The sequence below is a fragment of the Pezoporus flaviventris genome, unplaced genomic scaffold (genome assembly GCF_033815535.1).
Source record: "Pezoporus flaviventris isolate CSIRO_AGI_PZ_B2104156 unplaced genomic scaffold, CSIRO_AGI_Pfla_v1 ptg000083l, whole genome shotgun sequence".
Classification (NCBI taxonomy): Eukaryota; Metazoa; Chordata; class Aves; order Psittaciformes; family Psittacidae; genus Pezoporus; species Pezoporus flaviventris.
Window position 1 is genome coordinate 3,392,598 of NW_026892631.1, and position 144,179 is coordinate 3,536,776.

At 40.6% G+C, this 144,179-nt stretch overlaps 2 protein-coding genes across 7 annotated transcripts; one reads left to right on the top strand and one right to left on the bottom strand.

Moving 5' to 3' along the window:
- The first annotated feature begins 8,227 nt into the window (after nt 1-8,227).
- Nucleotides 8,228-95,988, top strand: DISP1 (dispatched RND transporter family member 1). Of its 6 annotated transcripts, XM_061475482.1 has the most exons (9): nt 8,228-8,334; nt 63,636-64,172; nt 74,497-74,562; nt 79,258-79,287; nt 83,354-83,477; nt 84,700-84,827; nt 85,272-85,369; nt 87,436-87,533; nt 92,333-95,988. In XM_061475482.1, the coding sequence occupies exons 2-9, from the start codon at nt 63,667-63,669 to the stop codon at nt 95,975-95,977; spliced, it is 4,695 nt and encodes a 1,564-aa protein (XP_061331466.1). In that variant the 5' UTR covers nt 8,228-8,334; nt 63,636-63,666; the 3' UTR covers nt 95,978-95,988. The 6 variants fall into 6 exon arrangements, with proteins under 6 accessions (XP_061331466.1, XP_061331464.1, XP_061331465.1 ...); XM_061475480.1 differs by lacking the exon at nt 74,497-74,562 and having other exon boundaries at nt 8,231-8,334; XM_061475481.1 differs by lacking the exons at nt 8,228-8,334; nt 74,497-74,562 and adding an exon at nt 56,364-56,535.
- A 27,072-nt stretch (nt 95,989-123,060) lies between these two features.
- Nucleotides 123,061-128,669, bottom strand: TLR5 (toll like receptor 5). The gene is given in 2 exon segments (XM_061475230.1): nt 123,061-127,188; nt 127,191-128,669. Coding segments are annotated over 2 exon segments (2,568 nt in total). The 5' UTR covers nt 128,257-128,669; the 3' UTR covers nt 123,061-125,686.
- Between the last annotated feature and the right edge of the window lie 15,510 nt (nt 128,670-144,179).

The window sequence follows — 144,179 nt, forward strand, 5'->3', positions numbered from 1 at the left end:
AGGTGATGTCTGTCAGCTTGCCATAGGCAGGGCAGTGCTGCATCTGGGAAGGTGGGGCCTGTAATCAGTTGCAATCAGTTAATTTTCCTCAGCAACCTCCTAAAATGTAAAAGATGCCAGTTCCATTTCTCAACCCCTACAGAGAGCAAATCAGGTGTACATATGGAGGTGGAAGTGGATGTTCTGAGGTAGTAGTGAGGTCACGTAATGAAGTAAACAGAGATGAATTTGTGTAATTGAAGCATAGTCTGGGAGAGATGTTTTGTACAGGGAATGAAGGACGGGAGATGTGGCTATCCCAGAAATGCTGGATTATGAAGGAGGTTTCTCAAGCAAGGAGAAGATTTTCACTAAGTGAATTGTGCCTTATGTCATCTCATTGGCTGATTCTTTGTGTTCATACAGAGGATTGCTCCGCAGTTTTCTGCCATCCTGTAAAACGCCTGTTGCAAAAAGCCCTTTCATAGAAGGAGGATGTTCCAGTTATTACTAGCCTTTTGGTTTTCTTCAGTTTGTGAATCCCTTGCAAGGATAGTTGCCATGTTTTTTGGATTCAACCAACCCAGATACAAATATACAGAAGAGGAATACAACAGGACACAGAACCAGCTAAATAAGATCTGTATCTTGCGTAGGAGAATGGAGAGGATGTGCTTCATCAGGCTTTATTTAAACTCTGCTATTATGCTTTATGCCACAGAAGATGTTAAAAGCTGATTTCAGCCCCCAAAAATCTACTGTTGGACCAAATTTGGCTCTGTAATACTTCATTTACTGTTTTACTTGAAGCTATTTGAAAGCTTTAGTAAAGCTTTGTGTATGATTGTTAGTTTATGTGTCCTATTACACACACCAGCCCTCCTGGACTGTACATTGTGAAGCTGCCACATTTAAGATGGATTTTGATTGTAAATGATATTTGAAAGTGAACAATCAAGCAGTCGAGACAACTTTAGGAGTTTTATTCCCCAAACTGATGAGGTGGAGGTGCATGGCAAAAGTGATGTGGGTGCATGGCCACATTGTTGACTTCTGTCAGTTCAGTAGCAGAACCGGAAATCAATGTCTGTCTAGGCTTTGGGGACAAATACTGGCCCCAGTTCTGGGGCCAGAATTTTGGGTTAGCAGTGCTTCCTAAGGAAAAATCTTAAGAAATGGAGAATCTTAAGATATTTAGAAATAGAGGAGTACCTTAGAAAACTTTGTCTAACCACAGAAGAATCTTGTGAATATGAGTGACACAAAACCCCTCCCCAAAACCAACTTATAAGGTGTTTTTCTGTCATCAGCTCACTGAAGGTCTCTAAAGTGCATTGCTCTGTTGCAGCACTCCTGGTTTTATTAGTGTTGTTGGCTGTTGGGTGATCCAGCTAACAATGTAATGTAACTCCAATTATCCCTTACTAATTCCTGCCAAGAAGAAAATAATCTGCCCTGCTTTGTTATGCAGAAAGACTGGTTATTGATGGAGGTGACAATGGTTATTGTACTGGACACTTAGCTGATGAAAGGTGTGCCCCAGTGCTTCTTGAGGAAACCCTGCAGAGATATCAACCAGGTGAAATTTGTAACTAAGGACGGATGAAAACTGGGGGGAAGTTGAGTTATTCTAGTAGTAAAAGTCTACAGAAAATATGGGATTTGTTTAAATGTGAGGCTAGAAGACTGCAGACTCATTTTAAGTTCATTTTGCATTGCAGAGGGATGCCTATAATAAGTGAAGGGACCACAAAAGTTGTTGAAACTGTCTAAACTTGTATTTCAAGTTCTAATTAGTTAGTTTTACACAGAATTTTAACTTCAGGGATTAATCAGGCATGAGCTCTTGCAATTTAGGCACAATACAACTTCCCTGAAGGCCTGAAGTACCAGCTTGTGCCAGTTTGTTCTTTAAAGTGACTGTCTACTTTAAGAAGGGATACATAAAAATGGTAGTGTAGCCCTGGCAGCATATTCTGAGCTCTTCTACTTGAGCTTGATTCTTGCTCATCAAATGCTATTCTTATTTCTCTTTAACAGTCTTAAATTTGATTTTTTGATGCATAAACCTATTTAATAGCATTTCGTCATGCTCGCATAGGGGAGGGAGCAAGAGAGGAAAAGGGTAGCACAGGAGGCTTTGCAGTTGGGACCCTGCTTGAAACATGAGCCAGAGGTGAATGCAGCTTACCCATCCAGCTCTAACACTGACTTCTCTCAGCTTTCTGCTGCTACAGCAAAACTATTCCATTTCTAAAACATAACAGCAGATTTACGGATGGTGTTTCCACATTGCTGCTTTTCAGGATTTATTTGAACTATGTTTTGTGGCTTCTGGTATTGCAAATGTCTTGTTATTACTTCACCACATAAGCTACAGCCATAAATCAGCCGTATGTGATGGAGCCTCTATGCTCAAGGTAACTAGAAACACTGGGACAACTATGATTTTTTAAGTGCTCCTAACAGAAGATAACCTAAATTAGTTGCCTTTCATCCAACACATGTTTAACTGTGTTGTCTTCAGGACCATGGAGATGGTGGAGAGACCTCCGAGAGAAATGACATGGACTCTTATAGTTTAAAAAGGTACCTTAGGGTGTTGAAGACAGATCAGTTAAGGACACAGTGGGTTTCTCCCAAAGTGCTTTTGCAAATGTTAATGAAGTTTCAGATTGTGATCCAAAATCTCTCAACTACTAAATAGTGAAGGTTGCTGTTCCAATATATCTCTGATTAAAGCAATTTAAGGCTATGAATGAACTGTTACCAGGCCACGGTGTAACACGTCTCCTCCCTTTGCCCAGCACAGCAGGATTTTAATGCTCACTGGAGAATAAGAAACAAAATCACTGAAGAGAAAACGGAGTTTTGTGAGGAAGAACATGGCCTTTAATGCATCTTCTGCTTTATTTGAGCTAAGGAGATAGTTAGAGCTTCTGTCATCTGGTTCCCATTTACCTGAAGCTCTTATTTTCTGGTGGATCTGTTATTAGCTGGTCACTTCTGAATATGGAAAGCTTCCTGCTTGGGGAATTATAGTGGAATATCCTGGTATTTCTAAATAGTCTTGCAAAGTATCAGTCGGTATTCATAAGAAGGTAAACTGGCTTTATAGATCAACCAAGCTAATAAAAGAAGAATCTATTTACCCTAGTTGTTATCCTGCTTCAGTAATCTCCTTATGAGGTATTGAGTATTGTCCTAAACTACTCTTTGTTGCACTCCTTCGATTACTTGTACAAATGAAGAAAGAGAGAAGAACATCTGGAAGAATGGATTATGGAAAGTACTATGCAAGACAAGTTTTTCTGGACAATATTTTTGAAGAGATGTCTAAATTATGCTTTTCCCTAAGAGTTTCATGACAGTTGAGAAAAAGCATGTCCAAAATCTGGTTTTGCATGGGCCAGTGTGGTTTCTGGATGGCTAAATGGAACAAACAGTTTTCCAGTCACTGGGCTGTCAGTTGAAAATGCAATCAGGGCTGCTCTGTTGTGTGTGATACCCTAATTTTATTTTCCTTTTGAAAAGAAAAAGGTTAGACTGATTGAAATGGTTGAGAGCATGAGGATTTTTTTCCAAGAGTAATATTCCCCCCCCCCCCAGCTGTTTTCTTTCTCAACTAGTGAAAACCAACTTTCAGAAATACAATCACTGAAAGCAGATGTTTCATTCATCTACATGCAAATTGCCACTACAAACCATGCTTGAGTCTCACAGTGAAGATTGGAAGTGACATAACCTCCGAGCAAAACTGGGAGCTCAGCCTATTTCTGCATAACAAGTGCTGTAGGTGATTGAAAGCTGTGAATTTTCCATCACATTCTCACAGGCTGCCGAGTGTCTCATTTCATTGGCATTTCTGTTTCTTCCTAATTTCATCACTGGAGAGTTGAATTCTTCACCTTTCAACTCCTCCTGTATAAACCTGTGGTCAACATCAATAAATGTTCCAGCACACTCCACAGGCTTCTCTGCACTGGATGAAACACCGAAACATAAATGATTTCCATTATACAAAACTGTTGTCTGATGAGAATTCTGCTGCCTATTAAGCCCCAGGATTTGATAAACTAATGCTGTGGTGAAAGCAGTGAAATTTAGTCTCATTAGTCATTCTCTCATCTGTTTTCCTTGGTTTTTGAAATTCAACTTCTCTTCAGAATCGTATGCCTACCGGAGAGACAACTTATAGCTGTGATGTTCTTTGTTCATGTTCTGAATTACGTCTTTAAGTGAGGGCTCTGATCTTTTTCTTTCAGCTATGGCCAATGCTGATAACACTGTCTAGGGGAGACTACTGTTCTGCTTGTAGCACAATAAACCTTTGGGGAGGAACAACCATTTCCATCACCAGTTTTGATGCTTCACCACAAGGCAGAAAATGCCCACATCATCCCTTTGCTTGCAGAGCTGCTCTTACTTGTATTTTGTCACCCATGAACAATCATGACTCTATGCAAACTACTGATGATAACTATAGAATAAGCCCATGGGGCCACAGCCTAACGGCTTCTCTCTGTTACCCCAGGGCTGAGGTTGCAATGTAGGCAGCAGATTCCTTGTAGCCAATGCCTCTGGTGTCTGGTTTGATGTGGCGGAGGTTCTATATGTGCCTCCAAAAGAGGCAACTGAGCTATGATCTGTCTACCTCATTCCTGTGCTCCATGAGTTCCAAGTGGGCATCAAGTCCTGTTTTGCCAGGTGCTGCAAAAATATGAAATAAAAGATGTTTTTTTAGCAGCAAGAACCTACTTTTACTTCACCAGAGATGATAGAAGGTTGTATGCTCCTGAACGGGCAGCACTCATGCCTCTGTATGAGCTGGCAAGGACAAAACAGCTGTGAAACAGAGCTGAGTCTTCAGTACCACATGGTTTCCCCAAACCCCAAGGTCAAAACTCCCCTGACCATCTGGCTTTGAACTTGGGCAGTCTTCTGCAGCTTAAGGGATGACAGGTAGTTTCCAGCACTTCCCCTCCCTGCTGAAAGACACATATTTCCTAGTTGTCGACAAAAAGGAAAGAAAAAGAAATTCTGGATCCCAGTCTGTGTCCTTGTTCAGCATTTAAAACATCTCTTCTGAAGAGGAGCTAGCTGCTTTTTCATCAAACCTGCAATGAGGGGCTCTACAGTGACATTTTAAGAAGTCTGTGCTAAATGCTTTGACAAAAACCATTTATGCTCTGAAATGAAATCTTATTTACTGTGGTGTTATTACAGCGATAAATAAACAGGCAAACTCAGAAGCACTGGTAGGATGTGGGCGGGTGAATAAATGAGCTTTGATGCTAATGTCAGTCAATGCCAATTCCTATCCTTTGAAGCAAGTGTGATAAACACAGCTGCCAGAAGTGTGAGCTGAAATTGCTCTAATTAAATTAAAATTTCCCTGGAATGAAAGCAGCTGAGCAGCTTGCTTTGTTCCCTTTTGAGATGGACTAATTCAGAGAATAGTGACTTTCACAATTTCCATGACCAGGTAAGGAGGATAAAGTTTGTTAAATGTAGAAGCACCTGAGTACACACAAAGCCATTGCATAAAATTCAGTATTCATATTCCTTTTATTGTATTTGCTGCTCAGTATTTGTATGTTAAATTAGAATCTCAGATCTTTAAGGAGGAATTATCTGTACTAGCACTAAACACTTTCGGCACAGTAATATAGGGAGATTTTAGAAGACCCTCATGTTTGTCTCTTAAGTTTACTACTTTGAAGTAGTAACAGACAGACAAGGGTATTTCAATGCTTATGAGCTATTTAATTGCTGATTGTGGACTGGGAATGAGAATAAGAACTAGAAGTTACTGCAAAGCCAGTCATCAAGGGAGAAAAGATAAGAAACTGAAGGCAGATTTTCTCTGGATAATCCCCCATTTTTGGTCTGTTGTTTCAAAAGTGACCTTGCTCCTTTTTGTAGCTGGACTGAAAGATCTCTTGCTCCAAGCCTTGCAATTTTACTTTGCAAGTGCAACTTTGACTGGACTCTGATCTGGATGGTTGCTACTTTTTGGAAGAGGTGAAAACAAAGCAAGGTGATAAATTATTTCAGTACTATTTAAAAACTTATTTATTTTTTTGGTGACCACTACTTTCTGAAGCAATCTAATTAGTTACAGAGAAAGAACAACATATCCAGGAGTAAGTCATTGATATATATATATGTATGTATATGTTTCATTTGTGAGTGCTGTTGATTTCAATGTTGCCCCAGAGTCGTGGGCAACAGGTTCTAGTGTGAGGCATCCCTGACCATGGCAGAGGGTTGGAACGGGATGATCTTAAGGTGCTTTCAAATCGAAAGTATTCTATGATTCTGTAACATGAGAGATCTGTGTCAGAATTTAATGCTATAAAATGAAAATATGAACTGCTGTATTACCTAGATTTTTAATAAAAAACTATTGTATTAATTTACAAATATACTTTCTATCAGTGCCATCTATCAATTCCAAAAGATGTTAATTATGCCCTTTTCAACCCTAATTATTCTATGATTCTATATCAAATCGATCTGATGAAGAGAAATTCCGTTAGTTACAGCATCTCTTCCACCCGGGAGCACTAGATGGCACTGGAAGACAGGAGCTGTGGCGTGGCTACACAGGTACTTCACATTTCTGGTGGTTCTGGAGGATCACTGAAGCATAAATGGTATATATTTATATGATATATGAAGATGTATTTTGTGAAAAAAAAAACAACTAGGAAGTTTCACAGGAATTACAGAATCTATATTACATGACTCAGTAGCTGCTTGAGCCCATAGAAGAAATCAGCACAATCAGAAATGAGGTGGCAGAACATGATATAAAGCAACAAGGCCTGGCAGCAAAGTCCCTCTGCAGCCAGAGGGGCTGGAGCTTCTCCTCTAATGCTCGCTCATGCTGTTTTGTAGAAGAGAAACCTCCTATAAGGTTCATGTGCTCTTTCCCGTTCACCACCGTGCTCCCGAGCGTGTCTCTAGTGCCGGACTTGACAGAGTTAAAAACATCAGCTTCACAGCACTTCATGCTCTGATCCTACCCCTGTCTGACCAAACGCAAACTCCTGTGCTGATACAGGAGACGTGCCGCTAGCATTTAGGATGAGGTCTGAGTCAGAACTCAAGATTAAAGCAAGCTTTTAATAAAAACCATGCCAAGTGAACCCTAGAGGAAGAATGGGGAGGAAAGGGGGGAGGGAGGGGGGGCTGGTCTCTGACTCAGACTGCAAGCTCTGACTTTCAAACTATCGATAGCCTGGCCCATCAGTGTTTCATGTGCTTCAGGATGTCTTTCACAGAGCAAATCACCCTTGCAATGGTATGACAGTGTAACAGTTTGGCTTGTAAAAGGGATCACTGCAGATTACCCAGTGTTTTATTCTAGTTTTTAAAGTTGTACTTTTATCCCAACAGCAAAAGCAAGTGCTCAAAAGTGAGGAAATCACATCTCTGAGTAACAGCACAACCATATTTCAGCCCATTCTGTGCACTAATGAGGCACAGGTCCTTTGGGACAAAATGGTATGCAGTCATGTAATTAAAAGCTAAAGCATATGCACAAGATGGCACAGTTATGGCTGTAGCAAGGTTTTCCTAGGATTTCAGCACTGGATTTACCCACCCAGATATAATATTGTTTTGTATGTGTAATTTTATATACAGTATTAACATTTCTTTTTATGATCAAGGTTGCCCTGGCTGCTGGAGCCATGGTGATGCTGAGGAGCCAAACTAGGCTGCCATTGTGCTCCTCTCCTTCCACCGTGCTCCCTGTCCCACTGTGGTGCCACAGATCCTCTGTGGCCACCTCAAGCTACAGGATGGCTGCTGAGTGAGCCATGTTGAGTTTACTTAATTCTTCCAGGTAAAAACCCCACATATTTTCCACTGGTAGCATTACGCTCGTTCCACTTTTCGATACTGTAATTTTCTCACTCTGAAGAGAATCATTTCAAGCCCAGGTACGACTTTTCCTCTGTTTAGATCTCTTTGAAACTATGTGTTTAGGCTGTCGTTCTTTGGTGAGTTTTAGACAACCTCCGGAGCTCACTGGTGCAGAGCCCAGGGATGGGCCCAGCCCCGGGGAGGACAGAGACCCACCGGGACGTCAGAGCCCTACGGCCACGCCACGCTCAAGATGGCGGAAGCCAGGCGCCTCTCGCCGCACTCAAGATGGCGCCTCTCCCCGCCTCACGCTCCCCGCCCTCCCGGCGGTGACTTCCGGAGGGAGAGGGCGTCCGTCCCATGGTAACTGCGCCACGGTGGAGACGCCGCCGTCGTGGGGGCTGCTCGCTTCCTGCCGCCACCCGGGCCACAACAACGGGCAGCCGCCTCCGGGGCCGCGCCGCTGGCAGCAGCCGTCAGGTACGCACCGCCGGGCGGGACAGCGGCTTTCCACGCCCGCCCCAGGTCGTGAGGTGAGAGGAGCCCGCCGGGGCGGGCGGGCCCCGCGGGGCGGTCTTTCCGCGCTGCCGCCGCTGAGGTGTGCGGCCCCCGCGGCGGGAGGGCGGTACCGGCCGCGTCAGCCGCAGCCGGCTCCGGCGGGCAGCCGGGCCCCTCAGCACAGCGGGCTGCCCTCCCGCCTCTCCTCTCCACGCCGGGACGGCTCCTCGCCGCCTGCAGCCCCACAGGGCAGGCGGGCCCCCGCTCCGTCTCTCTGCGGGAGGTGGCCCCCTCCCTCCTGCGCTTTGGAGCAGGTCGGGGGAGGAGGTGGCTGTGGCACAGGAGAGAAATCCCCTCGTCTCGGGTGGCGCTCCCGAGGGTGCGGACCCGCGGGATACTGGCGTCCCCTCCGCGGTGGAGGGATGAGCTCTCGTTGGGGCGGAGATGTGCGGCCGGTCACGGTGCCTCTCAGCCGCTGGGAAGCCGGCGATGCCCTTGTGCCCTCTAAGCTTTGTTTTAAAGCATTATGTAAAATATGTAAAAAATTGGTTATTTACCTCCACTTCTGATTTTTGTGTTTATTTCAGTGGGAGCGGGGGCCTTTTGTTTTTTTTTTTGCTTGTTTCTTACAAAAGGTGTTCAGAGACTCAACTTTTTTAGTTCTGAATCATGACCAGCCTTTCACTGGCTTTTAGTCTTTGTTCGGGCATAAGCTGCTTGTAGTTGCCTAGTTTAACTGTTAAGAGCAAAGATTGTGAGAACGTAAGGTTCGCAGGCAGTCGTACTTGTGGCACCCTTTGTCTCAACAAATTAAGATATGGTTAACTCCTGACTTCTGTCTGCACAACCAGTACTCTGATAGCTGCTGAAGCCTTGCTTCCAGTGGTGATGGCAAGCACTGGAGGTGCATTGGTGAGACCCTTAAGGCAGAGGTCTGTCCAGAGGTATGTATGTGATGAGTAGTGTAAAAACCTTTAAATTCTGGATTCAGTGCAAATAACCAGTTACCGTGTTTTTAGTGTTGGCATCTACAGGCTTTGCAGCCAGTTGTCACTGTACCTGCTTCCAGACCCTATGTGAAGGGTAGCGCACGTGGTGATCTCTTCCCATCCTTTTCCCAGTAGAAGAGAAGAGGATATTAGTTTAATTGGAAACATTTCTGTGGGGAAGGCAGTAGGGCACTCCGTCTGTGTTCTCAGCTTCTGGGTAAGAGTGAAAAACAGGGTTTTGCAGAATGGTTGGTGGTTCACATTGTATGTCAGCAAATGAGAGCCAGCTTTTTTCAAGGGAGGGATGAAAATCTATAGTTAATCAAAGTGTGTCTGTAGTGTATGCATGCCTTAAATGAACAAAAGCGGTCTGATCAGAATTGCAAGCAGCTTGTTATAGACTATCTAAACCTGTAACTTAGGATAAGGCATCCAGATTGCCAGTGGGCTTACAAACGAGCTCAGGTTTAGAAGTATTGTCTGGTGGAATTGCGTGGGAATAAAGGTGCAAGATAGCAGCTGGGACAGATAAAGACTGGGAAGAAGATGGGATTTCTTGATGGGGCAGAGGGTAAGAGTCTGAAGTGAGCAGCCTGCAGTGATGGAAGTGGAAGAGATACAGTGTGAAACATGCAAGGGGGTGTGAAAATGTTTGTAGCGGGGAAATGTGTATTAAGAAAACATAAATACTTAAAACATGGGCTTTTATAGACTCTTGTGGCAAATATTTATGTTTGTAATCACTAAATTGTTGACTCAAACAGCAATGCTTATAAACATTCACAGTATGTTACAATGTTTATAATGCTGACAAGTTCTATTTATTTTACCATGAATGTAAAATAAATTACTTGTGCTTTTTCAGTTTTGCAGTAGCTCCCAGAAACTGCAGCTAGCATTGGGATGCTGAATGTACAAGTGAACTGAGATATAAATTAAAGAGGCAGACAAACATCCAGGGTCTTTTTTTTTTTTTTTTTTGCATAAGTAGTGATCTTTAAATGTTAAGCTTGCAGTAACAAAACAACAGCCTTTGACACTAATATTCTAGTGTTCAGACATAGAATGGTTGAACTACACCATGATTGTAGTACGAGATATTTTTGAAGTCATTAAATAGAAAGGAAAATCAAATTCTGCAGAAAGATTTATTTCCTCCTTTACAGCAAAGTGAGTAATATCCTGTAGTGATATAATAGCCTGGGTTGAGGACACAGTTAGTTACTGTGAAATTAGAAGCTTAAATGTGTAGGTCAGTTAAAAGCAGATGGATGTTGCAATTGGGACTGGATAGTTTAGTGATGCAAAATATGGAAGAGTCTGTTAGGGTCTGAGACTTTGTAGCATAATTTGAGATGAAGGGATTTTTTTCCCCCCTTTTGGAGGGCATTGTCTGTATGTAGGGAATAGATGGAAGCCCCAGTCATTGCAATTTATTTATTTTTTTTACCCTGCTTTTGAACTCATTGTAGCAGAGTTAGGGTTGTTTGCAACACATAGGGTGGCAGTGGCAACTGTTTGCCTTCATGGAACCTGGGAGAGAACAGTGTTGGTGTCTGGGCTTTCCTGTGTACAGAGCAGCACCTTGGTCTCAGTTTGAAGCCTTCTCTTGCTTAGTCATGTGTGAGAATTACGACTTCAGGATAAAGCTTGTTCTCCATTTTTCAGCGGACAAGCTTACAACACTGCTGAGAGCGGAGGGGTTTTCCCCTTCAAATTATTTCTTTCTCACTTCTTTCCAAATCTGCTACCACTGCAGATTCCGACTCTGTTGGAGAATGCCATGTGAAACTATTTTTGACTGACTGGAGAATTGCTGTAGCGGGAACAAAAGACATTGATGGGGGAGAGCAGTCCTAAGGGGCCTTGAGAAGAAAGAGATGGAATTCAGATTAGTAGCCTCCAAAAAAAATCTTGCCGTAGAAGAGGTGAAAAATAAGACTATAAAAGAACAAAGGTAAAAGAACATGTGAAAACACTTAGTTCTCATAATGTTACCCTTTCCCATGAGGAGGCTTTCTGAATGGCTTTCATAGTAATGTTTCTCATATGTTGACCATAGATTTGAGCAATAAGCTTTACTTTTCCTCTAAGCCTTTAACAGAGATGATTGATTTACTGGCTTGGATAGAAGTATAGAATTACTTCCAAACTTTGAAATCCATAATAAGCACCTCAAATAATTAGCAAGCCTACAACTATCTCTCTTGAAAGTGATCAATGGCATTCATTTGCTTTGGCTATTTTCTTGTTCAGCGACCATATGGTATTTCTGAGTTTAGTGTGACTTCCTGTGAACGGTTTTTACAAAGTCGTCTGGGCTTTGGTGTGAAGTGCAGCAAAAATTAAACAGTATTGGAAGGTGTGAAAATGTTCTTATATTAAAAGGAAAAAAAGCAGGTTGCTTTTCTGCCCTAAGAAAGCAGGTTGCTTTTATTTTGATGTAAGAGTAGGCTGTAGCCTCTAAATCGTACCTTCAGTGAGGCTAATGCTAGACTAGTCAAAATCTGTAACTATTGCTTGTCTGACCCTGAAGTTTCTAATGCAAATAACTATTAACAGATGGGTGTTTTGTTGAAAGCAAAATAATTTTTAGCTTTACTGTACAAATGAGATCCCTGTTACAGTAACTTACCCTTTTAAGGGGATCTCTTCTTGAGGTGTGATACACCAATGCTGCTGGTGCATGTGGCTTGGCTTTAATAGAGCAACCACATGAGTTTTCCGTATGAATTCTGATTTTTTTGAGGCTTGTAGTAGTCAAAAAAGTGATTTCCCCCCTCCTGCATGTAATTTCTGGAACAGCAAATACAGTAAGTCAAGAGCTTTTGAGGAGTGGTCTGGGCAGCAAAGAGCACAGTCCAGCTGAGTTGGTGAAAGCTCCAATAACAGCGAGGATTCTGTGGCTGGGAAACCCTGAGTAGTGTATGAAGCAGTTTTATAAAGGTGAAAGGTGTTTTGGTTGGTTGGTTGTTGGATAGAAATGAGTATAGGAACATTTGTAGCCTGTCCCTGGGAGGGGAAAACCTGAGTGCTGAGGTAGGGAACTGGGGGACTTGTGGTATGGAGGCAGCTTAAGGGATGTAGCCCAGAGTGAGAGGTACAGGTAGCCTTCATGTGGGACATGGTAAAGTGATGTGCTCATTGTCCTCAGTGGTGCAGAACCTGGAGTGGTAGTCACAGGATGCTCAGTTTACAGAAGCTGTGAATTAAACACACTTCTGGACTCCCTGGTTTTGTTCCTACCTCCCATCTTTATCCTATATGGGAGAGGTGAAAAACTTGCTTTCTTGTGGGTTGGTATAGTCAACATATGACTTGAAATAACATTAGCTTTCTGTACTCGGGTCTCTGAAGAATGATCTTGCTGTATATCTTAATTGGTAGCATTGTTGTTTTTGTAGAAACAGACAAATGCAGGATGATAAAAAAACTCTTGTGCTGTCTGTACTATAACATAACTCGTGCTATAGAGCACAAATTAATAAAAATTACTAATTTAAGCCATAACTATTAGCAGATGGATACCGTGTTTGAGTCTTGTATAGTCTCTCTTTGTTAATGAACTTGACATGCAGATAAAATGGGAAGTGCTTTAATAGGAGAAAATGTTTGCCTTGGCATCTGAAAACAGTTTATTTTTCCTGGGTGAAGCCTGCATGCTCAGCAGTATTGCTTTCTTGTGCAGAGCTGTAGTATTTAGAAGTTAAACTATTGTTTTTCCTGGATTGTCCAGAATCTCTGCCTCCCCTAGAGCTTTAATTCCTTATCTTCTGCCTTTATTTAACCAAGGTTGGTCAAGGGCTGTAAACAGCCTTGTTTTAGACTTCCTGGTATTTTTCTATGCCATTGCCATCCTTGCATGTGATAAGACATGCCTGTTGGAGCTGTACCAAGGAGTAAATCTCAAAGGCAGTAAGGTTTATTACCACAGCTAATATTGTGCTTGTGGCTTGCTTTTTTGAAGCATCACATTTGTTGTTTTTCCTAATGCTTGAAGAGAGTATGGATGAGCATTGTTTCAGGTTTGAATAAGTACAGCCGCATCATCTTCCTGTGACTTGGACCTGTCTGATCAATGAGTATACTTTAAAAGTTTTTTAGACATTAAAATGACTAACTTAAGAAATTGGTTCTTTCAAGGCACATCTCTTTAAGACTTCTTTACAATGGCATATTTAATTGTATGTGTAACATAAGGATTTTTAGATGTTTTAGCTTAGGGAAGATGCATTTGCCACTGGTATGTGTTCAGGCTGCCTTTCGTGATTAAACATTTATACACAGGATGGACCATCAGTAGTGGGGTTTGAGCAGACACATTTTGTAAACACAAAATCCATTCTACCTGGAATGCGAGTGGAATGATACAGCTCAGATTACACTTGTGCTTCAGGGTAGTGCTGGAATTAAAGCTGGGGGATTGGGAGCCTGGTTCCTTTTATGTGCAAGGCCTCATTTGTGATCTTCAGAGTTTTGAACTTTCCTGTTAGTTGTAATAAGCACACAGTAGGTGCTTGATACCTAGAGACTTGGACTGAAGGTGCTTCGAGGCTTGATGTGAACTTAAAAGCCTTTCTGAGGAATTTTCTGCCCTTTCTGTTTGCTGAAAGTAAACAGAAAGGTTTAGTATGCTCCGTAACAGAGCAGAGAGGATGGATCCATTTCTAAAGGTAAAAGTACGAAATATTGAAACGCCCTTGTTGGGCAGCAGTTGTTGAAGTTGCATAAAACACTGGGTGATGTGGAGATTATCTTCTCGTTGGAGGAAGGAAGAGGGGGATTTTGAGAACTAAGTAATTAATTAAAGATTGCTGCAGTTATGATGTTTTGGGCTTAGAAAATTCCAGAGTGCTGTGCCACAGAGTTTGAATATGTAAGTAAGCTAAAATACTTTCTTTAATACGTATGCTGTTCAAAATAATTCTGTAAAGCTGAAGGGAATTTTTGCCTCTTGGAATAAACTTTACCCTAGTCTTAAACATATGTTCTCACTTATTGTTGATAGCTTCTTTAATACCATAAAAAAAACTGGAGTAGGTATTGCAAGAATTCAGTAACTTAATCTGATCCCTTTGAAGTTAAATCATGTGAAATGTATGTCATGCTGGTACCTTTATAAAAACAGAATGGAATTAAACCCCAAATCATTATTAAAACTAAAAATAAGATCATTAACATAGTTTAGAACTCACTTCTGAGACAATAAAGTCTAATATCCTGAATAGTGCTAGAAATTTTTGGGGCAAGAATTAGTCGTCATGGGTTTTCTTTGCCAGTGAAACTTTACAAAATGAATAAGATTTGTATCAAGGGGTTTGGAGTGTAATATGTGTAAATGTGTCATTGGGTAGTAATGTTTATACATGGAGACAGCTGAAGAAAGCAGTGTTGTGATTGACTGTGAACCATAACTGGCTTTTTCTTATGTAACTGCTGAACTGTTGCATCAGTAAAGTTTTTCTCTGCTTCATCTGATGTCAAGTAAGGCCAGTTTAAGATTTGCTGCAAACTCAGTGCTTTGGCAACTTGTTCTCTGTTAAAAACTGGTAGAGATGGCATTAGTGGGAAAACAATTACTTGCTTTGTAAGTGGTGCTGGTGAGTTATGACTAAGTATATTGATTTGCCTTGGCCAACGCAAACTCCAGACAGATTTATTTTCTTTCCATGGCCTTTCCACGACAGGGTCACATGGCTGTTTGTTATTGCCTTGGATATGGTTGAGTTCTACAACTCAAACAGCTTTCTGGGGAAATGGAGATAATATGATTTCTTTTGCAAATAGATTTTGATCACTGATGTGTGATGGTGGATGGATTAGGGGAGGCTTATCCCTCTCTTCTTAGCTTTTCAAAATCTTTGCAAAGCTCTAACTAATCTTTGCCATGGGTTTATCAGTAATATATACAATAAAGAAGTTACTGACTTTCAGAAGTATACGAATTTCTATTTATTTACTATCTAGGCAGGAGAAACTAGCATCTGTTTGCTTGTGCCAAACATGTCTTTGGTTTGTCTTAAATTGGCATCTTTTCCTCTAACCCCAAAGCCAATTTGAATACTGTTCAGAGTTCCTTGCTACATTTAGAACTTAGGCTGCTAAATCTGTCAAACCCACAAACTGGAGCTGTAATAATGGGATTAGGAGACACTGAGGCTTCTTCCTGCTTTTAAGGTTCAACAGTAATTAGCAGAGCTCTCCCTTGTCTACTCAACCTTTTCCGTATTTCCCTTCCGTTGCAGGAAAGGGTCTGGTGGTCACTGCCTTAGTATCAGAGGTTCCAAGTTAAGTAAACTGGTAACAGTGGGTCTGAATGATATCCCAAAATGATTAGACTGTGTTGCTCATCAGGGCTTAATGCCACTTCTTTGTCAACCCTGTTAAGAGGATGGTCTATGGTATCTTTTTTTCCTTTACTGGAAACTTGTATTCGTGTTTGCATTTTCTCCACGGCTCTAAGCGGAATGACTGGGGCAGAGTAGGGAACAGAAATGCAGTAAGTGATTGAACAAAGTAAATATTTGGTAGTTCTCAGTAATATGGAGTTATCTCTTATGTGTGAGCTGCTTCTGGGTGATCTTCTATCAATATACTATTTAGTGCAGTAAAACATGGACCAAAACAAGCACTTGTGGTTATGGCATGGAGAATGGCAGGTGGGGTGGTGGGAGCTGGTGCAGCAACTTTGTTTCCTTTCTCAATTACCTTCTTTTGGTGGACTTAGACTTGTATATACCAGCTTCCTGAGAGACTGTCTATAATTAATGGTATCAAGTAGTTTTAGTTAGATGTGCCTGCCGCATGCAGCAGCTGTGCTCTTACTGTGGGTAAAGCTTTAGATGAGGCTGACAGCACTTGTTGGGAAATAGGAATCAGAACTTAATACTGCTTATGAGTTCATGGCATAAGACTACAGAAAGTGCTATGCCAGCAGAAAACTACTTGCTTAGGCTAGCTTCCCAAGTTTACCAAACTGGGCTATTGAATGTGAGTGTTCAGTAAATTAGGGTGCAGACAACTAATGAAAGAGCTGAGTGGTGAAAATATTGGAAGAAATCATTTGGTTGCAGCCTTTTGGGACAAGATTTGGATAAACCTTTTCTGAGGAAAACAGTTAACATTCCTGGCTTCACTCTTTGATTAAGGGATGGCTTTCTTTCTGTAAATACGGTTAAGATTTACACTGAGACAGACTTACGTCACTGAGACAAAGTTATGTTAAACAATTGTAGAATAAAGATTAAAAGGCAAATATGGTTAAGTAGTAGCAATGCAGGATACAGAGGCGTTATACTGTACAGCAAGCTGTTCACATTAGTGTCTTTCTGTCTCAAGAAGTTTTTCTACAGGGCCAGCTCTTCCTCTCTCTGTTCATGCGTGTTTGATACTAAAAGCATCTTTTTATGCTTACTACAATTAAGATTCTGTACTTCTAGAAGAGTTTATGTATGGTGATAAGAAGAGTAAGGGGTTGGCTTGCTACTGAGTAAAGAAATGTAACACAGTGCTGAGAAAACTGTTTAGTGCGCTTGTTGCTTCAGATTTATCTTTACTGCGGGATAAGCTGCAATTATACCTGACCCCAGAAAAAGAAGTGTAGGGACTTTCTTTAGATAAGGAAAATAATGAAGAACACTTATAAAAGTGCAGATTTGAGAAGCAGGTTCTTTTGCTTCAGCTGGTTCCTTGTCTCAGAACTGTTATCAGTTTTTGTGTAAACAGATAAAACTCAAGAAGCCAAACCAGTAACTGTATCTAAGGGGGCAGGTGGAAAAGAACCACTAGAGAACTGGAGACCACGTGCAAAAACATTGCAACCAATGCAAACTGTTTGTAAGCTATTCAAGTAGAAAGGTGTTAAACAAACATATATGTGGGTTTTCTCAAAATGAAATTCACGAGCAATCAAATCTCCTTTCATGACATGCTATCCAGTCTTATTTGGGAGAAATAAATAGGTTCCTAGTTTAATGAGCTATTATAATGACTTTGCCTGTATGAAAAGCAAAGAATTATTCCTCTAAACACCATAAAGTTGGTGAAAAAACCTTAAACACTTTTGTGAATCACTGTCAGATTAGAGGATGCCTGGTCTGAATGGACTCCCCAGGGTTCTGTCACTTATTTTGACTTAAGTGAAAGGTTAAGGCTATGCAATATTAGCAGCAGATGGTACCAGGATAGGAATTGCTGCAAGTACTTTGAGAAAGAGTCCAGAGGAAAGTGATTATTTTATTCATAGAAAGATTTAGAACTGTTTGCCTTAAAGAGCAGAAGATTACAGGGAGAAAGAAGAGTTGACTTCAGGTGAGACGGAGTTTTTAGCTCTAGCCACTCTGACAGAATCACTGATAACTTGCTTAAATTGCAACAAAGATGGTGTAAATGGGCACTGGATTAAAACTGTGAACCACTGGAACAGATTGCTTGGTAAGACTGTGATATTTCCATTTTTAGAATGCCGTACAAGGCACAGATTAACTGTGTCTAGACTGTGCTTTTCTCCTGAAGTCCTTAGAGGCAGTATTAGCTGATTTATGGAGCTCCTTTTCAACCATTAGAATATTAGAAAAATCCTAGAAGGCTTTGTAGAAAGCAGGGGCATACAAATTAAAAAGGTATCAAAGTGGTTAATAGCATTGGGCCTATGTTAATCACCTTCTCATTTTGTGCTAATGAGTCTTGCTATCAGCATTGCACATCTCTACTCATTTCCACTCCCTGCTCTTCAAAGGGAAGTAATATTGCAGTGGAGAAGGGGGAAATACCTTTATATACCTTCTGGCTCCTTTTCATTTAATGACTGTAAATATCTTCCAGTTGATATACATTGAGTGTGTACTGGTGGCTACGAATCCAGAATCATCTTTCTTTCACAGTTTCATTTAAATTGCTCTGGGGACAAGGGAAAAATAGGGTTCTTCAATACCATGGTAAATTTCAGATCAGATTCTGAGATTTGAGACTGCTTTGCTCATGACTCCAAGTTAGAATGAAGATATAAAATCAAACATTCCCGCATGAGCAGATACCAGTCTTTATCTTGCATGCTCTTAAACCTGGCAATTAAGATGCATGAGGAAGAGGCAGTGTAGTCTGGTAGGAGGAATTTGGGCCTGGAAGATGGAACTGCCAGCATCTGAATCTTAGATATGATGTTGAATTAATGATTTGCTGAAGGGCATGTTGAATTCCTGGCCCTCTTTTCCACACATAGAATGTAATGCTGTAAGGAGCATTTTTTGTCTTTAACTACAGAGATGAAAATTCTCAGATATGTATCTTTCTGCATTAAAAGTTAGTATGTTAGCCTAAGGTTTAAATTCATGGATTTTTAGATTGTGTTGGACTTCTTGTACAGTATCTTCAGGTTAAGGAACAACCATTTAAAATTTTGGCAGGTTAAAAATACTGATGACAGTAGAATTTACTGTTATATTTTCCCTGGTCTGTGTATATGGAAAATGCAGCCTCTTGTTTTCTTCTTTTGCCTTTTTTTTTTCTTCCCCTCTACTACTGAAGATAGCTCCTTCCCTAAAGATTTCAGGTGGCTGGTGTAGTTGTTTGGCACTGCTTGTGATTTATAAGAGTTCAGAAAGCTTGCAGAGATTGAATTCTATTGGAATCCCATGTAGCTCCTCTAAATGAGACTTCATCAGTGTAAACTGATTTGGCTTTCAGCATTGTTATAGCAACACAACTAGCCGATGGATTTCTGTTTTAAGTTCCTTAAGAGGCTAGGGGCCACACTACTATGATGTTGTTCTGGTCCCACAAACCGACAGTGTTGAAGAGTGAAAGGGTTTGGGGTGTCTTTAGGGCAATGAAATACCTTTTATAAACTGGTAGCATCAGCCTGAAATCCCTGCAGGCTCCTTCCTGCAGGTGTGGGTTTGAAGTGAGGCCTCCACTGATGTCTGCATTGAAATTTATTATTCAGTGTCACCCCACAGGGTTTATAGTTCTTTCAGTGAATTCTTGGTTAAAGAACAGGCTTAATTTTTGAGAAGGTTATGTTGAATTCTCGTTTCCACAGTACAAGTTGCCATGGATATGTCAGGTTCTTAAAATGTTTGTTTACAGAGGAGTGAGGTAGAGAAGGTTCATACTAGCTATGTTCAAATGAATGTTCTGCATCTAAATGATGCTGTACTCATTGGGAGTTAACTGGCCAGTGGATGTAAATTCTGCTTTCAAAATGGATTAAGGTCACTTTGGAATGAATTAATGCAGAGATGTTCATGTGTATATCTTTATGCTGGCTTGTTGGTTGTTCAGGTTGCTGTTGTTTTCCTCCTCCACATTAAAATGACCCTGCTGTGTGCCCTACAGTACTTTGGAGTCCTGTCAATCAGCATTCAAATAAGTAGACAATGTACATGCATTATTGCAGCACCTAGGAATTGAGGAAAGCAGCATTGCCACCGCAAAACCTGCTACATTTCATGCCTCTCCATGACTTCTCATGAGCTGGGAAAAGAGGATAGTGAATTTTAGCTGGCTAAGAGCTGTCATAACAAGGAAATTAAACCATAAAACTTCTGCAGGCATCGATCGAATGCCCAGGAGAGATTACTTGCATGAAAACAACACTTGAAGTATGTTTCTGTCAGTTCTCTGCCTTCTGAACCATCTGCTTTGCTCCTTTCTAACTACTCATTTACTTTTCTTCTCTTCCAAACTAAGGATTACAAAGATGAATATGTTTATGTGACCTCTCAAATCTTGATTCAGATACATGGACTGCTGACTTTCAAGCTCATGTGAACTATCTGCACGGCACACCTGACTGCTGTTAAGTAACCACTAGAAAAAGTATACAACTAAAGCAAGAAGTCAAACATTAACTTACTCTTTTCCCAGGGCACATTGGAAGAAGCATGAGCAGGCATGTTTGACAGCTGAAGAAAATGAACCCTATCTGTCTTGTTCTAAACTGTGCAGTCCTAATGGACATGGCAAACAACTGCTGCAGGACACATGGTTAGTTTTTTTTGTCAAATAAGCCAAAATTCAAGAGGCAGCATTATGGAAAAGAATGAAAAGGTGATTATCCTCATGTGGAAAGAGAAAGATGAGTAAGGAAGGAAAATGCCTGTTAAAAGAAGTAGCTCCATAAAAGATAGGTGAGCACTTTTGATGGGGCAAAAGAAACAGTTAGCAGTTTTCTTGGTAAAACTAAGCCTTATGTACATGCTGAGATCAACTTACTCCTAGAACTCCACAGCCACAATGGCTCTGTCCACTCCCACTTCATCATCAAAGGCAAGTTTCTTGAGCAGGGAAGAGACTTCTTTCTGAATGGTCTTCTCTCTGAATATCTTGTGTAGCACAGTGCTGTGAACCAGTCACTTCCCATACTAGCTCTACTGTCAAACTTGTTTTAAAATTCTCACATGTAAAGTTTATTAAAGGTATTTTAACAAAAGTGTGATAGTCTTATGCCTTCTGTTTCACAAACCTGAAATGTCTCTACAAAGGGGTTTCTTCTATATTTAATATATAATGTGTTACAAACTATGCCTATGTTATAGAAGTGCTCTTTCATTGCTTTGCTAGATGTAGTGCAAAATATCTTGAATGATTTGTGGAAGAGAAATACTGCTTAGCAGCCACCACCACTAAACATCTTGATTTTTCCATTCAGAATCTGAAGCACACATCCTGTACTTGCTGAACCTGTTCAGTTTAGCTGGGTGGTTCTTCATGGCCAAACATCCAGTCATGAGTGTGCTACGGAGGGAACCTTTATCTTGCAGAACAGTGAGGCAAGCTTTAGTCTTTGGGAAGAAAGCAGGCATGGATTTAAAGAGGCTAATGTCACAGGTCTGGGATTAAATGGAGTTGTGAGAATCGTTACTGGAATCGCTGAGAAACCCGTATTTCTAGCTTTGGGTTTTAAGGCCTGAGATGGCTCCTCTTGCTGGCTCTAATGTAGTCCGTATACCACAAATCGAGCAGGATGGTATAAATGCCGCTGGTCAGGGATGAATGCCTTTTGTAGTCTGTGCTTATTTCATTATACCAGGGGTTTTCCTAACAATACCAAACTGCTTCTCTGCTGGTAATCACCAGTGACCAAAAGCTGTTGGGTTGGTCTGTATTTATGGTAGTTCACGCCTACTTTCCAAGTAGATTTCTAGGTAAAAGCCACTTTGTTTTCTATACTTGGAAATTCTGCTGTAGGCAGAAAAGTCACTTGGGTTGGTGACTGGGAAAGGCAGCCCAAAGTGCTATATGCATCTGCTGGATTACCTCATTTTCCATCAATCCTCTTGGCCTGACTCAACAGCTAGCTTCCAAGACTGACATTAAGATCCTAAATATTCATGAAGCAATCCCTATTAAATGTTTTTTTTTTTTATTAACCCTTAATGCACCAGGAGAAATCGCCTCAGTGTTAGAGAGTCGAGAGGGAAAAGAAGGGAGCGTGTGGACAACATACCTCAGAATGTTGTACCCTTGTTCCAAAAGTCCTTATTCAAAGGACTGCTCTTCTTGAGTGCGTTAATATTGAGCAGCCACCTTGTTCTTAAACTTGTTCTATGAGCCATAAAAATCGGTCTTAATATTCTAATTTATGGAACTTTTAATTCTTCAGTATTGTTTCTCCATAAGCCACTTTCAATGCGATTATTTTCATTTGAGAGAGGAAAGAACGTATATTACTGTTTAGTAGGTTCACTTATGAGGAGTTTGTCTCAAACCATAGGTTAGATTTGAAACTTAGAAGTTCTCCTTGTGTGCAGATGGGATGTGGGAGTCTTCTGAGAGCTGACAGTTTGCACTTCTATGCTGCTTTGTGCAAACAGCACATGATAAAGGGAATTTCTTTCCAGTGTTGTTGCAGAGCTTTGTTATTCTTGATCTCTGGGGGTATTGCTTGTTTGATCCGCATGCTCTTTATTAATCTCCTGTGCTGGATGCCTAGGATGAATTAAGATGTGTAGGTAGGCTCAGTTTAATAAGTGGAGGCATTCTTGACTTCGAAATATCAAAAGAGAACCTCTTTGCTGGCCAGAGCTCTGTATGTGACTGTTGTGTAAGGCTGCCAGGTTTGAGAAAATTCATGCTGAGAAATGGTATTTTTATAGTTAGTTTCTTGAAGGGTGTGGTTGAATTCATACTGCTCAGTCTTTTCTCTCTTATATAGTTGTTTCCTTTACGGCGATAAGCATGATGTTTTGATTCTTTCTTAAAGTGCTGAAGAGCAGATGTGTGGATTTACAAAAGAAAGAGGAACAAGAAATTATTATTGTCATACTTCTTCATTCACGTTTAAATACCTGAACTGTTTAATCATGTTGGCTGTTGCTTTTAAAGATAGTTTAGCTGAAACTTAGAGAAAGAATTCTTTGCTTCTGGTTCTCTTGATGTGATGTCAATCTCCTATAAACCTCAAAGTTGTGACCAAGGCCTTGAATGCCTTTTATGTTGGGTGTTTTTTCTGTGAAACTTCAGTGTGGTAATTAGCAGGATCACTTTTTCCTGTATTATTCCATCAGGGATTAACAGAAAAAACATTTATCAGCTATTTAGTACTAGAATTCTCCTCTAATTCCTGTAGAAGGAACCTCTTAAATAGCAAAATTGATTGAATGACTGTAAATGTGTGATGTTTTCATGAAATTCTAAAATATAGGTATGAAAAGTTACCTTTTCTATGTCTTGAGATGCTGGAAAGAAGGATTTCTACACAGGGAGAGGTTTGCGTACTTTTGAAAGCATGGCAGGAATGTCAGTGCTTGTAAGTAAACCTGACACTTTCCAATGAAGTGGCAATGTTTTTAGAATTGATGTTATAAAGCCTACTCCCTGGGTGATCAATGCTTTATAACCTTGAATTTCTTGCTATGTATCAGGCTTTTAAATATTTTAGGGAATAAATGATTTTAAGTGACTGAATCTCAACTTTTCATTTTGAGTTGGCATTTGCACGCTTGGTATTGCCTCTCAAGCAGGTTATTTGCTCCATTTTATATATTTCTGGCTGGTTAGTATGAATATACATGCTGGGGATGAGTACTTGGGAAGTTTTTGCTACAGATTTCTGAAGTGTGTACAAGACATGCACAGAACTTGCTTGCTCTCCTGTCCTAGGAACTTGTTACAGATGCTGGCATTCTTGCAGACAGAAACTGATAACTTTTGAGTTATAATGTTCTTAAAGGGAATGCTGAGGAGTGCAAATACACATTATTAGAGCATTGGATGTATTATAATGACTCATATTAAGCAAGATTCTGGCTTGCCTCAATCCTGCAGAGCTGTTGTTAGCCTTTTATTTCTTTTCCCTGATATTTTAGACTTTTTACCAGCTGCTATGAATGGTACAGTTGAACAGTTTGAAACTGGTTGGAAACAGGTGGTGCATACTCCAAATATCTTGAGATACAGACTATGGTCAACAATGTTGTCATTGAAAATGTAGATATTTGTGTCAGCTTGTGTTTATTATATTTTAGCAGAACTCTGTTCTTTCAATTCTTTGCTGTGGAGAAGTATGCACAAAGCATTCTAAAATGAATTAGGGGTAAAATATTGCTGAAACATCAGTTCATTATAGATTGCTGGTTTTGTACAGGCTTAGCAGAGAATTAGCTGGCTTAATTGTAGAGGGTATGGATTAAACCAGGAGCAGAATGTCATGACTCTTAGCTGAAAGACAGCTTTGTATGAAGCATTTCATTTAGTATGCTACAGTTCCCACCCAGAATATTCCAATGTTCACTGAATGTGGCATATGTCTTCACTGAGAGATACACTTGCAAAACACAGTGAAATCTTTTACAAGCACACACTTTGTGAAGCCTTAAACTTCAGGCAGGATCTGCTGTTGTGTACCTGATCTGGGCAGGAAAACCATCGAGTTTGCAGTAGCTTATCCTGTAGTGTAGCATTAATTTTGTGTCAAATCTGTTTGCAAACTGAACCTTGTAAACTTCCAGCTAAAAGTGCATAGGCTTGGGTGCACTAGAATTGAGGACTTTAGAGAAGAAGTATCAAATTGAGGCAATTAATTGGGCCTCTTTAATTGAATCTGTGTCCGAAACACTCATATAATGAAATCCCTTTAAAGTATTACCCATCTCTCTGAATAATGTACTGCCAATCTGTTTGGTTGGGTAAATGAGGTTTGGTTCAGACCTTTCTCTTAAATTAAAGTCCCTGGACCATTAAGCTAACTAAAATAAATGTAGACATTTGGTTTTCATTAGTGCTGTAACTGAAACAAAAACATTTTAATGACTGAGCCCAGAGTATTTTGAAGTTTGTGCAACTTTGCTGGGAAGGTATTTAAACTGTAGTATCAGTTGCAAGTTGGCCATAGGCCAGGCTGTCGAGGCTGTTGCAAAGCAAGATGTTGGGTTTCCAGAGTGTTATGAAATGGGAAAGCTTTGAGAGGAGAGCAGCAGTGAAAGGTAGTTACAGTAAAATCAAATTATCTACTAAAAGGGGACAGCAACAGTTTTCATGCTCTGCTGCGATTTGCTGCTTTGTTAAAGAGCTGTTTCACTTATTTAGGAAGAGATACAATTTTGAGCTTTAAAACTTGTATTAATAAAGAATCTACCACTCAAGGAATTGGTGTGCTTTTTAGATGAGATTTTAGTATCCTAAACTTGCAGAAAAAGTGATCCTGCTTCTAAGGGAAAGAAGTTATATGTTGCTTTAAAGATCTAATTTTAAAAAATACTTTTTTGGGAAACTATTTGAGTTGGTCTTGGGAGATGCTGGCAATGAAATCTGATAAAAACTAGCACATGGACTTGGGCTTTGACAAATAAACTATCAATCCATAGCTTTACATTCATGAGTGAAGCTGGAGGACGTTGAAGTGCTGTAAGATGAGGAATGCTTATTCTGCATTGTGCTGGAGTCACAATAATGTGAAATGGAAACCTTGCTGAAGTTGTTGAAACCTTCTGGGAGATCAGGGGTCAGTTGGAGAGCCAAGGCCTGGATATCCAGGCCTTCATCATGTCCAAGCTGGATTCTTGTGGTCACTGCTTGGCTGGGGTACATGAGTGCCAACAGTGGTGGTTATTGGAGTAATTGCAGGGTTTTGTGTTTGTATTTTGAATTTATTTTTTTTTAATCCCTTATAGGTGATTTGGGGTTAAGTGGCAATTGGAAAAAGACCAGATTACTACATTTGGGCTACTAAAAATTGACAGGGATTTGGGCTAAGGAGAGCTAGCACTTCTAGCAAAAGAAATAAACAGCTGCAGCTGCATGTTTACTTTGGTACCTTTAGCTACAGGTTAGAAATCCAATAACATATTTAAGTTCTTTTTTGCTAGGCCATGTAATAGTTATCTGACCACAAGATCATAACAGAGATGAAGATTTTTACTCTCTCCTTGTTTAAACTGCAGATACTTTTCCTGAGCTGAAGATTTTTGGTAGCACCATCATCTTGATACTGAAAGTACATATTAAATTAGTGATGATACTAACATGAAAAGAAACTTGAGATCTAGCTTCGAGCATCAGAAGGGTTATTAGCATAGGACAGAGCTGTCCAGTACCCTTTTGCTGTACCAATTTATTCACTACTTTGATTTCATATTGTGGTAGTTTGAGAACAGATGAGATAGAGATGGTAGAGGACTAAGAATTAATAGTAGTGAACAGGCTGAAAGAAGTCAAGTCCTTAATTTAACAAGGTCTGTCAGAATGCTGGGCATGTATAAGAGGAACAATGGTCTTGCAAGTGTAGAGGAACAGAATAAGCAGGAAGAGAGTGCACCATTAAAAAGATGGAGAAAAGGCAAGTTTAGGAAAAATGAAGTATATAGGATACTGTGTTCTGCTCTAGGGTGCCCAACAGAAGAGGAATGTGGACCTGCTCAAGCAAGTCCAGAGGAGGCCATGAAGATGCTGCTAGGGCTGGAGTACCTCTGCTCTGGAGACAGGCTGAGAGAGCTGGGCTTGTTCAGCCTGGAGAAGAGAAGGCTCTGGGAAGACCTTAGAGCAGCTTCCAGTGCCTAAAGGGGATGAGAAGAGATCTGCAGAGGAGCTATTGACAAGGGCCTGTAGGAACAGGACAAGGGGGAATGGGTTTAAGCTAACAGAGGGGAGATTGAGATTAGACATTAGGAAGAAATTCTTCCCTGTGAGGGAGCTGGGGCAACTTGGTCTAGTGGAAGGTGTCCCTGCCCATGGCAGGGGGTTGGAACTGGATGAGCTTTAAGGTCCCTTCCAACCCAAACCCTTCTATGAGGTGTAGGGAGAAGTAGAGACAGAAAATAAGTTCTGCCCTCAATAGAGGGGGCATTTAAACAATATAGAAATGGCTGGGTTGAATTTGACTTGTAGTCTGGCTGCGTACTGTGTCATCTCACATCAGCTGCTGCTGGAAACTTCAGGATCTGTGGAAAGTGCTGTGATAGGTAGTTGGGAGAATCTGTTTCCTGGGGCAGCCTCAGCTTATGGCTCACCATGGATAAGTTTAGCTGTTGGCATTGTTAAGGACCTAGTCAGTGCTAGTTATTTTCAAAGATGGTATTAAGACAAATGTTTTAGCATGCAGCTAAATGCTTCCTGGGCTGGGGGTGAAGTTACACCCCCAGCGTGTAAGCCTCGTGTAAGCCAGCGTGTTAGCCTCGTCTCTGCACCAGCCCTAGCATGTCAGGCCTACCTTTGAGTCAGAATGTGTTTGTGATCTTTGCCAGTAGAAGCAGCTAAGTTCAGGGGTTGAAGAGTACCAGAGCTGATGGGGCAGGGATCTTATTTATTTTACCACCTTAGAGAGGGTGAAGTTATTTGTTATGGTTTGAGCCAGAGACATGAAAAGCTTAATGTCTTAAACATCAGATTTTTATCTCTCTTCCAATAGTCTTTCCATTGGTGTTAATATTATGAGCAGCTAAATGTTCTTGTCAACCATAAAAATTTGCAGTGCACTAAATCTCACTGTATTCCCTGTTTAGCATCATGTGGCAGTAAATTCCTAAAGGCTGATTGATTTCAAAGATCTGATGATGCCCAATTTAGATTTTTATTGAAGGTTCTCTTGTCACAAGGAGACAACTTGCTTTATTTCTGTTGTATTTCTCTCTGCTGTTACATTGCAACTGGGAACAGTATTCTTTCTAATGAGACTCCTGAGCATGGAGCTCCAGTAAGAGCAATATCATCTGGCTGTAATAAGGCTTTGCTCTCTTCCCTCTGCTTTGTGGTTTCCACATGCCAAGTGCTTGATGTCTTCATCCAGCTGCATTTTGCTCATAGAGCATGAGGTGCGGGGAAGAAATTAAAGGTGCTGTATGCAAACACATAAGAAGCAGGCAGCTGAGGGGAAAACAATATAAGGTGGGAGTATAACATGCAAGTCTCATATTCATGAGACTTCTCACATTTGTGTGAGATTTCTTAACTCTTTGAGACAATGAGGACTGAAATTCCCAATTCTAACTTCTCTGTGCAGCAATTCTCCATATAGTATTGTCGTGGTTTAAACCCAGCCAGACGGCTCGTTCACTCACTCTCCCCTTTTCCTCCCTCTTTCTTTCCTTCCCCCTACTCCTGGAGGGATGGAGGGGAGAACTGAAAAGAATGCAACTCCCACGGGTTGAGATAAGAACAGTTTAGTAACTAAGGTATAACACAAACCACTGCTGCTACCACCAATAATAATAATGATAAAGGAAATAACAAGAGAAGAGAATACAACACCTCAGCACCATCCAACTGATAACTCACCCAACCCTGCAGTCCTAGCCCTTCCGGGTGACTTCCAGTTACACCCTGGGCATGATGTCCTGTGGTATGGAATACCTCTTTGGTTAGTTTGGGTCAGATGTCCTGTCTCTGCTTCCTCCTGGCTTCCCCTCCTCCCTGGCAGAGCATGAGGCTCACGAAGTCCTTCGCCAGACCAAAACATCACTGTTATCAGCTCTGTTCTCAGGCCGAAAGTCAAAACACAGTACTGCACCAGCTGCCAAGAAGGAGAAAAATGACTGCTACTGCTGAACCCAGGACAAGTATGGTGCACTCCTTTTCTTTGCAATGAACGTCATTTCAGCAACCTCATTGTCTTTTGATATAGATGTTCCCCTCCTCTCCCTGTGCCTTCAGGGAAAGTCTTATAGTCAGAATGACAACAGTGTTGTTTTACTAGGGAGAGTTGGGATGAAGGTTAGATAGAAATTCTGTGATTGGGAATTGGTTTCTTGGACGTTGGCAGAAAGAATAAAAGCAGGAGCTTAGGGAAAGATGCTGCAACACTGACAAGAACTTTCCTTTGAGAGGACCTGAGGAATCAATGGAGAGCAACAATGAAGATGTCTCAGGTGGCTGTTGCGTTAAAGATGCATTTTACCAGTACAGTAATTGACTCTCTAAATAAGAGCTGATCAAATGAGCCATTAGTATCTCTGAAGAACTGGAAGCAGAATAGTTGAATTAATTACATTTAAAAGGCAAGGAAGCAAATTATTTTTCACTGAATCTTTTAATTATTGTCTTATTTTTCTTTTAATAATTGTCATATATCTGATCTGCTACAAAGCAGGTAGAACAATTAAATGATTTAAAACACAGGTGCAAATGTATGTGCACCCTACTACAGAGGTGAAAACATACTGGATGTCCTTGGGTGGGATGGAAGTTGGGTAGAAGCTGTGGTGGATAAGGTCCTGCACTGTAGGGGAGGGTGTGCCTTTATATCTGTGCCTAATTTAAACATTGATCAAGTCCTTGGAAGCAAAGCAATTTCCCTGTGATTCATGGAATTGTTGATTTGGCTTCTTGTTTGCGTGTCTTCCTTCTATTTGCTTTGTTAGTTGGGTAAGTAATGGAGTGAAGTCTAGAGATGGCTGTAGGAATGCTTAGTTGAAATTTAGCATTAAACTTTTTTTCCTTTGAAAGGCAAACCACAGCTGTGTAAGTGAAGATACTGGCAGGGTTTCTCTGGAGAAATGGAAAATGTATGGGGTTTTTAGGTGACAGAACATGGCGTAAAACTTGCAAATAAGACTTGCATGTATGTGCTTTCCTGCTTCCTATGATCACAGTACCCGGTTAACATCTTTAAAGGGACAGTGACTGAATTGCAGACTAGAAATATTTACCATCTACATTTCCAAAGAAAACAATACAGTAGTACCTACGATTAGAGCAATCTTTTCTCTCCCTGGTCTGACAGCTTACTATGTTTTGCAACTCCTTCTGAACAGCAGTTTTCACTTCTGGCTGTCTTGCTGTTTGCATCCCAGTCCAGTGAGAGGACAAGAGGCAGTGGGCACCAATTAAAATACAAGAAATTCATTTAAATGTCAGGGGAAAAAACCCTTCTTTTACTGTTAGGATGATCAAGTACTGGCACAGGTTGCACAGAGAGATTGCTTGTCTGTACCCATCTGTGTTGGTATGCTGTGTTTTCTTTGTGTCTGCTATGGCAAATGTAATCATTTAATCACAAAGCAGTACTATGATAGGGAAGGCAGTGTCCAACATGAACCACGTCTACAACTTTACTTGCTTTGTAGTAATGCAAAACTTTCAGTTGTTGGAAGTGTGATATGGATTCTAAGATGAAATCAGAAAATTTGGCTATATGGCTGCAGAATTGATGTTGTAAAAACAGGGCCTCTGAAACTTAACTTAAAAATATAGCATGGGCTCCAAATGTGAAACTTCACTCGAATGATAAAGCGCCCTGTCATAGTTATGAACTTAAATAACTTATAGAAAAAACATTCCCCATAGAGTCAGCCATCTTGTAGCAGTCATACTTCTTTTTGAAGACTTGGGTATTTTGTCATTTATGAAGATTGAGAAATCCCTTATCTTGGGGATTGATTCAGCACAATCGTTCTTATATTTCAGTCACAGAAATGTAAATACCTACACATATATATACAGCAATATATACAGAAGTGTGTACTATTGAAGCCAATTTCTACAGGAGAGATGATTTCATGAGCTACAGAAAGCAGCCATGCCTTTTCTAATCCATAAGTAAGTATGCTTTAGTACAGTTGCTAATAGTTTCTCATGACTTGATAAATCATAGAATGGTTCGGGTTGGAAAGGACCTGAAGATCATCTAGTTGAATCCCCTGCGATAGGGAGGGATGCCTCACACTATACCTGGCTTTGAACACTGCTAGGGATGGAGCATTTACCACTTCTTTGGGCAACCTGTTAGAGTGCCTCACCACCCTCACAAGTAAAGAACTTCTTCCTTATATCTAACTTGAACTTCCCCTGTTTAAGTTATTATCCCTTTATCCCTTGTCCTATTGTTACAATCCCTGATGAAAAGTCCCTCTCTGGCATCCTTGTAGGCCCCCTTCAGATACTGGAAGCTGCTCTGAGGTCTCCACGCAGCTTCAGTTAACCAGGCCGACCAGCACTGTGTAATATCTGTACTGATTTACATGTCATATCTCTTATTATAGACTCACACCTTTCTAAAAACACAGAAACCAAACTAAACTGTCTCTAAAATCCCCAAGAAAAAGGAATTCTGGCTTATCTTCTAGAGCAAGGATATTCTTGGTTTTCTTTTTCTTATTAAACATTCCCTTTCAGTGGTCTGTTACTGTCATTGATGACATTAAAGATTCCAGCAGCAAGATTTTAACCTGAGACATTAAGCAGAGATTAAGTTAAAATTTCTTAAGCATTCTTGGTTCATGGAAAGTAGAGCAGATCAGGTTATGAAACAGCAATCGGTCTGCCTTGAAGCTGGGAGTGGGAGTGCTGGAATGCCAGATTCCTGCCTCCACCCGGCTTCTCTGTTACTTTTCAGGACTTTGTACTGTACTTTTTCAAAGCAAGGTCATGAGTAGGAACATAGTCCTCTGCTGTTCCTGCGAGCTCAAAGCCCTCTACTACAAGGGGAGAGTGACTGGAGTGATAAACTGCTTTCCTTCTTTCCATTACCTCATCCTTCCACCTCCTTGTTTTTTCAGTATAAGCCAGCATTGCAGACACTGCTTTTTTTTGCCTACTCCTACAGCAGCCTGGTGGGCAAATTGTATGTTTTAATGGCTTAGTGAAGAAGCCCAGTGTTTGCTTGTGCTGTGCTGTGAAATCAAAGTGTGCACTTAGTGTTGCTGCTTAGTTTGCCAGTTAGAGGAAAAAGATGATGTTTTGTATTAGTCCTTTAATTTCCCAAAGCTGTATGAGTATCTTTCCATAGCTGTTTATGGGCTGGGATGGGGAGATGACGAGCCACCTCACTACTTGCATTTACTTTCTGCCCCATCCAGCTTTGCAGTCCATAAGAGCATATCCTGCCTGGGGAATGGAGAAGAGTTTCTCGAATGCATTTCAGCTCCACAAGATATTTAGTGGCAGCAGCTGCTTCTGTATGTGTACATGTGCAGGAAGAGATGTTCATCTGAGCAGGCAGCATGCTCATTTTATTGTGGTGTGCATAATGCTAGCATGTGTTGTCAGTTTGCAAATCAGCAGAATAGGGCATATTTTCTCTGAAGCTCATTGAATGAATTATGGCTGTAAAAGAGTGTGTATATTTGCATTTTAAAAACAAACAAAAGAACCTCACTCTGAATCTTGTGGTGGTTATTTGAAGGTGTGACCTATTTGGTCATCTGTCAAAATCACTTTCTGCTGTAAAAAACAGGTCTGTTATTTTGCTTTATGTGTGTTCTATCCTGCAAGTGAAATACTGCCTTCTGCCTAGGTCTCCAGAGAGGGAGCCAAGGCTTTTGTCAGGTACTCCCAGTCCTGACAGTGCATCTTATGTGCAACTGGCTGATACCATCTCAGGAAAAGTTTCAGTTCACTGAGTCTGTGCACACCAGTCCACAAAATGTAATTTGAATGCAAATGTATCTGTTTGGGCATTGGGATATATAGTCAATTATAAATTAAGAATTGCAGTTTATGAAAAACCCCTGAAAATAACAACCTGAAAAGTAGGAATTTACTTTTAGGTTAAAGACAAGTGAATTTTCCCTTTCCTTCTAAACAACCTGGATCTTCTATAATAACTGTAACTCCTTTTTGCCAAAAATAGTGGTCAGCTTCCATACTGCTTGTGTTAGCTACTGTTTTACAACATCAGGTAACTTGAAGCCCAGTCACCAATTCTTTTCTCTGATACTGTGATTAAACACTTGTTTCACTTGTGCTTGCACATTGAAGGGAAGGAATGGTGTAAGTCCCACGTCTGCACCAAACAAACTGGATGAAATTAATGCATTGACAGCTTAGCTTTTGTGGATAGGAGTTTTGGCTTGGAAATCTTTTTGAGGGAGTCAGTGAAAGAACAGTTTATTAGAAATAATCAATGTTCAGGGCAATCCAGGCAATGCAATACATGTGCGACACAGAGCAGTGTTTTCTCTTGGTTGTCTACAAAACCTTGGAGTTTGCAAGTGGAAAATTTGCAGACAGAGGAAAGAAGCTGAGATGTTGGCACACATGTATCAACAAAGGCAGTATCATGTATGATGTGAGCTGCAGGGGAGATTAGATACTTCTGAATTCAAACAGGACAAGTTCAGGTCACCTAGAGAGAACGCAAACTGGATTTACAGTTTGCAAGAAGGATTAGGAACCGTGGCATAACTAATGTTTAAAACCATTCTGATTATGTTAAGGTATTTGAAGCTAACAGCTAAATTCTGCTTGAAAGGAGTATTTGTGTATGGGCATAAATCATGTTAACTGGAAAACAAAAGCAAAGCAGACCTGCTCAAATATTCTGTCAGTCTGTTGTTATGTTTCTTGTAGAGTACAGCTTTTAAAAAATCCATATTTTATTCAAATGCTATTTGAAGTACTGCCTTTCCCCTTCCGCAACACTCCAGTTCCAGTGATCAGTGTAGACATGTCCCACTTTGAAGCGGTCTATACTTAATTACCGTTTTGAAATTCCAAGCACAGCTCCACATAGAAGTTTACACTGAGATTCCTTCCTTCCCTTGTGAGGCTCATCAGTTCAGACTATTTTGAGTCCAGGTCCTGCTTATTAACTTTCATCCAGACTTTACTCTTCTATGAAACCAAATTTTTCTTAATTCAGAAAGCATTAAGTGGCATGAGATTCTGATACTGAGAATGAACAACTTTGTTCTGATCTCTTTCTCTAAGTATCCTTTGCAGAAATGTCATCTTTGCAAATGAGCGCAAGTAGTTTGTACTAGTTAATTTTCTACCTAAAGAACATACAAACTTGAGACCATATTCCTGACATAAACCAGGTTTTAAATATATAAGAAATCTGCTATCAGCTTGGGCACATGCCTTTTGATTACTTACCTTATACAGATTTAAGTTCATTTTGGGTACTGAGTGTAAAGTATTTTATATTCATGTAGTTGGCAAGGTCAGCATGACACGTACAGTTCCTCACACTGCTTATTCACACAGCTTTCTGCACCCAGCACAAAATGTGTAGTAGAGGCTTTGGGATATGCTCGGGAGTCTTCTGACCTGGTGGTAATCTTCAAGGTATGCTGAAATAACTGCAGGCCATTTTTAGAGGCAAGTCTGCTCCCTTCCCACTTCTCCTGAGGTTTCTACTGAGTAAAAGCATTTTACACTGAGAAATGAGGCTTCTATTAATAAAAAATATATAAACCCTTGATGGTTTAGTGCAATGGAAAGAGGCTCCCATGTGCCTCCAAATTCTTGACTCATTGAGACTGTCAGTTCTGAAATTAAGCTGTCCATTTGATTTACATGAGATGGGAAAAAGTTGTCTGATAACTTTATGTTTTTTAGTGGATACTGCCTGAAGCTGGCTATCAACTAGAGCATGTTAGAGAGCTTCATCCCTTACTCCTAATCTCCAAGCTGTATAGTTACTTTCTGAACCATTCCACATGTAGCATATTTAGTGTTTTGGTCTGTTATAAATTCTCAATTCTTGCTTTCAGGTGAAAAAGCCACTTTAATTTTCTTCTTGTTTTTAATACTCAGAATTTTAAATATTTAAATAGTTACTTGTTGATAACTGCTCTGTTTTTTTGGTAATGTCTACACTTATATACAGAGGGTAAATGCTGTTCTCTTTCACTTTGTTTATGAGACTTGAAAATTGTTCCTTAAATATACTGTAAATGAAATAATAAATACAAACCAGTACGTTTTGGAGAGAATGTTGATAATTCCTACTGATCCTGTTATGTAAAAATTGCATCTTGGTCTAAAACTCCCAAGTTGAACTTCATTCTGACAAGTCATCATCCAGGAAAGGCAGAAGTTTTTAGTTGTTTCAGACAAACTAAGGGAGGGTTACCAATAAAGTAGTACTTAAGTCATTATAAACTCTGTTTGTAGAGGGGATTGCAGGGAAATGTCAAGGACTTGTACAGATGCTGGGCTAATAGTAGTTGGACTCCATGGATAACAGTAGGGAGAAGTTACACTTGTAGCTCTGTGGCTGGCTGAAAGGTAGCAGAAGAGTGTGGAAGTTCTTCATTGCAACTCTATTGATATGACTGGTTTGGGTGAATAATTAACTAAGTATGTGAAGAAAATTACTACAACCCCAAACTCTCCTTTCAGAGAGAAGTTATGGTGTTTCTAGGCACCTAGTGCTCAAAAGCACTTCAAGCCAACAAAACCCCCTGTAATAAAGCTAACGGATGCCTCCAGATGTTTCCAGCCATAAGGCTTTTGGGATAGGAAAAAAAACATTTCTACCTTGCGCTTCCATGATGCCAGTCCCTGTATCTCCAGGACAGACCCTGCTTTTCATAGTTTAAGATCTTTTTGTCTGTTTTCTCAAGATTGACAGATGAGACAATTGCTGTGACTGTCATTTCCAGGTAATGGAAGTTACCCTCGCATCTCACTGCTTTAAGTGACTTCTCCAAGAGAGTGGTTTTCTTTCATAACCTACGTGATTTACAACCAGCTACTCTATCAGCTTCATCTTTACTGCCATCGATATTACGAGCCAGTGTACATCTGTCCCATTAGTTAGGTATTCCAGCTGACACTTTGCTCAAACTTACAAAGCAGTATACAGATAGAAGAACAGCTAAAGGTAGCTGAAGGCAGCAGTGTTCTGCAGGCAGGCAAACTGCTGTTGCCAGCCTGTTCAGGTGGCAAATTTAGTTCATGCTACCAATGGCAGAACATGTTAGAAGAATGGGGCCAAGAGCTGCTGTTAGGATTGGACTGAAATCAATGGATCTCTTCCAGGGTAGGATGTGAACCTCTCCTAGCTGGGTGGTATAGCACCACAGGGGAAGCAAAAGATACCCTTTGTTCTTAAATTTCTGGGGACAAATTGTGTAGTTAACTGTTAATTTCACTTATATGTGCCCATGTTTCTCTGTTCTCAGACTTTGTTAAAAGCTTTGTTTCTCTTCCTATCCCCTTGTTCCCAAAATTGGTTGGAAAAGGGGAAGGGGGGGGAGAATCTGTCCTGACAAAGGAATTTCTAAAACTCATCTTAATCTTTTCCTGTGCAAAAAGCATAATCGGTCAGGAGTGGGCAGAACTTCATGCCAACACAAACAAGATGCTGCACTTGGATGCAGAATGTCGCATGTGACAGCAGTCTTTGCAACATGTGTGTGACTAGTGAATCAGCAGTACCTAGATAGCAGACTGCAGCAATGTCATGGGGTTTCTTAAAACTGCATGTCCTATGGGGAGATTCATGAATTAGGATTCTTCACTGTTTTAAGGCTGTTTCTAATGTGGAAAAAACAGGCACAGGTTTTGCATGTTGAGATGCTCAGTAAGTTTGCCATGTTAACAGTGAACTTCTGTGTACAGCAGTTGATACACACAACCCCACTGTACATTCAGACTTCACTTAACTTTTGAAATGGAAAGTTTATTTGCATGTATCTGTCCTACCCCTGTCTCTTGATGTGCTGGATTTGTTCTGCTTTTACATTATCAAGTAAAACAGATGTAACTGGCTAAAGACCCTTACTTTTTCTGCTTCTTTGAAATCCGTTTTGGATTGCCTGGGATGTGTGAAGTTAGATATTGCAAAACATTCTTCCAAGCTGTGACAGTGAATGTCTGATAATCTTAAATCTCTAGTGATTGCACTGATTAGCAAAATCCTTCAACAAATACTGTGATTTCTCTCAAGTTGATAACAAAGTTAAGTCAACTTCTTATGTATGACAGGCTGCTTTGGGGAATTTGCCTCTTTTTGGCTTTTAAGGAGGGCAGTAAGTTTGGGGTATTTTATTATTACTGTTCCCAGCCTATACCTTTGCCAGATGTCGTGGCTTAAGCCTGATGATGACGTTTGGTCTCTCTGCTCTCCTGTAATGTTACTCTGGTTCTTTGGCCAGTTCACCCTCTTCAAGTCCTTCCCTTCTCAGAACATTTGTACAAAAGGCCAAAAAAACAGATTTACTTTCAAATGCATAACACTTCCTAATGCACACTTGCAGCAATGCTGGTTGGTTGTCTGAGCCCCTCACATTAAGAGCAAGTTGAGATCCTGCTTTGTCATGAGTATTTTCATTTTTGTCTGGCTGATGTCTCCCTGGTTCTGCTTACTCTTCTGGCCATGTTGAAAGACTGTGCTGTAGTTGGCGTCCCAGTTCTGCTTGTCTCCTGCTGACTTTCCATCACAAGTTCACAGCGAAGTCTGAGCTCCTGCCTGCCAAGCCATGTGTTTGATGCAGGGAGGTGGTGTCCAAAGTGGTGTCTGTTTGGTTCTGTGGAAGTAGTAATGTGGGGGACTTCATCAAACCAGGTGCTCAGAATCTGGCATACTCGTGCACAAATAGTGGCAGTGGTTGGGCTAACACCCTATAAGTAATGTAGTAAAGACATGACTGTAGCTAAAACCCTATGATTCCTCCCTTGACAAGAATCTGTAGCATAGTCTCCTTTCAGTTACACTGAGATTTAGGATTTTTCATGTGTTGAAGCACGTGAAAAAGCAGGGCTCAGTTCAGCTATGAAACTTTCATTGGTTGGACTGTTTCTACCTCCCGTATGAAGACAGGCTAAGAAAGTTGGGACTGTTCAGCCTGGAGAAGAGAGGGCTGCGTGGAGACCCCGTAGCAGCTTCCAGTATCTGAAGGGGGCCTATAAGGATGCTGGAGAGAGACTCTTCATTAGGAACTGTAGCAATAGGACAGGGGGTAACAGGTTAAAACTTAAACAAGGGAAGTTTAGATTGGATATAAGGAGGAAGTTCTTTACTGTGAGGGCAGTGAGGCACTGGAAAAGGTTGCCGAAAGAAGTGGTGAATGCTCCACCCCTGGCAGTGTTTAAGGCCAGGCTGGACAGAGCCTTGGGCGGCATGGTTTAGTGTGCGGTGTCCCTGCCCATGGCAGGGGGGTTGGAACTGGATGATCTTAAGGTCCTTTCCAACCCTAACCATGCTATGTTTCTATAGCTATTGCTTTACGAAGTAGTTTTAAAAGGAGGACTTTCTATGGCATATCAAGGCAATGTTCTGTTTGATTACATCGTGAATAATTAGGAAATTTGTTTATATTATCAGTAATAATATTGGTATATAAGCTTTGCAGTTTATTTCTTTAGTGGTGAATACATTTTTATACAGATACTTTAGAACTGTGTATTGAAAAATGACTAAAGACTTATCTGCTTCATGTTTTCCTAACTTTGCTATTGCAAACATGACACATGTAGATACCCAAGCTGCATTCCAGCATGACCTACTAGCAGGCAGGAGGATTTCTGCTTCAGTGCTGCAGTTCATTAAAGAGCTGTAAACAGAAATGCTGCAAAAGTTTACTGTGGGCATATGAGGAGAGATTTCTGATAACCTCAAGGCTGCCTCCCAAATGATCTTATTAATTGTGTGAGTAATCCGGGGAAAATCAGCAGGGTTGCTTTGACTTCTGCCCTCTGAGGTTGCAGTTTTTACAGCTTGGAGCAGCTATTAGTAACTATAGCTCTTGAAGTGCAATTTAAAAAACCCCAGGAAATATGTTCCTGTTTTTCTTTCTGATGCTGCTACAACTGACAACTCCTCTTCCTTTAATGCAGTGTGCCGCTGTTCCTGGAAACCTGTTTGGAATGTTATAATGAAGTTTTTCACTTGCCTGAAGTACATCAAATCTAACACATGAGCCTGGTTTCCAGTGGAGACTTCATTCTGCATTCAGTCAGCTGTTTCTCATGAGTCACACTGGCTGGGTAAGGAAGGAAAGGGTTTCTTTGTGTGGGCTCAGGGAATTCATGGTTTTAAGTCATTCTGTACTAGGAATGCTGCTGTTACAGTTGTCAGCTCATTTGTGTTCGAAGTGACTAAGCCATGACCAGAAGGTGCCATCCTTTCTAGCTGCTAGTGACAATTAAAGCATTGATTAAAATTTAGATTGTAGGAAATCTGGACATAGTGTTATGTGTTGTGATGATCGATGGAAGAAAAATGCAGTAAGTATATGCATCTTTTTTGGTGAACAGATTCTCTTTTTTTAATCTAATTTGGAGTTGTTTTTTTTTTTTTTCAGTTTCTCTTTGAGAATTGTTTTCAGCCTCACCAAAATCTTACCTTGACAAGAAACTCAAAAAGCTATTTCATATTGCTTTTCTCCTTACACAGCGCCTTTCAGAGTGGCATCATTCTGCCTAGAGCTGGGCTGTCACCTCTTTCCAGGTACTTTTCTGCTCCTGTTCCATTTTGCTTCTGCTCTTCAGAGTTGACATAACACAGTCTGTGTTAGAGAGGGAAAGATTCATGAGAATATCAGGCATTTAACTGTTTGGAACAGCTTGTATCTGTGGCCTGTTCTGGATGTTACTTATATACAGAACTGCTAACTAACTAAATATATATATTTTTTCCCCATTTTAAGACTGTTCTTTACTGTGCAAATTAACCTTGGCTGTTCTTTAGAACTGCCTTTCCAGCTTAAGGATGCTGTTCACTGTTAGCAACGTATTTCTTTGATGCATATCCACGTGACTTTGGCACTACTATAGTTTTCCATCTTAACTAGCTGCCTTATCTGTTTGCTTTTAAGTCAGATTTGGTTAAAGTATACCTTTTAAACCAGATAAATGGGAAAACACAGAATTTGGTAGAAGAGTTTGAAAAAGTTTGATTCAGTCTCCAGTAGTGTTGAACCTTTTGTTACTGCAGTTAAGAGATTATGGAAAGGTGGGATTTCTTTCAGCTTTTTAAAACTTTCTGGTAATTACTGGTTCTGAAGCCAGCAACTGTGTTACCTGGGGCATCTGGAAGAGAGGCGATTTAGATCAGTCATTAGGCAGAAATTCTTCCCTGTGAGGGTGTTGAGGCCCTGGCACAGGGTGCCCAGAGAAGCTGTGGCTGCCCCATCCCTGGCAGTGTTCAAGGACAGGTTGGACGGGGCTTGGAGCAACCTGCTCTGGTGGAAGGTGTCCTTGCCTATGGCAGGGGGTTGGAAATAGGTGATCTTTAAGGTCCCTTCCAACCCAAACCATTCTATGATTCTGTGATTGTAGTGATTAAAGTTATCTTTGGAAATATTTCCCATTGTTTGGTATGTGTTAAGCCTAAAAATACTGAAGTCCCATTGTAACCCTGAAAAGTTGTCATATTGATTATAGCTGGTTAGTATTGGTTTCATTAACAGTTTAGAAAAATGACAAAATACAGTAATGCCATTAGGAAGCATGTTTTTTTTCTCCATATAGTTTTGATAAGAACAACTGCATTCTATAGCTTGCTCATGAACTAGGTAAATTGAGAGTCCATATTTAATTTTGCTTTTCCTCCTAGTTTTCTTTCACTTTTCTGTCATTGTACTTCAGGATACTAATAATGTCTTAATTTCTGATTTCAGGCAAATACATAGTAACCAATGTGTTGTATTTGCATCCCAGAACCAGGCCACAGGAAACATACCACCCACTCTATTATATACAGTATGTGTAGTATGGCTGTTGATGGTATTAAGGTTTATTCTCCTTTTTGTTTCTCACTACTTCTAGTTAAAAGAATATGACGTCAAGCTTATAAAAGTTTCTTAAATACTGTTAGAAACATGTTAAAGTATGTGGCAGTTGCAAATTCATACAGCACACCTTGGCTTACCTGTTTTGTAAGCCAGTTTCATGATAAATGCAAGGTTTAGATAATCAGAAGAGAGAGAGCATTTGAAGTATTTCATGAACATTAGTTGCTTTGAATTCTGGTGCTCTTGACTTACCACAGATCCCATTGCAGATGGGGTTGGGTAATATGCCCTCATCCCTTCAGGAAGCATGTAGGACAGGCCTCTAACTGTTCAGCTAAGAGTTTTAAATGGTAAAGAATTGTTCTTTTTCAAATTCTTTTTCCTTCTTGCGACTTTTAAAGCAGCTTTTATAGATACAAAAAGAAGTTAAAGAAGTGCCTACAACTTGTCAGTATCCAGTTATTTCCCAGGGGTTTAAAGTTCTAGCGCTGTTTTTTAGTGTTTTATTTTGTAAAGATAGGGGCTTTGGTGATAAATAGCTGGTGTTTGTTCAGTAGTCTTTTGAGACTTTAAAGTAGTTGGCTGAAGTGTAACGGTATTGTTAATTACCAGTAAGAATCATTTAGAAAGGGTTTTCTGAAATATTTTCTTGGTGACTTTAAGTCTGCAAAAACAAATTAATGACAACTCTGAATATTACAGTTTCTCACTAATGTCATGAACAAAATTTCTGATTTCGTTTTCCAGCTATTTCCCTTAGGAGATAAACAGCTTTGAAATAATCTCAGCCTGAACTGGAAAACTCATCTTTCTGGTGCCTGACACTTGAAGGTTGTGGGAGGTGCAGATGTGCAGGTCAGTGCAATGGTTAAAAGGTGAAACTCGGTTAATGGAGTCTGTAGAACCTATGTGCCCACAGAAACCTCTTGGTTATATGTTAAAACTGTCCTGCACATCTAAACTTCTTGCAGTGATGAATAGTGTTTATGCTGATAGGTATTTCACACAGCAAGACTGCCTACAGGACAGAGGCTGACATTTCTCCTTTCCTAGCTAGACTGCTGCTTCTGGAAATTAATCTTCTGGGTTTCTGGTTCTGCTGATTCAGAAGATTTTGTAATTAAGAAAAATCAATAAAACAGGAGATAAATATAAAAATAGAGTCAGAAGATGAGAAACAAGCAAAAGTCCATATAAAAGACAGAGAAATGGTGTTGTAACTGGAGCATAAAGAGTTACTGATAGACTGGCAAAGCTGTGTGAAATGGGTTTGGTAGTAACAGCCAAGCCTTTTGAATTATTGTATTTTATTTTTTTTCCTGCTTTTATAGGAATTATGAACTATTTGTAATTCTGTTTCTGCCTTAGACTGAAAAGTAGATTTTGGCAGCCTCTGCCTTCTTTTTTTTTTCTGCTTTGCCTGTTTTTAGCGTTCCAAGTTGGATAATGAGGAGCTGTGTGTCCCCACTGTGCAGAAAACTGTTCTTATTTGAAGTTGCATTATATTCCTCTGTCAATTACTACATACACTTGTACAGATTCTTAAAGAATTCTGCAATATTTGGGGATGATGATCTCATTTAGATTCTTATCCCCCAAGTTTTCGGCAGCCAGAAGGGGGAAATCCCGTTTTATCAGATGGAATATACACACAAAGGAATGTTTGCTTTGATAACAAAAGAGGCTCAGTGCTCAAAAAGATTTTTCTGGAAGGATTTCCTTCTAGTTAAGAGTACATAATTTGACAACTTTAAAGACTACTATAATGATACTTTTCTTCACAGCCTCAGCTAGAGATAGCATGATCAATGGCTTTAGCAGGTTTTTATTGGCCTTCTGGCTGTTCTGTTTCAGTAGGAGGAATAAATGCCTTAGCAACAGATTTCTGTTAAGTAGGAGAATTTGAACTGAGTCTATGCTTACAAAACAAAGAAGGAAAGGAAAACTGCTTTTGTCTCAGATCACTCCACAGTATCTTCTGTGTTTGCATTTCCTTTAGGTTTACTGTGGCTTCTTAGACTATGTGGTTGATCTGATAAATAAATAGTATATGGAGCATTTCTCTTGTTGATACTTTGCTGAATGCATGTGATGCCAGCAAAGACCAAGCTGGTTTTTCCCATTGCTACGTATTAGTGGCTAAATTCTCCCTGTGGAGACTCCAAAACATTCACTAGCAATAAAACCGGCACTTAATTCTCTTTTTCATGTTGTTTAATGCTTTCATTTTGTTTGTCTTTCCTTAGGTTTTTTGATTAAGCTTTTACTGAATCCTTATCTATAATGGCAGTCTAATTTTTTGGAAGATAAACTGAAGTGGCATATACGGTGAAATAGCTTTTCAACAGCTTAGTGCTAAATGCTTCCAGATAGAGATGCGATTTAATCACATCTGTGCTTTATGACAAATGTAGATCTGCAGTTTCCTAAGGAATGTTTATTAATAACTTTAATGTTTATCATTGTGCATGAGGAAGGTATGTGCATAATTTCTGTGTTAGAAAGCCCCTTCAATTTAAATTTATTAAAGATTACTTTACCCTGTCATGACCAAAGTGTCCCCTAAATCCAGTTCCCTCCCATGAAAGCGTGAGAATTTCTCCACTACTTGGGGTCTGTGCAAATCATCTGCACTACAAAAGAACCCCGGCTCCTTCCATGTTAGGAATCTGGGAAGGGTAAATATTTAGAAGTGCTGGCATAACAATAGCAGAAGTAGAAGGAAATTAAAGTTTGGGATCCAATACTGAGACATGTTTGGCTTAAACTGGTGAGTGGAAAGAAAAATAAAAGCTTTTTAGTGATTTGGTGAAAGGTTACATTTTCGTTTTTGGATTAAGGAATAAGCAGAACTGTTTGATGTAGAATAAATTACCCAGTTTCACAGCCAAGACGTCTCACTTTTGCAAAGGTGGCCTTTTTAGTTCTTGTTTAGGTATTTTGCTTATTCTGCCAGACTGGGCTATGTTGTTGTTCAGTCAGTTTATGACAGGTTGCAGGAAATGGTATTTCACTGAGCAAAGATTAGCACTGTGAAGGGAACAAGTCTTTTTACAGAAGACTACTGCTGGTATGAGAATGTCTTGAATGTAAAGGTTAGAGGCTCCAGGTTGGATGCATATGTAAAGTAAACCGAAATTACGACCATGGCATAGAAATTGATTTCATTATAGAAATGCTGGTGTATAGGTTGCTAAATGGTTTACTCCATGAAAGATTCTTTTGTAGAATCTCTTGGAGAACTTCCTGCATCTGTTGTTTGCAACAGCTGTTAGATATTGAGCAGAAAAAGATGTGTCTGTCTTCAGAATAGTAAGGAAAATGTATTCTTTCTCTTGATAAATTCAGTTCAGGTTGAGTAACTCTTCGGATATTAAAACCAGTTTTCCTCATGGATTTCACTTATCTTTGGGAGATTTTTGGCACTGTGTTCAAATACCTAAATGTGGATGTTCCAAAGACTGAAGTCTGTTTCTGCCAAAATTTGCCGTGTGACTTATGAGCCTATATAAAGACCATTATAGTAACTTAGGCTGATACTTGGCTTGCGTTTATGCAAGATATCTCCAAATAATCCTTTAACTTAATTTTGAACAGTGCTTTGTTCTTCAGAGAGAAACCATATAGAGTTGACTGAAGAAAGGGAGCTGTGCTTTTGCAATGAATTCCAGTGTTTTGAAAGTTGATTTTTTTCTTTTTAATCCCATTTAAAAGTTAAACCCCAAAATTCTGCATTTCATTGTAGAAGGAAATAGTTTCTCTCCAGGGCATTTACCTTCACAGGTAGGAGACCCTGCTGGGTAGCCTTATCTGATGCCTCAGGGCTCTCAGCTCACTCTCAGCTTGCTCTATGGGTCATCTGAAAAGGCAAGTTTCCAGTTAGTTCTATTGGAAGGCTGTCAAACTTTACCATCCCCATCATGTTTTAATAGGGTTTTTTTTGTTACCCTTCATATAATTTTGATTTTTATGGTTTCCAGATGGTAGGTAATTCAGCACAGCCCTTGATGCAGTTTGGATTCCAGATCACCTAGTGTCTCACAGCCTGGCAGAAACTTCAGATTTAGGTAACAGTTGCTGCAAAGGGCCCCACACAACATATGAACTATAGTGAAATGTATTGGTGAAATACAGGGTTAAGAGTATTTCGAGATAATTTAGACTACTCCAGCACTTCAGTGCCTGAGATTTCTGGTGAATTTCTTAGTATTTTGGTTACCTACCTATGTGGATATTAGTTATCTTGAAGTTTTATTTGTGGGGTGACAAGCACTTCAGTATTTAAGTGCCTGTCCCCTCTTCACTTACTGACAGTACTCTGCAAATTCAAACAATTCAAAGAAAATCTTATTTCAATAAGATTATCTTTTCAACCTTAGATATCTGAAGAGGTAAACCCAGTACCAGGAGGTAACTGGACGATGCGGTCTTACTCTGTAGCACAGTGATACAGGAGCTGGCACAGCAGAGAAGAGGTGTTTGCCAGCATTGTTCTGAAGCAGATGTGCCCAGCACAAAAGGTGATATTGAATCTCACAGTTGATAAATCAAGCACTTTTTTTACAGCGTTTTACATCATTGATGTTACTGGTAAAATAAATCATAACAGAGCACAGCTTAAATCTATTTAAGGCTTGTGGGACTATGAGAACTTTGGTAGGTACAGTACTACAGTACAGTACTGTACAGTACTACTGAACATGGCTCAGTTGTGACCAGTGACACCCATGGAAGATTCATCAGGACCATTTTGTGGGATGTTCCATTTCTCCCCCAGTAATTTAGCAATAGCACCATTTTACCAGTCTGTTCCTTATGAACCATCAGAATTAAAGGTGTTTATTTTACCCTGTTTAAAAATAGAGATTTCAAAATGGCTTTAGCTAGGGTAGAGTGTCATTACTTGTAGAAGTTCTTAAAGTAACATCTGACGAAGTAGATCAGAGCTTAAGGAGGGACAACAGGGATGAAGGTCCTGGACGCATGGGGAGGAGTGGAGAAAGCCTGGCCAAAGCTCCTTGCTCCAGTCCAAGCAGCAAGGTGTACGGGTGTGTTGCAGAGCAAAGGCTATGCCCAATGCAGGTTGTGCATGCCCCAGTGTCCAAGTGCCTCTGCAATAGCAGTGAAGAAGTGTCTACAAATGCCTTGCAGTGCTTTGATGTAATTGCTGGACAATTGATAACTCCAAAGAAAGGAAGACTTGGATTTTTATGCTGAAATCCATCTGAAGGATTTCAAGCTCAGGTTTCTCACCAAGCAGCGGCCTCTTAACTGCTCAACTGTTCACTGGATTGGGATCAAGGGCATCCGTTGTACAACTAGGAACACAAACTTTACAGGACCAGAGTGAGGGAAAGCACAAGCAAGAGAAACAGGACTTTGTAATGCAATGGTGAGGTCACTTACCTGGGAGGGGGAAACACAGGCTGTACTTCGAGGACTGTGTATTTTACATTAAACAGTACAAGAGTTTATTAGCAGTTTTGGAAGCTTAAACAGAACTAAACATAGCCTATAAAGTAGTGGCTTAAGCAATTTCTGTCTAAGGTTCTTTGTAAATAATTGAGTGAAGCTTTAAAATGACAGTAATAAGCGTGGAATGAAAGTAAGATTTTTGTGCATGTAGTTTCTTGTTTGGTGGTTGGTTTGGTTTGTTTTTTTTTCCCCAGATCCTTGATATTTGTGAAATTGGCCAATTTCATATCAGAATTTTGCATGGTGAAAGCTTCTATTTAATCCTATTTTAAGCCTCTGGTTGATCTTAATTTAAATGTGCTCATCCAGCTAGGGTTTATATACCTGCCAGAAATGACTCTTGAAAGTCAATCAAAATTCTCCATCCACATCTGTGGATATAAAAGGTTGATGCAATAGTGATGCATGCCAGCAGTCGTGTGCTGCTCAGTTTATAACTTCGAAGTGAACAAAATGCAAACGAATTGTACTTCAGTGCATTACTAAATTTAGGGTATTAAACCAGGTTCTTTATTGTGTTTACCTCTAATTGTGATGGTTTAAAAAACTCACTTATTATTAGCCAAATTTACAATGGCAGTTTTAGGTTTCTAGGAAGCTCTAGTGACCTCTGTAAAGGGGTAATTCAGTGAACCTGTCACTAATAATTTCATTCTGTAGCTAACAGTAATGGGTTTAATCCAGAAATTATGAGCTGGGCCCCCCTTTCCTGAGGGAAGTATTTCTTTCCATCTTTAAATGTAAGGGGGGTGAGTAGTAAATTTAACAGGACCTGGCTGTTCTTTTATATTTGAAGTCAGGAGGCTTTGCTAAGTACTGTGCAGAATGTGGTATCACACAGCACATTTTCCTTGCTTTCCCTCCATCTGAAGGCAGCCACATTTCTCCTATGCCATTTGAATGGAGTACAGCTTTGTCTGCTGTTACTCATGTGTTTACCTGCACCTTGCAAGCTAGCCCATGGTGGCTGGTATGTTTTAGATGTGCTCTGTGCACAAGAAGCATCACTGTTCCAGTCAGGCTCTGACTGAACAGTATTGATGGCTCTGCTCAGCCTTTCCAGTAGGCATGCAAGTAGGTTAGTAATGCAGTACTTGTGAAGAAAGTCATAAAAGATAATGGCATTGTGGAAGTGTTGACTTGTTTAGCTCTGAAAGAAGTGCAGTCCTTCACCAACAAAGCAAGAAACCTGGGAAAGTGCCTTCAATGGCTTTACCAATTGTACCCCGCTATGTTTTAGTATTGAATTAGAATGCTAATCACTGAGTTCTTCTCCATCTTGCCCTAATGAAAGAAGTTCCTGTATGTAGGGGACTGGCATTTCAGTTTGTAAGCATTTCAAACACAGCCCTTTGTTTCTGCTTTGGGTATTTTGTGAGAATTCTAAACTAGCTCAGCAATAACTTCTTTTATAGAAAACTCACATCAAGAGATTATGCATCATGCTTATCCCTTTGATTTGCAGTTTACATTTTTAGTTACATTCTGTGTAGTATGGTTTTTTCTTAAGCACATTTTTAATAACTTTCTACTTTGTGCTAATATCAACTCTAAAGCCTACTGCTTTTACAGTATGTTATAATATACACATTATGCACATACACTCTCCTAAACAGAGTGAAGTCATCAGTGCCTCTAAAGGATGCACATCTCCACATGCCTGCTGGTTATTCTTGCCTGTTATGGTGGCCATCCTTCAGCCAGCAAACAAGCTTGTGCCAGGTATGTGGTGAGCTGAAGTTGGGAAATTTTATTGGGATTAAAACTAATGTATGAGGAGGAAGTGTGTGGGTGAGCGTTTTAGCACATGCTCGCGTGACAACACACTTGCCTCTTAAAATTATCGCCTAGCTTTGAAATTCCTTGTCCTCTGACCTCGGCCAAGCATTCCAGGTTCCTTTCTCTTCCTTCTTCCCTGCCCCCTTCCCCTTGAAATGCGCAGCTTGCTCTCACCCCTGGCTTGTAATATGCTAGTAACCAAGGAGCTGAGGGTCACCAGTTTCCACTCACCATGCACAAATACTGCTATTGCTGCTCCTGCCCCACATCTCTCACTCAGTTGTACGGGAAAGGCAAGAAGAGCACTGGTGGATATTAGGGTCTTTTCTAGTGCCTAGCAATAACCTTGTACGCATTTGGCTTTGAGTACTGTCACCAGATCCATGGGATACTTTTTTTGTTCACTGTGAGGAAAAAAGTGTAGCAGATACATCATGCAAGCATGAAGAACCAGTCATCCAAAATTGATTGAGATGCTTTCCTCAAGGTTAGCTTATTTTTTCCTTATCTTTGTCTCTAATGCAAACTCTTTGGGGAAGATTTTTTTGCTGGTAGATTTACATCAAAGTTGTTTTGGAAACGGCATATGCAAGGATGAATATCTTCTGACAAACAGACCAATCTATCTGCGGATGCTTTTTGCTTTCAATAGCAGATTGGGCTGCGAGTTCTTGCTGGGAAGGTCAGTATCTTATGTGTGCATTGCTCATTAAAACAGTATTTGGCTGGTGACTGTTAAATACTGTAGACTAAACAAGGCTGTTCTGTTAAATAAGATTTAAAATAGTAAAAAGAAAATTCAGCTTTTAATATCTGAACACTGCTATAAAGGTTCAATGGCCTGGTAGTAAAGCGATTTCTTAGCTTTATTAAAATTAGCAGCACCCATGCCCTGGAACAGGTACACGGCCCAATTAAGTGAGCTGGAAGGGAGGGAATTGCAAAGGGATCAAACCTTTCTCCTAACCATGGAATGGCTGTGCAGCTGCTGCAGCCGCAGGGCTGCCAGAAGCCTTCTGCAGCTGCTCTATGCCTGTCCCTGATACAGAGGTGGATTACTGGTGCTAACTCTGCAGCTGGGGTGCTGCTGGCATCTACCCAGGCACTCACTTTGCCAGGATATGAAAAAATATCTTCATGTTTTTACTCTGTAATGACCTAAAGTGACTAGTGTTCTCTCAGTTCCTGTAGCCTGGTTTCCTGTGCAGACATAGGTATCAGTCCTGCTGCTTCAGAGTCCTGGAATGCTTCGTGATCCACAAATCCTGGGTATGGAAAGAAACTGTACTCCTAAATACATTACAAGCACATGAGCTTCTTCAGGTTCCTTAATTTTTTGTGAAGAGAGTTATCTGATACTACAGTTCACGTGACCAGTAGAGAACGAAATCATGTTCCAACGAATCTCCTAGAAACAGCATGTATAGGACATACAAAATAGGTAGGCTGTAGTGATAGGAAAAAACATTGTCTGACTGAATTTGCTACATACATTACAGACTGTAACAGAAGTAATCTGATTGAGGTCTGGTCTTGAATTTGATCTTTAAGTAGCTATTCAACTGTACTTACTAAATGTAAATCTCAAGAGGTACCATCACATTTGAAGGGCTTTCAAATACATAGTCTTAGACATTTGGTCAGTACTGGACATCTTCAATATAAAACTTGGTTTGTTAAATGGACCACATGCAGAGAAATAATGTGTCTGGGTTTGTAATACAACTGTAATGCAGTTTCTGTATCTGCTGTGCTTTTCCAAAGGTTGTTTTAATTTGAGAACTGATCAGGAAGGTATAGAGCTGCAGTTTGGTACTAATGAGACTATAGCTCAGAACTGTGTGGCAGAAAATGCCAGATCAGGTTTTTGAGAAAATACACTTCAGTATCTGTAGGCATAATACAAAAAGGGTAGTAGCGATAGTGTTAAACCCCAAAACCAAACATGATGGGGAATGCTGCCTAGGTGTTTCATAGTTTAGACTTGTCTCAAGGTTTTTCACTTAGACTAGCACATAAACCAAACACTTATCAAACTTACTTTAGTGAAGAACTTTGGAAATGATGTGACTTGCTTATGAGAGGCAATAATTGTATTTTAGTCTAAGCAGTGTGAAATCAGAGGGTCCAGAGAAATCTGCCATCTTCTGAGGCCGTGGAGGTTGGTGCTCTGAAAGGTCTGGTTCTTGGTTTATCTGAATGTATGAGAAATTCCCAGGCTTGCATCTGTTTGCTAAGAGACAGCTAGAAAAGATTGACTTCCCATTGCAGGAGCTGTGTTTGGGTAACCCTCTGGCAGGCAGGCAGCCTAGTGAGCAAACATTGAGTTTGGGCTCAAATAGCATTTTCTCTTGCCTTGTCTGTCAGGCCTTCCGTAGAGTGTCAGGAAAGCTCACACCAAATAAAAGCTCCTCTGTGGGCTCTAGCATTGCTTGTTTACTCCAAACACTTAGATCTTTCTTTTTCTGAAGAAAAATAGATTAGCTTTGGTGCTTATTTCACTTTCCTAATGAGGAAATGTGAAGGTGTGGTGTGGGTTGTGCACAAAAGGGGGGAAGCTCTTTCATGCGTTATTTGAAGATTTAAAGCAGTTAATTTTGAAAATCCTTTAGGAAAATGAATAATGAAGCAGCTGCTAGGGGGCTTTCTCCTGTTACTTTTACTAAGCCAAAGGAGTAGCACTAGGTTGAAGGTTGAAATTGCAATAGGTAGAACAAATGCTTCAGAACTACAGTTGTTGCTTAATGTGCTCTTAAAAGACTAGCAAGAACCTTCTGCTTTCTTCGCTGTGAGCATGAATGAAATGAACAACAAAATGAATGGTTTCCTGATGCGTGCAACATAAATGTTTATTTTGCACATAACTGTACTGCAAACATACTATATGGCAATATTTACGCAGTTGCAATAAACATTGATGTTACATTATTAATTTCCCTGAAATGAGGTGCAAAACAGTGGTCCCTACCTTAAAAGTCATTGATAACTTAGTGTTTTCAAAGAATCTCTTACATTTCAAGACTTTGTTCCTGAGCTGTGAATATGAATCTGAAAAACTGACTTTTTCTTTGCTTCTCTGGTTGAAATAAACAGTGGTAGTTGTGTTTTCTGGACTGTTGCTATATGAACTCCTCTAGATGATGGGAGAAGTGCAGTTCTTTACTGTTTCTTTGATTGCAGACAAGTTAATATAGTTGTTCCTATGTCAATGTGCATTTCTCCTTTACTTGGAAGAAAAATAGACTGCAATAGTTGCGTTCACTGTAACGTCAGGATGATGGTTGTAATTTAAGTGCTGGTGTTGTGCAAGTGATGGAATTACTGTTTTTTATGTCACTTGTTTATTTTACGCTCAGATAAAGCATTCTGTTAGTTTTTCCCTCTGGTCAGTCTGGACTATTTTACAAGTGACATTATACATGTGTGCGCTTACATAAGATAAGTGTAGTTAATTCGTAGTGGAAAAGGTACACGTGTGAGAAAGGAATGTGAATGAGAAAATGTAACTGTGTGTAAACATGTTTATGCAGCTGCATTTTAATGTAACTTACTGGAGCGCTGGGTTTGGAGAAGAATAAAACTGCTACAACTGAAGACAAGCTATTAAACATTCCTTCAGAACATTGTGAGCTGTGGCTAAATCAGAAGTAGAGATCTTCAATTCTGCTTCCACATTTATTTGTACTTTTAACAAGTTTTCTTCTTATTAATATCAGAAAACTGGTTTAGATGCTAATAAAACAGTCTTAACTCTCCATATTAAAGTATTTTGCAGAGTATCACATCTGGGTTTTTTCTGGTTTTCATGATGAATACATAACTTTTTATTTTAACAATGTAAATAATTGCTTCCAATGTGGGGGATTTTTAAACTTAATAGCTTTTTGAGTTACTGTGGAGCCTCAAGATACATATTTCAATTCAGAGTACATGTGCTTTTGGAAACATGCAAAATAAAAGTTGTCTTGATTAGATCTTCACTGAAAAGAAATCATTAAATTGATGTTCGCATTTCTCTTGTGTAAGTAGATAAACCAAGATGGTCTTGTATTTCATACAACTCAACCTTCACATGACCTGGTTTAAACCTCAATGAAAAAACTTAGACAAATACTGCTGGAGTGTGTCTCTTCAGTTGGGGGAGAAGACTGGAAAATATCACTACCGTACTTAGAGCTTTTTAAACAATCAATAAAGGAAAGAGTTTAGAATCCTGATGTAGTTGTTTGCAATATCATAGTGAACTGGCTCTTTAATTACACTTGGGACTGAGAGGCCATTGTTCTAGGCACTTCACGGACAATAAAAGACCCTCTTTGCCCTCCAAAATTGATCTCTGTGCTTTGACTTTCAATGATATTTAAGATGATGTGACCTTAAACATCCAGTTTCCAGAATATTAAAAGAATGTGTTGGTATCTGTTTTATTGAATGTAGTGTGGAGAGTTAAAATTTCCCAGTTGCACATCAGGAGTCCTCTGTTTATCTAAAAAACTCCAAATAGAGCATGATCAGCAATCGTGTACTTAACATTTCCCCTCTCACTACTGCTGGAGGACACTGCTTTGTAAGGCTTAAAGCTTTTTTCAGCCTCTCTACACACTTAACTCTCAGCCTTTCTTGAGGATATCTGTTATGAAAGATTTTGTGATAAAGTCTGGATGAGTGGAAGCAAGTATTTCTGGATCCAAGAGCACCATATTGGCACTTGGCTATCTCTTGAAGAATTATCAGGTGTGACACAATCAGTGGTGGTCTAGACAGCAATCTGATGGATCAAACTGACTCAATCCAATTAACTTCCTCAATACTGTGCTCCTGGCATGTCCCATGTACTGCTAGAATCTGGAAGATCCCACTATGGGCCCTGTGTACCCCTGAATAATTAAAGTAGCTGCTACTATCTCAGTATTACCTGAAGTGCAGCACAAAAGTACACGGTAGTGCAAAAAGCAGTAAATAAATGGTTGGTCCTTACCATGTTTCTCCTACTGCATTATTTGTTTTACATGTCATTTGGTAAATTTCCTACTGTGAGTATGGCACTAGCAGCTAAGATGTAGTAGAGAATATTGTGTCCAAGTTAAAACCACCAGTCAGGAAATTCTGTAGGTGGATAGGAATTGTAATAAAAATTCAATGTAGCTATAAAACGTGCCATGTACAGAACTCATTCTGTCATTTTAACCTCTCATTAGCTCTTTACTTATAGTCCATATTCCCTCATTCTCCCCATTTCATTACAATTCAGCAGAACTTCTGCAGCACCTCTGGTACCCTGAACTGGCCTTCAAGGGTTTCAAAAGCCTCTGCACTTTTTCCCTGAGCACCTGAATAGTACTTCAGCATCAATGTCCCTAGAGCACCCAAACCTGTCACCAGCTCTCCTATTAGTGTCCAACACTGTCAAAGTCCTTCAGCTTCTTCTAAATCTCTCTTTCTCCTTAATAGACACTGCTGTGACAAGAAGAATCTGTGATTAACATCATGTTAAGCTCTGAGAGTCCGAGCCAAGAAAAGGCTCAGAGAATGTTATGCTGATATCATTGGAAGGGTAGTAGCTTGGGAGCAGCTCTTGAAGGTGGGCAGCCAAAGTTTGCAGAAGTTGTTGGCTCTTGATAACATGGCCTGGGGTAACTCCAGTTTAGTAAAGGCTATGAATGGATCATGGCCAAGAACTGCAACTCTTGATACCTTGCTTAAAGAAAGAGAATAGTCAGACTTCATACACTACAACAGAGTATGTCAGCTGTGCTTTGTAAATATGAATATATGCTTCAATTTTTTAGTCTCATCTTCTTAAACCATGACAATATTATACAAACTGATTTACTTGAATCTCTGATTTAGTTTATTGTGTTCTATGATTCTATAAGAGGTGTTTTGGGTTTCCCCCCCCAAGGATTGTACTGTAGAATTCTGCGAGCTGTATTAGTATTTTTACTACTACTTGGTTTTATTAAGTATACTATGAAAAATACTTTAAAATCTCAGTTAAAAAGCTGCTTATTGTCAGAAGTTGATAAAAGATGCTTTGCCCGTTTCTCTAAGTTCAAAGGATTCCTCTTTGATCAGAGCATGCAGAGTACTTTTGCTCAGAGTAGCATGTCTCTCTTCAAGGCCTTGAAGTTCAAATCACAAACTTTTAAGTAATCACTGAAATCTAAAAATAATAATTAATCTTCACAGTGGTCAAATTTTATTCTGCTCATTTCCTCTTTAATGCCTAGTGAAGCTTTGAGAGTTTGTTTTCTTTATGATAGAAATACTGTCTCTTGGAAAATGCATTGCTAGATCCGTAGGTAGGTGAACTTTCTGGTGGATCAGGGATTGTATTGACTTAAGCCAAGGCTGAATTAGTAATGCAGCTGTCCTGCAGATTCTCTGCACATGTGCATTTCCAGGTGGTAGACAGAGCAGAGTGTTAACTCGTTTATCTTTTTGAGGCTTCTACAGATTAGATTTGACATCCTGATCTGCCTTGAATTGGACTAAATTCCTCCATTTGTTTCCACTTTCTGCTTGTTCCTGTACCTGTGGTCCATGTGCTGCAGTGCTCGGTCCTATTTCCTGATCAGTTACAAATAAAGAAGTCAGCATTTAACTGATATTGCTGGAGATAAACAGTGGGATGAGTAGCAACATTCAAAGTTGAATGAAGGGGATGTTAAAGGGTGTGTGATGGAGGTGTCCAAACCAGGAGTGTGCCAGGGGGACTGGGGCAGAGGGTAGCGTGGGGAAGCACTCACAGATTGCCCCTCAGATACTGAAAGGCAATAATTCTCACAAATCTGTAACGCAAATACATGATACATTATATAATTTGTACAGGAATCATTTTATTAAGCATAACCTATGAATGTATATTATACATTCATTTTACTATCGTCCAGTAAGTTGATGTGCTAAAATAGAGAAATACTATTTTGTGCAGTGCATATAATCTGAGAGCTTTAATAGACTCTAATCCTTTAGCTTTTGATAGCCCTTTTCCTCCTAGGGATCAAAGCAGTGAGATATATGCCTCTTGTCACCTCTTTGAGGTGGTTAATAGATAGAAGTGACGCAGTACCTGTTATACAGGCACATTTACACATTTAATAAGTACTTTTATTAGTAGATGGGTTTTTCAGATATGTGTAGAGTTTGTGTCTTTGGAAAAGTAGCTTTGAGATTATTGTTGTGACACTTCTGGGCTTATTCTGTGTTTCAGCTGTTCGGAAAGTGAGTATCAAAATGTAGTCCTGCCTCCATTTTTAGTTATGGTTGAACGTTATCTGCTTTGTAGTACTGCTGTTTGTTCAATGAACGTAAGTGAGTTTCTTGTGTAAGAACTGTGGGATGGAAAGCAAGGTTTCTGTTAGAGAGCCTATCAGTGTTAGAAAAATGTTGTTCTAGGGAGGATGCCGATGGTATGTGGGAGGTGGAGACAGGGCAGCTGATGCCTGGAAAAGTGACATTTTCCAGTTGAAGCTAAGTGGGAAAGGCAGGGAACAGTGGTTTAATAAAGTAATGTTTCCCCTTAGATGTGGAGAAGCGCACAGTCCTTCACCACCTGTTAGAGACCAGATCCAGTAAGCAGGAAGAGCTGCTGTGTGTAAAAACTTAGACCAGAGTCAGGATGAATAATTCTAAGGTCACACCGAGGGAAACAGAGTTCCCTTTGGTAAGACTTTTTTTTTTTGTTTTACAAGGAGTAAGGATGCATGTAGATGAGAGATTCCTTTTGCTACAAGTTCATCCTGACCCTGAAATCAGAGCCTTGTGTTTCAGCAGAGGGGAAAGAGCTCTTCTGAAAGGCCAGTCCCAGGTGAGTTGTGATCTGCTTCAGATCTGGTTTATAAGATGTGCCCCAGGAAGATGCCAGTTCTGAGGTTTGCATCTAAGATACGCAGAGCTGAGGAAAAACCAGGAGTCTGCTCCCAAAGCGTGAGGCTTGTGAGCATGTTCTGTTAGCAGTTCCTTTGAGCATACCCTGGCAGAGCAGGCTGAGAGCAGCTTGTAGCATTTCCCCTGCTAATAGTTTTGTAAGTTCCTCATAATACAGCTTTGTGAGCAGAGTGAGGACAGCGTTCACCACCTTAACACTGAGCTCTTCCAAAACTCAACCTGTCGCTTTATTTCTGGGGTCCTACAATTGAGGGTTCGCATATCCCCAGACTTCGGCAATCTTGTTTCATTTTGGCTTGTAAGTGACCAGGCAGTTTTCAGCTTTTTGCGTGAAGTCTGTAGTAATTCAGTTTGTGTATAAAGCCTTTAAGAAGATGCATCTGAGGAGTGTATGGATATGTTTACTTTTGGACTACTGGGTTCTCAAGTGCTTGAGTGTGAAGGAAGCTCACTAAAAGGCATGTAAGGTACAAATATCTGAAAACCTGGTGCGTGGAAAAGCCTAATTGTGTCAACTGATTTTCTTTGTTGCTGTTGGAGTGTCAGAATTATTCTGTAAGAAATGCCTGACAACCAAAGGATGAAGTAAGAGCTTGGGGCTCGGGGACAAGACGTTGCCAGGAACTAATGAGGCCCGAGGTGAGTTTAAACTCTCTAAATGACACTTGGTGCCGTTTTCAGTGTCCCGCCTTCCTCAGCTCTTTATATTTCACAAACGCTGGGGGCGAGGTGCTGCCGCTTGTTTGCGCTTTCCGCCTAAGGATGCGCGGTGAAGCAGGGGCATGGTGAGTGGCAGGGGGCGCGGGCAGAGCGCGGCGCTCATCTCCACATCAGCCTCAAACCAAGCGGATCAAAGAGGGCTGGAACCGAGGGCGGGGAGCGCCCTGGGGCTCCCGCATCAGTGGGGAGGAGTCGGCGGGGCGCTGCCAGCTCCCAGACCTGCCGCCGGGACGGGAGGGCTCGACTCGGCTCGGCTCGGCTCGGCTCGGCTCGGCTCGGCTCGGCTCGGCTCAGCTCAGCTCAGCTCAGCTCAGCTCAGCTCAGCGCTCCCCGCTCGGCGCCGGAGTTGTGCAAGCGGCGAAGCGAGCGCGGCTGCCGGTGGCTGCGGGAAGAGCGGCAGCTCCCCCCCGTCAGTGAGTGGGGATACCTGGATGAGGAGGGGGCTGCTTTCTCCCTCGAGCTGATCATCTCTGGTAAGCGTGGAGAACTAGGTTCCTTGTGTTGGATCGTTTCAAATCTGGCCGTGAGCTCCCGTGCTGTGCTTTAGGTTACAGCTGCAGCAGCTCGGGCTTTCAGCGAGCGTTAGCGCGGAGGTTTAAGACTGTTGTGTACCTTCGATTTATTTACACTGAAATGGTACTTTGTAATGCAAGGAGGGTCCTGGGCTTGTAAAAGACTGCAGCGGGGTAGAAATGCCGGAGAGCTTAGGACCCTCCTAGCGCTGAAGAGCCTGGTGAGAAAGAAAAACACCCCCAGGGGTGGCGAGCCAGCTATTTCAACAGATGTGCTATTATTCAAGTGGTGTATGAAGTTTATCTTTTGGCTCAGCAGACGGGAGACGTAAAACCTACATGGGACATGAAGCGGGAGGGAAAGAAATCAGTTATGGCATGTTTAGCTTTCGAAGAAAATGATTGTTGGGTTGCTCGTGTAAACTGTGTCTTCTGTAGCTCAAGGTGAAGAACGCTCTGCTTACCAGCTAGGTGTGAGCTGCCTGATGTTCGCCCGCGTTCCCACCAAGAGCTTTGCTTGTTTAATACACAGTCGTTGTAAAATTGTTGTGTTTCTATTAAAATACGAAGAAAGAAGTGCAATTATCAGTAACAGATTCTTTAAAGAGGTTCAAATGTAGCATTTGAATTTGGACAGAAAACAGAAACCTGATTCTAAACAGATGGTCCAGAGGTTTCTTAACCTCTTTGGTAAGGCTGATATGGCCAGGATGATAGTGGGCATAGCCGGAGCTGTGTCCTCAAAAAGTGCTTGTGTGTCCCTCTACAACTGTAATACTTTAGATGTTAATCCCACAGCGTGATGAAGTCAAAGTCTGTGGAACTTTCAGTACGAATAACTCCTTTTACATCCAGTAAGAGATATATTTTGGTTTTCCCCCCTCAGTGTGAGCAGGATTAGAGCTATTTTGGACCCGAATATTTGCAATTGCAGAAACTTAAATGCCTTTCCTATGGTAATGGAAAGGCAGAAAGTTGTGTAAATAAGATTTAGTGTGATGACAGTCGCAGTTTAAGAAATGTTTGGGGTGGTTTTTAACAGCTTACCATGCTCTTAAGCTGTGCTGAGATATACCTGCTCCAAAGAGACATGCATGTTATTTCTTGTAGTATGTTTTGTTCCAATCACTTCTGCTTGTAGCTGTATCTCATTCCAAAATTCAGAGTATTTGAAGCTCTTTTTGTTCCTTGTTTTCTTTCCATTTTGCCCACCTATATAGATGCCTTTTCATAGAATTTTAGGCTGGTACAAAACTTCCGGAAGAGAATTTTAAGGGCTTCTTGTTGTTGCTTCTATCTATCGTTTAATTACTTATTGGCAATTCTGACTTTGAAAAGACTTTGTAGTTAAAGCACTGCTATTGATTTCTTTAGTCAAAGCCCTGCAAATAGTCTGCTGTTGTTTTACTGTTTGTGCCAGAAGTAACTTTAGCTTAAAAGCAAAGCAAAATCTATTTCTGATGTTCTGTTTTCCTCATCCTTCTCAGTCTTTCCCGGCTCCCTCACCTCACAGCTGCTGCTGGTGGGTCAGTTCGTGTGCCAGCTTTTGGCAGCACTGGTTCGCTGGTGCCCATCTGCAGCATGAGCTGTGGTCCTGGCATGGTGACATGTGGAAACTCCCTGTCACAGGAACTGCAATTCCCCAGCAAGCCTGCGACGCAGGAAATGAACTCATGTTGTCTGAGGTGCAGGATGGGGCAGCTGCTCAAGTTCTGAGGCTGCTCAGAAGGATGGAGGGGCTGCAACAGCTCTTGAAACTCTTGGTATAAAATGAAGGAAGGGGGGAAATTCCTCTTCTGCAAACCTCTTCTGCTTCTTAATTGTCTTCTAACTACTAGTGTGTGGTGCAAGTACTTAGATTGCTGAAAATCTGCTTGTTAATAGGGTGACATTAGTTGGGAAAATGAGTATTTATGGACTGTGCAGAAAATAAACTGACCTTAATGGCATTTCTCAAAAACAGAAGCTACATTTCAGCAGTCCTCAAAGCAAAATGGCTGCATTAGTAAGCATATCAGGTAAACTTGTGTGCTGATGAAGTAAGAATTCTAGAATCTTCTTGGAGGTGAAATACACATATTTAAAACACACTATAATACCTGAAAAAGAAATGGAAAGGGCAGGGAAGGCTTGTTTTGGTAGGTGACTGTATTTTGTGTAGAGAAAGCTTTTCAGGGAAGACCCAGTGGTTAAGAGCTGAGATGGAAAAGCAAGAACCAGGCTATTGAGAGAAACCAAGCACCGCATATGAACACATAGGGGTAAGAGCTGGGGAATTTGAAAAATGCCTAGCTGAGAGCCAAAATAGAGCTCAACAACTATAAAACATGAAAAAGCTGTTTGACTTGCTAAAGACCATTGCAGTGATAGATAACTAGACGTCTCCCATAAAACCCAGTATCAGCCACCAGGCACCACCTGCTACTCCTGCAAGCACTGAGAAATAGCAAAGATGTAAAGAATTTCGGTGATGTGAAGGAGGAGAAAACCCTCCTTAAGAGTGGCTGTATACTGGTTGGCACAGCAAACAGCCCAGAGAGGGTTTAACTGAGTTTACACACTGAGACCATTCGCCACAATGAAAAGCTTCAGCGTCTTAAGGGACTACAAGGCCATTATAATATTTCATCTGGAAGGAGACTTAATAGGTAGCACTGGGATTGTTAAGTGTTGCTTATTTCAAGAATGCACTACTTTTAGAATCCAGCTGGTTTAGATGAACTTTTGACATGAAAAGACTTTTGTTACTTCAGACATCATGTTCATCTCAGAACCATGACAGGTCTGGAAAGCTGGTTCAGCTGGCTGAGTGGCATGATGCTTTAGGATAACATTTTAAATGAAATGTGAGTTTTATCCTCTGTTAAATGGTAAATGTAAAGTCTTATAACCAGCTTAGGTTTGGTTTAGTGCAAGGTATAGGTCTTTGTTTGTTTGCTTTCTTATATGGTAAAAAGACCCCTCAACAGTTAGCTGTTCTCTGTCATCTTCAAAGATCTGTAGATTATCTGTACTAATACACTAGTTTATACCAAATTTCCACTACATCATTCTCTCTTGAATTTGCACTTCAACGAGTTGCAGTTGCAGGCCTTACAAGTCCAGATGGAAGTTGTTGAACCAATGGGGTTTTAAGTATGGGGGGTTTTAATCTTTCAGTTGCAGCGAGAGGACCAGGTGAACTTAATCCACATCTAAGAAGAACAGGCTAGTTGGGGAGCACCAAATCCTACCTAATTTTCAGTGTGGTACAGCATTACTTTATTTGCTAAAGTGGATGGCAGATGTCTGCTGGGTAAGCTGTGTTCATTGTTGGCCCCGCAAACAGTAGGGGGGGTTACTCCATGAAACCATCGCCTCTGCAGGCCAAGGTAATTTCCAGATACGACAGTCCTCCAAGCTGCTGTTTTGAACCGTGTGGCTAAAGTGCATTCTTAGCAGTTACCCTTAACAAGCATACAGTAACTAAAGATGATTCTAGTTTCCTTAGCAGTCCAGCTGGCATCATTTCTAAATAGATGTTAATGTTTGAAACGCCTTGTGTCCAGCTAGAGAGGTGGCTACTTAAGTGTGATGTATTAAACATGTAGGTGAGTACTTTTTCCAATTGTTTTTAAACTTCAGTTAAGTAGGGCTGCCTGTATTAAACCCTGTATTATTTACAGCTTCATTATGCAGAATACCTGTCCACTGCTTCAAAGCCTTCAGGTAGAAATTGGTATCAGCCTGAAAAATCTCACTCAATTGAGAGTTTGCTGTTCCCAATTGGAGAGCAGCAAATACTAACGCAGTCTGAGGAATGCAGCAAAAATAAATGTCAACACTGAAAGAATTCAGAGTTCTTAAAGACTGTGTTTTCAAAGATTCATATTTTTAGATGTTTTTCATCATGTTTTTTCATGATGAACAAATTCTTTGATTCCCCACACACATGTGTTACTAAAATCTGTGCTTTTACTTGTTGCATTTTAACCAGCTTATTTGTGCATCCTCTAGAGGAGGGATTCTCAGTTAACTCTTATCGTTAGTGCATTTCTTAGTAAGTTTCCAGTCACTGCAGTTATGCCAGAGGAGACAATACAACAGAGAGATAAGACTATAACCTAAGAACGTATTTTGGTATAACAGCTACAGGTGAAGTTTTGCTGTCAATGGAATTGCAGTTGGTTGTAGAGAGACACGAGTACTTAATTTTTAACACCCTCAAATGTGAGTGAAGCAAAACTCAGAGGACATTAGACTTGTCAAGTGACATCAACCATCTAGCATCTGTTTAAAGGAAAGCTACCAAACCAAACGCAAATGTACATCCCAACTCATTCTAAAGAGTTAGCTTGAGTCCCAGTTCTTAGTGGTGGCTGAATAAAATACTGAATCGGATGGCTACCTTAAGTATGCAGAGTAGTTTATCCGTCTTTAATACGGCATTGAAAGAGCTTCAAGATAAGCATGTGCTTCCATTGCCTTGCTTGAAGACTCCATAAAAATGGACAGAACTCAATAGTTTCTCAAGGCTTTGGAAGAGAGAATCAGCTTGATCTGTTAATATTTTTGTAGCTTGAAATTGTTCATGAATAGCCTTGTTCAACAGGAGAACAAAGGCAGAGTTATATGTTGTGGTAGGGATGATGATGATCCTTGGCTTTTCTTTGTATTTATTAGTTTCTGATGAGCCTTTCTGAATGCTCTGTTGAAACTCAAAAGGCATGTAGGTAGATATTGCATTTGTTGGGAATACTGCATTTTATCTTTGATCATATTAAATGGAGGCTGGCTGGAACAAAACTTCTAATTCCCGTATTGGTGTTCATGAGGGGCACAGATGCACTGAAGGTCCCAAGCCTCTGTGTCTGTGCTGGGATTGCCGAGCTTCTGTGTGCTTACATCTCTGTTTGGCACATGCATGCTTTGCGTGTAAATGTGTCGTTTCCTTTATAAACTGATTTGAAACAGCTACTAAACATTATGTCCTGTTATCTCAATGGCTGCATGCTGCAGATGTCCTGGGCTTAAAGCAAAAGGATGGTGCATCTGCCTTCTTGAAGCGGGTGAGGTATTTGGAGTATTATTTCCCTACCTAGTTTTCAGTTACAGTAGTAGTCTGCAGGACAGTAACTTTGAGTGTACAGCATTTTCAAGTGATATACATGTGTCAGACTAACTTAGAAACCAGAATGTAACAGCATCACTGTGCAGTCAATCCCAAATATAGAAACAAGTAGCCAGAAATTCCCTAAATGCTGCCACATGCCTCAAGAGGAGCTTTCTCTGCCTTAATGTCAGCTCTTGCTCTGTCCACTTCAGCAGGCTTTGAAGCCGCCTACAGTGCGAGAGGGGAACAGCCTATTCAAACACAGTGGTATTTCACACAGCTAACGTACCTCTTCAGACTGAAGCAAAGTTTAGCCAGCCACTTGAATTCACTCTCTGTGCTCAGCAGAGAGTCCTCCATGGGCTTGACTTGTCTGGGCCAGGGTAGGGGGTACCCAGCAGGAACGTGTGGAATTGAAGGCTGGAAAGAATACACTCGTTGAGCAGCATATTCTCCTGTTCTGAGCAGTTATCTAAATGCAAGTGATTTCCCAGGGCATCTGGCTCTGCACATGATCTAGAACAAATAGCAGAGGATTAATCTTCCTTCAGATGTGAAGGATTTAGCTATGTCTAGGAGAGATGCTGCGCGGAGGTGGGGGCTGCTGGGGGCAGCATTCCACTCTGCAAAGCGCTTTCTGCTCAGAATTGGCATTCAGGTAATTAAATAGCTCAGCTAGCTGGGCAGGCTTAGCTCTCTGGGCACTCAGCAAAGGTATCGGGGAAGAAAATGAGATAGAAACTTGCTCGCTTACCTGTTTTAATCTGTATGTTGTGTCTTTCTGTGAAGTTCAGTGTCTGCAATGCAAGCCTTGCAATTTGGGCTTGGGATGATTAAATTCAGTAAGCAATTAAATTGCTTAAATTCAGTGTTAAAAAGGTAACATTAAGTTAGCCAAAGCAGTCGTAATTAACTGTCTTTTTAAAGCACGAGTTAATTTAGTCTTCTAAATAGCACATAATTAGTGTTCTTTCTCCTCTTCCCTCCCCCTGCTATGTCACTTGGGAAGTAAATTCCTATCTGAGTGTGATGTTTGACCTTTCGTGTTATTTATCAAAATAATAATCTCCAACTTATTTATTAAAACATGATTCCAATTACCAGGGGGGAAATTGGCTGCTGCAAGCGCTTCAGACGAGTTCTGATTTTGAGCCAGGCTCCTCGGTCCCCCTTCCAGTGTTAATAGTTTTTCACTTACTTACATTCTGCTTGAAAAAGACAAGGCTTTGGAAGAAAATCTTTACTATCCTTTATTTACAGCACAGTGAATTTGTTAACTGCCTTTGGAATACATGTCACTCAGAAGCATGAGTTTCTCAGTCAGCCTTAGTTGAATCCCGAGTTTGTTTATTTTGAAGCTTGGGTTGTGTTTAGTGTTTTGAGCTTCTGCTAAAGCCATAGTCCACCCTCCAGAAATTGTGACAGATGTCTGCTGGAGTGGCTTGAGTTATTTAAATGAAGTAACGCCTTCCAAAATACAAATATGTCTCATTTTCAATAGAAATTTGAGATGGGAAGGGAGGTTATTGAAACCAGCACATTAATGATTATTAAACAACCTCTGCTGTGTGGTCCTGTCTCCTGCTGGCTTTCAAAGCGCACAGGCAAATTGCAGTGCAAGGTGTGGATGGTTACACAGGTTATACCAAAATCTGTTTTCATAACTAGAGGCTGTTACTTACTCTTGTTCCCATGCATCTCAGCCACTAGTTGTTAGCTGTGACCCAGGGACTGTTAAGTGTCTATTCATTTGACTTATGCCTTGGTTTATTCACTGAGCATTCATGCAACTTCACTCTTAACTTTTTGTTAAACAAATGAAAGTCCTTCAAGACATTCCTGGCAGTGTGTGAATGACTCCTTTCTATTTCCTTGTCTTGTGGAAGGTGAAGATGAGAGAGCAGCTTTACTCACTTTAATCTGAAGTTATTTCTAAGCATCTGAAAACACCACAGCTTTGTAAACTTTGCTTTATTTGTTTCTTCAGGAGCACTGCGTACCCATTGAGAACTGGGAGCATGGCTATGAGCAACGTCAGTGACTCAGTGATTCTGAGTAATGGCAGCATCTTGTCAAACGCTACAGGCCCAGGTATTGTTGCAGCTTCTGATGGAGACGTCACGGCCCAACAGCTCCCATCCAAGGAAACACCAAGAGCAAAAGCGAGTCCAAATGGCTGCCTCCAACTTAATGGTACAATCAAGCCATCCTTTCTGCCTTTAGACAACCAAAGAACTCAGCAGATGTTATCTCAGTGCTGCCACCCTTGTCCATACCATCACTCTTTAAGTAGCCATAATAACAAGCAAGAATGTCATTCGGTGGTTGGCAGCTCTGCACCATCTCCTATGACTTCATGCTGCATGCAGCCACATACTGAGTATTCAGCATCTATTTGCCAAAAACACACCCCCATATATCAGCCTGCCTGCTGTCTTCAGCCCTCCCCATCCTTCTGCCTTCACCATCAGTGGCCTGACCATTTTCAGCATCAGCCTGTGCAGCAACATGTAGCCAGGATAAGGTAAGCAGACTGTCTTATTTGTTAGTTCTCAGAGCGGGTAAACTTTCCCAGAACTATTTCATTTTCTTACACACGCAGATGATGAACCAGATTTCTTCCCCAGTGTTTTCACAAGTTAATCTGTGCTGTATTACCAACTTTTTTCTTTTCTGGAGAAACCAGGTGAGGGAACTAGTTTTTCTGGGCCACATGAATAGTCCTGAAGTGAATCAGCTCTTTTGGGGGGTGGAGGGAGCATGTTTTTCTTCTTGGGGGTAGTCTGGAAGCTCAGTGACTCTTTTACAAGGCATACTGTACATCTATATTTGTGTGAAACAAACCAATACAGAGATAACTAAGAAAATCAAACCCAATACGGAGATAAGAAAACTCTGGCACAACTGCTATTTCTGCGTAGTCTAATCAAACCTTATACTTCCTCAAAAAGATGTGTTGAAAAACACTTCCAATAATTCTATTTATGAGGGTGTTTTTTCTTTGTCAGGTCAGCTGGTTCAGTGAGTTGTCTCCATGTCTTCTCAGTGTGTGTATCTGCTGAGCTTCAAAGTTGTGCTCAGATTGAGAAATTCTGGATTGTTCCAGGTTTTAATCCTTTCTATCCTCCACTTCATATGAACTTGCCTTTTTATCTGTTCGCTGCCTTTGGCATTCCAGTGACTGTAGTCCCGGCTATAAGGAGCAACAGTCATAATCTGCAGACAGTAGATCCTGGTCAAAAGCAGCCAGTTCAAGAGGCAATGTCTAAAATCCAAATTCCCTGTTGCAGTAAGACACTTCTAAGCTTTTATGCAGGGTTATTTTTTCCTGAGTTGCTATTGGGCCAAACCGGACAAATTTTCATGGGGGGTAATAAAATCTACCCTTCTCCCTGTCAGCCGACATCTGCATCCTTGCCTGAAACCTTGGAGCTCTGAGTATATCTTAGTCAGTTCTAATCATTTTATCTTGATGAAATGTATGAACTAATTTTAAACTTCTGAGAGTATTAGTCTGGGACAAATATGTAATGTGGAAAAAGTCAAAGTGAATAAAGCTTTTTCCTTGAGGTGAAAGCAGATGAAAATAAGGATAATGATAAAATGTGCAAATCAGCTTCCCTCTGCCAGAAAATGGAAAAAATCTTCTCAGTTGCTGGAACTGCTTATGATCAGGCATGTTTTTTCCACCCCATACTTGTTTAAATGTTAAGTAAAGATGAAAACTCTCATATAATTTTGCATGCAAAGGTATGCAGGATGTTGAGCCGTTACAGAATCAGTCATACTTTTCAGACTGTCAGAATGGGCACACTGATTTCAGTGTTTTATTCCCTGTGCAGCAGGACTGTTAAACCTCATCTGTATTCCACAGTCTTAAGGGAGGGAACAAATATGATCCAGAATCTGGATTTCTGTGCATACTGTAGAAAAAAAGAGCAGATACGATAAAATAATGTTTTCCATAGCACTTCATAAATACAAAGACTTTGTTTGAACTGCTGTGATTGGGATCTTAAGCCAAGATGCCTTTTTTCATCTTGTACTTCCTTACCATGGTGTGCATTTGTACATAAATGTTCAGAAATTAAGTAATGATTTATGATAAATATTCATCTTACTGTTAGCAGTCAAAATGAGGATACAGTCTCGCCTTTAAAACATGTGTACTTAGTCACTCAACTGTAGGCATTAGGATACTGTACATATTCCTATCAAGTGGTTACTGTTTAATTTCTGGACTTGCTTCTAGATAAGGCCATCAGTTTTCTTGGTCAGATGATACTTGCAATATGGCTCATAGGTCAGCAAATCAAACGAGTCCATCTTCTAAAAGCCGCCCAGCTTCTGGTAGCCATTACTTGTTCTTTTAGCTCTAAATATGTATTAAATAGGAGTTGGGTCCCGTGTCATGTTGGGGAAGCTGGACTTTCAACTCCTTAAACTGGCCATGGCTGCATTAATGGACAGTGCATGCAACTGACTGTATCACTTCTGTAATCAGCATGGAACCAAAGAGATCTTTTTTTTTTCCCTCTGGATAGTATACAAGGCATGTCTAATGTAATGGTGTCCTGTTGCATTGTGAATCTAGTTTGTCATACTGAGGTGCCGCTGTCAATGAGACATGTTGGTAGATGGTAAGAGCAGGGAGTGAGTGGATGTAGCCTTGCAGGTAGATTACATACATGCTTAGGAAGAAGCAAACTGTCTCATTGGTACTTTGCAGTGCTGAAGAGAATAGGTGATAAATATGTATTAATTCTTTACATGCTCAGGTAACTTTCTATAGACAGAAGAGTAACGCTTCGGGGTGTGATATTTTTACATCGTCTTTGTTCTGCACTCTAGTTTTATTACATTTTGAGCCTATAATCTGCACAACAGCTTCTTCTTCAGATACTTTTCTTATGAGGCTAAGTTGGAAATCATCCAGTTTTCTAACACGTGCATGTTTTAACAGGGTTATTTAAAATGCAGGTTCTCATACGATACATTAAGTTCAGTGTGTAGTGAAACTGGATTTCATTTTGGTTATTTGTTTTTAAAAAATGCATTCAAATGTTGTTGTAAGTTTAAGGGGGGGGAAGATGTGATTAGATAAAGGGGGGTGAATGCTTTCTGCAAACTGTATCGCTAATGCTTACAGCTCTGGGCAGGTAACCAATTGTTTCAGCACGACAGGTTTTGTCAGGTTTTGAAGCCCAAGGCTTAACGTTTTTCAGTGACCTAATATTAAAGGAATGTGGCTCTGGTATATCATTGCAGATTGGAGCATATAAAGAAGACAGATTGAAATAATGCCACACTTGTCCTGTCCTCTTAAAGCTGACTGGATCTGGAATTTTGCAATGTGTTCAGCTTTGAAGTTTAAACTAAATTACATGCAACTGTCATCCCCACACCATAACTTGAGTGTCTGGGCAACTGGTACCTTTTTGAGATGGGTGAAAAGGGCTTTGTAGCACAGAAGAAAATATTTGCAATGGTCGGTGGTTTACAAAGTGATTGTGGCAAGAAATTCTATTGTAAAAGTAGGTAAAATACCTCAGCTGTTGGTTGTAATGATTCTGACGTAGATTCATCTGTAGATGATTTTGTAAAGCTGGAAGATCTTGAGCCAAGTTCTCTCTATTTGTGCACGTATTTAAGATGTGGTTCATTCAGCCATATTCATACCTCTTTTTTTAGTGGGCATAATATCTTGACCACACAAATACTCCTTGAGAAATTCCAGCTGTCTCCCCATATCAGGATGTGATTGTCCAGGGAATTGATTTGCTCTCTTACAACAGTTTCTAAACTTACCTGTTTGGAGCATGGCATGATTAGTTTTTCTTTTCAGGTACTATTGGAAGATTATTTTTCCACCCTGACCCTTTGGAGGACTCATGCTGAAGTAACCTTTTTTGTCTGAATGCATACTGAATGTATGTCTAGAAAACTGCAAGGCTTAGAGGCACTGGAAGATGGGTAGTTTTTGCCCCTGCTTTCCTGCCTTCTGCTTCTATAGACATTTCTGCAGGTAGACAGCAGAAATGAGAAAGGAGAACCAAGTATGACTGTTAGTCTGAAGAAATGGAAGAAGAATGAAGACTGATGCTTGACAACTGGAAACACCAAGCTAGGAGTCACTAGGGAAGAGTGAAACTGTGCAGCCCACCAGCATGTTTAGTGGGATGAAAGGAGGATAAAACAAGTAATGAAGGGCTGCATATTTTAGCAGAACTGAATGCTGCAGTAAAGAAATGTAAAACCAGAAAACTCTTAAAATCATTCCTGGTATTTTTCAAAATCTGTTCTTTGTATAGACATGTATGCATGTAAATAGTGCATTGTGCATAATAACGTAAGTGCATTCAGAAGAGGAAGAATGTGCAGAGGTTTTTTAGTAAGTCATCTCAGGGTTGTGGAAAGCATGGGGTAACAGTGCTGTGCATAGCTTATTGTCTCTGGTACCAAATTGAACTGCTTCCCTCAGACTTGTATGTGAAATGGAAAACACCAGTTAAAAGCTACTTGTGTCCTTACTAATCTTGGTGCCAGCTCTTTTGGGATCTCTCTTTGGTGATACAATTTAGACCGATGGACTCGGAGACAAAAGGTAGGGGAGAAAGAGGTCAGGGAGCTGTGAAAGAACTGATGGATGCTGCTGCTGAAAAGGAAGCTGCTCTAAACTGCCAGTGCCTGTAGTACTTGTGCTGCTGCAATATCAAACCAGTAAATTCATACAAATACTCTTTGCTCAGAGGAGAGCTGCTCTATATCACCTACCATTATTTACATTTCAAGACTGTGCTGTTAATGCTTTTAGCTGAAGCAGATAAGTAAAAACAACTGTTCTGAAAAGTATTGGAATGATCCTTTGGTAAAAAGTACAGAACAAAAGGACATGTGGGATAGAATAATCTCACCATGATCATGCAGTCATCTCAAACTAGAACATGGAAATACAATCAGTTTAAAGCCTCACAGAACCATTGGCTTGACATATATTTAAGATATATGTGAATTGTTCCCCGTCCCCCACCTGCCTCGTTTGGAAGTTTTATGTCCTAAAGCTTTGATAGTTTGAATTGCTGGATTCAAAGATTTTGCTTGCTAGACTAATTTCGGTTCTAAGCAAGGCAAAACCCCTACTGCTGTAGAGTCTGGTAAAGCATTAATATGTCCAGACTTACTGTGCATCTTCCTTTCAGTTAGATTTAAGCCTTCTTTTGAACTGTTTTGGCATTTCAGATTTATCTGCTGGTTCTCGGATTCTGAGTTCTGCTGTATCTCAGAGAGAGTTCTGTGCTGCACACTGTTTAAACAGCATTGCAGATAGACTTGAATGCTTACACTTTAATTAATACTTTAAAAAGCAGATCTTCAGAAATTAAAAGCTGTGAAGTGAGGGCAGCGTTATTGCTGCCTCTTACATTATAGACGCCTCTTTATATTTTCCTTCTAGTTACTTGGCATAAAGATTAGAACCAGTAAGAAAGAAAAAGCTCTTGTTTTTTTCAAAAAGCAAGGGAATGTTTGCCAAATACCAATCCTAATAACAAGACTTTGTTATGAAACGGCTCCCTGCTTGATTCCAGGAAAAGGATAACTGTTATCTAGTACATTCTGCATGGCTTGCAGAGCTGATTATACATATACACGTGTATGTAATATTTTCAGATACTCTCATTTCAGCAACATTAGCTCCACAAGAACTATGTAGAGTTTTTGAACAAAGCAGTTCCCACCTGTCTCAGTATTTTCTTTTGAAAGTTGTTAGCTTCTTCTATGTTTGATGCATTAAAAGATACTTTGGGTTTTATATGAAATGTGTGCTAACGTCCTTTGTACGAAACACGTGTATATACTGTGCTATAAATGAGGAAGAGACTTGCTCCTTCCTCTAGGAAGATTAAAAGTAGGTATCTTTAAAAACCAAACTGCTTAGGTCAGATTTTTGAAGGTTGTTTCTAAAACTTTGTATCAACCTTGAGCCACTAGAAGGCAAAAGCTGTTACTGTGGTGTCAAGGCTGGTTCAGATGATCCCGGAGGTCCCTTCCAACTTGATATTCTATGATTCAGTGTTCAGAATATTGCAGATATCTTGATTCGTGCTGTAGGTCCGGAGTTCCTCCATGTTGGTAATTTGTATGGAAACAATACAAATTCCGGCTCTATTCTCATTTAAGCTATATATTCCTTGCTAAAATAGGAATTCTTTAGCCAATAGCTTCCCAAAATGGCGAGGCTGGAAGCAGAAAGTTATCACAATCTACATGGTCCCTTTTGTGTCACAACATTAACAGCCCAGTGTCATACTTGGGGATTTTGATGTAGTTAAGAAAAGGAAAGGAAATGTGTAACATTCTCATGCTTCCTTCTCAATCCGAGTCCAAATGTGGGATTCTCTGTTGCACAGATGTGGAGGAAGAGCTCTCCCCGTGACCAAACAAATGAACTGGTTCTTTTGTTTCCTGGAAATAATTCTTCATGGCAGTCAGTAATTAGAGCTGTGCTTTCTCAGTTTTAGTCATCTTGCTTACTTTTTACTTCTAGTCTTCTGTTATCCCTCAGTGTGATACCTTTAGCATTTTCTTCTGGTTTTATTAAATCATTTACTCTTCCCATGGTAATTATTGTGCATTGTTTGCTGTGCAAACACCACAGTGCACTTTCCATTAGTCTTGCACAGAGCTGAAAGTAAAGGGGCTGACGTGCAGAGACCAGAATACAAATAAAAAATGCTATTTATAATTCAGTGGCTGACCAAATTAAAAATAATGTGCCTAGCAAAATATTAAGTGCACTTAAACCCAACCTCAGTTACTAGGCAGTCCAGGGGATCTTTGCAGGCTTTTAATTGTTCTCATTAAGCATTAATAGTTGTCTAGACTTCAGATTGCTTTGAAGCAAGCAGTTTTGCAATATAAAAAAAGGGACTTGGAAGGTTCCTGCTCTGGTCTGAGTGTGGCTGAGTACCAGCCTGGCCCTCTTTTGACCTTTAGTCTCTGCCGCTTACAAAGTCCAGGTTCTGTGTGTGCTTGAAGATGGATTTCCCATGCCCTGTATCCCTCACCTTTCCTTGAACAACAGAAGAGCTACTACTTAACTACAATCTGCCAGGCCTTTGAAGTACAGTCTTCAGAAGGGCTAAAGCTGATAATGTGAGGGAAGTGGTGAAACATCGTCCTTTCTTTTGTACTTAAATTGACTGGAAAACCAGCATGGGCTGTGTTCCTTCTTGAAAAGGTCTGATCTGTGTGAGGTTTGAGATGACTTAAAACTGAGCATTTATATGCATGTATTTGTCAACCCGCCCCCCATACAACAGCCAAAAGGATGGCAGCTTGAGTGTTTTGCCCATGAGTAGTTTTTCTCTTGCACTTTTAATAGTAGGTCGTGATAAGGTTCAAATGCGAAACAAGACAACACTAGAGAAGAAAGATCAAATGTCTGAACTAAATGTTGCCAGTGACCTTTTTCAGCACTCGTAGATGGGGTTTGAAATATGAAAAGTTTCCAGTCTTCCTTTTGATGGGGGAAAAGTGCAGAGTGAGGGATGTCAACTTTGGAAAGCTCTTTGTAAGTTACTGTCGTTATCTCTGTCTCTAGCTCCTTCCAAAATCACTCATCCTTCCTTTCTGATATTTCAATGTTGTTTTCATCTCCTAGTAAGTAATAATTGATGCGCAAACCAAAACAAACCCTAAATACAAAGCAAGAGGGAAATAACAGAGAGTGCCTGAGCAATTTGGTATTAATTTTGCTGCACTAAGGTTGCTGTGAGATTTCTGCCCTGGATATCTGCTGAGTAAAGAAGTCTCTTAAAGACTTGACTATCAATGAAAACAGAAATGAGATGGTGCCACTAACAGTACAGGTGAGGGGAGTTACAGGTAAAAATCCTGGTCATATTTCAGAAGGCTTGGTCTGTCCATTTGGAAATTAGGTTTTGTTTTTTAATAAAATGATGAAGAGCTGAATGTACTGGACTAGAAAAGCTCTCATGCATCACTGCTTCAGCTTTTCCAGTACTTTCAGTGATATTAATGGGATACCTTTCCACAAAATTCTTGCACTACATTTGCAGTTTTTAGGGTGTTCATTCAGTCAAATGGATGAACTTTGGTTAATGGTTTTGATTTTATTAAATCTGTTTAATGGTCTGTTTAATCTTACAGTGCCTGTTTAGCTACAGCTACAACACTGAAAAGCTTGAAATGTTCAGTAAATATTCCCCTTTTTGTTTGCTTACTGAGCAAACACAACAAATTTAATCTGAGAGGTATAGAGGGTGATGTTGCATTATATATGTAGTTTTTCATCAGTGTCAGCATAAACTAGAGAACCTTCTTTGTACAGCTGCTGACTAAATCCTTTTAAATCTTCTAATTATGTTGAATATACACTTGGTTTATATAATTTAAAAAATTATGGCATTCTAAATGACTACATTCACAGACATTGGAACAGCGGCTCAACACCAAAAGATATGTTTGAAGTGAAACACTTTGATGAATTTAGAACAAAATTGCTTAAGTAACTGTACTTTCATTTGCTGTAAGAGTTTAAATATGTAAAAAGATAAAAACTAGTGTTTGTCCCCATAGTCAGGAGAATAATATGGAGCAATTGGAAGGGCTTGTAGTCTAGCTTCAAGAAAAGGCCTCGAGTTAAAGGAGGTTTTCTGAGAGCAAAAATGAACCCCCTGGTGACTTACATTCACAAATTCTTACATCTGCACAGGAAGGAAGACTGAAGCATGTACCACTTGAATTGTGGTGTATGACAGTCTGAAGTATCCCTAGTCCAGAGTAAAACTTACATATGCTTAATGTCAATCATTAATGCCTCTAAAAGCGTGGATTTCAGCCTCTGTGGAGAAATACCTTGATAGAAATAGGCACTTTCGTACATCTCTTTCGTTCTGTTTAGTATCGTGGGATGGAGGTTTTCTGGTGTGTATGTTGTGATTTCTTGGGTCATGTTAATTTCCTATCTGTCAGAGAAATACAAGATGTGACCATGACCTTGTGTTGCTCCATTCAACTGGGAAGTGTAATAAAACAGCTTTGAAATAAAATATTTCTAAGGAAAGAACTTTCTGCTAATAAAAATGCTGAAAACTTCTCTAGTCATCATTTAAATCCCAGAACATATTTATTAATTTCACTGTAGTTACCAAGAAAAGAAAAAAGCCTGATAGTTTTAGGCTTGTAAAGGATCTTGAAATAATATTAGTCTGCTCCAAATTAGCTGTTGGCTTGTTTTCAAGTAATGATTCATGGTGGTATTTTACTAACCCTCTTTTATTGTCTTGAATAGTTCAGAACTTTTGTTTAACTTGCCAAGCAGTGCTATAAGTGGTCCTGCCCTTAGTACTTCAGAACTTAAAGGAATATATATATATATTTTGCTTCAATTAAGCCTTTTGAAGAAGGATGCACTTTATATTATGTATAAACTTTGTCATTTAAAGCTGGGACAATCCAATTTCAGTGTGTGTGATGGCAGTTTTCTTATTTGACAGTTTGACAACTGTGTTTAAAGTGGCTACACTCATTGGAGAAAAGGTTAGGGAAAGAAGAATGCAAGAAAATTAGGGTGTATGTTACTTGGCTTCTACATACACTGTCAATACTTCCTACCAAGTAGATGATTTACTTCCCCTTCAAGACAAGTGAACCAAGTAGGTGCTCTTGAGAAAAAGAGCTTTCCTCGTAGTTAATAATATTTAGGCAGTTGTTGATGATGAGAGAGAAGGCATTAGGAGTCGGTATTGGGAAAATTGTTTCCTAGGGTACCTTAAGCTGAAGACTTGGCAAGTAAATCCTGGGCTCCTGCATGTAAACCATCCATATGGAGCAGTGAGGAAAAGAAGAGGTGGGGAAAAAAAACAACAAATTCTGAAGATGTTTATAGGAGCATTTCAATTTCATCATCCATATAGTATATATTTACAGAAGTTTTAATTTTAGCATATAGTGAATTATACTGGGATGGAAAATACTATTTCAGTTGGAAGGGACCTATTGTGTAGTCAAACTGCCTTATCAATCTGGGGTTGACCAAGTTGAAGCATGTTAAGGGTGTTGTCCAGTTACCTCTTGAATGCTGACAGGTTTAGGGCATCAACCTGCTTTCTAAGAAACCTGTTCCAGTGTTTGACCACTCTCTCAGAAAAGAAATGCTTACTAACGTCCAGTCTAAACCTCCTGTGGCACAGCTTTAAACCGTTCCTACGTGTCCTGTCACTGGATACTAGTGAGAGAGCTCAGCGCCTTCCTTTCCACTTACGCTTCTGAGCTGTAGAGAGCAGTGAGATCACACCTTGGCCTCTGTCTCCAAACTAAATTGGGGGTTGGAACTGTGTGATCTTTAAGGTCCCTTCCAACCCAAACCGTTCTGTGACTGTACAAAACTAGACAAGCCCCAAATCCTTAGCTGCTTTTCATGGACTTTCCTTCCAGCCCTGATACTAAATTTATCAAAATAACTTCCAAATGAAAATACCTGTGTATAGGATGTCAATATGATTGCATTCACCTTTTCTGTTGACTTGATGGAAACATATTATCCTGTTGTATGCTGGCACAAGCCAGAAGTCTGTCACTGGGAGATTTGAAGACTATCTCTTTTAATATTGGTTTCAGAGCAGAAAGTAAGTGAGCAAGACCTTGGCTTAGTTGAGTATATAGTTTGCCACTGGTGCTTAAGGACTCTGGTTTTACCCAGTGTGCATGCTGTAGGTCAGTAAAGCATATACTTTCGCGGTAAATTTAAATCAGATAGAGCAAGAATCACTTGGACAATGATTTTATTATTGTTAACAACTTCCTTACAATTGTTTTCCTTGCAGAAAGGCAATGTTATTTGCTCATACTTGCTGTGATCATAGAGCAGATCCTCAGGTGGAACTGAACAGGTAGGTAAGAATACAAGAAAAGCAGATAAGAACCTTTCTAAAGCTTGATATCTCAACTATAAAAATGTGCATTGACATCTGTAATATATACATATCAATTTTTAATTTTTGATCTTTCCGCTACAAAGACTTTCATTTTGTTTAATTTTATGCCAAACAATAGTCTTAGCAGAAATAATTCCTAAATATAAGATTAAGCAAAGCTGCAACATTGAGATTTCACGCTTTGTAATGGGATGAAATAGCAGTTAGTCCCAGTTTATCTAACCCTGATAATCTAGAGGTAAAAAATTCCTTTTGAATTGTTCCCTAACATTTTAAGTGGGAGAGAACAAGAAAATGCTTTACATTTTCCTTGCTTTCAGTAAAACCTTAAAAAAAGGCAACTTACGAAATTGAATTCTCTGTCATCTTTACAACATCCTTCTGCTGTAGGTTGTCTGATTCTTTAAAGATGTAAATAAATAAAGCTGAGTGCAGACAACTAGAATAAACACTATGTTCAAAAACATCTAGAGAGCTCCTGATTAGAATCAAGGAAAACTACACATAGCAAAAAAAAAAAAAGTTGGGAGGCTTGTAAAAGGTTTTTTGCAACTTAATCTGTTGGATTTGTCTGAGTGATTGCAGTGATTGTTAAAACGATAAAGTACATAGGTGTTAAATCTGATATAGCAGCAAAAGCTAGCTTGATATTTGAGAGCAATTCAGACTGTTCTTATGGGTCAGTGACATTCTGAAAACATGAGAATTTTCCTCCTACAGGGATTTAGTTTGTATTGTATGTTCTAATGGAAGATGTACAGTATGATGCGTATCCCATTCTATGCTGCAGGGATTTGGCTTACCCTTGAGTGTTATAATGACAAAAAGCTATGTTTTATCGCTTCTTGTAACCAGATCCACCAACAAAGGGAATAGTTTCCCTCTGGCAAAGTAAAGCATTGAGGTCAAACACCTCATAATCCTTCAACAGGGGAGTCTTTATATTGATTCCCCCCTTCCCCAATAAGTACAGTATTTATTGTAACTTAACATTTTTTACTCCAGTGAATAAGTGAAAAGTAAGAGTGCAAAATAAGGTTTTCTGCTATATTATTTTTGTATCAGTGTGTTTAGACACCTGTGGTATCCACAGTGCTTCAAAAAAGAAGATACAGTCTATGTCCTAAAAAGTAAACTATTTCACAAATAGGCTCTGTGTTTTTATGGCTGTAATGTTACTGGTATCAAGAGAAATAATACATCCCTCTTATTAATATCTGCATGAGGAAAGTAGAATTAAGATCATACACAACTGTCAAGTGTTTGTCTGTGCTGCCAGAAACTAAAGGTGTTACAGGTCTACTGCAATGTCTACAGTTCTCATTTACTCCATCCCCAGTTTTGCTGGAGCAGTTGTCATGATTGCTTCTGCTGCTGCTTTATCTGCAGTACTGTTAGCGATTGCTTTACACCCCCATGACAACTACTTTGTGATAAATAGCTGTGAGAAATACATTGATTTTCAGGTTTTGTGCAGCTCAGTGCCAAATGCAGTTAGTTTTCTCTGAATGATTGTTTGGAAATTGGGCTTTTCCTACTCAAGTTTCTGTCACCATTTGCATGCTACACTCGCACCTGGGTTTGAGCCCTGCAGTTCTAGTTGGTTTCACTGTTCATGTTCTAATGTCAGTGAGCCTGTATCTCAACTGGATTTGCGAAGGGATGGTGTTTATCAGCAGCATGTTTTCATCTGACACCAGTTCCTGCAAGAAAGTAGGGAACATGGTTGCAAAGGGTTGTGCATGTCTTTTTGAGAATCTTGTGGTCCAGTCACCTGGAGGTTCATAATAAACTGCTTGGTGACACCAACAGTATGAGGAAGAGCAGCACTTCCTCAATGAGTGCTGGTTCCAGCTGGGAGATGGCACCTTTCAGGAGGAGTACCTGTAATGACAGTGTCAGATTTATCTGTGGTGCTGTTAGTTATTTCCTTACACCTTAGAACAGGGCACAACAGTCCCAGGCAGTGCCTCTGTGCTGCCCTGTGTCAGGGCAGTAACCCCAGAGGCTGTAATTTTAGTCCAAAGTTCAACAGGTTTGTTGTTCCTCCAGGGAAAATGACAGGAAAAGTACTTCTACATCCGAGCTCCACTCTCTACATCTGCATGCTGTGAAATATAGAAATTAATTCCATATAAGTAGCACGAAGTAAATGAGAAATCAAACTTTTAGCCAGGGCAATATAAGGAGTTACAATAGGAATTCATCATGTTTTAGGAAGGTATTCTTTGGATAAGTTAGTACAAATGTTTTGGAGTGCATTTTTAACAGACTTAAAAAAGAAGTTACTATTGGTGTAGGCAGGAATATTCCTATTCAAAATCATATTGGTATCTCTTTCAACCTTTCAGGTTATTGGTATCTGCTAGCACAGGTAGAGAAATCTTCAAAATATGCTTCAAAACGTGGCCTGTTCTCCTAATTTCCTGTTTCATGGCTACCTTCTGCAGGGTTTCTTGCACCTGCTGAGGAAGCAGCTAGCATTTATTCCTTGTAGTGTGAGGTGAAGAGGGATACTTGCCCTTCTCACAAATGACATTTGTGAAGAAAGACTGCAAAAGAGTGTCTTGGAATATGTGCTATAACTCATATTGTTCTCTGACACATTCAGCTTTGTATTCCCCTGAAATGCATTAGGTTAATGAAACAAATACACTGCAAAAGCAGTAAGCCATCCACAATTTTTATCATTAACTGTTAAATTCATTTGGAATGATCCCATGCTGAGGAACACATTCGTGAAACATGGCTTCGTGCCATGTTAATGTCCAGGTGATGTGAAGGTTGTAAAACTTGCTTTCAACTCCCTTGTTACACCCATGCCAATCTATTTACTCTCATGAGAAAACTCATTCAGTGCTGTAACTGAAAGGAAACTTTGGCTTCATTGAGAACCTAAAGGCAGGATGTGGCCGAATGGCCACAGCGTGTTCCCTCAGGAAGCCAGAGCACTAGTCATCATCTTTCTCGGGCTGAAAAATATGTAAAGCAATAGGAATGTTTTGTATGTGTGAACTGCCTCTATTCAAGTTGGTATTTACACAAAGGCGCAAATGTTTTCTGTTACCTCGTTCAAAATACTGGTAGAAATGCTGAGGTTATAAGTGCTTATTTAGGCTGGAGTGGTGGGTATTAAAGCTGTCGTAGTCCAGTCCAAACCAGTGCCCCGGACCATCCTCCTGGTATTGTTATTTCCTACAGTAAACTTTCAGGTGTTATAACAACACTTTGTAAAAACACCACTTTTCCTTTTCACCGTGTTGTATAGAAAGATGCTGGACAACCAGGTACGTGTAGAGAAACGTCTGGGGTTTTTGACCAATCTGTTTCTCTTTTCTTTATGTGGTTCCTAATGGTACAATGCTCAGTCTAAAGTCTGCCATTACGAAAGGATGGGATAAAGCAAAGAATCTGTTGAATAGGCGCTGAGACTTGCAGTAAATGGCGGGAGAATAGAGCCTGTCCTTTTCTTCCCCCTTCCTTTCTCCCCCCTTGGAGCATAGATTAGATTTTAATCAGTGACTGTAATTTATGTAGTAACTTGGTTGTGCTAGTCCCATCACAAGCAACTGTGATTGTCACTTTCCGCTATCAAACTTGTGAGAACGAAGCATGGAGGTAATTTAATACACAGATCAACTTGGCTTTTGTCCCAGCAAAATAATGGAATTCACCATTTCTTTCTCATGAAAACTGATGAGGATGGTTTTTATTTCTCGTCTAGACTTTTTTGGAGTGATGTTATTAAAACTGGCTACAAGAAAGTGTAATACTTCAAAAATTAGATACAGCAGCATTAATTAAGTGGGAAAGATCCGGTTTTACCATGCATTTCTGTATTTTAGAGCATAACTAAAGAACTGGGGGGGGGGCATAGTTTTCAGGGATAACTTTTTCCTATTGACCAGTATAATAGAGTCGTCACAACAGCTGCAAGGGATTGGTTACACTGCTGGAATTCAGCTGGGTGTACAGAGGGGTTTTTAATGCATGCTTTGCGAAACAAAACAGTTTGATAGCAGGTGTGACCTTTAACCCTCCCGAACTTTGAAGAACTTAATCATCGTCGTTTGTTCAGCACTGAATATATTTTGCAGGTGGAGGAAGCAGAGGGAAATGTAGTTTGGGTTTGATGGGAAAAAGGGGAGGATGGGGAATGGTTGTGTTTGGTATTTTTACCCCTTTCGGGTAATCCAGATTAGTCAAAGTTAACTTTAGATAGTTCTATGTAAACTAGGTTTTACACTGCGCTGAGAAGATTTGTTTTGTCACGTAGTTGCAGTGGCATAATGGAAAGACAGTAAAGCTTGAAGAGATTTAAAGCCCATTTACTAAGATTTTTGCATGCAGAAGGGGCTGAGAGCTGTGGAAACAGTGAATATCCAAGAGGATACATTAAGAAGGCACCTGCATTGTCCCCACAACTTTATTGATCACCTATTAGTCCTTCCCAACAACTGTTTGTCTTGCCAGCTTTTTGAGGACAAAGGCTAAGTTGAATATGAGTGTATGCCGTTTAAAATAATTCACATGTTAGAGTATCTGGTTTTTATCATCCATTTGCTTATCCATGTGTGGGAAGAATTAACTTGGCATGTGCATGTATATTTCATGCATTTTCAATTACTCTCTTTTTTTTCCTCCTTCCAGGCCAGCCAGACCATTCAAGTTACCAAAAAGGTGAGCTCTAATACTGTCACATGTGAGGGGTTTGGAATTATGAAGGCAGTAAATGAGCTGATAGCAAAGCTGTTACTCCACACACGGTGCAAGAGTAAGGAATGTTCAAGGAAAATAGTAGGCAATCAAAATAAAGCAGTTTTAAAAAGAGGAATGTATTTCGTTATGCAGTGGGTAATGGATTTCTGAAACTGCCACAGGAGATAGTGGAGGCAGATAGCATCAGCAAGTTCAAGCAACATTTAGAAGACTTGATCTGCAGTGGGGTCCCTAAATAAACACTGAAAGAAGGAGCCAGGGACGACAAGCACTTTTAACATCCCTAAGCACACATCTGTGACTCCTGGGGGAGCAGGAAGGGGATAGGACCATAGGAGGTCGCCAAAGAGACTACATGTCTCCATAAAATCCTGTCCATACTGTGACAGGATTTTAAAATCTCTGCTGATTTCAGTGTTCCTTGTTTTCAAATAGTTTACAACATTTTTAATCACAATCTACTGTTCTCTGTGTGCATGTACACTTTCTGCACAAGCGTAAAAGCTCTGTGACTCAGAACCTTTCTGATTAGGGGTTATTCTGAGAAGCAGCTTGACTGTGTCATCAGTAATGATAAAACAACCTGACAGAAAAGGTCAGAAGATTTCATTGTAATGATCTTTCCTCTTTCCTAAAGCCAGAAACCCCATGCAGTCATGAGCAGTGACTTTGACTGTATATGCTCTGAAGAATGGCAGAGTCATAGAAAACAGAGCAACTTAGCTGAAGCTGTTAGTGCATCAGTAATAGTAACCAATAGGAAACCATTTCAAGTGAAAATACATTAGAAACATAATCCACCTTTAGGATTTGCTTTCAGTAAGGAGCAGGCCTGTTTGTTAAATACCTGTTTTGAGTTACATAAATCTGTTTGTTAATATGAATTCAGTCATACAAATAGCTGTAGATCATAGCAATCACTTCACAATATACAGTATGTTTCTGTCTCTGTGTGACACTGGGTAGTGGTTTAACCTGAGTATTTCTGCATGTAAGTACTGAATTGGAAAGCTTAACACTGTCCACCTGTTATACTGTTCCTTCCTGGGAAGGAAAAGCAAACAGTATCTTTTTTTTACCTTCTCCTTTTGAAGATGGTATCTGAAGTCTTAGATCACCCTGGGGCAAATTGCTTGAAACTAGTCTTTTAGTGGTGCTAAATGGGTGAGATAACTATAGATTGAATTACTTACTATATCTCCTAAGCATTTTTAATTGTTTAAAACATGAAAAAAGAAAAAAAACCCCAAACCAAACCATTTTTAGGTGTGTGAAAAACACCAGGAGGAAAGAAATGAGTGAAAACTATGTGCATTTTCATGGTACAAGGCAGCTTGAAATAGTGTTACTATAATATTATAACAACTGTGTTGAAAGCAATGAAATGGAATAAAAGAGCTTTCAGTCAGTGTCACAGTTATTGAGAATTCATTATTCAGTTTGGAGGAAAAAAGGAAAATAATGTGTTCATGTAGCTGCATGTCCAGTTTATTACCCAACTGTAGTTTTAATTAGGCACCAAAAAGCAGGAGGTGTTATCCTGATTTAGGAAAGTGCTTAGCACTAAGGATGCCCTTTTTGAATGTGATTCCTTGTCTGAGGAAGTGATTTAAGCATTTTTCTTTGGACTCAGACATTTTCAGGCAAGTGGTCATTTACACAGAACCTGAGTCAGGGCAGTGGCTTACTTTTCACAGAAAATAATCAGTAACTAAACTCATTTTATAGCTTTTTACCGGGTGAAAAATCATTGCCATCTGTTTTGCCGCTTACGGTGGGTTGGGATCAGGGCTGGCTGTAGGCAACTTGGTTCGAGCCAGAGCCCTCAGCAGCATCAAATGATGCTCAGACAAATGACATTAAAATGTGCCATGTTTGCTCTTTTTTCGGTGATCTAGCCCAGGTCAGCTTTGCAGTATGTGATACAAGAAATAGGACAAGTGTGCAGGTGTAAACAAGCACTTACTGTTTTCTGTCTGTGCTTTGTTAACATGTTAAACACCTCACCTAGGACATAGTGAGTGACGAATTTAACCAGTGTAAGGTCTGCCTAGCTGAAAATGGAAGTGTACAGACAACATGTCAAAGTGATAAATCTGGCACTAGTGATGAATAGGAAAATAAATATTTTGGGTGTAATTTTTATGACTTCAGAGCAAATGTCTGTAATAGCTAGTCCATCGAGCTTGGTGTTTAGGAAAACATTTAGTCCTATAAATAGGAAAATTCTATTAGGTCATTTACTTCCCTTCACTTTTACTTTGTACAATTGCTCATTTGGCAAGCTGCCCCTTTGTGATTCAGTTTAATAAAAACTTACACTTCAGATTACTTTTCAAGCTTTTGCTAATTAACCTCTTGTGTGAGAACATAAGAATCATTCCACATTTACCCTAATGGGAAATAGAGGTGCACCCAGCTTTTTGCATTTCCTTGCTCCTTAAAGCTGTTCTTGGACCCCTAGACATGCCTGTTTCCGCATGCAAGGGCAAGTTAGCAACAAGCTGGCTCACTGCCGTTGCTTTTACAGTTGGAAAACTGGGAAGCTGTTGCTAGAGTGAGGATCTGGGTATTACCTCCCTTCTTAGCAATGGGACAGAAGATTGCTGTGCAGCCAATAATTCAGCTGTGTGTAGGTAATGAGTTGCTCAGAACTGAAAATAACCACAATCTTGTGAGACAGTCGAAATAAGTGAAGGAGCACTCTGCTATAAACTGTCATGTTATGTTGCATGTGAGTTGAGGAAGAAATAAGAGCACAGATCTTTCTGCTCTATATTTAGTGTGTACGGAGACACACTGTGTCAGTATTGAATGATTCATAACCTGTAATTATTTTGCTAATGCCTTTTAAACTTGATGGACTTTCTATACTCTCTTTGCTCCCCAGATTAGGCAGTGTTGCCCTTAAAACATAAACTCTATGAATTCAAGTCTTTAGTGTTAAGAGGAATTATCCAGGAGTTAAGATTTCTGGTTTCATTTTTATTTTCTGCTACTTTTCTATCAATTTAACTAATAATATAAATATTTTATTTTTATAAAATAAAAATATTTTATGAGAATGATGAAAACTACATTCACATATAAAAATTCTTTCACTCTTAAAATTTAATATTAACTAAGTTAAAATCCAAGAATATGACTTATACTAGAAGATTAAGTTAATGCTGACTAGTTTATGTATCACATCGCAGCTCCCTTGCGCCTTTGAATTTACAGCAGATTTTATGGACCTTTGGTATTTAGGGTTTGAGGAGGCTTTTTTTTAATGACTTTTAAATATAGAGGAAATGTTTTCTATTGGGCTCTACTTTAAAAATGATTTTTTTCCTCTCTTTGATATTCTTCTTAGAAAAGCTTAAGCTTTCAAAGAAGAAACTGAAGTTTTCTATCATTAAATCTTGAACAAAGCATCTATTTTCTAGTGATCCACAACCATGGATAATATCCATCCTAAAAGCTAAGTATAAGTTAAGGAAAAAGTATTCATACAGAAAAGTGTGTTTAGTCTTAAACATTTTTCACGTCACATATATGCCCTTTTTTTTTTCCCCATTTTTTACTATAAAAGCATTTTATGTAAATCATTGCTATGACAGTCTTAAATGCTGAACATGCACTAAACAACAGAAATAGCTGTTCCAGTAGCTCATAGTTAATCATCTCTGTAGCAGCACAAATTAAATCTAGGATAAAGCCTACATTTTGGGCTAGAATTCCTGGGCAGAAAAGTAACAGTCTGATATGAGAAGCTTTCCTATATGACAATAGAAAGTTTCATTAGGGAGATGTGATAGAAAGTGTTGGGGTGTTCTTTTGTTTTCTTACTTAAGTAAAATAAAGGGGTAGAAACAAATTGTTTTCAAATGGTTTCCATCCATTTATGATAGCTAGCTTAATTTCCTGGAAATATAACAAAGAAAATAGGTCAGTGTTTCAACACGGTTCTTTAGACAGGCATGGATTAATTTTGTGTATAACTTTCAGCTGTGTAACATCTCTTTCTCTGTTCCTCTCCATGTAGCTATGCTGCACTGATAGCAGACTGGCCGGTGGTGGTCCTGGGCATGTGTACTGTGTTAATAGTGGTGTGTGCACTGGTTGGAATATTAGTTCCAGATCTTCCAGATTTCTCTGATCCATTGCTGGTAGGTAAATATTAATGAATTGTGCTGTCAAATAAGTATTTTCTGGTTTGCTGTTTCTTCAATGATAGCAGTAAACAGTAGATGCAAGTGCAGCAATTAGTACAGTGCTCTTAAACTGAGGAAAAGAGCTCATCATTAATATGCCTGAAAAGGTTCTCTGTACTGTGAATCTGTTTGGGAATCAATTTCCAGAGATATTCAACTGGTAGCAAGCTTGCAGAAGCAAGTTCTGCCTAATGAACCCATGAAAGAAATGAGTTGTTAAAGAGCCTTGTAATACTTCTAATTGAAAAAATAAGTATTAAATCTTGACAGTTCACTGTGATATGAAGATGCAGTTGCCATCAGGGGGATGTTATACACTGTTTTAAATTCCTTCTGCATTTTGCTGTTGAAAGGTCATATGTCCTTCAACAGAGCTGCTGTAGATGAACTAAATTCATCCCAGTTTTAGATGTACAACACAACACAGTACGTTCTAAATCAGGTTTCCAAAAGTGAGGGGCAGGATCTGTTATGGAAAAGGGGATTCAGAGTGCCTTCTGAGGATGAAATGATATCTATATTAAAAGACTCAAAGTGACTTTTATTAGATTCTGTTAAATACTGGGCTCATTTCTTACTTTTCATGAGCTGTTTTACAGGAGTAGGTTTTGGGACTTTTATTGAAAATACTTTATTTAATTATTATCCTCAAATCAAAATACATTGTCCCTATAAGTTACTTACATTACAGTGGGCTATATCTGTACATATCCGTATGTAATGGATATTTCTTGAAAACAGCAGAATTATTAAAATTGTTTCAGTCACTTTCAAAATTACTTCAAGATTTGCCTTATTCTTAGAGAAGTAGAGAAGACATACTTGAGTGCTTTTAATCATATTTAATCATTAAAGGTTGCTAATTGAGATACAGAAAAGGACTCTCCAGGATGCCCTTGCTCTGAAAACTAAGTGTTGAATATTTGATAGACTAAATCATCATTACTTCTCAAGGAGAGTAGCAGTACGTGCAAGAATTCTTAATCCCTTGTCACTCTGTACGGTTGGTCATTATTTTTCCTGACCTGTCAGAAAGCATTTTACCTTTAAAAGTAGACATCTGGAGTCACTATGCTTCATAATGAAAACTATCCATCACTTTGATTATGTTTCCACTTTCTCATTTGAGCTAAAGAATGAAAAGTATTAATGGAATTTTGTGATGCTCTTCTCTTAGGGTTTTGAGCCAAGAGGGACGGCCATAGGGCAGAGATTGGTCACATGGAACAATATGGTGAAAAACACAGGATACAAAGCAACACTTGCAAACTATCCTTTTAAGTATGCAGATGAGCAAGCTAAGAGGTAAGAATTTGTATTAAAAATGTATTTTATTTCATTGGGGGTTTTTGGTGTGCACTTAGTGCTTGCTCCAGAACCCTCTGACATGAATATATATACTGCCACTGATTTCAGTAAATATTGGATCTGATAATCCACAATTCTTAAAGCCTTTCACATGGAAATATATATGTGCCATTGTCAGCCCTTTAAAAAATGTATTATTTTAGTTTTCTCTTTGAATTATGGGTATTTTCACTACTGAGCTCAATCATGTTTCTTTTGAAGTCTCTAATTTAAACAGAAAATGCAATGAATGTTCCAGTTGTTGTATACCAAAGTCATGTTGGTAAAAATACATTTTCTCATATATAATAACTATTGAGATGTATGACTTGTTTCGATCCTCTTTCTATTAATAATCCCTTTGCTAAGGTAAGGGAAATAAACTGTTTGTTCTTTTCTCAGTCATCAAGATGACAGATGGTCAGATGATCACTATGAAAGAGAGAAGAGGCAAGCAGACTGGAACTTCCACAAGGATACATTTTTTTGTGATATTCCAAGTAAGTGGAGTAGGGATGTTAGGAAGGCTAAAAACTTCTATCAGTTGAATGATTTCTGCACTCTTCTGTATATTGTATATGTTATTAGGAAAATATTTTATGTTTAGCAAATTCACAACAGGCACCTTCTTTCTGAATGCAAAAGTCTGAAGAAGTGGGGTTGAAATGCAATGTTCTATTGGCTCTTCCTAGGAAGCAACTGAAAATGCTTCCTTTAAGTGGTTCCATTTCCTGTAACGATTCATTTATTAGTTACTGGCAATGTGATCATTGTAAAAGGGGTGTTTGTATAGGACTACAGAGGTAGCACTTAATTCACACCAGGGAAGAAGTCATGTTAAATCTGTTCCATTAACTTACTTATAAAAAACCTAAATCAAAATACTTTTTCTGTGTATGGAAAGACATAAGAAGACATCCCCAGGTCATGTCTTACACAGAATTTTCTTGTTTAGAAAAAAAGGGCAAACAAAGCCCTAAAAGTGCCCCCACCCCCCCAATAAAATACACCCTTAAACAACCAAAAATAAATATAAAATAAACCACCTTAAACTAGTGAGGGCTTATGAAGCTGTCTAAGTTAAACTAGAGGACAAAAAAAGAAGTCATTACTGCCTTTTTCCAAGGCATACTGCAAAACTTTGATAACTCCTGTTCTGGCAGAGAGCATGCATTCACAGATGGAGATCTTGCCTTTATTCTTACAATGACCTGGGCTCTTTTGCTGCTGTTCCAATATGTGAGGACTGATAACAGCACAAAAACATAATTGTGGAATTACTTGTTTATATTACTTGATCTGAACGAGCAAGGACCAGTAAAAACCAGGGTGGAAAACAGATTTATGGTGCTGTTGGTTTTCTTTTTTTTTTTCAATTACAGCATAGTCTTAAATCTAAGTGAGAGGATGTGAGCAAGGTCCTAATTTCTGCTCCTGTGAGCAGAACCAAATTAGGCTGAGCATATCTTGTGTGAGGAAGAGGAAATGTACTTGAAACTCTACTGAGCATTAACTGCAACTTGCTGCAGAATTAACTCCTCTTTCTCCTGCCCACTGTTTCTGTGTAGTCTCTCTCATTCTTTACACTACAGTTTCTGCCTAGTCTCAGTTGTGGTAGTCATGAAGGAGTTGATTCTATGGGAAAGTTTGCCAGTCCTTTATGTAAGGAAAATAGTTGATTTCCTCTTGACCCATTTTTATTATTCTTGATATCTGTCTTTGCCGGCTCCAGGATCTGTAGATTTCTGTTTCCTTGATCCTAAAGCATGGTCAGGGATCATAGAGCACTTCCCTCGAGTCTTCATTACAGTCTTGTGAAAGGCAAAAATTCTGCACATTCAGAGCAGTAGGAAAAATTCAGCCTTTTGTATTTTTGGGCATATTGTAATTAATATGATAGTATTTCTTAACTCAAAGTACCATATTGTGTTACATAGTACTGCATAGTTGTGTTTGTATATGTTTCCCCTGTTAGCTATTCATAAAGATTTCAGAGCCACTTTGTAATTATTTCCTTTCCTAAAAGCTGTCTTCCAATAAATGTGATTTAATTTGTAATTTAAGCTGTATGTATCTAAACTGTAGAATTCTTTAAACTCGCCTCAAGGATATCACAACTTCCACTGCAGTCATTTGCTTCTAAAGCAAAAACATTCTTGTAGAAACAGCTTTATAATTATTATTTATATTCCTAAATGACTTACTAAATCAGCCTTTGATTACTATTATCTGTGTGCTGCCATTATGCTGTGCCAAGAATTTCATAGTTCGCTGATTAGATCATTTGATTTTTGTCTGTCATATTTCAGAAGATAGTTGGCTTGAATAGAGCTCCTAAGTGATATAAAGAATTGAAGATACGATATTTACTATAAGCATGTTAACGAAACTGAAACTTTCATGTGGACTGAGTCCTGCAGATAAAGAGCTCGTCTTGAAAAGGAGGTGGATTCCCATGACCTGACAAAGATTTTTGTCTGTGTCATTTGAATGGTGGGATTTTGCCTCAGTCTTTGATGCCAGGCACACCCAAACAGTCTGTAACCCCCCCATCCTGTAATTGCAGGTGATCGCTATTCACGAGTGGTGTTTACATCAACAGAAGGAGAGAATTTATGGAATCTGAATGCAATTAAGTCAATGTGCAATGTAGATAACTTGAGGGTAAGTGAAGATGGCGTTTCATTTGTTTAACTTGCAGATACGAAGCACATATTTGAAACTTTGTTTTGCTGCCCGTTGCCATCTGGTAGCATATGAGAGGACTTCACGCTGTTCACATCCTTTTTGAATGGTCAGGCAGCATGCAGACAAAGTTAAACAACTTCCAATTGTAAAACAAATTGTACAAGGGAATTTATTTGGATTTGCTACTAATTACAACCAGAATAGGTGGAAGAGTGTTGCAGGAAGAACTGCCTTAACTTTTGCTGTGTGTTCCCTCTTGGAATATTATTCCATGGATTTTTGTTCTTGTTTCCCAGCAAATAATTCATCTTTTCTTGCTGCATCCTCATAGCGCATGCAGTTTTCTCTGACACCCAGTTGGTCACTCAGCATTTTCTTTTTCTTTAGGTTGAAAGAGAATAGATTATCAGATGGACATCAGAGGAACATGGATATAGTAGCTAGAAATACGGCCCAGCTAATCATGTGTTGATAATGATACTTTCAGGGTAATATTAATTTTCTCTTTAAAACTGAGAAAATTAAAGGAGACATTTTGGCTTTGTCTGTCTGGCCCTGTTATTATTTTTCTTGGCTTTCCTTGTACTCAGTACCTTGTGTAGTCAAAATAACTATTGTAATAGCCAGCTTCTGAGCTGACGTAGCTTCTTTTACATGTGTTAGAAGATAATTGAGTACTCTGAAATCAATGTCTGGTTTCAACTGATGGAAGTTAACTGCAAAGGTTAAAATAAAATAAGCATTCATATGGTGTATTTATAAAATATAAGCTTATCACTTGCTGGAATGAATTCCTTTGAGCTGCTGAGTAACCGTAAATTCGTGTGAACTGGTGACTTTGCATGGAGATAAAGCAATGTAATTTTCTTCTATTAATAATGATCTGATTATTTCCACTTTTTCTTTCTTCTCCCAAACAAAAAGAATCAGCTTCATATTATACCACATTTATTTCATGTTGAATGTTTTCATTGTTAGTTTTGTTCATTGTTGCCCTTAAGACAACTGTATTAATATAGCGAATTCCCAAACTGTTTTTCCTAACAGCTGGCATTTGCTTGCTTAAAATGTTGAGCTGTAGTGAAACATTCTGTAACAGATTTCCTTTGGCAGTCTGCTCACAGGCATTTTGTCCTGGTTGGCCTCTGTTGCTGTAAGTGGTTTTTGTCCTCACATGCTCAGGAAATGTTCCTTATTTCCCCATCAGAGATTATTGCACCGGCAGGATGGCTCATGTGATTATCCTTTATCTCTTTCAGTCAGAATGAGCCAGGTGAGCAAAGTACAGTATTTAAACTAACCCAGCTCAGTTTGAATGAACTGAACTAGGGGTAATCATGTCGGCACTTCAATCAGGAGATACAGTGGGGAATAACCTTTTACAAGGGTAAAAATTGAGTTATCTCTGCATTTGACCCTAGAAGTTTAGTCACATAGCTGGTGCAGGTAAATCCCAGGTAGTATAGATCCTTGCAAAGCAATGCATAATAAAATACTTCTCTATAACAGAATAAAGAGTTAATTACCTCTGAATAATCATCTTTTTAATGGATGCATTACTCCTGAGGAATTTTGGGGGTTTTCCTCCCTATTTGCACACTTTGATAATGATTTATTTTTTCAAGTACATTTGAAATACATTATTTTCTGAGGAAGGATGAAAATACTTCAGAAAAAAACAACCAACCAAGCATCACACTTCTTGTAGCCATAAAGATAGCTCTTACCTTGAAATAAGAACACTTCAGAAAATTAAGTGTTGGCTACTTCAGCTACACCCACAGTTACGTGTGTATTTATAGAGGGGATTGTTGCACGTAATGTTTCTGTGGATCTTTCCTGTAATTGACTTAAGAATGTAGTAATTGAACATCTCAGCTGAGCGGAATGACAGTGCATCATGATAGCAGTGTTGATTTTTAGCTAGTAGACAAAACAAATGGATTGGTTAAGTTTTGCACTTGTAGTTCTGTGCGTGTAAATTTATAATAAAAATTAGATACTCAGGGATAAAAAAGGGCTGAATCTTCTTTCATTAGTTTTTTTTTTAAATGCTTGTTACTTACAAGTGCCATGTTTAAACAATCGTCACACTTTCTAACAATTCCTAAGCACCTCTAACACCTTTTAAGCTCATGAATTGATCATACGACTCTGAAGTGCTGTGATATGCCCCTCTTTTGAAGCCAGTCCTTGAGAGAATGCTGACTTGCACTGCAGCTATCAGAAGAAACTGGTGACTTGGGTGACAGTCCAGTCTCTTCTGGCTGTGGTTATGTTTGTTGTTAAATTCATGCCTGTGTAGGAACCCTATTCTGTAGAAGAAAGTAGCAAAGCTTTCTGTATTCCAAGCCAGGAAGATCAGAAGCTATTTTCTGGAAATATAAACTATAGAATTCTAGCATTTTTCTGATGATAAACAGGATTTCAGCACCGACTAGTATTTGCTTTAGTATGAGCTAACAGTATATCCCACGTGTGTTAATTGTATTCACATCTGCTTGTAACTACTTTAACTATATGTTTTACGGACACTTAGGGGCTCCATCCTGCAGCTGCTCAGCATATGGTAGTCCTATAATCTTCATGGAAACTTTATATACCAAATAGCTATAGGAAGTGTTCTAATTTTTTACTACTTGGATAAGAAGAGCCCCTTTTTTTTCCCACCTGTTAATTGTAGAATGTTTTCCCTATAAACTGTAAACAGTTATTTTATAAACTTCAAAGACTGTAAATGATCTCTGACTGCTTCCCCAAACCGATGTTGTTTGTGATTCACACTGTGTGGATCCATTTGGGCAGAGCTGCCCACAGATACAGCATGTACACAGGTTGCAGAGCTTAGTCTCCTTACTGGATCCAAAATAAATGAAAATGTTGCCAGTGGCAGGCCAAGTCTGGCAAAAGCAAAATGGCCTTTTCAGTTCCTTTGGATCACCACCAAAGCCCAGTGCTACAATATATTATTATTTTACATAGTGTTTTAATGAGCTCTACAGAGCTAAATTTTGTATTTTAATTTCTAATTTCCAGCTGCCAGCTCATGTTACTTTATCTTTGGCAACAGCTACTTTACTGATGAATGTGAATGTTTATGGCCTGCAGCAAGTGTTGGAGAACAGCATATAAACCTCATTGTCCCATCTTGAACTTGAATACATAGAGAAGACAATACAGTGCTTTCCTCCCAATTTGCCTATTATATCCTCCTAGGATTAACCTGGAGATGTGCCATGAAAAATACAGATATGCTATTCCAGTGCTTCCTTTTATTTAGTAGGTTGTTCAGTTTTTCCTGGGTTTGCATGTGTTAGTGTTTTTATCTGGAAACAATCAAATGTGAATTATCCTGTGTTTTTGGAATGCCAGTTTGTTATTGTTCAGAAACCAGGTGACAAGATTCAAGTCCATAGTAAAGCTATGGTAAAGAACCACTGTGAGAATCCCCAAGTGCAGGTTTTTTGTCTGCATTATGAAGGATTGTGCAATTTTGCTGACAAATAAACAACCCCAAGCAAACAAAAAAAACCCCAAAGTGGTATATTTTAAACCAGCTAAATTTAAAACACGCATAGATAATGGTTTCAGGGCCCACTCCTGTAAGCTCTTAAGCACATGGCTTTATTAATGTGAGTGTATTAATATGTATGCATTCTATGTCACTTGATTAAGACTGAAATTTTACACACGTCTATTTGAAGGATTAATTCTAATTTGTCATGTATAAAAAGCCAAAAGTTCTGGCTTTTAAGACTTCTGTTCCCTGTGCCCTATCAAGATTGAGTTTTCCCAACTTGGGAAAACTTTCTTGGCCTAACCTTGTTACTTAAGAGTTTTAGTTCGATTTTATAGGTACTTTCAGTTTTGCCTTATGAGTATTTACTTAAGTCATGTTCTACTGGCTTCAGCTGAATCTGGAATATTCAACTGAATCTGGCTTTAACTGAATCTGTGAAAGAAAGAGTACGCACATAAAGGATTAACACTCATTTAGCTAAGAAGAGTCCTTAACCAAAGTGTTAAAATTGCCATCATTTCTGTAAAGCTCAGGTAGGAGTTCCTAAGCTTTGAGCAGTCCCCTGGGCTGACAACAAGCAGTTGTCCCCCATGGACCAGCTCTGTTCCCTCCCTGCACATGTCCCTGAGACTTCTCTGGCCTTGCTGCTGCTGCATCTTCCTCCACTTTGCTCCCTAGTCATCTCATGGGACTTTGTCCCATGGTGGATGCATTATTCAGAGGCATGACCTTTGTCTTGGTGCAGCAGGGATTATTTTGGGGTGCCTGAAGTCAGATGAGGAAGTTGTTATAAAGTTGTCACGTCTTGTCTTTCTGGATAGTAAGTCCCCTGACTCTCCTAGGAAGTTCAGTACATGATTCCAAGCAGAACGAAGCTTCATTGCTGTTTATTTTCAGACTTGTAACATGAGATAATAAAAGAGAATTAATAGTCTTCAATCTTGGGGAAAAAAAACCAAGACCTCAGTGCATCTTCAAACAAAAGAATTACAATATTCCTAACAGTTCTGCCAATGTTACACTGCTGTGACAAGTAAGTGTACTGAGTTACTGCTGCTTTAGTCTGCTGCATGTAAGAGGATACTGATCAAAACCAATGTGTGTGGAGATAAGAATTTAAAACGATAACACAAAAGGACCATAAGGAGAATTTTCATCACTTTGGAATGTTTTATTTGCTTGGTGGGTGAATGTTTCTAATAATTCAGACTATTACTTTAAACTGGATTTTTTTGCCCTGCCTGTCTTTATACAGATCAGATCCCATTCCCAGTTTGGTGATCTCTGCCAGAGAGCCACTGCTGCTTCGTGCTGTCCCAGCTGGACACTGGGCAACTATATTGCTATTCTAAATAACAGGTCATCGTGTCAAAAAATAGTAGAACGGGATGTCTCTCACACCCTAAAGCTGCTTCGCACATGTGCCAAATACTACTACAACGGAACCCTGGGGCCGGACTGCTGGGATATGAATGCCAAAAGGAAAGACCAACTCAAGTGTACAAACGTGCCTCGCAAATGTACCAAGTACAACGCTGTTTACCAGATCCTTCACTACCTAGTGGACAAGGATTTTCTGAGCCCAAAGACAGCTGAGTATGTCTTACCAGCTTTAAAATACAGCATGCTCTTCTCTCCGACTGAGAAAGGGGAAAGCATGATGAGCATTTACCTAGATAACTTTGAGAACTGGAACGCTTCCGATGGTGTAACAACCGTCACAGGGATTGAGTTTGGAATAAAACATAGGTTGTTTCAAGATTACCTGTTGATGGATACTGTGTATCCTGCTATAGCCATTGTAATTGTTTTATTAGTTATGTGTGTATACACGAAGTCCATGTTTATTACGCTGATGACTATGTTTGCAATAATTAGTTCCTTGATTATTTCTTACTTTCTCTATCGGGTAGTATTTAATTTTGAGTTTTTCCCATTCATGAATCTCACAGCATTGATTATTCTTGTTGGGATTGGAGCAGATGATGCTTTTGTTTTATGTGACGTTTGGAACTACACAAAATTTGATAAACCTCATGCTGGAACCTCTGAGACGGTGAGCATCACATTGCAGCACGCTGCTCTTTCCATGTTTGTCACGAGTTTTACTACCGCTGCTGCCTTCTATGCTAATTATGTCAGCAATATCACAGCAATCAGGTGTTTTGGTGTTTATGCTGGCACTGCTATTTTGGTGAATTACGTTCTGATGGTTACGTGGCTACCTGCTGTAGTTGTATTACATGAACGATACCTTCTCAATATTTTCAGTTGCTTTAAGAAACCTCAGCAGAGGGTATACAACAACAAAAACTGCTGGACAGTGTTGTGCCAAATGTTCCACAAGATTATTTTTTCAGTTTCAGAAGCATCTAGGATATTTTTTGAGAAAGTTTTGCCATGCATTGTTATCAGATTTCGATATATTTGGCTTTTCTGGTTCCTTGCCTTAACAATTGGTGGAGCATATATCGTGTGTGTAAATCCAAAGATGAAATTACCATCACTGGAGCTCTCAGAGTTTCAGGTATTTAGGTCTTCTCACCCATTTGAACGATATGATGCAGAATACAAAAAGCTTTTTATGTTTGAACGTGTCCACCATGGAGAAGAGCTTCACATGCCAATAACAGTAATCTGGGGTGTCACCCCTGAGGATAATGGTGACCCTTTAAACCCTAAAAGTAAAGGAAAGCTGCAGCTAGATAGCAGTTTTAATATTGCTAGCCCAGCTTCACAGGTTTGGATTTTGCGTTTCTGTCAGAAGTTAAGAAATCAAACGTTTTACTATCAGACTGAAGAACAAGACTTCACAAGCTGCTTCATCGAAACATTTAAGCAGTGGATGGAAAATCAAGACTGCGATGAGCCGTCTCTTTACCCGTGCTGCAGCCACTGGAGCTTTCCATACAAACAAGAAGTTTTTGAATTATGTATCAAGAGAGCTATAATGGAGCTAGAAAGAAGCACAGGGTACCACTTAGATAGTAAAACGCCAGGGCCTCGTTTTGACCTAAATGACACCATCAGGGCGGTGGTGTTGGAGTTCCAAAGCACCTACCTCTTCACCCTGGCATATGAGAAAATGCATCAGTTCTACAAGGAGGTGGACTCGTGGATTTCAAGTGAGCTTAGTTCTGCTCCGGAAGGTCTTAGCAATGGTTGGTTTGTGAGTAACCTTGAATTTTATGATCTTCAGGACAGTCTTTCTGATGGTACTCTGATTGCCATGGGTCTTTCAGTTGCTGTTGCATTTAGTGTAATGCTTCTTACAACTTGGAACGTAATTATAAGCCTTTATGCAATAGTTTCAATAGCTGGAACTATTTTTGTCACTGTAGGTTCTCTGGTTCTCCTTGGATGGGAGCTAAATGTGTTAGAATCTGTCACTATTTCGGTGGCTGTCGGCTTGTCTGTAGACTTTGCTGTTCATTATGGAGTGGCTTATCGCTTAGCCCCTGACCCTGACCGAGAGGGAAAAGTAATTTTTTCTTTAAGCCGTATGGGTTCTGCTATTGCAATGGCTGCATTGACTACATTTGTAGCTGGAGCAATGATGATGCCCTCTACAGTGCTGGCGTACACGCAACTTGGCACTTTCATGATGCTTATAATGTGCATTAGTTGGGCTTTTGCAACGTTCTTCTTCCAGTGCATGTGCCGATGCCTTGGACCCCAGGGCACTTGTGGCCAGATCCCGCTACCAAAAAAACTGCGGTGTAATGCCTTCTCTCAGACCTTTTCAGGAGGCCAAGGAGGCAGAGGGCAAAATAAATCACATCCCATTAGCAAGTATCAGCTGGACTCCAGAAGTCAAAAGCCAGAAATGGAGCATGAGCACTATGAGCTTGAGCCTCTGGCGTCACAAACTGGTATTTGTAACCCTGCAGAGAAAGTGGCCTATGAAGAAACTCATATCTGCTCTGAGCTCTTCAGCAGCAGGCCCCAAAACACATGTATGCCTGTGCATTCAACCTATAATAGTGACGTGAGCAAAAGCATAAAAAATGTTGGTAGTTCAGCTGTACTACAGACATCTATTGACCAACACACCATATGCCCAATTTTCTCTCAAAACAGGCAGTGTAGCTGTCCTGATGCATATAAGCAAGTGGCAGTGAAGTGGAGTCCACACTCATGCCAACAGTTAAGCGATGCCTTCTGTTACCAGTGTTCTCCTTCACAGGGAACTGTACAGATACAAAGCTCCATAGCTCCTATAAATGCTTTACAGCAGGCTGCCGAAGGTTATGTGCATCCAGTCCAGCATGTGCTCCACTGCAGTTGCCTTCAAGGAAGGCTCAAAAGAACGATGACGCAGAGCTCTCTGCCTAAAAACTTTTTCCTCCAGTCCATGCAGCAGTTCCAGGCACATCAGAGAATAAATAGGACAGAGTCACAAGCTCATCCAAACCCAGAGGAGAACCTTAGAACTGTTCCAAAGGTGATGAGCTCCTCACAGTTTGTCTGCCACAAAGCAGGACCTCTGATAGTGCGTTGCTCTGAATGTGAGAACAGTGTATTAAATAACCAAAAGGGATTCTGTCAGCAGGCAGACAAGCGTGATGAAAAGGGTGGTACAGAAGCGAACGGGGTTGAAAGCAAGAAAGCCTCTCTGTCAAAGCAAAAAAAGAAAGCTGAGAGCAAGATAGATCAGTGTTCTTTGCAGAATGACCAGGTTTTGAAGGCTGACCAAAATGATAAAACCCATCTGCTGAACAGGTCAGTGAGAGAGGCTCGCTACGAGGGTTGCCGTGAAAATCCCCACTGCTGTAGCAAGGCTATCACAGTGAAGTGCAATTCTGTTGACTGTCAAATGCCAAACATCGAAGCCAATGTGCCTCCTATGTTAATGCGCCCAGAACTTTCCAATGAAAGTTTGTTAATAAAAACACTATAATAAATATTTAATTTGGGAATTCTGTGTCTTTCTTTTGAAAAGGAAGCTTAAAACACCAAAAAGGCAAATCCTGAATAAATATGAATTACAGTTTGCGTTTTGGAATGAAACATGTATTTTATAGAACAGTAACATTTATACATTTCATAAAGCCATTACATGTAGTAAAACCTCATGTTGTCCTGAATGTTTTTTTTTTGCTGTAACTCATAATATGGATTCTGCTTAATTTAATTTTTGTCCCAGGGCCTTAGAGTTTGAGTTCTCCTTATAAACCATCCCAAGAAATAAAGCATGACAAAGAAACTCTCCCAGAAAAGGAAGAGTTTCTTATTCCCCAGGGCTTATGAGGTTGATAATGTTTGGGGTGGGCTGAGATTGCCATGTTTTCAGAGTACATTATTTACCTTTATTCTACTGCTGTCCTGGCAGGCTTGTGCGCACCTTGAACCAGCAGCAGGACTGTGACTATGTTCAGGCAATCGTGATTGTCTGAAAGACCAGCTCTGCAGGGTAGCCTGTTTGGGGAATTGCTTTCAAATATTTAGCCTAACAAAATCTAAAGAAAAGCTTTTGGATGTCAAGGGCACTTTTTGAATATCTGTGTATATAGTGCAGTAAAACATTTTAAACTGCCCTTTCTGCCAGTTCCTGTATAGTCTTTACCGTTAAATACCAGAGAATATAGGTGGAAACATAGTAAGTTAACATTATTTACTTCTCAGTGATGACATGAAAAGTGTAATTCATGTGTATGACACATGTATGCATATAAAATCAGGAGTTACAAAATTGGGCCTTGCAGCACAGAACTTTTCCCCCACAAAGTACAGAAATTAGAAGTAAATCTGCTGTGGAGAAAGGCGTAGTTAAACATGTTCTAGAGTTACTGTCAGTAGTATCAGATTAAGTCAATTCAAAGCCTCAAATACATAAAATATTGTGCTCTGAGTTTTCTTGCCCGCGCAAGTTCCAAGATGTAGTTAAAATCCTGAACTAAACCATGTAACCAAGACATTGGATTTCTGACATTGTGTTTGTGTAACTGCAGGGTTTAGTCAAATGACAGCTATGGTTTGGTCGTGGGAACGCTTGCTGGTCTCATCATTCAGGGAGAGTGGATTTGAGAGCTGGAATTATGTAGTATGGCATAATGGCTACGCACCCTAATGGCAAATCTCTCTTCGTATAATCCTTTAGTTATGCTGATTATGTTGATTTACAATACACAGATAACAGAGGATAGATTTTATGGACTGATGCGGTATCATGTGTCCTATGAATCACTGGAGGAACAGCCTGCCACCTTCTGTTGTAAAGTCCATGTTGAAGGGACATAGATTAGTATCGTACAAACAAACCCTTTTGGTTTCCCTGGAAGCAGTGATGTTAGTGCTTATATATCTCAGTGACTGGAATAGAGTAAGAAGTTGAAATCTATATAAAAGACTAAAATAGTTTTACATAGTTTAAGAAGAGTAGCATTCTTTCTTAAATACAAAATAAAACTAAGTTCTTTTAAAACTCATAACTCAGAGCCAGTTTCTCTCTAAATGTTTGTAAATGATTCAAGGTTTTACTTTCAACACCATAGGGGCCATTAATTATAAAGAGCTAAGACTTGCAGAGCTAGTGATCCAAAGAAATTAAAAGGCATAAGAAATAAACCGGGCTGTTGCTGTTGTCCGACTTTCTTCCTGACCACTGCACCTGCTTGAGCACAGTTTCTGTGAGGGGTGTGTGTAGCATGCTAAGCAATAAATCCTCCTGAAATAAAAGCAGATGTTATGGTAGTTTAATTGACCTGCAGTCAGACCTTGCTAAAGCAGTGTGTAATGCTTACGTAGTGCCTGGCACATCAGCTGTCATTCACAGCTGTGCCTTTGAGACATGGGCCTTAGGGGAGATCCCCAGCCAGCACTTTTATGGAGCACAGGACATTTTGAGCTGATGAGCTCAAAAGTGAGGTTTTTTTTCTAAGCCAGTTTTCCATAACTGCATTTTGTATAAGGAAGCCTCTTTCGACTGCTTAAATTAATGACTGATTTTATAATGCTGAGGTAAGTGATAGAGATTACTATTGTATTTTCATTATGATTTATATGTTCTTAAAGGCTGATACAGTGAAAAAAAATGGGGCAGATAAGGAGCTGTGATGTAGTATACTCCTAGAAAAGATTAAGATGAGCTAGTACTTGGCTAGCGTACTTGGCTAGTGAACAGTACCATTGGTGTATTTGCTTTTTGTGACTTTGCCATTGTTACCCTGCTAACTGCTTTATTCTTTCCCAATCCCTTAGCTGGACAAGGAGCCATTATTGAAATAGTTAATGCTTAGTATGTAGCACCGAGTTAATACTTAGTATGTAGCACCGCATCTGTGTCCACTCATGCAGAGGCTCTCTAATCCAAACCAGTGCAGATCCTGGAGAGTGGAAGAGAAGAGTTGGTTCCAGTGACAGTTGAAGGCTGGTAAGGCTGTGCATTACTCTATCCCCAGGAAACTCATGAGAGGAAAAAACCCAATTTAATGCTAGAAGGATGTGTGGAGGGCTGGGATCCTGTTCCATTCCAAGAAGTTTTAACAAGGATCATTAGATCCTACTGAGACACCTCTCCAAGACTTGCCAATGATTGCCAAGTCCCAAGGGAAGCTGATGAGTCTAGAATACTCTAATTTCCATTAACTGATTTGCTGTCATTGAGATCCTCCCTTGCATTGGGCTCACATAGTGAATCTGGGTGTGTGCGTTTCTTGTGTAGTGCTAAGTGTAGTGCTTCTCTTGTAGGCTGCCCACCTGGGGTAAGGGCCCTACCACTGGTGCTGGCTGGTACTTCCTTCATGAAATGATAGGGTCCTGGCTTTAGAAGATGCAGAGCTTTATTTCTATGGATAACCCATGCTGGGTTATTTACCAAATTGGGCAGGGTATTTGGTAACTGTTCTGGCAGTGATAACCTGTAGCTTGGCACATGACAGACGAGCTTTCTGCCTTTTTGAGGTCTAGGGAAGACTTTATGGTGACTTGTATGTGAAGTGAGCCTTTAAGGTGACACCTCTTTGATTATCCAAGGGAAGAAAGACTTTATGTAGGAAGACAGAGATCTGTTTGTGGCTCTGAAGTTGCTAGTATGTTTTCTTCAGGATTATAGTATACAAACCAGAATCTTCTGGGAGTGGGACCTACACCTGAAACCAACTCCTTCAAATTCACCTCACCCAGGGGAAAAAAGTTATATTTAATGTATTAGATACCTTGGCTGTCTGTATTGTCCTTAGAGCTTGTGATTTTCAGATTCCAATCACATAGCGTGGGTAATACAGTGATTAGTTTAACAAAAAAGTACAATAATTTACAAAAAGTCTTTTAAAATATTACATTAAGCTCAATATATAATCACTCTGAATGCAGGTACCTCATACAAGGTATTGGTGGTTGGGTAGGTAGCTGGTATAGTAAATGCAAAAAAGTTTTTTAAGTTACTGTTTCATTGTGTGTTACAAGAAAATTAAAATCCATCTTTTTTTCCAATCCACTACAATCATTTTAATTCGATTTTTCTTTTTTTTTAACTAATGTAGGAGAAATCCTTTTAAATGCTTTGGGTTAGGAACACTTCTAATTTTGCCAGATGGAGCCCTGGCAGTCAGTCCAAGAGAGCTCTAGAAATTCAGGTTGACAAATGACAAAAAAAGTTTAGCACTGTAAGAAATGTCAAACATCATCAAAATCGAATTTATTTTATTTATATAGAGAATGTTACACTACTTAATATAGGGAGCAGATGGGTGATTCAGGCCAAAATCACACTGACTTCATTGAATTGGACCTTAAATTCTTTCCACATGCTGGCAAGCTATATTAAATTTTACTTCTGCTGTTAATATCTGAAGTGCCTATGCATCTAGCATTTGATTTGATTTATGATGGTACATTGGGATACCATCCTGCTAAGTATTGCATATTCCCACAGCGTGACACAACACTGGCCTTTGCAAAGAAAGCTCAGTCTACGTAAGTAAGAGAGGCTGGAAGAAAGGCAATAACTTTTCTGAGTTCAGAAAAAGTCTCCACATTCTCCTCAATTTGGATCCAGTGTCACTATTGCAGAACTGCCTTCACTTTAATGTTGTTACCCTTTGGCTCTTTATTCTGTGTGTTGTATCAGTCTGGCATCAGTTACCCCGCCTCTGTATCTCACCAGTTCACTCTTATCAGAATAAGGTCTCTAAGGTCTGGGGAGGCTGTAAAATAGATAGTGCACAACTTAGAGAGGCTGCAGTTTTTAGGTCCTACCTTGCTATAACTTCTGAATACTAAGTAGTCTTACACACCAAAGACTCTTGGCTTTGCTGCTTCCCTTTGGCAGCTTGTATTCTGAGTCTAAGGTCTCCACTTTAGAAGGTTGCATAGACTCATTCCTGGAGACATGGAATTTTGATTAGTTCCTGTAAAGTATGAAAGGTAATATATCCAACTTGGGTTTGGATTCCATTTGTTTAGAGTTCGATAAATGTCACTTTACTCACAAATGGATAGATATATTTCATAGGTTTAGTTCTCAAACTGTTAATTAAAACCGGTGCTGATTTGTTGCCTTAAAAGCAGTAAGGATAACACTAGCTCTCATGCTGGCTACAATGATGGTAGTGTTAGAAGCTGAACTCTTCCAGCAATGAGTCTTCAGAGCAGATGGGTGGCTTTGCTTTGAGGCCTAAACAAACTTTCTTAAATCCTTGTAAAGCCTTAACCAAAATTGCCTGTAGATTTATCTCAATAGCAATTGTAGCACATTTCTCTGTGGCTTAGGAAAGGAGCAGATTATTCATAACTGACTCTTTAGTAAAGATGATGATATTACAGTCCCCTGATCCTTGGAAAACAGTGTGACTAAAATATAAATGATTAATGTCAGACCCTTACCTAAGCCATGTCTTCTGCATACAATAATATTTTTTAAGTATTAGTCAATATTAGGAAATGTCATAGTCTAAAGATGGATGATGTACTGAGATTATTAGTGAGTTTACGTACATTTGAAGTCATTTTCAGGTCAGATGAAAGACTCGTGAGGACAGCTTGGTTTTGGATGACTGATGAGGTGTCTGCCCTCACCCAGCCCTAGCACCAGGTCCCCTTGTTGTAACAGCAGTGCTTAGAAGGTGACAGAGGAGCAGCCAGGTACCTGCAGCATGGGGGGAACAAAGGACAGTAGCTGCATCAGCCACCTCTTCTCCTTTTCCCTCACTGGTGAAGTTCTTCATTTTGGAATAAAAATCACCTTCTGCGTGTGGTTCACTGGGACAATAATTCAACTCTAATAGTATAAATCAAAAGTAAGTTGATTGGAGTTACTGGAGCTGTGTTGGTGTAAGAGGGGTATCGCAACTGCTGAATTCTTGGCTCATAATTCCTAGTACGCTTTGGTGTTTGACCCTAAATCCATTTTCAAAGAGAGAAGCCATGGATGTCCTTACAGTCCAGGTAAAAATGAACAGAAATTGGCAACTGAAGGCTGAGTAAACTCAGCACTGAAAAGACTGACAGCACAGAAAGATGAGTTTGACAGTGCTTTGTGGAGAGTTCTGTTGGTGCCATCCTGAAGTAAAAGGTTAGGTACTCTCCCTTACTTTTTCTTACAAAAATAGTCTGTTTAAATATATAATTTTAAGTCTATCTTTTAAAAAAATATTTTAAATATCTATTTTATAATATAGGATAGTATTTTCCCAAATATTTTCAAAGTGATCTGATAAGGCTTGGCTGAACATCAAACCTTTTTCCTAATATATGCACTTTTCAGTCTGACAGAACTTGAAGTCATGGCTGTCTTAGCAGCAAAGCTGTCAAAACCCCTTATTCACCCTTTCTTCTACTCTGTTCTTAGTTAGAGTTCTGTCCCATCTGACCTTAAAATTCTGGGCTTTTCTTTGATGCCCTAACAGTGTGATTTCTTTCCTGACAGAGTACTGGATCTGTTAAGTGCCAAATGTAGCTCATTTTGACACTAATATACACTAGAGGTAGCCAATTTTCTCTGTATTTCATGTAGTCATAAAACTGCATATAGCAGTCTTTCCTCTCCTTTTGTTGATTCCCATTTGTCTTAAGGTTTTGAAATACAGCTTGTGTAGTTCTGTAGTGTAATCTCTTTGATCCTTTCTTATTAGAGAAGCTTTATTAACATTTGGGGAGTATAATATGTCAGCTTTTTAGCACTTCACAGCAGTATTACACTACTAATATGGCAGAAATAGTACTGTTTTACGCTGTCACTAGTTTGAATACTTCAAGATGTAGTAGTTACATGATTGAAGGTATTTATTTGGCATAGCACTGCAAGAGTGTAATCTTGACAAAGATGGGTGTTACGAATTTTGTAACATAAATGATAGTGATTGACTCTCACCTTCTTTTGTGTAGCATTAACTTCACACAACGAAACATAAGAAGAAATAACTCAGGAAGTATTAAGCAAAACAGCATAAAACTAAAATACAGTGGCTCCCCAGGAGGTGAGCTCTGCTACTTTCACAGTTCTATAAGGACTTCTAAATCCACCTAGCTTAATGTCTCAGGTGAACAACACAGTGCTGTTGACTTGACAGTTCATGAGACTGTCCTCTGATATCTCTTGTACGTGATACAGACAGAGTAAATGTCTTGAAAATGTGTATAAACCATAATATTTGAGAATACAATAATTTTTATGATCTTAGAAGAATAAGCATGAAAAAGAGTTGCAAACAATAGCATGTAAAAGGTGACTGGTGTTTAATTAGGGAATTGTAAACTTCCATGCATTTGAAATCAGTGGTTTTTGAAAAGAACACATTCCATGAAGCTGTAATAAATCATAGAATCATAGAAATTGTTTAGGTTGGAAAAGACCTGTAAGATCATCAAGTCCAGTCCATTCGCCATCACTCTTTGGGCCTGGCCAACCACAAACAGCACACCCATCCAAGTCATGCTTCTCCGGGAGGATGCTGTGGGAAACAGTGTCAAAGGCTTTAGTAAAGTCTAGGCAGACAACATCCACAGCATTTCACTCGTCCACTAAACTGGTCACCTTGTCATAGGAGATCAGGTTAGACAAGCAGGACTGCCTTTTGCAAACCCATGCTAGCTGGGCCAGGTCACCTGGTTGTCTTGTATGTGCCACGTGTGATGGCACTCAAGATGCCACAACCTGATAAATGATGCCAGTGGTTCAGTGAGCACTTCCAGCAGCTCTTTGGATTTTTATAGCTATGAAGTTACAGACATTCAAACTGATTGTTTGGTTTTTCACTTCACCCAAGTTAAATGTAAAAAGTAGCCTGATCTGCTTCTGTTTTGGTGCTCTCCAAGAAACACTATGCTCTTATGTTTAAGTTCATATTTATTTTAAACATATAAAATCTAGAATAATATGCCCAAGTCTTAAACTCCTATTATTATAAACTGATGTTTAATACTGTTATGACTTCCATTTTTTTATGAATGGTTCAGCACAATAGGGACATACTAACTCTCTTTTCATTTATCATATTTAGTATTTCATGATGCCTTTAAAATAATGCATTTGAAATGCTAAGCCTGGATGCAGAGATGATTCAAAGTACCTACAGCTAGGTTTAAAACTGAGTTAACTGGGGGAAGAAAAACCACAAAACACTTTGTAATAGTAAAACAGAAGCAAAATACACTTAATTGCTAGCGAATCTGTATACACATGCCTCATGTCTAGCTTGGCTTTTTCACAACCCTCCTTTCAATATACTCCCACCTGTGTTCTGTCTTCAAGTTCTTCCCGGCTCAGCTGTTTCCTTACAGTGTCTGAACACGCATCCTAAAGGATAAGAGCTGGTTATCAGACTGCAAGGGGCCAACCAGTTCAGAGGGACTGCAATTATGCCATTGTGTGCCTGCTTTGTAAGTGTATGTTCCCAGGCACAGAGCTTGAATAAGACCCACTATTATATCTTGCCTGCTTCTCTGACCACGAGGGAGTGATTGATGTCAAGCAGCAGAGCAGGTGCGATGGCCTCTGTAGCAGGGGGGTACTGGGCCATGCAATCCCTGAGGATTAGTCTCCAGTCATGAGAACTCTCAGTAATTTATCTGTCTGATATTAGGCTGAAATTTGCCTTTTGTCTATTGTCACTGTGCTACTGTGCAAGTTATCCCCCCTCCTTTGGGCAACGGAGAGTGGCTCCCTCCCGGTGCTTGAGTTCCTCAAATCTTTGCTGCATGCAGAGAAGCCCTGCTGAGGAAGGAGCCCCTGTGCTTGTGTGCAGCCTTGTCAGTGGAGGAGGGCTGGTTCATTTATTTAAGTGGCCTTGCCCCAAAGACAGCTATTGTTTGCACTGTAACGCCCTCTGCCACCTGGGGACAGGGCAGCTTCTGAGGTGGACTGTAAATCTAAGTGGTGTGGATTTAAACCTGTTTTGTCTTCTGACTATGCCAGAGCTCAGAAATCATCCTGACAGCTAACATTTGCTGTCTCGCTCCTGTTTTTTGATACACTTTAGCCTGGAAAGCCCGATTGATGTGAACCCCTGCTGGAGTCTTCAGCTTTCACACTTGCTCTGGTTTCACATTGCTGCATTTTAAGATTAGGAGGGAGAAGATTCATGTCAGGTGTTGTTGCTGCCAGTGTCTTCCCCCTTCTCCAAGCTGTCTGGAAATGGGTCCACCCTTCCTTAGGAAACCCAGACAGTGAGGAAGCCACGGCCTCTTCATGTTTTTACATTTAGGTGTGCCTGAATGTAGATTTCCTCAAAGCTATCGCTCCTCTCAGATTGGTTTGCTTTTACTTGAGAGATCTGAAGTCATATCTTAGTGTATCCGACTAGAAACAGCTCTTGTTTGTAACCTCTCCTACAGTGGAAGAGGAAATGGGGAAGACAAACTGACTCATTCTCAATCCCTTCCATCCCTTCTGTATGTACAGTGGCTGACCTGCAGTTGATGATCTGAACTGAGACTTTGACTCCCAGCTACCAGGTTTTGCCATATACTGAATTAGTTTAATAAAGTATGATCAGAGAGCTCCAGCCTTTCTGGGTATGAATGCAGCAGACAATAAGAATGCCATCACTTAGAGCTGACTGTTGCCACTATGAAAAAGCATGTACATCCCTCACCATGATGTCCTGCTTCTTCAGACATCCAGTCCAGGTGCAATCTTCTGGAAGCACCAGTGTCTCTTCCCAGTGACTGTCCAGAGAGCCTGAGATCCTAAGTGAAGAATTGTACCTAACTTAGAACATCACCCTCTGAAGGTTTCCAGAGGTTGCAATGCCTTTTTGGCTAACAATGCAATATAGTCTATTTCTTTCCTGTTAACTAACTGTGGTTCTGAGTTATTGGCTGAGCTTAAACCACAACACCAACATAGAAGTGGATTGAAACCTAAAAGTGGAATAACATGGGAAGGTTGGACAAGCATAGGAACAGGTGAAATCTTTTTCTCCTGTTTGAGGTAGCAAGTTTGACAAATGAGCTACTTCACTTCCATGAATCTTTTTATTTGACCAGGCAAAGGAAAGGGTTTACAGCCTTAACTGAGATGCTCGCCCTGCTCCCCTTAGCTACAAAAGGAATCAAGCTGGGACAGGACATGGTCTGGCCTGGCTTATTTATTCTGCCATCAGTGCCAAGCTACCACGTATACCTCTGTGCTGTGCTGTGGTCTCCAATACCAAATTAAGCCATAAGCCAATATTAGCTTCTGGAAGTCATCCTATACAATAGTCTTTAGTAGTTGTCTTTTATGGACAGAACACCTCTTTTTCTGAGTAAATGGTTACCTCTTTCATGGTAGAGTAGAATCAGTGGTCACGGTAGTCCCTAGGCCCAGTGCTCTGAGCCCAACTCTTCTCTCATGTCTTCCCCATGCTGATGCTCTAAATCTAGTTCATCTTCTTGCTAAGTCAGCCATCAGCTGTGTGCTGGCTTGGGAAAGCTGGATTCAGTTGGCTAATCTATTGTTCTCATTTCTCTGTGTAGGTTTTAAAAGGAAGAGCTGTAGGTTTTGGCCTGTGGCAGCAGACAGCACTAACCCAGGACACTGGTAATACTTCTTTGTACGAGTAATCATATTAACAAAAAAGTTAAAGATTCTGTGTGCTTTTTGTAAACTAATGCATTGGATTTCCAGTTCACAGTCTTCCAGTATGTAAATATAGAAGCTAAGAAGTACAGGTGATCTATTCTTCTTACAGAGCAGCAGTTTTCTTGCACACCTCTGTACTTACACACAGGAGCCATCATTTGATTTAGGTTTTCAACAAGCTGTCTCTGACCCTGCAATTTACAGTCATCCTTTCTGGTAAGAATAAACCAACTGAGTCCTTTCCAGTGGGAAACAGGTTTTCTGGTAAAGTTTTAGCGTCACATACATATATGTAAGTGTGTGTATAAAAAACTAAAATCAGGCATAAACCCAGATATCTTTAAAGCTTAAATCTGGTCATAAAGGTTGATGCTATTATAAAAGCAGTGTTTAGGTGAGCTGGAGCTTTGGGACACATCAGTACACTTCACTTGAGGAAGCTCAAGGTTTACATTAGTTTCTAAAAATGTAATCTCTCACTTCCAGCTTTCTAAGAAAGTTTGGCCTTTCTTCCCTAACACAGCATCTGGCTGCGTTATGCCAATTCATTCATCACCTCTAGATTGTGTGACTGTGTTTTGTTGTATCTAAAGCTGGGTTTGAAGGTGATGCACTGATTTCAGTGGGGACATGTGACTGCCTGCCTGCCTTCTCCATGCTTGAGGCCACAATGGAAAGTGTTGCTTCCCATTAGTTTCAATACCAATTTAAGGCACAGACCTAGTTTTCAAATCAACAAATGAATCAGGTTTAGAAGCTAAATATTAGTTTATATAAGACGGTGGCTGCTGCATTCTTGTAGGACCACACCAGACACACAGCCCAGATATATCAATTCTCTTGACAACTGATAGAAAATCCTCTCAAAAGATATTAGATGAATATAGAATCAGAACTTCCTGAGGATACATTTCAGAGCTTCCTTAGAAAGTCTTTTTATACTTAGGTACTTAAATTGTGAACTTTATTCCTGTATCTCTGTGTTTTCTCTCACCTGCACTTTCTCTACTAAAATACCCCAGTGAATGTTGACCTTCAAGAGGGAAGACTGCGAGGCACTACATGGTATTCTGGACACAATCCTGAGCAGTGTTCTCCAGGTGACTCTGCTTGAGCAGGGTGTTTGGAGTATATATCCCCTGGTGAGCCCTTCCAACCTCAAAAATTCTGTGATCCTGTGGTATCTGCTTAATTTCTGTGATATTGATAGGGCAACCGTGAAAAGAACGCAGAAATGATGCAGATAGTTTGGTTGCCCATCATTTTAGTTCTGTATTGCTTCTGCAGCCTTTTGTGGTTGTTCCAGGATTTACAGATAAGTACAAGGTCAATTCTAAAAGGCAAGGATAATACCAGAGAGGAACAGATAGAAGAACTGGGGAGAGCCAGGTAATTAATATACCTATTAGCTGCTCCTGATTCAGAATTTGCACAGCTCCAGGTGAAGGCACAATCTCCTAAATTACATCTCCATTGTGACTGCATGATTATTCTTATTAAAGAAGATGTATGAAATAAAAAGACAAGCCTAATTCTCAGATAATGGGTTAAATCGGCAGCACTGGCAGCCAGATAAATCCTCCTTCTGCCTGCTAAATAGAGCTGAGACAGAACCAGCTCCTCAGAGGTGTATTTAATATTGACTCAACGAGGAATAAAAGAAACATATGTAGAGTCAGACTAGCTGAGCCTGAGCTGTACATGTGCCTCTGAGAGTATGTATTACTGTCTTGTTGAGTAGTAGACTTCAGTGTGTTAAGAAGTGAGTTAGGAAGAACCGCCAGACTCTAACAAAGGCAGCTTGACCTTGCAGGACCAGCGATTAGAGCAACTGGAATCAAACAGAGTGTGCTGAACTGTAATATGGGTCCACAGTGAATATGCAGACTCTACACTGTAAAGAAACTGTAGTACATCAACAGACACTCATTAATGTGTTGGCATGAATCGCAGCAACCAGCCATATGTGGCTCATCTGCCAGCATTTCAAGAGGAAAGCCAAAATTCCTTTATTACCTCGGTCTGGATTGCTACCCTGTCTATTTTGTGTACTGCTGTGGGGATTTTTGAGATGAGTGAGTTGCCTGGTCAAGTGTTTTCTGAGCAGTGCTTCCAATTGTGCTTGATTCAACCAAATTAAAAAAGGTTTAAATGCCCATTGTGTTCCTGTTGTAATGACATCGAAGTGTTGTGTGGCTGAGGGTGGGGAAGCTATTTCTTCTTGACCTCAGCTGGTGATCACTTTATCCCCTTAAAGCACGACAGTTGATATCTTTGGACATTTTTCATTAGGTGGTGTAATATTAGATACTATTCTTATTTGTACAAATGTCTAATCCAGCTTTTGTTCTCTGAGCTGGCTCTGCCAGAGGCTATCCAAGCTGAAGAGAGATGAAGAACAAGGAAGACAATGTACTGATGCGGTGTGACTGATGTTAGGGGGAATGCGTAACACTAATTGCAGGGTTTTCCTGCCCTGGTTTCCTCTTCCTGTTGGTACTGAAATTAATGAGGATTTGAAATAATTCTTCCATGTTGTGTTTGTATAATAATTATTGATATTATGAACAATGGAGGCTCTAAACATGCACCATATTGACATGCCATCAGGAAACTTGACCTCTTGTTGCTGGGGGCTTGGCGGGGTCACACAAAATACAGCGCAGACAGTATTTGTTCAAGTGAGGCAGGAAGTCAAAACCTTCTCTCAGCCTTTATAGTTCAAGATTTTGTGCTAAATTTTGCCAAGAGAGCAACTTGTCTAAGAAAGCAGTTTCTGGAGTAAATCAAAACCTTTGCTGCCCTTCATCTCATATATCAGCTGCATGAGCGATGAAAAGAAGTGTATCTTCCTGACTGACTGCTCTTCTACCTTGTCTTTCCAGCAGCCTTGAGAGAATTAACGGAATCACAGGCCCAGAATGAACATGGAGTAGTCAGAAATCTCAATATCTGGGAGGCCTGAGGCTTAAATTAAACCCCCAGAACCTGGCTGAACTAGAAAATGCTTAAGGAAAACACAAATACAAGAAACTTGGCCATTTAAAGAAATAAACCCTGTTTATCATCTGGAAATTGCTGTCTTTAGCTGTGTCTGGCAGTAGACAAATGCTAGCTTTGTTCTGCTTGCCATTCAGCATAGGATACTAAGCAGGAATAAGAAAGAGTGAACCCCCTACTCCTGTTAATGTTGTCTTGAAAAAGAGAAGCTTGGAGAGAGAGTAAGATATAAACAATCATGTTAGGCTCTTTGTTTTCAACCTGATGCTGAGTGATACCTGAATCCAGTGTTCTTTTAAGAATCGTGCATTAATGATGGTAGAAAAATGATCTTCAGAAATGTTTTAATGTTGACAGCCTTTGCGTACAGCCTAAACACCTTATTCATTGAAAATACTTTACCAGCATTTGTACAGGATTCTTTGTGGCTGCTGGATCTTTTCTCTCTGTCTCTCTCAATCTTTGTATTTTGCCCCTGAAAAAGTGAAAGAAGAGAAAAAGTGATGAAGGAAATCAAGCAAACAAAAAAGAGAAGAAAACTGAAGGTTCTTAAATTGAGGGCTTCTTTTCTTTTTTTTAGGATGATGATTCTGAGAGTAAGATTTTTGCTGGAAATCAATATTCTAAAGGTCTCCTGAAATGAAAAAAAAGCCTCAATCTGATAAGGATAGCTTGTTCTGCTTAAGAACTTTGATCTCTTCCCTGCCTCTGGCCTTTGTGCAGCTTCGTCTCCCCTTTGTATAAATCACAGGCTGGTCTTTTCACTCCAATTTGGGAAGAATGTCAGGTATGCCTGTGTCAAATTGCCCACATAACCTTCATTGCTTTAAGGCACACACTGACATTAAGTTGTCTCTGTGTAACAGTGTCTAAGGTACCTGGTTTATCTCTGTCACCTTAAGGTAAAGACACCTTCTACATTGACTTTTTCAGGTAACTTGATTAAAACCGGTATCTGCACAGACTCCTCAGCTCTGCCATGAGTGCCTAACCCATGGCAGTATGAGTCTCTGCAAACAGACACCACAGATGAAATCCAATGAAGTCTGAATTCCTTTAGTTTTCGCACGATAGGATTGGCAGAAAATTGCCTTTTTGTCTCCCATTTTGCTGAACTTTTGTCTGTGGAGATGTCTGGATCTCCAGAATCCTTCACCTTCTTTTTTCTCTTAGGAGAAGTTACATCTTTCAAATGCTGGTGCCCACACAGCCTATTAGTGCTTAAAAAAATCAGAGATCACTCTATGGTTTCAGTGAGGTTATTTGGGTAGGTTTAGCTGTTCATATGGTGGTGTGCCAATTTCCCTTGCTGTATAGTTAGTTCTGCTTCTTTGCTTATTTCCATGTTTCACACAAAACTTGATTATGATATTTTGCTTAGCAGAGTTACTTGGAAATCAGGAGCATTATAAGAATAACTGTGCAATGCTATGACTTCTTTTATTTAATCTAAGCCAGACCTCTCTCCTTGTGAAACAAAAGCTTCTACAGGCTAAAAAGAGGCAGGTCATCACGAGAGTTACACTGCGACTGCTATCACTGAAAGTTACTTGTATTCCCTACTGAGGTGTCAGGGTGTCCACAGAGCAGTACTTTGACAAGACACGAGTTAAATGGTTCAGTTTAGCAAAATCTAAATTATTTGATGATTCTCTCAAAAGATTTTGGGTGGTCCGTGAGGTGGTTTTAAAGCAAGAAACAAGGATTGTGATTCTGACCCAGATTCTTTTGCAATGACTTGTACTACGTAGTTTCTCTGTGCTGTCAGGTCTGAGCAGTGGGGAGGGTAATGCTGATAATTCAGAGAACTGAGGAAAGTTTACAAAGTACTCTGAAACTTCTGTTATATAGCACAAGTCGTTAACAGGTCACCCAGGCATTCCTAATCTGCTCTGAAAGGGACTGCCTACATACTGAATACCAATAGAAAACTCACCATCTCCTAACACAGATGGGATGAATTGGCCACGAGGAAATGCGCAGAGGTATGAGCAGAACTTCATCTTGTCATTCCACAGCTGTAGTTATAGAGCCAACAGGACTGAGATTTGGTCTTGACTGCCTCTTTGGTTTGTCCTCTGTTGGAGAGATTCAAACCAATGGAGTTTTTGAGTGTTTGGTTTTGGTTTGGTTTGTTGGTTTGTTGTTTTTTTTCTGTATGAATTCTTTAATTCCCCAGAATTCTGTAGTGGATTCCATTTTACACTTTGCACCTTGAAGCTCTCCAAAATCTCCATACAGTGTTGTCATACTTGGAGATACATCTTAGCTTACATTCATCCCGTACGTCAGATGTTTCTTGGAAATTAGATAGAAAACAGTGGGTTGGAGTGTGATGTCTTCCACACAATAACCAATGCTTGCATAAAGAGAAATTACAGATGTTGAAAACCTTCCATGACTTAACTGAGCTCCTAAGATACTGGCACATAACCATCCTCTGAATCCACTTTGTCCTAGGTCAGTTCTGTATGTGCTTAGCTTGTGGAAGTCCTTTTGGTTTGTAGCATGTGCAAATGGTGTGGAAGTCACAGAAGACACTCATGTAATCTAAAGCCAAATATAGCACTCAAAGAATTTTGCCTTTAAAGTGTCCTTGATCGATTACCCAGTTCTTCCTGTTCCAATAATAGCTTCTCTGATTCTTTCTCTGAAAAATGAAATCACATTATGAAATTACATTAGTGTGCATTGAGAGAGGACCAGTTATCTGATATGACATTTTATATATTGATTGAAATGCTGAGAGACAAGAAAGTCAGGATCTATAGCAGTACAGTGAAAAACTGAGAAACAGATGAGGTCAGGTCACAAGACATGAATGGTAAATGGGAGCTGAGCACACTCAACTCCTGTGAAGCATCAGACAAGGCTGCTTCATGATGGTAAAGAACGATATGGTGGGTTCTTACTCCCCAAACCAAGACTGCTTAGCTGTTTTATTCTTCTGTGTAGTCTTACAACCTATATGGAACAAAACCTGCTGACATAGTAAGAATACATAGTAATATCTTTATTTACAGGGAGCCAGGACAGCTCTCAGCACTCATGAACCCCAGTTCAGAAGTCATTCCTGTTGGCAGATCCTCCTCTAATCGTGATAGCAAGGAAGGGTGATGTCAGGACCCTGTTACTGTCCACAGTTTGAAATAGCTGGGCAAGTTACATTTAAGTTGAACTGGTTTGTGTGGCATGTTTGGCTTTGCCAGCCTGCCAACCCTGGTCACTGAGGAAGAGCACAGAGTATCTCTTAGGGAAGGGTTTTTTAAAAACAAGATTTTGGTTTTAATTGCTGTTTACCCGTTCCACCCTTTACCCTTTTTCAGCTGCAGGGAGATCTTGTTCTATTTAAAAGCTAGGGCAGGAACTCGAGGCTAGAGACTGCAGCCAAATCAAACAGGAATCTCACCAACCTAATAGAGGGTTGGCTGATAATAAAGGCTATCTTCCCAAGCCTTTAAAGCCCTCTTCTTCCAAAGACACTCCCTTATCTGAAGCCTCTGGCTTCCCCTGAGAGGGTATAAACATCTTCCATGCACCAGGGTACCTTTGACATTAAGAGGAAAGCACAACTCAAGATAAGTTGAAGAGGCTTTTATGTCTAATCTCAGTAAGCATTCAGAGCTGTGAATGTTGTTGAGGTTTGTTTTGGTTTTTTGGCTGGGAACACATTTTGCTCAGAGTTTTATTACATCCCTCACGGCTTCTTATTTTCTTTAGCTGAGCTGTCAGTGCAGTACTTGTTTGGTCAAGACTGCTGTGTTTACTTGGCATCTTCAGGATATAAAACTAGCGCTGTTCGCATGGCTTCTGTGCAGCCAATTCTGCTAATATTTTAAGGCTCTGACTAATGTGGCTTGAGGGTAAATGTTTTCCGACTTTACCATCGTACCTTGCTCGCAGGAGCCAGTTTTGATGGCTTTTTTCATTGGCAGAGCTTTCCATTTTGTCAATTCACTGCTATTCCTCAGGTCCTTTTAAAGAGGTGGCAAATCTTTTATTCTTTCTTTTACAGCTGTTGGGATCCCATCAGTGAATACATCATAGAAAGCTCAGCTCACTTTCATACACATGCATTAGTATAGCCATATGATTGCTGAAGGCAGCACCCTGTATAATAATCTCCTCTTCCAGGAGTGCTGGGCTCTGATGCTCTCTCTTCACTGATCCTTGTTTCATGTCCAGTCCCAGCCCTTGCATCCCAAGCACCGTTACAGCTAATGGAGACCAAATGGGATCTCATTCAGAGCCTGGCATTTATTGTCCTTGAGGCTGAAGGACGTGAGGTTTTTCTTGCCAGCCCAGGGCTGTACACTTTGCTCCTGCTGCACTCCAGACTGTCTGCTGGGAAGATACTGGAATTGACCTTTCCCTCCCAGCAGCAGTGCCAAAGGCCTCTCTCTGTTCTGCTCGCTGGGAGCCCATTAGAGAGAAAACAAAGGCATTTCACATAAACGATAAGATTCACCCCTGTGGCTTAGCAGCAGTGGTGAACATCAATGGAGACTTTACTCAAAGGCAGTCTGGAATCTCCTCCTTCCCTCCCATTAATGAAGATTGTAAGTCCCTCACATGTAACGGCTTTCCACACTTGGTGTTCTCCCACAGCCACCCTTCAGCTACTTTCATTGCTTTCAGAAGGAAAACATCCCTCGAGGCTCATGATGTGAACTTGCTTTAAGATGAAGCACATGTATTCAGCCACCATAAGTAACCTTCCATTTTAAACCCTCTATTTCCAGATCAGCTCCCTACAGGCTGATTGTTCTGTTTGCAGGAATGCCTGAGTGATGCACAGATGCTCTGTCGGGATACTTCACCTATTCATTAAGTTTGATTAGATAGCATTTGCACTCTGCCATCTAAGAGTGCGCCACTTTCTGATATAATTAGCGTTCCTCCAATTAGGATAAATGGCTGTTTCATTACTTTTAAGTGGGTCATTAAAGTGTCATTCCTGTCTCATGCCTCTGGAGCTGACAGGAGTACCTGCACACACTCCCTCTTGCAAAGTCAAATCTAATTTCAGAAGGCTAATGGAGAAGGTAATGTACCAGGGCAGATGTTGCCTGTGACTCCTGCTGAGAGCAGTTCCTGGGTAGTTGATTTTCCTGTGTGCTTGGAACTCTGATTTACTGATGAAACAGGAGTACCTATTTGCTAGAGGACCTTCTGAAGAAATTTCTGGAGGCATCAAAACCTAGGAATTATTTAAAATGCGTATTGATAAGCTTCTGTTACCATACGAATTCCTGTTACGACTGTGGAAGAGTGTGGTTGTCATGGGGAAAACACAGACATCGTGCCTTATCAAGAGCAATCCCTGCATCTTTTTTTTCTCAGCCCCCACATTCATCCACAAGGATGTCTTCTCTCCAGGGGTCACGCTATTTGCCTGTAACCCGGGTGTTGCAGCCCTTTCTGTTTCCATTCCTGAATCATTAGATACTGCAATGCTCAAAACACCATTTTCTGAGAATTGGAGGGCAGATTTCTGGCCCACATCAGAAAATTGTGACTCATGTTTTGGGAGGGGATAGAGACATCTCTTGTGAGGAAGACTGAAGAGCAGTGAGTCACCATGGTGGTGGTCCCTTTCTGTAACTTCTCCTTCTTAGATGTGGAGTTCAGAGACAGCTGCGTATTTAAAAGATGCTTAAGGCCACATCTGCAGGAGAATCATCTGGATCATTTCGAATGCTGTAAGTCAGAAGCTGGCCCAGGGCTGAGCTCATCTGATTCTCCCCATCAAGATGTAATACTGTTTCCAGAATTCCTCAAGAAGGGCGAAGAGTTTGGAAAACAAAGATTATACTTCTTGCTGGGGGATCAATCTGCTCAAGATGCAGTAAAAGTGCCTTTTATTTTTAAACTATAATATTTATTGAACTTCCTGGGTATCTTTCTATTGATGAAACTGGGTCAGATCTTCAATTGCTTAAAACATATAAAGCCCATTGTTTTTCTCTACATTTTTTTTGTTTTCTCAAGTTTTCCTAGATTTTCAAGCCCTTTTGTTTTCTTCTGCCTTATGGTCCTTGGTTCTTCTTTCTCCCCAGTTCATCCAGCTTACAACCATCTAGGCATTTCTCAGGCTTTCATCTCAGATGACTCATCAAAGCCAAAACACCCATTAGCCAGTCACCCATCTTCCTGATTAGGCTTATTTCTAGGACGTGTATTGAAGCAAAAATGGTTCAAAGATGTTTTTCCCATCCTCCTCAAAGTCAGTGGATTTAGGGCAGGCGGGCTGCAACCATTATCCCCTTCGGCGACTTCTCAGTGGGTAGATCGAAACACGCAGAGTAGTCACAAAAGGCAAGAGGGAGCTAGGCAGGAGGGATTAGATCTTAAGGAATTCTATTTAATTAACCTTCCTGCTAAAACAATCACATCTCACTCCTCAGACTCTTACCCTCCTAGGTCATGTTTTCTCTGTCACACTGTGAAGCAACACACAGACTTATATAGCCGTCTTGGTGGGTTTGATTTCTTTATAAATGCTTACGAAGTGACACGAAAGTATAAATAGATGGAGCATGAAAATATTTACTACTGCATAAATAGTTATCAGGCTGTCAAAAACCAAGGCAGCTGCTGGATCTCTGTGGGAGGCAAACCTGAGTCTCACACCTTGAGCCACTTGTGACAAAGGGTTGCATTGATGGCAGATGCTGCTTAGAAAACTGGGGTTTGGTGCATCTCAAGCCTTTGCAGGAAGTCAGAATAAATCGAACAGCTTCATTTAAAATCTCTGCTGTTTTTGCTGTGAATGGTGTTTTGGTGGTGTAACAGCTTTCAGTGAAGATTCTGGCTTCAGATACACATCAAAAGAGAAAAGAATGCTATTTTGCAAAGCTGAATTTCGGTGACTAAGGTATCCAGCACATCATGATAGCTCATCAGACACTATTAATGCATGTATTCTGGAGCCCTGAAGATGAGACGGTCTGGCCAAAGGTTCATAGGTTCAGGCAGGATGTGCTGCTTTGTCATGCCAACGAAATACAGTCAACAGGATATGAGGAGATCTTCAACCCTAGTGTAAGGGCTACCAAAGGGTCACTGGAAGAAAAAGCTGCTGTTTCTATATGAAGTACAAGCTGTACCCCTCCAGAGCATCTCCTGCTAAGCTTCTACCTTGAAGGGGTAAAGCCAAGGTCAGAGAGCAGTAAGTTACTGAGTTAAAAGCCCTGTATTCTGAGGTCATCTGAGAAGTGTCAAGCATGGAGAAAGGCTGAACAGCCCAGCCACAGTGGTTATTTGCAGCTGCCTACTTAGTGATGTATTTCTCTGCAGATACTCCTGATAAGTCCCTAAGATACTCCCTAAGGTGCCCTCTTTCCCAAGGGCTTGCAAATACTGAGTATGGACTGTCCCTGGACACCTCTGCTGAAAAGGTACCTCTCTGGTGCCGTTGGCAGCTGCCAGCAAGTAAGTTGGAGCTGTGTAGGAAACTGCAGCATCTTATTTGTTGTTCTTCCTCAGGCTTCACCTGACTGGGCAGCCCTTTTATCTCGTGACAATTCTGGGACCATAATACACATGCTGACACAGTGGAATTGTGCAGAGGAAGTTTCAGGCTTTGTAGCTATGTGCTTTATGGTGCTCTAACATGCATAATAAGAGAGTTTAGTTCTGTCCCTCTAGCTAACACCAGATGATGTCCTCACCCATCCTCAGACAGGCTAACATATTCTGTATACGCTGGCCCTTCCTCCTTGCAGGACACAGTACTGGTACTGGAGCAGTGGATGGGTCCCCAGTGTGTGTGTTGCAGTTGGCCTCTCTTTTCAGGGTCAGGCTGTTGGCTGTGTCAGTCTTCCCCATATTATTTACTACAGCTACTCTCAAACATTTTATAGGCTTTCCTCTTTATCTCTTAGCTTGCAGGTAGCTTATTCCTCTCTCGTGAGGTGCATGATGTGCATTCTGAGAGCATATCCTGGTGTAGAAATAGCCATGGTGCCAAATCCTCCAAACATTGTAAAATTCCAAGAGCCAGTCCAGGGCTCCTAAAATAGCACGTCTGAGCAAACTTCCTGGGGCTTTTTAAACAGCCTTCTGATGTGTGTGCTGGGTATGAATGGAACTGTGGATCTCTGAAGTGTCAAGGGGGTGAATGTGTGTATACCCAAATGAGAATATTATGAATGAGTCTCTTCAGAGAAGAACACTGATGAAAAGGACACTGTTAGCAAAACCAACCACAGAAGTATGAGCAAATAGTCGAAAGGAAGAACACCCAGGGGGAGTGCGTTCCCACTTTCTAGTGAACTGCATCATTTTCTTTTCAGAAGTCCTGCTAAATAGGAAAGATTTTCCAGTTTTAGCGAAAAACTGAAATAACGTTTGTCCTCAGTGGAAGTTCTGGGTCTGAGGACAAATGCCTGTGTTCTTCCATGGCCATAGGGACAAGCCTATGGATTCCTCTCTCAAAAGGGGAGTAAGTTAAAGTTAAGGTCTTACCCGTCTTTTGGTTTACATTGCTCCATCAGCATGGTGTTTGAATGTCTCTCGATTTTAATGTGTTCACAATTACAGCACCCTTATAGAGGGCTTGTGCTAGTGTTCCCATGAAAAAGATGAAGAAGTGAGGCATGGAGAGGGTGATTTGCACAGATTCATTTGAAGTTGTATTTATCCCTTTTATTTCCGGTTACTGGTCTCTCATACCATTCTTTACCTTTCATATAGTCCCTGCATCTACAATATGAGTAGGTAGTGAGTTTGCAGGTATGGTGACCTGGGTAGTAATGTAGCTCCCTTCTTTTCACACCGGAAACTTCTGCTAGCTTCAGGTAGTATGTTCTTGCAGCTGTTGTTGGTAGCTCTTTTGCTTCTCTAGGCTCTTCAGTGCTTTCAAATCAGTCTACAGATCTTTCACAACCTGTCTTTTCTTTCATGATTTGTTGCATCTAGGCTAGAAGAATTGCACAAAAATGGAAAACAGGGGAGAAAGCCAAATGGGCTTTTCGAAAGCCTGACTCAAGATTTAGGAACAAAAAAGAAGCAATTCCTGCACTATTTAAACTGACCAAGCCCAAGTCATTCCCAGCTCGAGTCTGTTCTTCGTCAGCTCGCATTCCAGATCCCTTCTGATAAAGAATTGTAAAGACTGAACCTAGTGAAATACTCCACTAGCTTTGGAGTAATGGACAGCCTACGTTTTCCTTTTGCTGGATGTGTCCTTGAAGATTATTGATGGATTTCTGTAAAGTGCTATGTGTTCTACATTTCTCTTTGTTTCACACGAGCTTGTATCTCCCCTTGTGCCATGAGGTCTGTCAGTGGCAGTACTGGCTGAAGACTGAGCTGTCATCTCTGGCAGGAGAAGTGCAGTGCAGCTTTCAGAGACATGAGAGAGGGCTGTGATTAATCAGAAGTCTGGGTAGTGAGTATAGTGGTCACACCTAGGTAAATGGTTTGTAGATCTTTCCTAACATGTATTTAATCACACACACATTCCTGCTGTGTGGTGTACACGGCAGCTGGTGTCAGTCCGCGCTCGTAGCATAACAGGGTCCTTTCCTGGGTGGGTCTGAAGATGGTGCAGGGATGTTTGACAACATGGAACTAGGGAGGTTACACAGAGCAGTTTAAGTCTGAACTTAAAGCAGCTGACACTGAGCAGCTTCCAACAGGAGCAGTTGGAACGTGTTCACTTTGCAACTTGAAGGCTATTCTCCCTAGAAAATGAGTGAGAAATTCAAGGCCTGCTTTTCAGGAGGGCTGAATGTTTATGACACGGTGCTAAGACTCTCATAACAAAGTAAGTGATTTATCCTGGTGTTTCTCACCACCCCAAAGTGAAGGCTAGGTGCATGGGCCTGGGGTTTTCCTTTCTGATGAGCAGTTGTGAGAGTGAATTCCAGAACATCAGATCTTTGGGAAAAGGAGGTATAATGATTTTCATTTCTCATACTTCCTACCATTAGTTGTCTCACCTTTTTTTTTTCCTTAGTCTCATCAAATTCTTAGGCTTCGTTGTTTTGAAGGAACATATCCACATGGCTCATCCCAAAGCTTTTTCATTCCATTCATGAAATTTTAGTATCTTAAGAGCTCTCAAAAGTGAGTTCATGTGTTTAAAAATACTTTGCCTTCACCTTATCCTCCCTACTCCATTGCTGCCATTCCCATAGGTGCATCTGCATCTGGGCTAGGCTGTAGGTCCTCCACTGTTTACTTTTCCTATTGTTCTCAACTTGCAAGCCCTCATCAGAAATACCAACCCATGTGGATACCTGAAAAGTGTTAGCAGCTCCCACTGAAATGCCCAGTGAATTCTTGCCCCAAGGCTCAGATCATCCCAAATTCACTGGCACTGGCACTCAATGAATCTTCAGGTGTCTTTTCTTTCCTGTAAAACTAATCCTGCCCCATACAGGCAAACTGGTGGTGCATTAAGTGCAGACCTTACACCGTTAGTTAGTTCTGCAGATAAACAGAATACTTTAATTTTCCAAGTAATAAAACTTCATGTTGTAAAACTCATACAAACCAGAGCAAACAGACCTAATTGATTACCCTTTATCAAACCTGAGTTCTCTTCTCAGTGCTGCCCATGACAAAAGTTGTGACACTTCATTCTCTCTTCCTCAATTCCTCCCTCTTTAAAGAGAAGGTAATAAAATGCATGTATCTTTATAAAGCACTTCTAGTTTCACGATTATTAATTTTACTATTACTACACATGTACCAAATATCTATGTTTTGATATTGCATCGAATCACAGTGCTGAAATTACCTTGCCAATTCAGCTTTTAGGAGCAGTGTCAGCTGCTCCTTCAGGCTTCATGGCTTGAAGTACTTAGCTTTGGGTGGTAATGTGAAAAGGTCACACAACCTGGTATGTGCCATCCTAGTGCAGAAAACCCCCTGCCCTATCAAACTGTGGTTTTGTATGAGGATTCTCTGTTTGCTCCACCCCTCTCCATCACTGCTCTCCATGCAGGCTCGAGGAAGCTTGATAATGCTGTTCTTACACTATGCAAATGTTCATACAGGTGATCAACCTGTGCAGTGATTGCCCACGAATCCATTTTTGCAAGAGGCTGGTGAACTGTTAAGGATACTCTAAACAGCATTGTAGTATTTGGGACACACTAGATAAAGAGTGAAGTCTTCTTTGATACTTACTGATGTTTACATACCACGTAATTATTATTATTATCACTGAAAATCCCAACTTCCTTTCTTTGAACATAGTGTCTAAACAGGAAGAAGCCTCACCTTCCTGTTTGGAGTATTGTTAGTTTCAGAAGAAATAGATTTTTCTCTCTTACTTGCAGTTTTCAAAGATTTTATTTTTAATACAAATTGAAAAGGCAAACAATAGGCTATCTAAAAGGAAGGAAAACCACGTCTGAAACAGAGTCTGCTATGAATAGATAGTCTTTGCACTATGAAATAACTCATGTCATACCTATATACTGACTTTTGCATATTGGGAAAGGAAATGTAGACCTATTTTTGGCACACACTACACTGTACATACACGATGCAGAGAGTAAAGTAAAGGTCAGAAAGGGAAGAGAAGCCTCCTGTCAATCTGCACAGACAGCAGGAAGGAGTCATGCAGGAGTTGGATTGGCCCTACAATAAGTGCACAGAAGTTTCTGGTACCTGCTTAGCATCCTGTATTCCCTGTGCTTCAGGTCAGTGCTCACAGTGGCCTTCTGGGTAAATCTCAGCTTCTAAACTTTGCTTTTGCAGCTTTAGTTGAAGGAAATACTGGTGGAGCAACACCTGCAGTTCTGTTCCAGGTATGTGGAATCTTTGATGCCTGCAAGGGGCAACATGGTGGGACTGAGACCAAGATGCTCAGCTCATCTTTGTATGGAAACAAACGGAAAACTGGTAACTGAAAGCTGTGCGTGAAAGTGCTTGTACCCAAAAGCAGAATGAGCTGTTTGGCATCCCAAAGGTGTCCGATACCTTCTGGGAGACTGACAAACAGCCTAATTGAATAACTACCAGCAGAGGCCTTGTAAGAGCTGCTGATGTATATAAATCTTTCTGGGAAGCGTTCCTATTGTCGCTTCTCCTTCAGCTTCTCTCCTATCACAGCTTACCTGGGCAACCTATGCCAAGTGTCTCACCACCCTCATAGTGAAGAACCTCTTCTAAGTATCTAATCTAAATCTCCCCTCTTTGAGCTTAAAGCCATTTCCCCTTGTCCTATCTCTACAGGCCCTTATTAAAAGCCCCTCTCAGATTTCTTGTAGGCCCCTTTATGTATAGGAAGACTGCAAGTCTCTCCTGAGACTTGGTTTATTTCTTAAGGCCTTGGCTCTTGTATTCATGAACTGCATGAATATCCACCTTCTTATGAGCGTGGAGAAAGTGTAAAAGCATGGCCTTACAGGGTCAAATACCAGACATTTATAATTCTTTCTTTTTTCTAATCTTTTGGATTTTTAACACCACTGTTCTGATTTTGGAAGCCTTATTTTACAGCACTGCATGCTTGCTGTTGGCAGTACTGCACAGTGCAAAGAAACCTTGCAAGTATTTGCTACTCCTAGCCCTATTTTAAGTTAACTCTGCTTACTGAACTAGGGCATTATATTTGGTTACATTTGTAGAGTCAGACCCTAAAGGTACATCTTGTTTGTTTTTGCTTGCTCCGGGTTTCCACTTCTCATGGAACCCAAGTTCCCTTTGGATGCCAAGATGCTTAGACCACCATGTGTAGCCTTCCTAACTTTGCTGCTTTCCCAAAGATGGGCATGTGCTGTTTCTGCACCATTTGCAGTGTCTTCACCACTCACTCCTGCCACTCAGCTGCGTACAGCTCGTCATCTGTAAGTATTTTGCCAGATATGAGCCTTGCTTTGTGATTTAACTGGACTGCTGCTATTCACAGTTCCAGTAAGAAGAGAACACATTAAAGCCATTGTAAAATAATCAGCACCACATGAAATTGAGAAGGTGGGATCCAATAATCTGAAACCCAGATGGTCTCTGGCAGTGAGAAGTAGGAGAGCTGTCATGCTGAAAAAGACCCAGAAGTCAGTAAATTAGCTGAGTTAATGATGTGACACAAAAAAGGCAAAGGCAGAGTGATTCTAAGCAACATATGTAGGAGTGTCTCCCCTGAGAGACCGAACATTCTGTAGGCTTATCTGTGCTAGTGTTCTCCATGCAGGTAGTACAGCTATTGTACTATGGAAGCAATGATGGATACTAACTGTGAATTAATAAGGTGATATATTTACCAGCATGTGGAACAGTCTCTCTGAGGAGGGATTAGCAATTGGGATTAGCAAATATAATTGAACAACACTTTCTGGGACTCATATGCATGTCAGATGGGAGGAGAAAGGAGAAGCCTGATTTCACTGTACATGAAATAATAATCATGTAACATGTGAAATAGTATTTGGGCCTATTGTTGTTGGCCTCCATAGGAAGATGTTTGTAGAATCTGTGTTCTGATCCTAAGTGTTTTGAGTAGGAGCCCATGCAAACTTTGGACTCTTGGACTGGCTAGGTGTTGCTGTTGAACAACACTGCCTGCTTGACCAGCTAGTGTTTATAATACATGTTTCAATGGTGAGGGTAGTCTTTTACAGTTAAATATCTGAGCTGATACCATGGGGCACTGAGTCCCTGTCCTCTGAATATTCCCTGTGCTGCTGCTGCAAATAAATTCACCCGCTTCCGTCTTAATAGCTCGCTTTAGATCCAGTGCCACACTTCACACCCTATTCTGGACACTCTCCAACAAGTTAATGCCTTTCACTGAGGAAGGTGAGTAAAACTGATGAGAGTATCCTTAACTAAGGAGCCATAAAATTCTAATAGAGCAGTAATGTTCCTAGTGAGCCTGAAGGGAATCTGATCAATAGTTATGAGGTTGAGGCTCAATTTATGGCCTTAATTCATCAAGCATAGTCATGCTCCATTTCTGTACAGGATGCTTTTGTGGTTCCTGCTGAGCAGAGGAGTATAAAGTCTGCGTAAGCTCTTTCTTGACAATTCCCCAGGCTCTGTCATTTAAGAACAGGTGACTCTACAGAGGTGGTGATCAAGGTCCTGTGATCTATTTGAAGGCAATTTTTCATTGTATAGGACAGACTGTACCAACTGCATTTGTTCTGAGAGGCTTGGAGTGCTTTCACGGTGAGTACAAAAGAAAGTTATTTTGGATCTTTTAGAAACTTGGCACTGCAGTTATTCATATGCTCTTCAAAAATGCCTTTACTGCCTTTTGTAGACCCCTTCCAATACAATTTGCAAGACGGGGCTGGGCTACCTCTGTGTTTCTAAGCTGCCTCTGTGGTAGAAAGTTTTCCCAGCTGCTCCTGACACAGGTTTGATCTCTTTAAGTTTCCAAAATGGAAAGGGAGCAGGCAGAGGATGAAATTTCATCCAAAGGTTTTATTACAACCTCCATGTAAAAAGCCAGACCTTTCCAAAGACAGAAGTTCAATGCAAGGTTTATGTAGCCACCTCCCACCAGTGGCATAAGCATGAAGTAGACAGAAGCATGTCAAACAAAATGGAAAAGCCTTGATTAAAGCCATCTCAGTAATTTATGCATCTGCTTGTCATTCCTGCATGCATATGCTAGCAGAAGTATCTGAAGTGATATAGGAATGTCTTATAAGTATACAATAAGGTCCTAACTGGAGATGGCTCTCAGTCAACACTTGACCAAAAATGTTTCGTGACATTCATTCAAATACCATTTCTCAAGCACGCTTTTAAAATCCCCATCTCCTACACCACGTACAGATCCATATTCTAACAGCCTAGTCTTGCACATGGACTTTGTTGTACAGATCCGTTCTGCTTTGCCTATCTGTCCATGGTTTTTATTCTAATACTCCCAGTCTAACCTCTGGCGTTAAAGGATGCCTATAGATATTTGCACTGGTTGGGGACAAAAGGAAAAAGATTGGACATTTTCATGGTCTTGAAATGCAGGTTCTGACTTTTCTGACAGCCCAAGGGGACTGTGGGAGGTCGGGGCTGCTGGTTCTTCTTCGGACCTCCCTCTGCAGCAGCATTTTGCACCTAATGCCAGCAGCTGCAGGGGAGGGGAGGCAGGAGGATTTTAGGGAGCCCTAGCTGTTACCTGAGCCAACAGCGACACCCAGGGCCGCACCAGCACAGTCAATCCCACTTGAATCTGCTTCCCCACACTCCGTGCTGCCTGGAAAACTTTCCAGGGTTTAGCCCTTTTCTGTTCCTGAACGACTACCCTAATTGAGAAGGAAGCAATATTTTACTGTAGTAATTTTATCTATAGACATCCTGTCTACTGGGGCACTGAGAGAAAATTAGATCTGCCAGAGGCTCATCTATATTCAAACAACTCTATTTATGTCAAGTGGATTTTATGTTTCCATTTCCATCAAAATAGTTAAGATAGTATTATTTGTTTGCAGCTAAGGTCAGCTTATAAAACCTCCCATTCCTGCTTCCTCACTAGAGTGAAAAACTCACTGAGGCCATACTGGAATTACTTCGGTAAACTTTAGTTAAATAAAAGTATAAACTGAGCTGAGCAGCACACTCAAGGAGCATGTGACTGTTGAAATGAGAGGTGAAGGTTCTGTAACAGTGAACACAAAGACAGGTTTTTATTACAATGACCCTGAACAACTTCCTGGAGGCAGATACCTGAACAAACAGTGCTAAAATGATCAGAGAGGTACCAGGAAATAATGAAAAACAGATCAACAGAAGCAAAAAACCCCCCACTTTATAGAACTGATCAGGACACAGGGTGAACAACCCAAATTACACACCACTTGTCTGTGCTTTCCCCTCCCAGGGTGTGTGAAAGGTGTCGGGCAGTCACTGAGCTATCGGCCATGTCACCGGTGTATAGCCCTCACGGCTGTTGAGGTAGTTTCTTGTTTGCTTTTCAAGCTCAGCCTTGCTTCAGCTCTTTGGGGATGCCTGCTCCTCTCTGCAAGGCAGGAGGCAGCACAACTGAAAAAGCACTGGGATGGAACAGCAATAAGTGAAGTAGACTGATGACCCTCGTTTTACTACCAAGCAGAGAAGTTGTGGAGGGGAAGGGGATGAATGAAGTTCAGAGTTTGTACGTTCCAGTTGGGAAGCTGAGGCTAATTGTGTAGATAAATAAATGAAATGTGTTACACCCATTTAAAGTATAAAGGTGCAAAGCACTGGTTCTACTTTGAAACAGAGCATGAAAAGTTACTGAGTTCAGAAAGGAGTAAGCCGTGAACCCATGGTCAGGCTGGGCCATACATGAAAGCATACTTGGTCACTCCTGTACAGTACCGTGGACTCTATTTAAAACAACCACCTTCTCTAACTAAAACAGACCTGTCAGTAAGTAGTACTGCAAAAATCTGCATTCTTTAGTGTCTGAAGCTGAGCATCCAGAATGTGAAGCATCTGTGATTCATTTCATTCTCCTGAAAATGTGGGTCATAGCCCATAAAACAATTGCACCTTCACATTGCTTTCAAGCAGTCTCCACGTTTAGTAGGATTTATACTGAAACAGTTATCTTTCTGCCTGCTTTTCCAAGGAAAGATGAAGCCAACTTCTGTTTATTCCTGCCATGGCACAGCTTGAAATGGGCTATTTAATAAGCCAGTGACCCACACACTATCAATGTGAGAGTGTTGCTACAGTCTGCAGCTCTATACCATTGCCTTTCTTTCGCACTTTCTTTTCCTTCAGAATTTGGCAAGAAAGGTTATTTAAAAACCAGTCCACATCTTGATAATCTTCAGGCCACCGCAGATACTGACTCCTTTGTAAGAAGTTTCAAATTGGTTTGTGTTTCATCAGCTGATATTGAGAAAGGGACCCAACCACTACCATAATGAGGACATCCTTCAGATCAGAAAAGTACCCGCTCTGGGCAAAATTAAAGGCTTCCACACACCACCCATCTTTGAGAAACTGCCTGGTCACAATGCACATTGTTTTCCTGCTGTTCCAAATGGCATCCCGAATATTGTTGATATGTTCTTCCCCAGGCAAGAAATCTCTTTCCTCAAAGCACAAGGTAAATCTGTTTTTATCAAAATACTGTGAATCCAAGTGCTTCAGCAAAGAATTCTGGACCCATTCAAAGTCATTTTTGCTGTAGCACAAATACGCATCATATTTGTATTCGCTTTTATCTGCTACTTTTGGATGCCTATCTATCACTTTTTTGGTTATAGTTTTATATCAGACAAAACAAATACCCCGGCAGCGAGTAAAAATGATGACTGCCATCAGAAACATTAGAAGAGTGACAGAGGTGAAGACAAATAATGAGAATCTGAGTGTCTGCTGGAGTTCATCTTCACTGCAATCATCATATGTCAGAGATGACAGTGGTACCCCTGCAAATGCAGGTGGGTATACACAGTACCTGTCAGACTCTGAGCCAGCTAGGGTTACGTTGGTTTCATTTAGCCACACTAGTAGGCTTTTTAAAGTACAGTCACAAACATAGTTATTATGTGTTATATCCAAAATACTCAAAGTCGTAAAGGCTTCAGGATCAGGGGAAAAAAGCTAGTTTCCAGATAAGTTTAGGTTTGTTAGGCTTTGTGGGAAAATCCCAGGAGAAAGATGAGACAATAGGTTGGAAGCTAGATTAAGTCTTTTTAGGGATGTTAAACCTCTAAAAACCTCCTGTGGAAGAGCACTAAGGTAGTTGTTATTCAGATGCAGAACCTGAAGTTTGGACAGTCCATGGAACACATCCAAACATAATTCTCTCTCCCAAACGAGCTGTAACATATTTTCACCTAGATCCATATAGATTAACTGTTTGTTTTTTATAACGTTATCATTTTTCACACAATAGGAGAAGCGATTCTGTTTTAAGAAGACATACTGCACATCTGGAACTTTGAAAAGGATGTACGGGTCACCCAGGTTTGCCAACCAATTTCTTTCTAATTCCAGGTATGTTGCTGCTAGTGTTTTGCCAGCTATGGACATTAGTTTATTGTCACCTAAAAAAGCAGAGGTCAGATGTGGAAAGGAAGGGAGCTTTTTAATGGCATTGTCTCGAAGATCAATTATTTTCAGACTTACTAAGTTACTGAATGATTTTTCTTGAATAATCCCAATATGATTTTGCTGTAGATCAATATACGTGACACTACGTAATCGTACAACTCGCCTAAAAGATTACTTGAGAGATTGAGAGTTTTTAGGTTTCTCAAGCCAAAAAATGCTTGCCTTTGGATTTCGTTTATCTTGTTTTTGAAAAGGTTCAGTGATTCCAGACTACCAAGGCTTTGAAAGATTAAAGATTTCAGAGAGAAAATGTAACCATTTGAAATATCAAGCAAACGGAGATCACTTCTTGCTAGTCCTGCAAACGTATCCTGATCTGGGTTTTTTAAGTTACTAAAGCCAAATCCAGAACCCATTATATGAAAGTTAAATATTAAAGAACCTATTTGCGTCCCTTTAATGGCTGAAGAGAAAGCTTGGACTTTCTCTGTGCTCCAGCCGTTGACACCAAGGTCTAGTGAGGTAAACGTGATATTGCTTAAAGGATTTGGGCATTTGGCCCAGGTTGTTTCATCTGTCTTGTACAAGTAATTCGAATTGAGGCTAAAAAATAAGAAGTGTTTTCCTCGGAAGCTGGTCAGATTGCTCTCACACAGGTTGGATATCGGGTTGAATTTCAGGTTCACAGTTTTCAAGGCTGTCAGATTATAAAACAAGGGATGAGGCTGAAGTTTTGTGATCTGGTTCCCTGAAAGATCCAATTCTTCTAATGAGCTCAAATCTTGAAAGTAATGTTCCTCCAGGATGGAATCTCCAAGGTTGTTCTGAAACAGACAGAGTACAGCCAGGCTTGGCAAGCCCACAAAAGCATCAATATCCAGTTGAAGAATGCTGTTGTAACCCAAGTCTAAGATACGAAGGTTTGGCAGGTTCCTGAAAGCTTCTTTTCCTATGGTAACAGGATAGACATACTGCGTTCCGATTTCCAACAGAAACAAGTGCTCCAGCAGTGGAAATGAAGTTGCAGTCACTTGTGTGATGTAGTTGAAAGTTAGCAAAAGCTTCACTGTATCCTTTGGCACAGTTGGAATATCTGTGAGGTTGCAATAATAATATACGGAGACTTGGGCTTCTGAATAACAGCTTCTAAATGCATATACATCACTAGCTAGTGATATTCCAAAGACAAGTACTAGCAGTTGACATAACATCATGGACCTATGTGAAAAAAGTGAAAATAGTAAGCATTAATTCTGTAGTTGGCTATTTATCTATGCAGTAAGTTGTAGAGCATGTTTTTAACAGTTTTAGAATGAAAGACTAATGTCACACTAAAAATTACTAGTGATTTGGCATTTATCCTTTCTCTGAAGTCTAACAGGCATCACCTGATGGGCTGGCTGGTCAGAAGATGGGTCCCAAAGAGATGCAAGCACCTCCTACAACCTCAACGGTGACCCTCCTTAATGTACCTTAAGGGCAGCACCAAACACCAACTAGGTAAGCGTGAAAATCTTGGCCTAGCTATTTAATTTGTGTCATGAAACTGATAATGCTGGTGTGTCAGCTTTATTCCTTAACCAGTTATCCAAACAGGTTTAACAGTTTGGATTACCAAAGTACAGTGCAGTCACCCAGTCATCCCAAAAGAGCTCTTAGCATTCCCTTTGTGAGGGCAGATTGCTGTCCTAATAGCCATGAACGTTTAAAAGGAGGACTCTTTCAGAGCTCCTGGAGCCTCGGGTTAACCCTGCAATCTGGAATTGGCTTATGAAAAAGTAAATTTCCTGAACTATAAATTATTAGGGCAAATTTTTAGCCCTAAAGTAGTTGTTTGTGCACTGCAGTTAAGAAAACCCTTACTAACTAAGATTGCAACCATCTGCCTCTGCCTTTTAAAAAGCACTTACTGAAATGGAATGAAATGACAGCCAGTTGAAGAATTTTTGTGACCTCCAGCACAATCTGCTTAAAAATCCTAAGTGTAAATCCTTGTGGAACCAAACCCTCAATGGCCATCTAACGTCTGCAAAGTAAATCTACTTCAGAGAGGAGAAAAGTTGGGCTTTGAGACAGTAGTTAAAAAGAGGTAAAGCCTGCTATTGGTAGTAGTAGTAGCAGTAGTAGTATCATTACACACTACTTCTTTAAAGCACCAGTACCAAATTTGATGCAGAACATTGCACTTGAACTAAAATAATCTTATGCTTGTTGCCATCATAGAGAGTGATTTCTGGGAAATGAAAAAGCATGACAGTAGAAACCACTGTGATAATCCCATTGCAAATACCAGGTGAAAGAGCTAGCCAGCTCTTTCTGTCTGCTAAAGAAGAAGTACAAGGATATTATAATACCATCAGATCTCGTAACTGACACAATCTCACTGTACCTAATATACTTGGTGATGTTCTTAAGGTCATACGGTTATACTAAAACCCTCACTTGTAACAGCTGTGACTACGAGGGTGAGCCTACAGATTTCCACCTCAAACACCAAGTGGGACACACATATACCTTGCAGCTTAAATAGGAATCTTGTCATTTTTTAAGACAATTTCATGGGCTTGGGACAGGATCTGATTCTTAAAAGTAAAAGAGATTGCAAATATAGGTCAGAATGCTGAATTATGAAGTCCTGGCATTTGAATTTCATTCACGTTTTGCCTCACTAAAAAGTATAGGATGTGCTGCAAAGAAAAGCAGATTGCAGACAGTGAGTATCAAAATTCTGTTAAGAGGTTTTAACTGGATCTGTGGGGAACAATTCCTAGTTCTGGAAAATAACTGTGTTTTCTACCCTCTTCTACCTAGCATGCACTGTTAAAATGGGACAGTATAAGCAGTAAATTATATGTTTGTCTTTCTGACTACAGAACATTGTAGGTTATTGAAAAAGACACAACTGAACATAGAGCAGATAATTTAAGATCTTGTTTAATTTTTGCTTTTCTCCTTGCTTGAACCATGAAAACAAGACACCAGGTTTCATTTCACTGTTTGTTAGCTATTACAAAGGTTCTTGTTGACACCATAACACAAGTTGTTTAGCACAAAGAGTTTTAAATTACATTTGTCTTTCAGATGGTTACATTTCCATTCCTTGTGTTTGCTCAAATACAGTGGCTGGTTGTTAAAGTATGGGCAAGATCACAGCATCACCAGAAGCAGTGACAAACAGAAAGTACTTTGGAAGTAAAAATTTAATAGACATGTGTCAACCTACCACCAGAAAAAGCTCAAAATGATTGAGGTGGAAGAATTAGGAAACACTGGTAGTAAATTTTGAAATGTAGGTTTGTTTTTTATCTTAGAAAATAAATAAATGGTGAAATATTTCAAGCCACCTTTGCTTTTTACACTTATCTGCTTTTTCATGTTCTTGTAAGTTAAAGAATTCTTTAACAGTCTCTTAACAGTTGTTACACATCACCTCTGTTCTGGTTTGGTGACAAGGTTCATTTGTAAACTCTTTGCTCCCTCAGTTTCTTCTGTGTAAGTCACTACTTTTTCCCAAAAACCTGGCCTTCCATGAGTAGAGAAGGATGCTGGCAGCAAGTAATGCCTCTTACTGCTACCATGAGGACAGCAAATACTTTGAATTTAACAGAATCCCTCCATGTAGCATCTTATACAGTCCATCACCATTGTACATTAGCACCTAAAAGCTTTGGGGAAGAATACTCTTCCCACAAAATTACCATCATCCCATTCAGGAAGTTCAAGTTAGATGTAAGGAAGAAGTTCTTTACTGTGAGGGTGGTGAGGCACTGGCACAGCGTGCCCAGAGAAGTAGTGAATGCTCCATCCCTGGCAGTGTTCAAGGCCAGGTTGGACAGAGTCTTGGGTGACATGGTCTAGTGTGAGGTGTCCCTGGCCATGGCAGGGGGTTGGAACTGGATGAGCTTTAAGGTCCTTTCCAACCCAAACCATTCTATGATTCTATGCCTGTGCATGGACGTAGAGATGAAAGAACGTGTAAATGCCTCATTCATTGTTGAAAACTGGAGCAATGAAGTTTAGACAACCAGAGCTGATCACGGGAGATTTTGTTTCCTTCTACTATGTTGACATCAGAAGGGAAAAACATTAAAGGGAAGGGGGAAAGGAGGAAGGGGAATGCTTTTGGGATGGGAAGTCCTAAGCAGGGTATGTTTCTGAGCAATGGGAAGAACTTTTGCAACACGGGGTGGATATTCTATCTAGATCTAAAATCAGCAAGCAAGTGCATGCAGAATGGAAATACCCTAGCTCTGGTCTCAGCCTCCTGGGGAAGTGTGTGCCTGGATCAGGGGAGGCTGATGCAAATACTTAAGAGTCATCTGGAACTGGCCGACACTATTTTATTAACTTTTTAAACTCACTTTTGTTAACTTGGTTTTAAATCACCTAGGAACCTCCACTAGTGCAGCAAAAGAGTAATGGAACTGGCAGTACCTGAGAATGGATGTCGTAGTAGAGCCTGTGTATTCCCTAGGACATCCACAGAGGCTGCCAGTAAGCAGGGCCTGAAGTAGCTGGAGAGGAGGACTAAGACTGTGTCCTTTTCAATGTACACAAGACAGGAAAGAAGTTGGAGTAACAATTCTGCCATGGAAAGTTGGAAAGCACTTGCCATTCCCCTTTCCACACCCCCAGCAAAAATGCACTGGAATCCGCATAAATAAAGAATGGGTTACATACCCTATTTTTGTCCTTGCTGATGGCTGGGAGTATTGGCTTGCTTTTTAAGTGATTTGAACAGGAAATTTCATTCTCAGAAGCAGTTTTGTGCAGCATGCAGTAGTAGCGTGCTTGCTCTCTTCAGCAGCCTCCTGTGCTTCCACCACATAACCCTATGAACCGGCACACACCAGTGGAAATGAACAGTCATGTACCATATGTGCTTATGAAATGAGCAGTGGATCTGCTGTCAGCCATAGGTTTTGGGGAACCAAGCAGCAGAGGAATTGGCTATCTGGGTGGACTCTAGAAAAGACCAGTCTGATGTAATCATCAATAAGCTTTAAAGAGTTTAAATACATTTTTAACAACCTATTGTAGCGACCATGATACCCTCCTAAGCAGACTTTTGCTAGATGACATCTCAGTCAGCCACAGGAACTGTGCAGACTGCTTGAAATAACGCCACAAACGTGAAGCCCAAGAATACTGGTCGTTTAGGTGTTTGGATGTGGTGGGTAGATAAAAAAGGTAAAGACAGAGGTAAAGTTCGTAAATTATCCATTATCTGTACCAAAAAAAAAGGTAACTTTTTTGCTTATGTTAATTTTTACAGAAACAAGCAGGCCATTTTCTGTAGGTCACTGAATCACAGAGGAATAGGGTGCATATAAAATAAAGTAAGGTATATATATAATAAAGCAGCAGTATCTTTGGATGAGTGTGTGCGAATCTCTTTCTAATTGCCGCAAGCCTGCTTTAGGATTAAGGGATAAATAAACATTAATCCCACTGCCAAGTTGGAAGGCCTTTTTTCCCCTGTAGCTCCATAGCTAAGGGTCTTGCTGTTTGGACAGCAAGATGTGAGAGCTCAGTTGGATCTTGCCTGAGTGCTGCTTAACCCTGATGTCCATGAAACACTGCTGGTTGTCACAGGTAGCACAAAAGCTCCCCAGAGAAAGGGAAGAAAGAAAAATAGAACTAAACAACTTTGGGGTGCGTTTCTTGCCTGTAAAATCAATGCACAGAAGACAGTTCTCTTTTTTTCTCTCTATATGTGAAAACATTAGGCACAAAGAGACAAAGACCATCTTAGTTGTGCCTTAATGGGTTTCTTTCTGCAGTGAGATGGGTTTGTGTATAAAAATCACACTGATTTAGCTTAAAATTTGATACGCACACTGCCTTCATCAGCAGTTTACAACTTTTCTGGAAAATATATTTAAGCCAAATTCTATATGTCCACATCCAGAATCCAAATAACTGAACAGAGACTGTTTCATATTCATCTAACCTAAACTACACTGAGTTTACAGCAGTGTTTATGAACAAGGTTCTAGACAGACTGGTGCCACGCTTTTGCTTTCTGGCAAATTCTAAGATTTGAAATAATTCTCTGGTTTCAAATCTAATCAGCAACAGAAGTTTATGTATAGAAAATCATGAAATTTCAAGGGTTTTGCTTCTGATTGGCAGATACTAGATAGATTATTGCCAACTTCTGTCCCCCTGTTATGTTCACCAAAGTATCTGTCCTGCCTGTCAGGGATGGACATGTTTACAGTTGTGATATAATGAACTAGGGGTCCTACCCACATAGAGCTTCTGAACTCTGCTCGAGGTGGTCATGCTTTTAGTGTACGGTTGTTCTGGTGTTCTGTGCCTCTACCTGGCATCCAGTGTTACCAACAGAAGTTGCAGGATGTCTTTCCCACACCCCAACCAACAGTCAGTTGTTAAATCCTTCTGGGACAAGGGATTAACCAGTTCCTAGAAGAGTTAGTTAACACCACATCTGGAAGCTGGAGAAGTGCCCTCCTCACAATAGTATCAACTGGCTGCAGGTACAAAGCATATGGTCATGAAAGAGCCACTGGGAAAAGGAAACAATGAACAGGAGGAGTTGGGAACCTGCGTGTGGTGGGTTGACCCTGGATGGACATCAGGTGCCCACCAAAGCAACTCTGTCACTGCCCTCCTCAGCTGGACAGGGGAGAGGAAACAGAATGAAAGGCTCCTGAGCTAAAGGCAGGGAGAGATCACTCATCAATTATTGTCACAGGCAAAACAGACTCGACTTGGGGAAATCAGTTTATTACTAATCAAACTGGAGTGGGGTAATGAGAAATAAAACCTAAATCTTACAGCACTTTCCCCCTACCCCTCCCGTCCTCCTGGGCTCAGCTTCACTCCTGATTTCTTTACCTTTTTGCCCCCACGAGGTGCAGGGGGTTGTGGTCAATTTATCCCACGTTGTCTGTGCTGCTCCTTCCTTCTTAGGGGATGACTCCTCACACTCTTCCCCTGCTCCAGCATGGGTCCTTTCCACGAATGCAACCCTTCAGGAACAGGCTGCTCCAGCACAGTCTCCTCTCTCCAAGGGGCCACGAGTCCTGGCAGAAGCCTGCTCCAGCATGGGCTGTCCACAGGGTCACAGCCTCCTTTGGGCATCCCCCTGCTCCAGTTTGGGGTCCTCCATGGGCTGCAGGTGGAGATCTGCTCCAATATGGACTTCCATGGGGTGCAGGAGCACAGCTGCTTCACCATGGGCTGCAGGGGAACCTCAGCTCCAGGCTCCGGAGCACCTCCTCCCCTCCCCTCCTCTTCACTGCCCCGGGTGCCTGCAGGACTCTGACATATTCTCACTGCTTTCTCTGGCTGCAGTTGCTGTTGCACAGTTTTCCCCTTGCTTTAAACCCATCACTTCTTCCTTCAAACCCAATTTTCTTTTGGAAACGAAAGTTTGGAAAGTGTTTGTGTCCTGATAGCATTAAAGTTCAAATAACTGATCTTTGGCCACATTGCATATGAGGTGCTTGGAATGGCTCCAGGAAAGGGGTTATATTATCACTCACCCACGCTGACAGGACAAAGCTGAGCTGCAAGATAAAACACACATACAGCCTGTTGGCAGTTGGTGCTGAAATGGTATCTCACAAATTAGCAGCGTGGGGGATGGCTGAGCCAACCAAGCAGTGCTGCAGTAGCCTATGTGAGACTCTGCTCCTGACCTGAGACTTGGTATATCAATGAATGATCACAGTTCCCATCCCCATCTTCTTTTCTCAAGTCCCTTTCTCTTTTCACTATACCTTGGCTTAGGCACAGATCAAGCGCATCAGCATATAAAGGTGGTTTAACTTCTACATGCTCCATCCCTGGTGGTGTTGAAGGTCAGGCTGGACAAAGCCTTGGGTGGCATGGTTTAGTGTGAAGTGTCCCTGCCCATGGCAGGGGGGTTGGAACTGGATGATCTTAAGGTCCTTTCCAACCCTAACTATTCTATGATTCTGTTATTAGTATGACCTACTCCAGCCGTCCCCTTTCTACATTGCTATTTAGTTTGGATGTAAAGGTAAATCTTCAGTTATCTGCCCGGGCAATTTTGGATGTTAGCTGCCCAACCAGAAAAGTAACCCCGAATCAAAGTCTCAGAGTGAAACTAGAAAGCATGCACAAACCTTATACAGCTCACCCACAATTACATGCCCTATCCCTGGTACATGGCTAGCATGGCTCTTCTCTTACTTGGATTGCACTGATCTCTCTGTGGGAACAGAATGAAGCAGACTTGAAACCAAAGAAACAAACAAAAGAGGAGAGTAACAAGAAAACCCCATTGCAAACAGTGGAAACTTGAGTCTGGTTTTTATATATCACAGGGCTGAGACTTCCTCTGAAGTAACTAAAGCAGTTGGGCTGGTTACGTAGGACTTTCGAGTTTTGTGAGAATGGCTCCAAGCTATTGAGGCCAGAGGCTGTAACTTCAGAAACTGGAACCCCAAAGTAGAAGGAGAGGCTAAAAGAAGAACTGAGGAGTTAACTACAGTTCTGCAAAACAAGGGGAATGTAGATTGGATGCAGCACTATCCCAGAGGCATGCACTGACAAAGGGAAGTAGTGGACAGTAATATCAGTTCCTAATTCTGTACTCAACACTGGACTCTAAAGATGAAGTTTAGCTGTGGATTTTACCTAATCTAGCATTTTGGATTTAGCAAACAAAATGCAGCAAGCAATTTTCTGTTCTGAAATAGTTCAAGAAGTTCATCTTCCAACTCCTGCTCAGCAAAAAGTCCTCGCAGCTTTTGTATTCTTGTTTGCACAGCCAAGCTTCTGCAGGAGATGCATGAGGTACTATTACTTAACACACTTTCGTGCTTATGGCCACATGGTTAAAGCAGTTTCCTTGGGTGAGAACCAGACCCAGGCTTCTCCGACTGAGAAAGGACAAGTACCCAGGTCTTCCACTTCCTTTAATGGTCTAACTGGGTGGCAATATCATAGCATCAGAGATCTTTTCTTGGCTAAAGTTTGAAAGAAAATGTCCATGGCTAGTGCTAGTATGGCCTGAACTAGACCCAAAGCTGTGCCAAGGAGGCCTGCTTGGGGCCATGTTCTTCATAGTGATCTCCGCAACATCTGCAGTCGCTCTGCAAGGCTCCTCATCCTGGGGTGCTCCTGTGCAATGGCTTACACATACTGGCAGCAGCAGTAGAAATGGTGGTGCCATGTGGGTTTAGGACTGAAGGAAGGGCCTTTTGGGTCAGATTCTGGGGCCTTGGTTGCCTAAAACCTACTGAAACTCACCTGAATAGACAAACGTGTCTCAATCTCGTTCTTCAGTTCTTGGGTCCCTTCTTGCCATCCAAGTGAAAGAGTCTTCCTGTTCAGCTTCCCCTATCTATTTACAATTCTGTAGGGAATTCTGTAGGGAATCTATGTCACAATTCTGTAGGGAATGGAGAGTTATTCCTGCCTTCTGGAGAAAGTGCCAAACAAGGAAAATATACATGTCTAATAACCTAATATCAATAGTCTTCACTCACAGCGACATTATGGGTCTCTTTCCCAGAGGCTGGTGATATACACAGACTGTGAAGGACTTTGTGTTTGGCACTTGATAAAATTTCTCAATAAAAACCGCCAAAGACCTTCAGAGAGCACCCTTTTTATCTAACAGAAAACCTACCAACAAGGAGTTTGCTTGTAATATTTATCTAAGCCATAAAAAAAGATCTTGAACAATGTCTCACCAAGTCTTTGTTCTCACACCGGCCAGATAAAGGCCCACTGGCTGTTGTGAACACTTGTATCGCTGTTATTATGTGATGAGATCAAACCTACCTACCGAACCAAAAATAAAGCTCCAAGCTTTTGCCCAGTCTCTAAGCCATCATCATATCTGCATTTGTGCTCATAAAAAGCTGTGCGGTGCAAACATGCTTTTCTGCATGGGGACCCTTTAGCCAATTGCAGTCTAAAAGAGAAACAATTTCATTCATCACATGCTTAATGAATATGCCCCTTCCCACCCCTCAGCCTCTCCCTTAAGTTGCTAGGGTGCTTAGCTCAAATACAGCATTTTCCAGCTGAAAATGAGAAAGCATGTTATAAGGCAAGTGAGTTCCTGTCACTGATGGGGAAAATCTAAGGCAATAAAGCATGTAGCAGCCTGACAGAGCAGAAAGACCACAATAAACAGCCACTGGTTCAGGTAATTAGAAGCCACCTGTGGGACATAATGATCTAGTTCTGTTCATCATCTGGATGTATGTGTTTGTATTTATTTGTTTGGGCTTGTATCCCCTCAGATTATACAACGAGATGCAGTCTCACAATGTGGTTCCTCTAGTATTACAACAGCTCTTTGAAAGAAAGCAGTCTCCAGAAGGATGGGAAAATAAACTTTGAAAGCATAGACTAAAACATGTTCTGGGCTGCTTCTTTAGGGGACAGGAGTAAACTGGAGAGGCAGGGGGAGGGTGCTTTAGCCCCGCTCCAGCCCCTGGCTCCAGCTCAGTTGATTTTAGCTGCTAGCACAGTTTCCAGTGCCTCCCTCCCGAGTAGCCCACTGGGACGGTCATTCCAAGGCAGCATCCCAGCCCTGGGCACTGGTCCAGCTGTGAGCCCCAGCTCCTCTGCTCACGTGTCTGGCAGGGGATGGTGAAGGCAGAGGGTGCCTCAGCTAGGCTTGAGAATAGGACCAACAGGGTTTCTTGTGCTCTTCCAAGTCCTAAGGAAAAGAACCTCTTGAGGCTTCAGTGAGGACAGTGACTATTCCTGGGTTTAGTTTTGTTTTCAACTCGGTGCTACGGGTGTTTCCCAGCAGAGATGCTTGTTCAAAGCTGCACAAACCACCCAGAGCAGTCCCACACACCACTCAGGTATTCATGTTGACTTCTTTGGGAACTGTCATGTGGTAACTGCCTGGTCTAGTCTAGAAGCCACTCCAGGCAAGTAGCTTTTCCTTCCTGTTAGCTTCCTTTCCCTCTTAGCTGTAATTTTGGCCTGTGTTTTTCACAAAGTGGATTTAGTCCAGAGATAAAATGCCCCCTTTTTTGTGCTTGCAGGATATTTAGAAGCAGCCAGGATTAAAACTGTCACCTGGGAAAGATAAGAGTGATAATAGGAAAGGACTCTCAAGAATGACAGCCAAGTTTCTAACTTACAGGAAGCCACCTTTCGCAAACAGGGCAGAAATTCCTGAGGAAGCAGCGTTCGGAGCATAACTCCCAGGGGCACAAGCAGAGCTGCGTGCTGCCTTAGCTGCAGAGTTAAAGCTCATCAGCCACTGAAATAATGATCAGGCATAAGAGAATGGTAATGGTTTGGTAGCTGGAGGTCAGCAAAGATGACTACATGGCTAACCCGAGGGGAAACTGCATGGTTGCCACACCTGTACTCCTGGGACCCAGTCTGGGCAAGTGATTTATTAAGGAACTATTAGAAGAGTAGGGTGCCTAAATAGGTGAAGCCAAATGGGCCATCTGATAACACAGAGCTGTTGGCTTTTGCAAATATGGTTTTTTGCACATACATTTAAAAAAAAAAAAAAAAGCAATCAAAAGATAACAAGCTGCAAATGTCCAGTGACAAAAGGATCATAAATATAGTACAGGAGAGAGAGACAGCCAATCTGCCAGGCATTTAAGTGAGGTTAGAAACCTGTTCCACTCTTTCCTAGTATGAAGATGTGACAGGATACTTTCTGAATGCATTTGAAACAGGCTTTAGATCAGAATAAATTTTAGTTAGCTCTTCCCTTGTCAGTGGAGGGGGAAAATGTGAAAATTGCCCCCACAGGTGCACTTGTTTTCGACTCAGTGCTACGGTTGTTTCCCAGCAGAGATGCTTGTTCAAAGCTGCACAAGCCACCCATGGCAGTCCCACACACCACTCAGGTATTCATGCCTCACACCCCGAACCCATATTGACTTCTTCTTTGAGAACTAGTTCTCAAAGTTAGGTGCAAACAACACAGGACCTGCTGTGCAAAGGAGACCTAACAAGTGAAGAAAGTAGAAAAGTAGCTAGTATCTAGTTCCTGTGTGAGTTACAGCATGGTGATAAAGTCCTAGGGCTCACCTGCATGTATATATCCCAGGTCAAGCACTTACCTACTCATTACCCTTATCCAAGATAGTAACTCTCCTGTTACAGTTCTTCCAAATGAGTGAGCAATGTTCAAGGTTCACTAAATCAGATACGTTTTACCCTAGTGAGGGGTTGGGGGATGCTTTTTATGGGAGCCAAGGGAGAGGAGGGGGGGGGATCTGCTCTGTGTCGTTTCCATGACTAGATCCAGAGATCTGCTCTATGACAGTCTGTGGACAGTTTCCATGACTATTGCACATGTTCAATGCAGAAACCATCCTCAGAGAACAGCTCAGAGGCCATTCTGACCCTCCCTTCTAGTTCCTGTCTCTCATCACCTGAATCAACTCCTGAAGTTCTTGCACAATGATTACACAGCTTTGAAAGGAAGCCAAGAAGTGCCAAAAAGAGCCTGGTGCAGTTAGGAGGAAGACTGCAGGTCTCATTAGCCCTCAGGTAGAAGATGGAATTGAACAAACTCTCCCATGACCCAGGTGAATGCTCCTTGCCATAAACCGCTGAACTGAAGGTGCACAGTAACCCTTCACCCCTCCACTTTAAAACAGAGCAGCAGCTCCTGCTGCATTTGAGGCTGCCTGCATCAAAACACCCGTGTGACAGAGCTGGATAGCTGCTGGTTAACTCGGGCACTGCTGTGTACCTCCAGCAGCAAACTCTTCCATGCTCAAACACTGAAGCCAGGGCTGTGAAACCTCGCTGGCATCCAGTGGGCTGGACACATCCAAGATCAGGTGCAGGTGAGGCTGTGCCTCATCACACCCTACCTCAGATGCCTTTGTGCCTTTTAGGAACTTTACACCCCCCGTATCGATTTCTTCGTCATAGAATGAGCGTAACAACCCTTGTCTGCCTCGGGGTAAAACGAATGCTAAACAACATCCTGCCTTAGAAACGCGAAATGCAGCTCTGGTGCCAAAACACCTCCGCTGGGGTGGATAACGCCTCTTGAAGGGGAACGGCAGAGGGTGCAAGGGGAAGCAGCCCGACACCTGGCTGCGAGGATGGGCACAGCGATGCGCCCCGCTCTGCCCTGCGGTTCCGGCTCCCCACCCGCAGCCCAGCATCCCGGGGACCCCCACCAAGCCTGGGCCGGGGCCACCTCACGCCATCCGCTCTCACCTCCGCCGGCACAGGCCAGGCCATGCCGCGCCGCCGACACCGCCTGCGGTCATCCCACCCCGCAGCGGGGCGGAGCGGAGCGGTCGGGAATGCAACCGGGGCGGTAGCAGCGACGGCCGTAATGCAGGGGCCGCGGGGACAGGGCACGCTCCCCGGTTGCTCCCCATTCACACAGGGACCGTCGGCTTGAAACACAGCCTGTGTGAGCAGCGGAGGTGTTGCGGTGCGTGTCGTATTGTGCCGCTGGGCTCACCCAGCGTGAGCAAGAGGCAGGTGAAATGCATGAGCATTTCCCACAGGCTCCTTCTCAAGCAGGTTCCACCAGCACAAGGGAAGCGCTGCAATAAGGTTGTTTCTGGAAACACGTGTTTCATACCTTGCATAGGTGATGGCATTACGTTCCTTTATGTCAGTTGGAATTAACATATTAAATACCAAGAATTACTTGATTTTTTTCTCACCTGGATTTCACAGCCCACAGGGAAAGCTGTGATCTCCTTAATAAACCCCCAGTGTAACAAAAAAAAAAACCCAAACAACAAAACAACAGCCAGTATGGGGTGTGTTGAGTGTGTGGAGAGTTATTAGTGCTTCAGAGAGCTTTGGTCAAAGCAGTGAGCTCAGCAGTTTGTCTACAGAGCGGATAGAATGAGAAAAGATGAATTTCTACATGTAAAAGATAATTGTTCTCTCTTTGTGCATAGAAAAGGCTCCAAACCAAGCCTCCGCAAGTGTTGGGTTTTTTTTTCCTGGTGTTGGTAGCATTGATTTTGCTTTGGATGTGCTTTTGTGACCTTCATTCCTAGCAAGACTGCAGGCTTTGGAGAGGCAGGTTCTTCCATTTATGTGCCTTTATGTGTGAAACGGTTGAGGTGTTGGGTAGTTGGGGCTTGCCAGCTGGAGCAGGCAGCCCCAGAAGCCAGCTTTCACGGTGGCCACAAGCAGGAAAGGTTCTTCAGGTGCTTACTTCTGCAATGCCTTGGTGAGCAAAAGCCAGCACCATGCAGAGGTGGGGTGATGTGGGGGAATGAATGGGGAAAAGCAGTGATTATGTGGATATGGAATGGAAAAAAACACCTGGAAGAAGAAGAAAGGTAGAGGCAGCAATAAGGAAGCAGTGGCAGGTAAATTCCTCAGCAGGATGGAAATCCTCTCTGGCTTTATAACACCAGCCACTAGATACCAAGAAGGGGTCACACAAGGAGAAACCAGGCTGAGGGGTGCAGCTGTGCACAGGAGCCAGCTTTTATGGCCTTTCCTCAGTGTAGGCATCTTGATCTGTAGATGCTAACACCAGCTCATTTCAGCCCAAGCAATGTGAAAATTCACGTTGGCGGGTGGCTCGGTGCTTGAGCTGTTTCTTCAGGTCTTTTGCAGGTGGGAAGGGACGATTTATCTCTGTCTATTACCTCCAGTATGGCTGACCCTCTGATGTGCACTTAATCTGACCCAAGGCAACTGTAAGTGGCTGGTCCTCTGCTCACATTCTTACCCTGTATATGGGTAATAAATGTGAATGGGTAGAAAATGGAACATAATGACCCTCAGAAAGGTCATTATGTTCAATTTTCTACATTACCTTATAGTAAGTAGAATACTTAGGCTTACTAAAGAAGTTAAGATTGAATGATAGATCTGTAGCTGTAGTGATTTATTGGCCTGTTACTGTAATTCTCAAAGAGCAATCCAGGAATGAAAGGGGGGAGGACAGGGCTATCTTTATTTAAAAAAAATACTGCAATTTAAGTGTTCATTTTGCATGTGAGTGCAATGTCTGGGAATCGGTGCTATTTGGGAAAGTGGCTGCTTCTAACCTAACCCTTTAGCACGCTGCTTCCTGGCCATGCCTGCGAGCAGTGAGCTGGGGATTTAGTAACATTGTATGGGAGACATAGCTGCCTAAAGCATTGCATCTACAAAATACATCATGTTAACCAAAGCATGATCTGATCTGGACAGCTGGAAATGCAGAACTGAGGGTCATATCTTAAGATTCACCTATTAAATAAAACTGGGCTCCACTCCAGCTCTCAACTTATTGGAATTACTTGCTTAAAGCAGCTCTTGCTCACAACTCCCAAGAAGTTGTAGACCCTCCTCCTAACCCTCCACTCAATGGTCAGTTCGCTCCTTCTGCAGCCTTTCTCTTCCTAATAGGATCTGAACTCTGCTTCTGTCCCAGGTGTCCCCTGGCATCCAACCAGATCATGAGGGGGTCTAGACAGGAAATTCTCACTGTTCTGCTTTGCATGGAATCGATTGGGCCAGAGGTGACGCCAAAGTGCCTGTCTTCACGCTAATCTGGGTTATGTACCTTTAGTTACTGGTACTTATGTTGCTCCCGTATTAAGTTCTTATAGGTGATGTGTGTATATATAATTTAATGATGGCAATGCACCTCTGTTTGCCTGTGATGTATTCTACTTATGTTAAATCACAGGAGAGATTACAACACAGGCACTGAAACAATAGGTTGAAGGCCACTGAAAATAAGGCTTGCATGTCTAGAGAGAAGTAATTTTGCTGAATCTGGAATACTGTGTTTAAATGAAACACAGGAGATGGGACAAAACCAAATAAACCAGTTTAGGAAAAGTCCTGCAGAATTCTGTCAGGTCACATGGGATAGTGGGGAAGTGTCTGGAAGCACCCATTGTTTTGCACAAAATTACATGGTAAGGAAATGGTTGTGATACTTATGCGTAAATATGTAACAGTAATTGTCTGTTGGGTCCTGCTTCTCTCTTTTACTTACAGTTCAATAGATGGAACTGGATACCTGAAGTTCTGCATATTTGCAGGATTACTCTCTGCTGTATTTAAAAGGAAAGACAGTGAGCCTGTGGTAAGTCTCATTTCTCCTGAGCCTACCACTACAGCACCTCTTTCCAGGTGGTGACAGCAAGAACCAGCCTCAGGATTTAGACATACTTGCCCTTGGTTTACACACTTCTCAATGCGTGTCTAATGTGAACACTTCATTTATAACCCTGTTGTTGTAGCTTGTTGATGGAGGTGGGAAACACCTAGGGGGTTTGTGGATCCTGTTAGCTTGGGCCTCTGTTTGCCCACATATATAAAAGATTGAGATACTTTATATGGACTTTATACTGAAGTAAGGCCTAGGAGCCAGTGACAGCTTAGGTGCCAGCTAAGCCCATTTCAGATTGTCAGTAAAAGCTTTAGAAGTGGCTGCTGCAGCAAGTAAGCAGGGCTGCTGTCCTTTCGTGGCTGCAGTTTTTGAGCATCTCTTTGTTTCACGTACATTTCAGCATGGAAGCAAGGTATTCACTGCTGCTTGTTGTGCTGCTAGCAAGTGGTCAGGAATTTACAGAAGCATCTCTTGCAAAAGCTCTTGCCAAGTTGTGGTTGTTGAAAATCCAGCCTGGAACTTTAGTTTGATGCCCTGACTCTGATTTCTCACAAGCAATGCTCGCCCACTATTATTACAACTGCAGACTTGCTTCTGGATTAAGTCATCTTGATTTGGTTATTGAAACCCCCCAAGTTTAAAATGTGTAAATCACAGAACTCTAAAAGGTGCCAATATATTCAGCTATTGTGCTGCTTGTAACTCGGAGAGAAGGGAAGCAGCTGTCTGTTTCTGCAGCCGCATTTTCTGTAGCGCTGTTCTGACATCTTTAAGTGCCTTCCTGCACAGAGGGAGTAATGTCATTCCAAATGATGCAGATGAGCATGATAGATTTGGGTGGCAAAAGGCAAACCTACACAAGCATCTTGTGTTGTTCTGTCACTTGCAAGAAATGATGCAAACTAAAACAAAAGCTGGCTTGCTGTCAAGGTGTCTGTGTTAAGCAGAGAGATGTTTGTTGCTCCTCCATTATCTTATGCAAGTCCCACACACAGGGTGAGCTAGACACCTAGTAGATACTGTAATGGATTAGGAAGGAGGGAAAAGAAAGTGTATCCTCTCCACTCTCCACATGAAACCATCAACAAT

Coding starts and splice junctions, on each gene's coding strand:
- DISP1 (XM_061475482.1), top strand. CDS start 63,667: ATGGCTATGAGCAACGTCAGTGACTCAGTGATTCTGAGTAATGGCAGC. Junction 64,173..74,496: donor CAACATGTAGCCAGGATAAG/GTAAGCAGACTG, acceptor TTTTCCTTGCAG/AAAGGCAATGTTATTTGCTC. Junction 74,563..79,257: donor CCTCAGGTGGAACTGAACAG/GTAGGTAAGAAT, acceptor TCCTCCTTCCAG/GCCAGCCAGACCATTCAAGT.